This window comes from Rattus norvegicus, chromosome 1, assembly GCF_036323735.1.
Source record: "Rattus norvegicus strain BN/NHsdMcwi chromosome 1, GRCr8, whole genome shotgun sequence".
NCBI lineage: Eukaryota > Metazoa > Chordata > Mammalia > Rodentia > Muridae > Rattus > Rattus norvegicus.
In genome coordinates, this window is record NC_086019.1 from 30248389 (window position 1) to 30392567 (window position 144179).

The 144179-nt window shown below is 39.4% G+C and overlaps 2 protein-coding genes across 7 annotated transcripts; one reads left to right on the forward strand and one right to left on the reverse strand.

The window, feature by feature from the left end:
• Positions 1 to 38291: 38291 nt before the first annotated feature.
• Rnf146 (ring finger protein 146) lies at positions 38292 to 55979 on the forward strand. 3 transcript variants are annotated; one of them, XM_006227745.5, is made up of 4 exons: positions 39109 to 39198; positions 39870 to 39927; positions 48771 to 48880; positions 54256 to 55976. In XM_006227745.5, the coding sequence occupies exons 3-4, from the start codon at positions 48873 to 48875 to the stop codon at positions 55313 to 55315; spliced, it is 1068 nt and encodes a 355-aa protein (XP_006227807.1). In that variant the 5' UTR covers positions 39109 to 39198; positions 39870 to 39927; positions 48771 to 48872; the 3' UTR covers positions 55316 to 55976. The 3 variants fall into 3 exon arrangements, with proteins under 3 accessions (XP_006227806.1, XP_006227807.1, NP_001012060.2); XM_006227744.5 differs by lacking the exon at positions 39870 to 39927 and having other exon boundaries at positions 38292 to 39198; NM_001012060.2 differs by lacking the exons at positions 39109 to 39198; positions 39870 to 39927 and adding an exon at positions 45386 to 45428 and having other exon boundaries at positions 54256 to 55979.
• A 600-nt stretch (positions 55980 to 56579) lies between these two features.
• Echdc1 (ethylmalonyl-CoA decarboxylase 1) lies at positions 56580 to 107569 on the reverse strand. Of its 4 annotated transcripts, none has more exons than XM_006227746.4 (6): positions 86902 to 107569; positions 84774 to 84989; positions 73200 to 73342; positions 70520 to 70572; positions 68102 to 68182; positions 56580 to 57814 (listed from the first exon to the last, which is right to left on the reverse strand). In XM_006227746.4, the coding sequence occupies exons 1-6, from the start codon at positions 87398 to 87400 to the stop codon at positions 57406 to 57408; spliced, it is 1401 nt and encodes a 466-aa protein (XP_006227808.3). In that variant the 5' UTR covers positions 87401 to 107569; the 3' UTR covers positions 56580 to 57405. The 4 variants fall into 4 exon arrangements, with proteins under 4 accessions (XP_006227808.3, XP_006227809.1, NP_001007735.1 ...); XM_006227747.5 differs by having other exon boundaries at positions 87237 to 87375; NM_001007734.1 differs by having other exon boundaries at positions 86802 to 86939.
• Between the last annotated feature and the right edge of the window lie 36610 nt (positions 107570 to 144179).

A 144179-nucleotide genomic window follows, 5' to 3' on the forward strand; every position in this document is an offset into this window, starting at 1 on the left:
AGCCTTAGTCTGTGGTGATCTGATAGGATGCATGGGGTTATGTTGATCTTCTTGTATCTGCTGAGGCCTGTTTTGGAGAAGATACCATGAGGTGTTGAGAAGAAGATATAAACTTTTGTTTGGGGATGAAATGTTCTATAGATAGCTGATAAATCTATTTGGTTCATAACTTCTGTAATGTTCACTGTGTCTCTGTTTAGTTTCTGTTTCCATGATCTGCCCATTTATCAGTGTGGAGTATTGAAGTCTCCCACTATTATTGTGTTAGGTACAATGTGTGCTTTGAGCTTTAGTAAAGTTTCTTTTAGGAATATGAGTACCCTTGCATTTGGAGTATAGATGTTCAGAACTGAGAGTTCATCCTGGTAGACATTTTATTTGACGTGTATGAAATGCCCTTCTTTATCTTTTTGATAACTTTTGGGTTAAAGTCTATTGAGTTGGATATTAGACAGGCTACTCCAGCTTGTTTCTTGGGACCATTTGCTTGGAAAAATTTTTTCCAGCCTTTTATCTGAGGTAGTGTCTGTCTTTTTTTACTGAGGTGTGTTTTCTCTATTCAAAAAATTCTGGGTCTTGTTTACATATCCAGTCTTTCAGTCTAAGTCTTTTTATCAGGGAGTTGAGTCCATTGATGTTAAGAGATATTAAGGACCAGTGATTGTTGTTTCCTGTTATTTTTGTTGTTAGAAGTGGAATTATGTTTGTTTGGTTATCTTCTCTTGGGTTTGTTGAAAGAAGATTACTTTCTTGCTTTTTCTTGGGTGTAGTTTCTCTCCTTTATCCTTTGTATGGCTGGATTTATAAAAAAGATATTGTGTAAACTTGGTTTTGTCATGAAATACCTTGGTTTCTCCATCTAGGGTATTTGAGAGTTTTTATTAGTAGCTTGGGCTGGCACTAGTGTTCTCTTAAGGTCTGTATGACATCTGCTCAGGATTTTTTGGCATTCATAATCTCAGGTGAGAAGTATGGTGTAATTTTGATAGGTCTGCCTTTATACATTACTTGACCTTTTGTCCTTATTGCTCTTAATATTCTTTCATTGTTTCATGTGTTTGCTGTTTTGTCTATTGTGCAACAGGAGGAATTTCTTTTCTGGTCCAATCTATTTAGAGTTCTGTAAGCTTCTTGTATGTTTATGGGCAAGTTTTCTTCCCAGTAAGCAGAGGCCAGAGGGCAACATCAGGTGCATCTTTCACTCATTCTCTACCTTAGTCTTTGAGACACAGTCTTTCACTGAACGTAGGGCTCAGCTAGGCAGGCCTGCCAGAAAGCCACAGAGATCACCTGTCCATACCTCTCCAGCACTAAGATTACTGGCATGCCACACCATGTCTGGTTGCTTTACATTGGTTTTAGGCAACAAACTCGGGCCCTCATATATGAGTACCAAGCACTTTCCAAGGGATCCATCTCCCCAGGCTCTCTGCTGAAGGCTTTAAAAACAGTAATGGCTCACAATATACTAGTCTTCTAAAATTAAAAATACTTTATTATACTTTATTCATCTAACCAAAACATACAGGTTCTACATCCATCATTTGTGAGAAGCAAACAGAGATGATCAGAAACAAAGAAGCACAGGATGTTCTCTCCCCCTACATACCCAAAGCAGTGAAGCCAAGTCACCCTGCACTGAAACTCCTGAATCTAAGAACTGAAATCAAATCCTTCTAGCATTCCCCTACTTGTCACTTTTAAGGCACTTTCAGGAATGGGCAGCTAATGCAGGAAACTGGTACCCAGAATTGAGGTTGTTGCTATGATTACACCTGAGCATGAGGTTTAGAAACCTTTGTGTGTGAGAAGAATTTGCATAATGGAAATAGGCAAGAAAAATGCTTCAAACATTGTAGATAGAGCTTAATAGTTGATGTAGGTGATTAAGCTGTGAACGCCAAAGACCAGTGTGCCAGCAGGGATATGAACAGAAAAGATTATGTTCAAAAGGTTTCAGATGGAAATAAACAGTCCATTGGGGATTAGGCAAGCCCATCTATGTTACCTGTGGCAAATAACCTGGTACCACTTTGTTGTAAACTGTAAAGTGAAGGGAACTAATTAATCTAATAGAGATTTCTGGAAAAAGATTGTCACTCATGCTCTCACACAGATATTACTGGATGGTTTTGGGTGATTTACAAGTGAATTCATAAGCAAAAAGAGTATAAAGATTTGCAGGATGTGGAGTGTCCAGAAGAAAGTAAGTGTAAAGTTGTAGTGAAGAAAGGAGAGACTCCTAGATATTCATGTCATTACAAAGAAAATCTAAGTACTTGGCAGAAGCACAGTAGAAGAGATGGCTTGTGGAAATGGTCCAACTGTACCCATTGCAGGTGCAAGGATATAAAAGTCTCTTGAAAGATATCAGGAAAGACAGTTTCTGAGTAGCCTTTTTGCATGGACTCTCCTAGAGATGCATCTGCCAGTGTGCCCAGGTATAAGGACATTCAAAGGATACCAAAACCATATTCAAAGAAGACACTGTGACTGCTTGAGTTGGTGGCAGACCTCAGCCTTATCCACAGGATGCTGGTTCACAATGTTATAACGATGTAGTCAAAAAGGCTGTGTTTTGAAAGAAGGTCAATAATAAATCAACAGTAATCATCAACAGAGTTAGAATACTTAGAAGATGGCCCCAAGAGTGTAATGTATAAAAGCTATGAAAGTGATGTCCTAGCTACACTGGAGATTCTAATGTAGAATAAACACCAAAGAAAGGAATGCTGTGTGTAGTGAACACATTGAGACTAAAAAGGACACTATGTGGAGTGGAGCCAGAAAGGGCATGGTACTGCCAAGACCTCCGGAGCTCAGACACAGATATATAAGTGTGCGATGACGTCACAGGTGAGGCAGGCACTAGGTAAAATGAGGCCTGTCAAGGATGGGCAGGAGAAAAGTGTGAAGGAAGGGGAGGAGACTGCAGAGTAGCCACGGAGAGACAACATGGAAGCTGTCGTTAAGATTCCACGCTGTACCTTTACAGGTTTTTATGAATGTTCTTAAGGGATGGATGTGTACCGGGCTTTTAATTGTATCTTATCAATTGGATCAGAGGTTATTGGGTTGTGTGTTCTTTCTTGTGGAGAATTGAATTTGGGAGAGTATGTGGGACGCCGCAGAGTTGGAATGTGTGTTTCTGGCACAGAAACCTGCCTTGGGAACTGGATGGTAAAGAAAATGTTGCCAGGCTCAAAAAAAGGCCTTCAGCAGTATGATATGGGGTAGAGCAAAGTGAGTGAAAGGTTTTGCTGACTGAGATTAAGATATCCAGCAGATATCTTGGGGCACTGTGGTACCGGATCTAGTTGGGACAAAGTAAACCATTTTATTATAATTTAACAACAACATGTAAGATATAATATTTGCTCTGCTGTGTTTTGGTCTTGCTTTAGGCTCATCCTTTTTCTGTGTCCCCATGACCTCCTTTTGAAATGGCAATGCTAATTGTGCTCCTATCACACAATCCCCAATTGTAGGATTGAATCCAATTCTGTGTTTTAAAATACAGGACTAGAGCTAAGAGTTTGTCTTGAGTCTCAGAGAAATGTTAAACTTGGGCTTTGAACAGTACTAGAGTTCTTGGACTGTAGGGACCTATGCAGATAGGCTAAGTGCATTTTGAATTTTGAAATGGACATGAGCCTGTGCAGGCAAGTAGTGAAATACAGTGATTGTGCAATACCCCATGTAAAGGCTCATGTGTTGAAAGCTTAGACCATAGATGGTGGTGCTGATGGGATCTGAGTAGATTATGACTGTGATAATTTGATCAATGGACTAATCTATTGGTAAGTTCATAGTTGAACTTACCACTATGTCCCACCCATGAACACTAAAGTCAATAAATTTCTAAATATAGTACTTCATAATGATTCATATGTGTATAATTTAACACATAATCTTCTTTTGATTTTATTGAAGTGGAAGCTTCCGGTAGTATCATGTGATGCAAAGGTACTTGGTGTTTTGCTGAGGCAAGACCTGAGGGCAGGTGATGTTTGGAGAGAGTAGAAAAAAGACTCAACAGACAGTGGCATTGTGCTTGTCTAGCTAGCTTTGCAACACTTGGTTGGGCTTGCAGTTTCATTTTAGCTGATCTTTGCTTCACTGAGAGACAAACACCAGATAACTTATCCTGGGGTCCATGCTGGTGTCCAGGCTGGTCCTCCTGTTGCCTCATGCTGATTTAGCAGACACCTGGCTCTTTCTGCTGGATCATACCAGCAGGGCTGATTCATGTTTGGTATCATGACACTACTGAATTAGACTGTTGGTATCCTGACAAATGGAGATTGCACTTGCCTCAAAGAACTACTAAACATGACCACATTCCCTTGTCTTGTCTTATTTACCATATTTTCTCCATTACCTTTAACCAGTGGGCTAGACCTAGGGCAAAGCATTTGTGAACCATTATTAAAAGCACGTTTTTAAAAAATCTAGTCTCTATACTCAAATCCTGTGGGGGAGAGAGCAGGACTCTCAGAAGTGCAGGAAATCCTGAGAGTTCAGGGGAGACCACCACTTCTGCTCACATTCCTGGCCCAAGAGGAGCCTGCCTAGTGAGCTCTATGCCCTCTGGGCACAGGAACCTAAGAACAGTCAGGGACAGGACCCTTTCAGTTTCTGCCTGTGCCCAGAACTGAAAGCAAGTCACCAGGAGCACTGATATACCTGAGTGCAGATGTAAGATCAACTCATCTGCTCCAAGTGACCTTCCTAGAGGCTTCAGGACACACATACATAGGAGCAGTTTGGGACAGGATCCAGCTAAAAGAAAACACACAGGCTTACAGGAGGTACAAGCCACTGTCAGACACAGCAAGACAAGCTAACACCAGAGACGATCTGATGGCAAGAGGCAAGCGCAGGAACCTAAGCAACAGAAACCAAGACTACTTGGCATCATCAGAGCCCAGTTCTCCAACCAAAGCAAATTCTAGATATCTAAACACACCAGAAAAAGCAAGATTTGAGTTTAAAATCACACCTCATGATGATGATAGAGGACTTTAAGAAGGACATAAATAACTCCCTTAAAGAAATACAGGACAGCACAGGTAAAAAGGTAGAAGGAAAGAAAAAAATTCCTTAAAGAATTATAGAAAAACTCAACCAAAATGGGAAGAAATTGAACAAAACCATCCAGGATTTAAAAATAGAAATAGAAACAGTAAAGAAATCACAAAGGGAGACAACCATGGAGATAGAAAAAACTAGGAAATAGATCAGGAGTCATAGATGGAAACAACATTAACAGTATACAAGAGAGAGAAAAGAAAATATCAGGGACAGAAGATACCATAGAAAACGTCAACATAACCATCAAAGATATTGTAAAATGCAAAAAGCTTCTAACCCAAAACATCCAGGAAATCTAGGACACAATGAGAAGATTAAACCTAAGGATAATAGGTATAAAAGAGAGAGAAGATTCCCAAATTAAGGGGCCAGTAAATATCTTCAACAAAATTATGGAAGAAAACTTCCCCAACCTGAAGAAAGAGATGCCCATAAACCTACAAGAAGCCTACAGAACTCCAAATAGATTGGATCAAAAAAGAAATTCCGCCCATCACATAAGACAGTAGCAATGCAACTTTTTTTTTCCAGAGCTGGGGACCGAACCCAGGACCTTGCGCTTGCTAGGCAAGCGCTCTATCACTGAGCTAAATCCCCCACCCCAGCAATGCAACTTTAACCAAAATATTTTTAAAATATTTTATACTGATGTTTGGTCTTTTGTTATCTATTGTAATTCTAAGTGTGGGTCCCCAAAACCTGGTTGTCCCAGAGACAAGAAAGCCCACATGTAGTCCTTGCCCTCAAGTTATTTCAGATTGGTAAATAAAGATGCCAACAGCTAATAGCTGGATAGAAGAGACATAGGTGGGGTTTAGGTTTCCTGGGCTTGGGGTCCAAGGGGAACCACAGAGAAAAGAGAGGTGCAGGAGGAGGAAGAAGAACCTGCCTTCAGTTAGGAATCAAGAAAACATGGTCCCAAGGGCTGGCCAATTGGAGTTAAGAACAACCCACATGAAACCAAGTAAATAATAACTTGGGCTTACCTACAGGAAAGTAGATTCTACAACATAGAGGGTAGGCAGCTGCTCAGCTCTTAGGGTGTTTAAGGCTAATTATAAATATAATTTTTGTGTCTGTTTTTAATCAAGAACTAAATAATCATAGGTGGGGTAGAAACCCCAGGACAGGATTAAATAATTTCTACAGCAATTTTAGTTACATTTTAGTGTGTGTGTGTGTGTGTGTGTGTGTGTGTGTGTGTCTATGAGAGAGGGGGAGGAGGAGGGGAGGAGGGCTGAGAAAGAGAGGCAGTATTGTATGACACTTGGTAGAGGTAAGATCATAACTTGCAGTAATCCATTCTCTCCTCCTACCATGCGGGTGGAGATTCTCAATCTCGGGTCATCAGGCTTTTCAGGCAACTTCATCTGCTAAACCATTTCACAGGCTCTAATGTTGTCTTTAATACCATCTGTGTAGCCCGAGGTTTCCTTGAACTGTTGATCCTCCTTCCTCAGGCTACCAAGTGCTTGTGTTACAGGCATGTGCCAACACTGGCATGTTCTGTTATTTTTAAGCTTATACTCTACCCAAAGACTATAAAATAGTAACTCCACATTCCACTCCTTTCCTTTCTCTTATATTTAATTCTCACATTGTGTCACATATTTTAACCTACAAATGCTTTCGGACCTTTCCATTGCTTAGATTAAATCCAAGTTTCCTTCCAGTGACACTTTCCATCTGCCCAAGGGAGTGTCTTTTATAATTCTTGGTGCATATGTCTGCTAACAAGGAATTTCTTTAGCTCTTTTAGTCAGAAAGAGCTTTATTTTGCTTTGGTATTTGAAACCCAGTTTTACTGACTTACAAATTGTGGGTTGACCATATTCATTTTCTGAGCTTTGATGCTGCTGCCTCACTCCATTTTGGGTAAAGAAGAGTCTACTGTGATTCTTAACTGCTCTTTGCAGTGTTATTTCTTCTCTGATGGTTATTAGGAGTTTCTTTGGTTTTTGCTTTTACAGTTGAATTATGAGGTATTTGGACATATTTTGAATTTTATTTTTTTAATTGAGCTTCCTGACTCTTTGTATTTATAGCCTTTGTTAAATTTGGTGGGTCATGTTTGTGTTTCTAACACCCCCTCCTTCACGTCTTTCTTCTAAAATGTTAACTACTTCACTTTAAGTTACTGCATATTATACTACTATATGCTGGTGAACTTTCCAATCACTTTCTGCTTCCTCTCTGCTTTCTTGTAGATCCTTCCTCCTTATCTGTGTGTTTACCGGGTTTCCTTCCAAGGCGCCCAATGGTCTTAGTCCCATGTAGTGTATTTTTCATCTCAGCTTACATTTCACTTCTAGGAATCCCACAGGGGCTGCTTTTACATATTCTATCTTACCCGCCATTCTGTGTCCTGTTCATAGAGAGGCAGGTTGCACTTGGAAGAGTGCAGCACACATTATTACAGAGCTTACTATGGCTCTCCTTCCTGTTCATTTCTTTGTCTCTTAGTCAAGTCAGGTTTTCCTGAACTTTGTGGTGAAATTTTCATTTTTGGTCCATAATATATATTGTGGGTTATCCACAATTGACTTTTCTTGTCTTTTACATTTCTTGAAATTGTGGTACCCTTGTTCTAGAATGTAACTGGTAATACATAAGCTATAAAACAGTTCAGATTTTGCTATCAGTTGGGTATTGTATATAGTATAAAATCTTTATTTTCAAGTTCTGCCTCTGAGCCTCACTCAGTACCCCAATGACCAAGCACTTTCTTGTGTTCTCATTAGCCAAACTTAGATTAGTGGGAAAAAATGAGTTTCCCTGCCAGTACAACCAGCGGTATCCACCCTGTCTTCAACTTAATACATCTTTCCTCACTGTCAACTCACAAAATCATTCAAAAATAACCAACCACAACCTTGTTCAGGGCCCAATAGACACCCATCAGCCTTCCTGTAACAGCAAAGCTTGCATCTTCTGTGCCTTTGAGTCTCCTTATCCTCAAGACACCTTTCTGTCATCCTCCATGGATGACCAATACACCACTGCTAACACCATTTGCCTAATATCAGATGTCAGTGTCTGGGTAGAGAGAGGGAGTTCCTCTTTCATCAGTACAATAGATAGGAAGTTATAAGAATAGCAGCCTTCATTATGTCCCTATCCCCCATTTACTTGACACTCTTCTGAGAATTCTATCCCAATGCACTTTGCAGTATAGAGGTTTCATACACCTGCTTCTAGGAATAAAGACAATTTCCAGTCCTGTGAAGCCCTGGGAACTGCCTTTCTGGTTGTGAGTCACACTGGAATTCTTGGAAAATTATACTGTCACTGTGCGCATGTCACTTCTCAGCTGGAAACAATGGATTCTGAAGACTATGCAACTCGTTTGATTTGACCTATTCTCTCCTTATTAACTATCCAGAATGACTTTCCATTTCTTTTTGTTGTTTCTTCAACTTTGCAGTCACTGGACTGTTTGCATTCTACACCCACCTTTAACATGGAAAGTGCCTTTTATTTTGTTATTTGTTTTTTAAATGAATGAATGAATCAATGAATGAAAACCTAGCCACTAGGGAAAATGTTAACAACTAAACTGTCATTTATATCTTTGAAGAGAAGAAAAATCTGTTTTCTCTGATGGGGTTGAAAGACCCCCGAAGTAGGGAGACCCTCACTCAAGTCTCAGGATGATGCGACCCCCCCAGGAACTCATGAGAGACCGTCCTTGCTGTAAACACATGAGGTTTATTGACAGGAACCAGTGCACTGGGGTCGAGACTCTTATCCCGTGCAGGTGTAGAGGAGTTCGACCCCGAGTAGCCCGGAAGGAGTATTTAAAGGAAGAAACTACAACCCAAGGGGGAAAGGAAGGTGTCATTGGAAAATGTCAAGAATACCTGTGAAAAATCACAAGGGGAAACTCCCTGTTTCTCAAGATTGTTCTCAAGGTTTTAATCTTTTATGGTCAGTAAACAGAGTTGTTGAACCGGCGGGTGTAATCATCAGTTCTGTGGTCAATCAAGTTCCTGGAACAGAGTCACTGAACTGGCTAACCTACATTTTTGGCTCTACTCTGTTTGCTAGGGGTGTTCTGAATTTTTCCTGGTCTTTCAGAGTCACCTTGGGTAGATAAACCACTCCAGGGTAGGCCTCATGTTCTGGAGTAGCGAACTTCTTTCGTGTGTGTGTGTGTGTGTGTGTGTGTGTGTGTGTGTGTGTGTGTTCCTTTATTTGATTATAGTTCACTGTGATTTTTGTTTGTTTTTGTGTTTTGTTTTGTTTTTTAAGTTTGGGTGATGTTTTTTCTTGTTTTGGGGGATATTGTTTTATTGAGTTTTTATTTGTTTATTTGAGAAAGAACTGAAAGTTGGGTGGGTAGGTGACAGCACCCACGCTGGGTACCAAGATCCAGGCATAGGCCTGGGGACTTAAGAAAAGACACATACTCAGGTCATTTGTGTAACAAGAATGCCAAAGCTTTACTGAGGTCCACAGAATAGATACCCCAAGTTCACCGGGTATAAAATCCCAGGAAGCACTGTAGAAAAACAAGTCAAACAAGCCAAACAAAAAAGATCAAGATATTCTTTTGTAAAGAACAAAGGTTTTCACATGCATCAGCAAGGCTCAGCAGGGAGTAAGCACTGAGGGGGCCCAGGAGGGTCTGACAGGTAGGAAGGAGGAGAAGATCTAGAAAGACTAGGAGGAGGGGAAGAATATGTTCAAAATATATTTAAATATAATTGTTTTAGATAACAAAAACTACAATAAAAAGAAAAAAGAGCTAGAAATTCAGAATGTATCAGTATGAGTTTGTATGGAAAATTAAACTAAATGAGCAGTATTTGCTTTTTAAAAAGGCGTTCATTTTAATTTTTGCCATATTTACAAGTTAGACCATTTTTCTCACAGAAAATATCCATCTCAACAATTACACCTTTGCAAGGTGCCTGTGCATTTGTGGACATTGCCATTTAGGCTTTTGAAAGCATCCAGCTACTCTTTCTCCCTGAAAACTCTTGAAGTAATTCTAGTTATAACTTAACATCCTTGGGTTTTGTGGTTGTTGTTGTTGTTGTTGTTGTTGTTGTTGTTGTTGTTACTGCTTAATTTTTTTACACTTTTATTGGTTCTTTGTGAATTTAACATCATGCATTGGGGAATCCCACTCAGCCCCCTCATATCCACCCTTACAACCTCCTCCAAAGGGGAAAAAACTTCATTGTGGCTGTTGTGTATTACAGAGTGTCCCACAGTATTCCCCTTTGTCCACATTTCTTTACTTGCAAATGCTCATTGCAGTGACTCATTGCAAGGCCTCTGGCTTCTACTACACTATCAGTTTGGGATCTTCTCTGAGACTCTTTTCATTATCCTGTTCTTGCCCTATGTCATGAAGATCTTATACTTTTGGGTCTGCAGAACCAACACTTTCATATACTCTAGCAGTTCATTGATATGTATATGTGTGTATATCACACACACACACACACACACACACACACCATGCACACTCCTCCTACATTGCTGCACAGCAGAGAAGTTGTAGGGCCAGCTCTCCCACACTCACACTCTCAGGGATGACTTATGGTGTCCCTGCCGTCAGGGTCAGCTCTACTGTGCTGCCTAGGTGAGGTGCAGGGCCTGCTTTCCCAAGTACTGCAGCAGGTGAGGGGAAGGGTCAGCTCTCATGCTGTCATGACCCAATTGGCCAACTCTCTGCCTGCTATCAGAGGTGGAGGCAAAAGGCAGGGGACAGGATCACTCCCTTGCTGATGCTACTGCACAGCAGATGGGAGGCAGTGAAAAGCACAATGCAGGCTATCCCACACTTATGTCCTCAGGGCCAGGTCTCCTGACTGCCCCAGGTGTTGAGGGGTAAGCAGAGAAAGTGGTGGCAGTCATGGCTGGGAGCACAGAGAGGCCTTCTATATTCTACCAGAGACTAGACTGTGGACTTAGGCTCTCCACAGCATATCCCAATGAAATGAGGCAGTCCATGGTTTTAAGCCATTTATTGTCATGGTGGAAATTAGATGTGTAAAATTAGGGTGGACCTGAGATTAAATACCTTTTGCAGGGAGAAGTATCTAGGGAAAAAAGCTTATTGGCTAGACCCTCCAGGCCTTTAGGTACCTCATAAAAATGGAGATCTGTCTTGAGCCTAAGTGACCACAGGTCCCATCCTCTATATGTGGAGGAAATTGGAGTGTTGCCCTTACATGACTGGTGGTCACAAATCTATGGGGGCAGGGGCTGCAGCTAGTGACAGGAGGCTGGTTCCCAAGGGCAGGCAAAGCCTCTACCATCCCTTCAGGGTCTCCAGGCTTTTAGCCTTAGCTCAACCAGGGACCACAAAGGAAAAACTATAAGCTGATATTACATGGGATATAAACTTTCTAAATCAAATGTTCACAAATTTAGCCTCTCATGATTGATGTGTGTTTATGTGTCTGCTTGCCTATCTGTCAGAGTGTAGCATGACTACTATCCCATATGCAGTTTATTCATTATCAAATTGGAACTATCTATATGAAAAGGTATTGCTATATCAGAAGATACACTACTGCAACAATGAAAAATAAGAAGTGAAAAATCACATTATAATCTCAATAAGTACAAAAAGCACTTTCATACTGCAATATCCATTTGGTGATAGTAATTTTCAACTTACTGTAAATAAGAAATAAAAGGTGTTAACCCCATTAAAGATACCTATATATTGTGAAGTATAAAGCTTCTCACATAAGCTTGAATGAAATCATGGGTGTGCTCCTTTCAGCTTATGGATGAGACAAGGTATCTCCATTCATCCCTGTACTGGAAGCCCTACTTTGTGTATCAAAATATTAAAATATAATATAGTAAGTGTAGCAAACAATAGATTATGCATAAATAAGTAAATGCAACAAGGTCACTTGTGATAAGATCACCATATAAATATCAATAGAGAAAGAAAAAACATGAAAACAGCATGGCAGGCATGGTATCCTAGCATCTTCAGAGAAATTAACTGAGGAAAGCCCTCAGAAGTGGGGAATAGCTAAAAATATCTGTTTTAATATGAAGCTTTGCAAAAAAAAAAATGGGAACTATATGCTCAGTCCATCCTGGAAGGAAAAGTGGGTCTAAGTACTGCTTACATCCAATGATAGAGACTGCTAGAGATTTGACTGGGACAAAGAACATCAGAAAATCAACATGGTACCCAAGACACAGAAATTTAAGAGAAAAGACAAAATGAAATAAAGTAGATGAACGTGTCTTATGGCAAAGGCAGGGAGGGGATGTGCCAGGAAACACTGATTCTCTCGTGGTGCTGTGCTTGAGCAAAGAGCAAGACAAAAAGCGAATTAAAAAGATATCTGCGGAGTATGCCACTCAGCCAACACTGTCCCTCTGTGAACCACATTGTGGGATCCTGGAGCAAGCATAAGCCTGGGAAAGTCATGAATGAATGAAGACTGCTCAGTGAAGAAATGAACAGGTGACTAGTTTGGTCAGATAAATAGTAAGACATTTAGCTTATTTTGTTAAGAATTTATGTAAGTTTTCCAAGGCTATAATCTGAAAAGGGAATACATGGAGAAAAATGCATAGTGCCAAATTTGCTGTAAGAACAAAACACTTGAACTGAAGAAATGCCTGTTTTCTCAACAATTTTCAAATGCTTCGGCTCAGATTTTGCTGTAAAAGCTAGCTGTGTGGCAGCATATCTACTATGAAGACTATTGCAAGTACTTACTGATGAGGAGTTTGTGAAACATGCCAAGTGTGTTATACTCTGCAAAAAGGGAGATTGTGTTCTTGGTTTTGTTTTGTTTTTGGTTGATTGGGTTTTTTATGATCAAATTTTTCTGAGGAAAAGACATACAATGAATCATAACGCAGGAAGTTCCCAAGAATGCAACAAGCAGAGACCAAAACCTAAAAGTGAGAGGCAGAATGACAGTGATCACAGCATTCAGCTCTGCTTTGCTGAAACAGTGTCAAAAATATGTGCTGGCTTCATAACTTTTGTTTCCAGTGGATATGGCTGTGCCACCTACCATCCAACATCCTCTTCTAGATTCCATGGCACTGCATGCACATGGTGCACAGGCAAAGTATCCATAACATAAAAGAAAAATAAGAATAAATCCTTGAATAAGCTAAGCATGAGTCTTTAATGTGAAAACCACTATCTATGCAATGTTTAAAGCCTTAGCAGCATTACAAATAAAACTGTCATTATGTCAAGCCAAAATCAAGATGAACAATCTTGTATATCCCTAAGGCAAAACAAACATGTAGCATTGCTTTTCTACTTGATGCAAGAAGTTTTCAGATTTCTGGGGAAAATAATCAATAATTTGGTATGCTCATGACTCTGTATGCAATTAAAATAAAAACATGTTAACTGGAAACTTTTGAATGAGACAGAAATGATATGGAATGCATAGAGCTACATTCTTACATCATCATCATCAACAACAACAACAACAACAACAAAAGTACTGTCTCTACTTGACTTTTATAGGTCCTATATTCCCAGAGACAAATATTCCTTATATATTATGTCATTGTTCTTTGGCATCAAGTCTACAAGTGAACATCCATTTTCAAGAATTAATCACACTAAGTAAGTTAGAGTCAAAATAAAAGATATGCATCCTAAGAACTGCTACTGCTACAGCCAAATTGCATACTGATATATTATTTTCTGAAATGTAAGGTCCAAAATCTAACTGATTTTATGTTTCTATCTTTCCTTTTATTTTTATAATAAAAAATTTGCAAGCCAGAAAAGAATATAAGATACATGGCATCATAGATCAAGTGTTATATTTTGAAGTACATGGTAAAGACACAAAAGGCAGGAAAGAGGCCAAAGTCTGATGTCAACAGATGTCAGTACAGACTACTACACTCAACAAAACTTTCCATCACTATAGATGGAGAAAGTAGAAGATTCTACAATGAATCAACTCAAGTCCAACTCTACAGAAGGCACTAGAAAGAAAAGTTAAACTAGCAGTACTTACCATACCTAGAAAACACAAGGAATAAATAATCCCATACCAGCAAATCAAACAAGAAGGAAACAGTCCACAAAATAACAGGAATCAACAAATATTAATAGCTCTCAACATCTATGTCACAATATCCTCCCCTCCCCCCAAAAAAAGACCCAAACACTTGAGCAGATTGGATTTAGAAATAGAATCCATCCCTCTGTTACATCCACAAAAACACATCTTCATATGAAGAATAGACATCATCTCATGATAAAATGATGGAAAAGGATATTCCAGGTAAATGGACCCTAGAAGCAGCTGTAACTATGAACAGCACACGGATAGCACAGTTATTAAGACTGTCAATTAATTGTTGATTTATTATCATGAAATAAATGTCATGAGATTAAAAAGGACACCATCATTCAGAGAAGGCAGAAGGCTACAGAAGGGTTTTACCAAATACTCATCCAATAAGGAGTTAAATGCTGAAATAGACAAATAATAAAGTGAACATCAAGAATGAAAACTTGGGCACAGATCAAAATAGTTCTCAAAAGTTGAGGCACAAATGGGTGTAAAATACTAAGAGAGTGGGAAAGAGACCTCACCGCCTGGTCAGGTGGGCACTCCTGAGGCTGCAGAGCGGAAGAGACCACCAACACTGCCCACCCCTGCCCACATCCCTGGCCCAGAGGAAACTGTATAAGGCCTCTGGGCTCCCGTGGGGGAGGGCCCAGGAGCGGCAGGACCCCTGCCTGAGACACCGCCGGAACCTGAAGGAAACAGACCGGATAAACAGTTCTCTGCACCCAAATCCCGTAGGAGGGAGAGCTAAACCTTCAGAGAGGCAGACAAGCCTGGGAAACCAGAAGAGACTGCTCTCTGCACATACATCTCGGACGCCAGAGGAAAACACCAAAGGCCATCTGGAACCCTGATGCACTGAGGCTCCCGGAGGAGGCGGCGCAGATCTTCCTGGTTGCTGCCACCGCAGAGAGCCCGTGGGCAGCACCCCGCGAGCGAACTTGAGCCTCGGGACCACTGGTAAGACCAACTTTTCTGCTGCAAGAAAGCTGCCTGGTGAACTCGGGACACACGGAGGCAGAATTCCTCTAGGACCGGGCACGTCCTGTGTTTACCAGAAGTCCCACACCCGCGGATCACGGCCTGCAGCAGCTCTCTGCTCCCAGACCCCGTGAGAGAGAGAGACCTCACCGCCTGGTCAGGTGGGCACTCCTGAGGCTGCAGAGCGGAAGAGACCACCAACACTGCCCACCCCTGCCCACATCCCTGGCCCAAGAGGAAACTGTATAAGGCCTCTGGGCTCCCGTGGGGGAGGGCCCAGGAGCGGCAGGACCCCTGCCTGAGACACCACCGGAATCTGAAGGAAACAGACCGGATAAACAGTTCTCTGCACCCAAATCCCGTAGGAGGGAGAGCTAAACCTTCAGAGAGGCAGACAAGCCTGGGAAACCAGAAGAGACTGCTCTCTGCACATACATCTCAGACGCCAGAGGAAAACACCAAAGGCCATCTGGAACCCTGATGCACTGAGGCTCCCGGAGGGGGCAGCGCAGATCTTCCTGGTTGCTGCCGCCACAGGGAGCCTGAGGGCAGCACCCCGCGAGCGAACTTGAGCCTCAGGACCACAGGTAAGACCAACTGTTCTGCTGCAAGTGACCTGCCTGGTGAACTCAAGACACAGGCCCACAGGAACAGCTGAAGACCTGTAGAGAGGAAAAACTACACGCCCGAAAGCAGAACACTCTGTCCCCATAACTGACTGAAAGAGAGAAAAACAGGTCTACAGCACTCCTGACACACAGGCTTATAGGACAGTCTAGCCACTGTCAGAAATAGCAGAACAAAGTAACACTAGAGATAATCTGATAGCGAGAGGCAAGCGCAGGAACCCAAGCAACAGAAACCAAGACTACATGGAATCATCGGAGCCCAATTCTCCCACCAAAACAAACATGGAATATCCAAACACACCAGAAAAGCAAGATCTAATTTCAAAATCATATTTGATCATGATGCTGGAGGACTTCAAGAAAGACGTGAAGAACTCCCTTAGAGAAACACAGGAAAACATTAATAAACAAGTAGAAGCCTACGGAAAGGAATCGCAAAAATCCCGGAAAGAATTCCAGGAAAACATAAATAAACAAGTAGAAGCCCGTAGAGAGGAGTCACAAAAATCCCTGAAAGAATTCCAGGAAAACACAATCAAACAGTTGAAGGAATTAAAAATGGAAATAGAAGCAATCAAGAAAGAACACATGGAAACAACCCTGGATATAGAAAACCAAAAGAAGAGACAAGGAGTTGTAGATACAAGCTTCACCAACAGAATACAAGAGATGGAAGAGAGAATCTCAGGAGCAGAAGATTCCATAGAAATCGTTGACTCAACTGTCAAAGATAGTGTAAAGCGGAAAAGGCTACTGGTCCAAAACATACAGGAAATCCAGGACTCAATGAGAAGATCAAACCTAAGGATAATAGGTATAGAAGAGAGTTAAGACTCCCAGCTCAAAGGACCAGTAAATATCTTCAACAAAATCATAGAAGAAAACTTCCCTAACCTAAAAAAAGAGATACCCATAGGAATACAAGAAGCTACAGAACTCCAAATAGATTGGACCAGAAAAGAAACACCTCCCGTCACATAATTGTCAAAACACCAAACGCACAAAATAAAGAAAGAATATTAAAAGCAGTAAGGGAAAAAGGTCAAGTAACATATAAAGGCAGACCTATCAGAATCACACCAGACTTCTCGCCAGAAACTATGAAGGCCAGAAGATCCTGGACTGATGTCATACAGACCCTAAGAGAACACAAATGCAAGCCCAGGTTACTGTATCCTGCAAAACTCTCAATTAACATAGATGGAGAAACCAAGATATTCCATGACAAAACCAAATTTACACAATATCTTTCTACAAATCCAGCACTACAAAGGATAATAAAGGGTAAAGCCCAACATAAGGAGGCAAGCTATACCCTAGAAGAAGCAAGAAACTAATCGTCTTGGCAACAAAACAAAGAGAATGAAAGCACACAAACATAACCTCACATCCAAATATGAATATAACAGGAAGCAATAATCACTATTCCTTAATATCTCTCAACATCAATGGCCTCAATACCCAATAAAAAGAAATAGATTAGCAAACTGGATACGCAACGAGGACCCTGCATTCTGCTGCCTACAGGAAACACACCTCAGAGACAAAGACAGAAACTACCTCAGAGTGAAAGGCTGGAAAACAACTTTCCAAGCAAATGGTCAGAAGAAGCAAGCTGGAGTAGCCATTCTAATATCAAATAAAATCAATTTTCAACTAAAAGTCATCAAAAAAGATAAGGAAGGACACTTCATATTCATCAAAGGAAAAATCCACCAAGATGAACTCTCAATCCTAAATATCTATGCCCCAAATACAAGGGCACCTACATACGTCAAAGAAACCTTACTGAAGCTCAAAACACACATTGCACCTCACACAATAATAGTGGGAGATTTCAACACCCCACTCTCATCAACGGACAGATCATGGAAACAAAAATTAAACAGAGATGTAGACAGACTAAGAGAAGTCATGAGCCAAATGGACTTAACGGATATTTATAGAACATTCTATCCTAAAACAAAAGGATATACCTTCTTCTCAGCTCCTCATGGTACTTTCTCCAAAATTGACCATATAATTGGTCAAAAAACGGGCCTCAACAGGTACAGAAAGATAGAAATAATCCCATGCATGCTATCGGACCACCACGGCCTAAAACTGGTCTTCAATAACAATAAGGGAAGAATGCCCACATATACGTGGAAATTGAACAATGCTCTACTCAATGATAACCTGGTCAAGGAAGAAATAAAGAAAGAAATTAAAACTTTTTAGAATTTAATGAAAATGAAGGTACAACATACCCAAACTTATGGGACACAATGAAAGCTGTGCTAAGAGGAAAACTCATAGCGCTGAGTGCCTGCAGAAAGAAACAGGAAAGAGCATATGTCAGCAGCTTGACAGCACACCTAAAAGCTCTAGAACAAAAAGAAGCAAATACACCCAGGAGGAGTAGAAGGCAGGAAATAATCAAACTCAGAGCTGAAATCAACCAAGTAGAAACAAAAAGGACCATAGAAAGAATCAACAAAACCAAAAGTTGGTTCTTTGAGAAAATCAACAAGATAGATAAACCCTTAGCCAGACTAACGAGAGGACACAGAGAGTGCATCCAAATTAACAAAATCAGAAATGAAAAGGGAGACATAACTACAGATTCGGAGGAAATTCAAAAAATCATCAGATCTTACTATAAAAACCTATATTCAACAAAACTTGAAAATCTTCAGGAAATGGACAATTTCCTAGACAGATACCAGGTACCGAAGTTAAATCAGGAACAGATAAACCAGTTAAACAACCCCATAACTCCTAAGGAAATAGAAGCAGTCATTAAAGGTCTCCCAACCAAAAAGAGCCCAGGTCCAGATGGGTTTAGTGCAGAATTCTATCAAACCTTCATAGAAGATCTCATACCAATATTATCCAAACTATTCCACAAAATTGAAACAGATGGATCACTACCGAATACCTCCTACGAAGCCACAATTACTCTTATACCTAAACCACACAAAGACACAACAAAGAAAGAGAACTTCAGACCAATTTCCCTTATGAATATCGACGCAAAAATACTCAATAAAATTCTGGCAAACCGAATTCAAGAGCACATCAAAACAATCATCCACCATGATCAAGTAGGCTTCATCCCAGGCATGCAGGGATGGTTTAATATACAGAAAACCATCAACGTGATCCATTATATAAACAAACTGAAAGAACAAAACCACATGATCATTTCATTAGATGCTGAGAAAGCATTTGACAAAATTCAACACCCCTTCATGATAAAAGTCCTGGAAAGAATAGGAATTCAAGGCCCATACCTAAACATAGTAAAAGCCATATACAGCAAACCAGTTGCTAACATGAAACTAAATGGAGAGAAACTTGAAGCAATCCCACTAAAATCAGGGACTAGATAAGGCTGCCCACTCTCTCCCTACTTATTCAATATAGTTCTTGAAGTTCTAGCCAGAGCAATCAGAGAACAAAAGGAGATCAAGGGGATACAGATCGGAAAAGAAGAGGTCAAAATATCACTATTTGCAGATGATATGATAGTATATTTAAGTGATCCCAAAAGTTCCACCAGAGAACTACTAAAGCTGATAAACAACTTCAGCAAAGTGGCTGGGTATAAAATTAACTCAAATAAATCAGTTGCCTTCCTCTATACAAAAGAGAAACAATCCGAGAAAGAAATTAGGGAAACGACACCCTTCATAATAGACCCAAATAATATAAAGTACCTCGGAGTGACCTAACCAAGCAAGTAAAAGATCTGTACAATAAGAACTTCAAGACACTGAGGAAAGAAATTGAAGAAGACCTCAGAAGATGGAAAGATCTCCCATGCTCATGGATTGGCAGGATTAATATAGTAAAAATGGCCATTTTACCAAAAGCAATCTACAGATTCAATGCAATCCCCATCAAAATACCAATCCAATTCTTCAAAGAGTTAGACAGAACAATTTGCAAATTCATCTGGAATAACAAAAAACCCAGGATAGCTAAAGCTATCCTCAACAATAAAAGGACTTCAGGGGGAATCACTATCCCTGAACTCAAGCAGTATTACAGAGCAATAGTGATAAAAACTGCATGGTATTGGTACAGAGACAGACAGATAGACCAATGGAATAGAATTGAAGACCCAGAAATGAACCCACACACCTATGGGCACTTGATTTTTGACAAAGGAGCCAAAACCATCCAATGGAAAAAAGATAGCATTTTCAGCAAATGGTGCTGGTTCAACTGGAGGGCAACATGTAGAAGAATGCAGATCGATCCATGCTTATCACCCTGTACAAAGCTTAAGTCCAAGTGGATCAAGGACCTCCACATCAAACCAGACACACTCAAACTAATAGAAGAAAAACTAGGGAATCATCTGGAACACATGGGCACTGGAAAAAAATTCCTGAACAAAACACCAATGGCTTATGCTCTAAGATCAAGAATCGACAAATGGGATCTCATAAAACTACAAAGCTTCTGTAAGGCAAAGGACACTGTGGTTAGGACAAAACGGCAACCAACAGATTGGGAAAAGATCTTTACCAATCCTACAACAGATAGAGGCCTTATATCCAAAATATACAAAGAACTCAAGAAGTTAGACCGCAGGGAAACAAATAACCCTATTAAAAAATGGGGTTCAGAACTAAACAAAGAATTCACAGCTGAGGAATGCCGAATGGCTGAGAAACACCTAAAGAAATGTTCAACATCTTTAGTCATAAGGGAAATGCAAATCAAAACAACCCTGAGAGTTCACCTCACACCAGTGAGAATGGCTAAGATCAAAAACTCAGGTGACAGCAGATGCTGGCGAGGATGTGGAGAAAGAGGAACACTCCTCCATTGTTGGTGGGATTGCAGACTGGTACAACCATTCTGGAAATCAGTCTGGAGGTTCCTCAGAAAATTGGACATTGAACTGCCTGAGGATCCAGCTATACCTCTCTTGGGCATATACCCAAAAGATGCCTCAACATATAAAAGAGACACGTGCTCCACTATGTTCATCGCAGCCTTATTTATAATAGCCAGAAACTGGAAAGAACCCAGATGCCCTTCAACAGAGGAATGGATACAGAAAATGTGGTACATCTACACAATGGAATATTACTCAGCTATCAAAAACAACGAGTTTATGAAATTCGTAGGCAAATGGTTGGAACTGGAAAATATCATCCTGAGTGAGCTAACCCAATCACAGAAAGACATACATGGTATGCACTCATTGATAAGTGGCTATTAGCCCAAATGCTTGAATTAACCTAGATCCCTAGAACAAACGAAACTCAAGACGGATGATCAAAATGTGAATGCTTCACTCCTTCTTTAAATGAGGAAAAAAAATACCCTTGGCAGGGAAGGGAGAGGCAAAGATTAAAACAGAGACTGAAGGAACACCCATTCAGAGCCTGCCCCACATGTGGCCCATACATATACAGCCACCCAATTAGACAAGATGGATGAAGCAAAGAAGTGCAGACTGACAGGAGCCGGATGTAGATCGCTCCTGAGAGACACAGCCAGAATACAGCAAATACAGAGGCGAATGCCAGCAGCAAACCACTGAACTGAGAATAGGACCCCCGTTGAAGGAATCAGAGAAAGAACTGGAAGAGCTTGAAGGGGCTCGAGACCCCAAAAGTACAACAATGCCAAGCAACCAGAGCTTCCAGGGACTAAGCCACTACCTAAAGACTATACATGGACTGACCCTGGACTCTGACCCCATAGGTAGCAATGAATATCCTAGTAAGAGCACCAGTGGAAGGGGAAGCCCTGGATCCTGCTAAGACTGAACCCCCAGTGAACTAGACTGTGGGGGGGAGGGCGGCAATGGCGGGAGGGTTGGGAGGGGAACACCCATAAGGAAGGGAGGCGGGAGGGGGATGTTTTCCCGGAAACCGGGAAAGGGAATAACACTCGAAATGTATATAAGAAATACTCAAGTTAATAAAAAAAAAAAAACTAAAAAAAAAAATACTAAGAGAAATGATCAACATCTTCAGTCATCAAGGAAATGCAAATCAAAACTACTTTGAGATTTAATCTTACATCAGTGAGAATGGACAATATCAATAAAACAAATGAAATCTCATGTTGGCAAGGATGTGGGATGAGGGAAATACTCATTCATTGCTCATAGGGTTGCAGTCTTGCTCAGCCACTATGTGAAGCAGTGTGATATCTCCTCAGGAAGCTAGCAATAGATCTCCCTCAAGATCTAGCTATACAGCTACTACAGAGACAGTTACTCAACCATATTTATTGCCATTGTTGGCATTAGAAGCAAGTCTCCAAATCCACTGATGGCGTCACCCATAGGAGACAGGAAGCAGTGCATCTGTTGCCATGGCAAAGGCCGACTGGTCACTTGCCTGCCCTCACCTGCATGGTGCAACTTCACGGCCCATATAAAAGGCAGAGCCCCCTTGACCATATCTCTCTTTTTCCTCCTCCTCCTCCTCTTCCTCCTCCTCCTCCTCCTCCTCTTCTTCCTCCTCCTCCTTTTCTTCCTCCTCCTCCTCTTCTTCCTCCTCCTTTTCTTTTTCTTCATTGCTCCTTTGGTCTTTTTCCTCCAATAAACCTCTCCCATGGAACTGTGCTGGCCTGGTGTGATCTGTCCAGACAAGCCACCATTCTAACACAACAACCATTCTATTCATAATATCCAGAAATTAAAAATAGTATAGCTATCTGTCAATAGATGACTGGATTTAGAAAATGTGCTACATTTACACAATGCACTATTACTTACCTTTACAAATAATCGTGAAATTCACAGGTAAATCGATAGAGCTAGAAAAAAATCATCCCAACTGGCATAACCCAGATCCAAAGATATAAATGTGCTATGTATTTGGTTATATGTGTATGTTAGTCTTTAATAATCAGGCTACAATCTATATAACCAGAGAAGTTAGGTGTAAAATAAGAGACTAGAAAAAAGGGAAGGGTCTTCCTAGGAAGGGAAAACAAGATAGTTATGGGTAGGCCATGGGTGTGGGAACTAGAATGGGAGAATGAAATGGAGGGGAGAAGAGAAGAAGGAGGGAAGGGTAGGAAAACAGGGAGGGACAGTTAGGTGTCATTTCAGGGAGTCATATGGAAATCTAACACAGATGAAGTTTCTTAAAATAAATACATATGTGAAAGAAACCTCAGTGTAATAATCAAATAACAGGGGAGACAACGCCCCAACTAGACAGCTCATCACCGAATGAAACTTCTAGTTCTGGAAACGGGTTATATCTAATTGACAAAGGGCTCTTAACATCCCCTCCCAACCAAGGCTGTTGCCCAGCCCATTGGCTGTTCTTCACAAACTGCTGGTAAGGCACTATTGCTGAAAAACCACATCAACATAACTCACAGCATGGAGAAATTGAGCTGGTGCCTACATAGAGGCTTCACCCCTGCTGACTACTGTTCATGGTACTGAAAGGGACTGTGCACATTATCAGTTACCAACACAATGATTTACCATGGTGACTTGCCAGGAAGATATTCTGGAGCATTCGTGGCACAAAGGTTGTAGTGGTAACCAAGCACTATATGATTGGTATTGACTCACTCTATCCAATGGAACTTATGCCTGACCATGCCTAGGTGTCCAAGAACCTGAGACGAGATAGGCCAGAGCCCTTCAGGGACACCAAATACTGTTGTTCTGCTAAAGAAGCACAGTAGTAAAACAACACTCCACTATATTTGCAGTTCAGTGTCTCACTCAGCCACTATCAGACAAGCATCCTCCTGTAGGAGTTTGAAAAGAATACAGTGACCACAGCTGGAAAATGTGTAAAAAAGTGAGGAAACTTGGACCATTCAGTCCTAAGCAGGATGTCCCCACCTTGCCATCAGGGCTCAGGAGACTCTGCAGAAAAATGAGGCAGGAAGATTGTAAGAGCCAGAGAGGATTAAAGACACCAAGGAAACAAGGCCTTCCAAACACAACAGAACTGACACACAGGTGAACTCACGCTGTGGCAGCACACGCAAAGCCTTTACAAGTCTAAGCCAGTAGACACAAGACCCTATTCCGAACCCCAGAAGTTATGTCCAATGGAAAATAGCATGCAAGGGAAAAATTAGTTTTCTTCAGTGCAGTCTCACCGGGTGTATAAACCACACTCAAGGCCAGACCTCCGGCCCAACACAAAATGAACTCAATTGTATTTTTGAAGGTTTTTGGCTCACAATGCTTTTCTGAGATTTCTTTCTTTTTTTTTTCCTTTCTTTCTTCCTTCCTTTCTTTCTTTCTTTCTTTCTCTCCTTTCTTATTACCTTCTTTAGTATTTAATTTAATCTATCTTTTAAACTTATGGATGTTTTGCCTACATCTGGTTTCTGATCCTGTGTTTATGTTGCTTCGCTGAGTGTATCTGTGCACCTCAGCATGTGTATGATTTTTGTCCTTTTTCTTCAGCTCATTTTTTTCTCTCCGGTTTTATTTTGTCTTACTCTTATGGCTATTATTATTTCCAGATGCCTCTTTATATTCCAATGTGGGAGGGGGATTTGGGTGGGTGGACAAGTGGAGAGAATCAGGAGGATTTAGAGCAGGGGAAACTATAATCAGAACATAGTTTATGAATAAAATCTACAATCAACTAAATGAGTCAATAAAAGCAAAAAAATTAAGCTTGTCAGCCAGGAGAAATAAAGCAAAAACAAAGCAGAATAAATTTGATCAATAGGTCAATCAAATAGACATCTCTCAAAAGAGAAAACACAAATGACCAATCACCTTATGAAATAATGTTATCTTCATTAGCTATATGAGAAATGCGAGTTAAACAACACTGAGATTCCAATCTTACCCTAGTCAGAAAGGCAGTCATGAAAAAAACGATGAACCAGAAATGTTGACACTCACCCTGAACCCAAGCAATCTAGAGGCAGAAAAGCTAGTAGATCTCTGTGAGTTCGAAGCCAGCCTGCTCTACATGGTGAGTTCTAAGTCAGTCACACAGGACTGCATAGTTAGATTATGTCTCAAAACAAACCAGCTCAATAACTAATTAGAACTTCTTAGTGAAAACAAATGACATTGGTTGGAGAGGTAGCTTAATATGCTGCTCTTACAGAGGACTTAAGTAGGTTTCCTAGCAATCAGTGGGAAGGTCACAACTTCTGGTAAGCCCAGATCCAGGGAATCTATAAACACTACACTCAACCAAAACCACACACATGCACATAATTAAAATAAAAATAAACCTGTCACAGTGTCACACAAGTTTAATCCCTTCACTTTGGAGGCAGAAACAGGTATATCTCCATGAGGTCCAGGCCAACCATAGATACATAGTGAAACCCTGTCTAAAGAAATAAAAATAAAATAGTAAAAATAAAAACAAAAATCTTAAAACAAATAACATCAACTGCCATTGAAGATATAGACAAAAGAATACATTTATATACTACTGGTGGGGATGTAAATTAGTCCAGAAATTATGGAAGTCACTGTGGAGGTTTCTTATAAAACCGGCAATGGATCCTCCATGTTCCCAGGCTATAATATTCTTGGTTATTTATCGAAAGGATCTGAAGTTAACATGTCACAGACACTTGTACATCAGTGTTGATTCCAGCACTATGCATTAGTTATGGACCCGACCTAAGTTGACAAATGTGACATACAAACAAATGTGTGAAGCTTTCCAAGCATAAAGAATTATCTTGGGTCATTTTTAGGAAATGCATATAACTAGCAGGTTAAGCCAGGTTCAGAAAAACAAACGTATGGGTTCTCTTATCTGTGTCTCCTAGTTGAATATAGATACAGAAAATCATGCATGCACATGATGTTGAGGCAAAAGCAAAGCTGGGAAGGACAAACAGGGGATTGATGACCTACGGGAGCAGCAGAGGAGGGGGCATGGATGAATATTATGCTCAACGCGCCAGGTTCCAGTGTGAGACATAGTACCGTGCACATTGAAAGTAAATAACGAAAACAGTAAAGCTATAAGTTACAATCACTTTCAAAGAAGAGGCCATGAACTCAGGAAAGGAGGGGAGACAGAAAAAGTTGTAGTGGGAAGAGAGAGGGGGTGGAAATGATGCAAATACAGTTCTTCTGTATGAAATTCTCAAAAGCAGATTTATGAAATCAGTCGGGGACAGCATGATGGCTCATGAGTAATTGGACCTATCATAAATCCTGATGATACAATGCTGATCCCTAGGGACCATATGGTGAAAGGAGAAAAATGACTCCCACAAGTTGTCCTCTAACTGCCACACATATGCTATGCCTAGTGCATTCTTGTGCACACACACACACACACACACACACACACACACACTAAATGTAATAACCATTTTAATTGAGTTTTATGAGAATAAAGAATAAATTTCCAGTATTTCTACCCCATCCAAATCAAAATAGTTCCTTCTGGAAGGAGGAAGGAAGCTCATGTGAACCCGGAAGTAAGGTCACCAAGAGGCTCAGGAAACTCACCAAACTTACAAGGCTCATGAAACTCAGAAAGGTGCGTGACTCCCAAAACCTTTTCCTAAGGCTACACTGACATTAAAGGGTTGACGGGGCAGGTGGGATTCCATTCATTTAGATCTGCCTGCAAGTTAGAGAGGGAACCCAAGAGGCAGACTCTGTCAGCCATCACCTGTGTTAAGCTGGGTCTTTCAGTGAGTAATCCCTCAACCACGCCCCTATTAATAACCACAGTGAACACCCTCATTCACCAAGGCAGACTTGGGTGGGATCATTTCTTAAGTTTGTTTTTGTTGTGCTACCTGGGGTGAACAGCTAGTCCCCCATATTGTCCCAGGAAGAGTCACATGACAATAATGTATGATTCTATCTTGGAACAGAAATGAAACTCAGTAACAGAAAATTTGGGGCAAGAATATATCTCTATTAAAATCCATCACGGGGATAACTCAGATCAGTTTGGATTACTGGGGTGCACATCACAGAATCTAACCTCGACCGTGAAGCGCAAGAGATAGGTAGGACAGAAGAATTCCGGTCCCTGTATATGATTAGACAGTCATTCTTGAAGTCAGAAACAGATATGTTTAGAGGACAAAGCAAGGAACAATTATGACAGGCTGTGATAATTAATGCCAACTGCTTTTTATGCCATTCTCCGCATTCCTCGTGAGCTCCAGATTTCAGGGAAAAGAAAGCACGGGATTTATATAGTTTAAGCCTATATGTTCATCCCCCAACTGGAGAAAATGAAAACATCCTGTTGAGCAATCCTATGCCTGCATACCCTAGGGAAGGGGCAGCCTTCCCGATGTGAGTTTGGGGCACCATTTCAAAGGAAGGGGAAGTGGATTTTTGGCAAACATAACCAACAGATGTCCACTACGTGACTAGAGAACAGATTATACGAAACGTGCCAATGTAGCCACAGCGCTGAGATTGCATGCTTGGTGAAAGATTTTTTTTTTTAAGTAAAAAATTCTGTCAAGATGAGCCATTCTGGGAAATCATTAAAGGTGGGACACAAGATGAAGCCACCCTACGTCTTTATGAGGATGTGGTTGGAGTCATTCTGATGTCATTTTAAAGCTGGCCCTGTTTGTGGTGGCTGTTGAGACCTCTGCATTGCGCCAGCAGTAACAGTGAGTCCCTTTAAAGTTTCCAGTGTTACCAACTGACTGTTCAGTCTTCTCATGTCAAAGAAGGTACCTTTGAGGGAGTAGTCGGTGTTTGGTTTACAGCTAGACAACTTCCATCCTTCTGAAACAAGATACAAGGAAACATCCCCCCGCCCCATGTCAAATACATACGTTACAACAATTAAAGAAAAAGTGGTGATGATGAAAAAAACTCATCATCAAATTCATGGCGAATTTGAAAGAGAGCAAGAAGTGGGAGGTTTGCAAGGAGGAAAGAGAAGGATGGGGGAATTATATATTTATAATCTCAAAAACTAAAACCTACTTTAAAAATGAAAGTAAAAAATGTAAAAAACAAACAAAACCAAAAACCAAAAATAACAACAACAACACCAACAACAACAAAAAGCCGCAAAGCAATAAAATGTCATTTGGCCTGCAGATGAAAGAACTCTTTTGCGGTTTCTCTAGGGGTGACCACAGGAAGGTCTGTGCCCAGCGAAAGAGCTGTCACGACAATCAACAGCAAGGACAGCACAGCACAGGAGCTGCATGACAAAGCTAGAGCAAGAGTCCACGCTCAGGCCTGTGCTCCATGTGGCTCCCAGGCAGGAGTGACAATGACCGAGGCTTTCCTCTTTGCTTTCTTTGTAGTAATGGGGGCTGGACCCGGGGCTCATGCATTTTAGACAAGCACTCTGCTACTGAGCTCTATTCTCGATGCCCTTTAGCTACTTGGAGACAAGGCTTTATCACTAAATTGGCCAAGCTGGCCTTGAACTAATTCACTGTGTGTTTCAGGCAAGCCTCAAACCTGTGCTTCTTCAGCCTCAGCATACAAAGTTGCTCCCAGGCCTGACTCAATTTCGACAATAAATGTGTAAATAATCAGCACTAAAATACCGAGAGAAGAGCAGAAGCTGAGTGTGGGAGTCGATATAAAGTTTCCGGCATTCTGGAGCCTGGGGCGAAAGGATCATCTAGGGCTCATAGCCTGAGACTCTATGGCAAAGAAGAAAAACAGAGGAAAGCAGAAAATAAATGTAGTAGTTGCATTGTTTTATTGTATATGATAAAGCATGGTATAGATTTCACTTGGGAAATACTTGCTACTAGTATTTCCAGTAGTCTTTAACTAGCCTATCAGGTGCAAAATCTCACCTCTTTTACTGTGTCGAACATATTATCTTATTGCTCTGTAACTGGCTTCAATTGTTTCCTATTTGGAAAGTATTTCCCTGCAGAAGAGCCTACCATTCACTTTCATCTTACGATTTGTTAATTTTCTACAGTGCTGAACATCAAAACCAGGATCTTGGGCCTGCTAACCAAATGTTGTACTACTAAGCAACGTGCCCTGCTCTATAATTCACTTTTCCAAATCCTCATATGGAGAATGTATAAGTTTGTACGAGTATTTGGCTTCAGGTTTATATGAGATCTTCAGTCATCATCAGGACTATGCATGCAAAGACCAATCAGTTAGTATTTTAGTTACAAAGGGTTTGTTATAAAGACTGCAATATTGCAGCTAATTAATCTCTGCTCACTATCAGATACTTTGGAAATTAGGACATGTATGATGTAAATGGGTTTTCTTGGGTGAAACAGACTTTTACTAGTGAAATTAATAGTACTTGATATATATGTATATATGTATATGTAAAAGTACATTATATATGTGTGAGTGTATATACAAGTATATATTTATATATAATATGCACATATATACATATATTTAAAACCTTCAGAGCTATGAGATACTTCCGGTCTTTGTAGAGCAGTATTCAAGAATCCAGTAAGTCCTATATCCAATTTACCTTCTAGTAAGATTGTCCTGCCTGTTTTCAGGTGGTTCTCATATAGCCGACGTTGTCCAAGAATTGTTCTCTGTATAGCATAGTAAAAAAGCATATATGGTGAGGCTTTCCTCCAGTTCATAAATCTCCAAGGTAAACATTGTTACCAGCTTTACTGGAAAAGGGATAGAAAGCAAGAAAACTGTCCTTGCAATGCAAGTTCAAAACAGTGAAGTTTATATTTAAGTGTTATCCAACCTTTGAGCTGGGCGATGATTAATTCCAGCACATGGAAGGCAGAGACATGTGGGTCTCTATGAGTTTGAGACCAGCCTGGTCTACAGAGATAATTCTAGAATAGCCAGGTTATACAGAAAAACCCCTGTCTCCAAATACACAAATAAAACTTTAAAACAAATAAAAATGAAATCATTGTCACTAATATTCCTCTTCTTCAAAATTAACCAGCAAGTAAATTCCAGAACCGTAGCAGCTCACATAATCTCCACCTGTCGTGTCTTTTAATTTGTTTCATGGTTTATCGTCTTGGTTTTTAAAACTTTGACTTCCCTGGGGCTTTCTGTCTCAGAACTCTATTGGAGGAGAGCTGTTTCCGTGAAGTCATGAGGCAAACTGAGACCAAACAGACGGTTGGAAAGACTGTGCCAAGTTACAGATCCCCAGGGGAGCCGCCGCTCCTGGGTTTGGCCCAGATGCTCCCCTCTGGGTATGTGAGTCTAGGGTCACTACTTGAACTGCTTTACCGTTTCTTCTAAGAATTCGTGGAGCATTTATATTTTGATGTACATACTTTTGACTTTTAAAACGCTAGGGAGAAAACTGCATTGAAGTTCAATAACGCTGCCAGGGTTGTCAGCTTATCTTTGCTTTATAACGTAAGGCTACGTGCAATATGAGTTTTTCTATGTATTTATGATTTTTCTCCAAAACTTACTGTTGAAAACCTGTAGCCATTCAATAAACAGCCTGAATGTATGTGCTAGGAGCTATACCCATGATAAGCATATCCTTCTATTTCTTTCATGACAATCTTATCATATTGAATGCTACATATTATTTAATAATAATTTTTACTATGACTAATTTTTAAGTTTAATATCTGAGTCAAAATATACCCATTTGACTCAAACCAGCATCTCTCCATGGATTCTGTTTTCCAGCGTTGTCATGACTGTTACCAGCTAACAGATTAAAGTAATTTTGTTAATCTCCAACAATCACCTTTGATACTTTGATGTGAAATTTTATTTTCTATGCAGTCATTACTAACATGCAAATGTGCTATTATATATTTGTTGTTGATCTGAATACTTTATCTAAGTCGCTTCTGATTATAAGAAATTTTAAATTTATTCTTTTAGATTCTGTAATTATAAAGCTTAGTATCTAATCAGTATTTATGAGCTATAGAGCGTTTTACTTAACATGAAGAATTTTCCTTCATTGGCAACTTGAATGTGCATAAGAGTAAACAGTTGTGTCATAGAACTATTTGGAAGTAATTCTATGATGTTTCTATGTGTTTTTCAATTCAAGTAAATTTTGTGTTCTTAAAAATTAATAAACCCAAAATATTTATCGATACCAAGGGCGGGTGTCTGCTTTGTTCACAGTGAAAAGCAGACACATAAAGCCCCATTCTCAAGAAACCTGTTGTTTTGGAAGGGAAGACAGAAAATAAACTGAAATTAGTAAAGTGCTATTTAACCCATCAGCTTCTCCACAGCAATTCTTGTGGCTCATGAATTCGTTGCTGTCCTAATGAAATTTACCCAAGATATCCTGTTAAATTGTACATTTATTTATTTTTACATATATTTTTATTGTGACATATATGTGCACTTATGCCATAGTGCCACTGTGGTGTGGAGGTCAGAGAAAAACTTTTGGGAAGCATTTCTTTCCCTCCATTGTATATTTGGGGAATTGAACCCAGGGTGTCAGACTTGTACAGCCAGCTCTTTTAAGGCAGATGACAACACAGGAGAGAGTTCAGCCTGAGACCCTGTTTGTGACTATGCATAGCCTCATCCTCTCCTTTTTGTTTGTGTGTGGTTTGTGTGTGTGTGTGTGTGCGTGTGTGCGTGAGTCTGTGTTGTATGTGAGTCTGATCTGTAGTCACATGTGTGAGTTCATACACACATAGGTACTTATAGCTGTGGAGGTCTGAGGCTAATGTGATGAATTGTCTCTGCTTTCTCTTGTACATCAATCACTGAGTCATGTGTCGATTGAAGCCAACTCTGTGAGCACGCTAGTTTCTGCAACCGACTTGCTTCGGCGTAACTCCATCTCTTTCTTCTGAGGCTAGAATCATAAGCAGGTAATCTCCCACCTAGTATTTTAATGGGCTGGGTCCTCATTCTTGTACATCAAGTGTTTAGCCAATTATCCATCTTTGAGTCTAGTTCCCCTCCTATAATGGCAGTTCCTTCACCTGCACATACTTCGCACATAAACCTCCCCCAAACGATTCCCCTAGCAACGCTGGACCCACCTTTGTGTCCTCACAGATTTCCCTGCCCAATCACATTAGACACTCTCTAGTCATGTATACTCTCTACATATCTTGTAGGAAGAATGGAATTGCGCATCTGGCTCGCATTAGCTTTTTGTTGTTCTTTTGCAGCAAGGCAAAACTATGTCCTCAAAGGAACTTCTCAGGAGAATGCTCTGTTTACCATCTTACGTCCTTGCAAGTGAACATGCATACGATTAAAGTGAGGGATGAGACATCGGAAGCAAATAAAAAAGTATATGGTATCAGTCTATAAATCGATATACGGAACTACCAAAGTATGCCCCAAACAATGCAACCAAACTCTTCCTCCTGACCGCAATACAATGAACCCTAAACAATACCCGGGGGTCTTGTATACCTCCACTCACGTATCCTGCTGTCAGTCTTGATGGCATATTCCTCGCAAGTCAGAATTATAGCACAGTTCCGAATAAAGTTATCATGATGCATTTGCAAATCTGTGCCATCCCTTATTTCTAACTCTGCGGATAAGACGTGAAGGCCTTGCACACACACACCCTAATCACACGTAGGCTGCTGAGCAGTCTCACCAGCCTGGAACTTTGTCTTAAAGTCTAGGTGACAGTATCTGGGTTATCAATTCCACTCTGATTTCCATATTTCGTAGGGCTTTGTTCCTCTATTCTTTTTCCCCTTGCTTTTTTTTTTCACATTCCTTATTTTTAGTAATAAATCACAACACTGTAACATCTTATTTGAGGTTAATTTTGCCCGTACTTGAAAACTGCCGATGTCTTTGGTTGTTATTCTCGTTTCACTGTCATCCAAAATCAGGATCTTGATTTGACTGTTGGCTCAGAGTTTTACTTTAAACTTTGACATAATAAATCTTTTTCTAATTCAATTACTTTGTGATTACTAACTAGTTAAAATGCATTGTAGTCAAAATGTATGACCAGACAAGCTTGATATGAAAAGTATCTTTGTACATAAATTCCTTCCCTCCCCATTTCTCTTCTTCCCGCTGCCCCTCCTCCCTGGATCACATCTATTTCTGTCTGTTTGGGGTGACTATTTCATGAACAGCTAAATATAGATTGTTCTATTGTGAACAGAAATTGAGTCACAAGCCTGCAGATTTAATCCTAACTCGGGCAGTTTCTTCTTAATCTCTTTCTTTCCTATTTTATCAAAGACAAAGAGGTGTCTCAATTTCTTAAGCAGGTCCCTCCCTCCTTTAATTCACATTTCTAACATTTTAGTGGAACTGAGGACATAGGAGAGCCAGCAATGTGCTAGCTTGGAATAAGGGTTTGGGCATGTTTGCAGCTGCGTACAGGAATTTTACAACATGCACCAGAATGTTCCTTGCAGCAAATTCTGAATAAGTGAGCCCAAAGTCATGTAAACAATGCCCTGGGCTGGATTAGCTTGTTTTCCACTAATTTAACAAACTCCTTACAAAGAAAAGTATATTTTGGTTCACGGCTTTGAAGGTTTCGGTCCATGACTCGTTTCATTCCTTGCCTTTGGGCCTGCAGCAACACTTTGTTCTAGAAGAGGATGAAAGGGAGAGAGCAGTGTCACTGTTCTTTGCAAAGAGGCCTCCAATGACCTAAATCCTGTCAGTAGCTCTTCTTAAAGATTTCTATAGCCTTCCGACCATACCAACCTAAGGCCTCAGCTTAAGCACATGCTATTTTCAGGAACATTCCAGATAGTTCCAGTGAACTATAGCAAAGATGGCATGGCCTCATGTAACGGAGATGCAGAAAACAAACAGACCTTAGGCCACGTTCATGAGGCTGTCTTTTGCCAGTATGAGTTTCACCTTTCCTCAGGATAGAAATATGAATGAGTCAGCTGCAGGTAGGACACTGATACCAACAGAGAATGTGTGTCCTCCATTCTCAGTAAAGGTTTAACACTTTCAATGGCAGCCTTTCCTTTTTTCAAACGCCCATGTCTTTTCAGACATTAGCACACTTGTGTACAGTCACTGGCTTAATCCATTTTATATGCGCCACTTACAAAAACAGTGTTTCCTAGAATTTCAAAGATCATAACAGAAATAAGGGAACATGGAGGTGACAGGGTCCTCTGGAGAAAAGAACCAGAGGGATATCTATAGCTGCATAGAAAGAGATAGATTACTAAGCAATGGTTCATGTGTGTACGGAGGCTCTAGCATTCAACAATCTGCCATCTGCTAGCCATAAGCCCAGGAAGTTGACATGGTCTCAACCCAAGTGTCTGAGAACCAGAGTCCATTGGCAGTAACAATGCAATAATAGCTAAGATTGTCCACCTGGATAAGTATTTTGTCAAGTTAACGAGTAGTGGTAATGCTTACCACTGGTTTATGGTTACACGCAGCAGAAGTGAAGTTTGCATATGTTAGTTAAATGAATGAACTGTTGTGTTTGTTAATGACAGTCTGGTCCCAAGACTCTCCATGTTCTTACTGCCTTTTAGTTGACTCATTCCTCGCAGCCAGGCTCCCTGAGATGCCCTGGATTCTTCACAAGCTCACGTTCAAGCACTGGTTCCCATGCCAAATTTCAAATATACTTCACTGAAATTATTATCATAATAATTTCTGTGACTGATAAGGAAGAAAAAGCAGAAGACAACATTCATTATGTTAGGTAAAAGGAAAAGAAAAAATATCCCGGCTAAATATTACTGACGACGTACTTCTACTTAAAGAAGCAAGCGCCATTTCATGACAAGAGGGATCAAGCCATAGTGTGGGGACCATGCTATGCTTCAGTCTGAGAGTAATTCTTCAATTAAAATAGAAGAGTTGGCTTTCCAAACTTCCCCTTTGCTTTATCCCTTTTCATCTGCTAGCTTTAATGACTGATGCATTCCTGAGTCTGTTTTGTTCTCCTTCCAGACAAATGAGAAAGCCGTGTCCACAGCTATCAGAGGATTACTTTCATGTGGAAAGAAATCTAGCTCACAATTACCTCCAGATTAGCACTCTCTTAAATACTTAAAAATTGCACAAGACCCCAAAGAACTTTCATTTGTATATCATTATTTACCAAATTAAAAAATGGAAACAAAAGATGGTTTAAAACTTACTAATTCACTCATAATCACATTGTTGCCATAAGTATATAAATATCATGTTGCGAAGTTTATTTCCAAAATAATGATAATTGAATGAGAAGAATGGCACTATTCTACATTTTCCAAATGTCTTTCATGCCTCACTTAATAGAAACAGTCAATTTCTCACATCTGCATCTATATTTACTATTTAGCTCCACCCTATATTTTGTAGATTCTGGGAAAAACTGGCTGTTTGACTGAACTAAACAAGGCTACTACAATCTCTGTATTATTAAGAAAAAAAGCATTTCTTTGTAGAGCCTCTGCAAGTATCAGAAAAGGCCCCAGGGTTCACTAAAGCTTCTAAAACCATTGCTTTCCACTGCAACGCACATGATTTTTATCTTGCTCATTTTATATATCTTTCAGAAAATAAAATATATTTTATTTTTCAGTTGAACAAGCAATGTAAGAAAATCTGACCCTTGGAGAGTTAGAGGGGATGGTGTCTGCAAGAATTACAACCTGAGGTTGGGGATTTAGCTCAGTGGTAGAGCGCTCGCCTAGCAAGCGCAAGGCCCTGAGTTCGGTCCCCAGCTCCAAAAAAAAAAAAAAAAAAAAAAAAGAATTACAACCTGAAGATGTTGGTATCCATCAAAGTCTTCTATAAACTGCTATGAAGAAGTAAATTCCCAATACAGGGACTTCTGAGAAGCTGGCTGCAACCCCTTTTAATTCAGTGACACAAAACAGAATGCCAATACAGGAACATTGTCATGAAAATATCTTCCATCTGTTAGGGTTTAATTTTATTCTTCAAGTAACTACTTTGAATGTTTCAGTCTTCAATCATGACTGGGAGGTAAGTACTTTAAAAACACTCCTGATAATGTTGGAAAAAATGTCATCTTGTATTATGCAAAGACAGGTATTCATCTGAATGCCTGAAGTATCTTTCAGAAAGTGAGGGCTGGTGGTGGTAAATAGTATTTTATAAACCCAGTGATTGTCTGCAGCTACGATTACTGATAAAGAATAAGTTCACCTTTTCCTTATATGTATTATTCAGCATGTCAAGGAGGGTATGCATACTTACATACATTTTCTCATGGTCGTACTTGGTCATCCACTTGAAGCTTTTGTGGGGAACTCGTCTAAATGACAGCAGGCACTATTCCTGCAATTGGTATATACATTTGCTACTTCTCCTGTTGTTGTGATAAAATAACTGAATAAAAAGGACTTAATAAAAAGTTGGTTTGGGCTCACAGTTCTAGGGTATAGTCCAGCAAGCCGGGAAGTAACAGCAGGTGACATTGTATCCTCAAGCAAGAAGCAGATACTGTGACTGCTGCTTGGATCTCTTTCTTTGACCAAGAGGACCCTTGCTCATGAAATGGTACCACCTACCTTTAGGACAGATCTTCCTACTTTAATTAACCTAATTATATAATCCAAATAGGTATGCCCAGAGATTTGTTTCCATGGTGATTCAAAAATCCCAGGAAGTTGAAAAGATTAACCAACATTTCATACAAATTAGATCACAAAGTCTTGCCGTTTTGAGTTCTATGCTTTGGCCCAGAGAAGAATGCAATGAATTTGGGTGAGTTAAACATAATGTTCATTACACTGGATGTATGCATACTGCTGTACAGATGAGAAAAATATGGGAAGAAGAACAAGAAATCACAGTGATGTGGCAGTTTGTATAGGGTGTTGTGGGAGCAGGAAGTGGACTGAGAGGTCTAGGAGGTCACAAAGGAGGGTGGGCACACAAAAGGAGGACCTTTGATTTGTCTTTGTGTTGGGAAGACAAAGGGGGTTGTGCATGTGTATTCAGAAGTATGGTGTGACCTCACTTAGTTTTAATGGTATGTGTATTTGTAATGGTATGTATATGCAATGTATATGTATATGTATGGGTCTGGTTTAGAGATACTGTGATTAAAGTCAGTATAAAAGTAGTAAAATCCTGAGTGTATTTTGAAGATGGAAAGAGTCAAGAAATTATTTGCAAAACATATATATATGAAAAAAAGGGAAAGAAACTAAAAATGGGTTGGGACACAGATACACAGAGGCATGTATTGACATGACAAAGGTTGTGGGAAAGGGCTGAATCTGAGAGAGTATTTTGTTAGGTTTCTGATACTTTATTTCTGTCTCACGTTTTTCAGTAAACAGACAAAATAAGACCACGACCACTTATACAGTCCATGAGTCTTATCACCCAGGGAGACTGAAAGGACTGCATAAAAAAAAAAAAAAAAAAAGCTTTTTCCTAATAGAGGTAGGGACCAGGCAACATATTTATGATCTGTCTGAGTTTTGCTTTCTCAAACAGGACTTCCTATGGAAGCCCCTTCCTAATCCAGAAATAAATTTGAGCATAAATCTTCATGGAGTCTCTACCTGAATTCAAACCCCAGTTGTGTGCCAAGCCTGTAAATGGAAATAGCAAAAGATCACACCAGACTATTGTAGGGAGTAGAAGAACACCCCCCAGAATAAGGCCTGTATAAGAACCTCTATTGTTTCTTCAAGCTTGGATCTTGAAGAAAATGTCAAATTTTTGCTATTATTTTGCTACTATAATATACACATATTGTATACCACTGGAATTAATCATAGGAAGATATGACAGGGAACTAAACTTAAAGTTAGATGGCATGTGTCCCAATATCTGTATATTAATAATGTTATAAAAATAGTATTATGGGGGCTGGATAAATGGCTTAGCGGTTAAGAGTCCTGTCTACTCTTTGAAAGGTCCTGAGTTCAATTCCCAGCAACCACAACCATCTATCCTACGCCCGCTTCTGGTGTGTCTGAAGATGCCTGCAGCATACTCACACATAAAATAATTCAAAGAAAGAAAAAAACACAAAAAATTAAAATAAAAATGATCGTACTTAAAAACACACAAAAATAGTATTACTTAGAAAAAATTGGTTGAAATAGCTGACACTAAGAGACTTTTACACACTTTGTGTGTGTGTTGTATGTATGTATGTATGTATGTATGTATGTATGTATGTATTGTGTGCGTGTTTCCCTAAAAAAGCCACCCTTGTGTGGAAGATCCTGTGAACTGAGTGGCTGACTAAACTTCCTAACAGTGTTTCAGGAGAATGCTGAAAACAAGAACAAATATTTGTGTTCCTCCTCTCCCAAGTCTCCATAGTAACCATTTGATACTAATTCCTGTATCTTATGACCTAATATCTTTGTGACTGGTATGAATTGTTGAAACTTAGCTAGCCAGTGGCTTCCAACAACATTTTGAATCCCTCCCCACAACCCCTTCCTTAGAATGTTACTAGGGATTGAACCCAGATCCTCATGCATGATAAATCAACCCCCTACCACTGGATCCCTTTGAAACTAAGAATATTCTAACATCTGAAGCCTATGAAATAGACCTACATGCTTGCTCACACCCACCCACCTAGTCAATGTTCTATTCCTATCAATGTACATTGATATATAACCTTTTCTTTTGTGTCTATAAAAGTTGATATGATATTCCCTATAACAACTGGTTGAGTAACCCAAATCCATGCTCTGGATTTACAGCTTCTAATGTTGTTAACCAGATGAGCTCTTCCTTTGGATCAGAGGCTGTACTTTGTAGAGATCCTATAAATAATTACCCGGAACAGTTTTCAGTGTTTAATTGAAACAGTTAATGAAACCTCAAAATGCAACATTGTTGCAAGCACAATGCAACGGTTACAGAATGCGGAAATACTTTCAAAGGTGAAAAGGTCCCTCTGGTGCACTTTGTCCAACTTCAAGTAGAGAAAACTCGGTTCTGAAACAGACCATGTGCTTGTTAAAATGAACAAAGACTAGATTTTGATGTTTAACACCATATGCTTGCCATAAAGCTAACCCATGAAATTTATTCTAGATTCGTAGGACGATTCATTTCTTCTTTTAGCTTCCTATGATGTTAGGGTTCAAAAGACTTGTTGAGACCCCAGCACGCCCCCAGCCCCCCATTACATATCTAGCCATGTGTGAGATGAATAGATTGGAGCATCCCGGAGACCATTCAGTCCACGCAGTGCCTTTTCGGGTGCCTTGTTTATGAGGAACAGGCGGTAGTCTCTCGCTAGGGGCCAAAGGAAACTCAGGACTTGGTCCAAGGCTGGGTTTTGGGATGGCTCTTCTTCCTGGTCTTGAAGGTCTAGCTTCCTCGCGCAAGTCCCCGACATGTACCTCCGCCGGTTCGTAACCAGAAGGCCACAAGGTACGCCACGCAGAGAGTGAGCGAGAACCGGAACAGGGGTAGGGAACAGCCCGGTGCTAGCTAGTGGTAGAGAAGCTCAGCGTGCGGACTGCCGGCCCGGGACGCCGCTCACGGCAGGGGCGTGGCTTCCGTCGGCGCGGCCCCGCCCCTCGAGCGCCGGGCGGTCACGTGACGGCCGCGCGCGTTCCCGTCCGCTGCGGGCTCCGAAGCGGAGGAGAAAAGACTGCGAGGAGGCTGCGGCTGTGACCGAGAGGTGGGCGCCGGGCAGGACCTGTGAGGGTCGCGGGGGTTTATGGGCTGCGGGCCTCGGCGGGGGCGCTGCGGCTTCGTTGGCTGCGGGGCGGCGCTCGGAGTCCGCGGTGGGCGGCGGCGGGTCGGGGGCGGGTAGGACAGGGACGCCCTTGGCCAGCGCGGCCCGGACGGGCGCGCGGAGGGAGGCCGAGCTGGCGCAACCCGGACCGTGACGGGCGCGGCCCCGGCCATTACTGCGCAGGCAGGCCGGGCTGCGGGCAGCGTAAGCGGGCTCGACTGGGCCTCAGTCGGTCACCGGCTGCATGCTGTCTTCCGCCTGGCCTGCTGCTGCCGCCGCTGCTGCTGCCGCCGCCGCCGCTGCTGCTGCGCCTCTGGGTTTTGCCCAGCGCCTGGAGTCGTCCCCTCCTCCTTGCGCTGGCGGAAGCCGCAGAGCGTTCTTGTTTTGATGGCTCCCCAAACCCGAAACCACCCTGAGGTGTCGGAATACGAGTTGGGCCTCCCAAGCCGGGTGCATCTTGAGAGCCCCGGCTGTCGCTTTGTTCTGGTTGCTGGATGTGGACTTCTCTCCCTTACTCTCTACCCCATCTGAGAGTGCACGGGATCCCCATTGTTGTCGCTGTCTTATTTTCCTGGACTTTTCTTTTTTTATTTCTGTTTTTTTTTTTCTTTAAGAGAAAGGGCTGTGTGACATGTTTTTGAGGATATGGAAATGGAACCGTCCTCTAATTAGGTAAGATGTTCCCCAGTGTAAGTTAGCACACGCAATCTGACAACTACATTTTGTCTTTTCTCTGATTGCTCTTTAAGCTCTTCACAAGTTTTCAACATTTTGTTTTCTTTTTACAACATCGAAATACTAGAAAACTTAGGGAAGAAGAAAACAAAAAGGAACTAGAAAAGGCTTCGTCCTTTGATTGACATTTCAGGTGCCAGGGTGTATTCCTCGCCTCCCTCTCCTCTGTGTGTGTTTTGTGTGTGTGTGTGTGTGTGTGTGTGTGTGTGTGTGTGTGTGTGTATGTGTGTGTGTTGTTTTGCAAACTGGATGTGCACTCGGAGCTTGGGCATTGAAAGGCATTTATTGTCGAATGCGTAGAACACAACAATAAATGATCTGTATTAGACTTATTAGACTTTTAAAGGGCGTGACTTATTAAAAAACAAATGAAGAAAACGACCCACACAGACTAGTAGTTATAGCGTGTAAAGCGTCCGGGAGCTATGAAAATAGGTCAAACAAATCTCATTTTAGAGAAAACTCAAGAGTAACTGCTACACTAAAGATGGAGTTGTGGATGTGTTTGCTTGGATCTTGGATATCATAGAGTTAAACACTCCGGTTTATTTAAATGGGCCTGTGTAATGTGGGCAAAATGAAAACCTTAAAAACTTAAACATTTTATGCTGTTTAAGAACTGAGTAGAGTTGTAGACATGGGGAAATGACCCAAATAACTGGTCATTAGATAAGAGGAATGAGAAAATAAATATTTTTTTGTAGGAGACATGTCAGGTGGTAAAGTGCCACTTTTGAACTACTGTTGTGGGGGGTTGTTTTTTTGGATCCAAGGTCATTCCTTGACTTGGAAGAAGGTAATAATGGATGGACAGAACCTTTTCATATCCATCTGTTGAAAACATATTTTCTGTTAACCATATATGAATTTGAAGGATTTATCCCATTTTCCTGTCAGTATTAGAGATGGAAGATACCTAGTCTTTTCTACCCACCCCCCACCCTCTTGCTTGGTTGCCTTCTCCATCACAGAGTGAATCTGGGTAACTGCTGGGTGGATTAGAAACAGTCTTTTTGAGCATAGACACTATGTTTACATTAGGCTATGGCTTCCTCAGCTTTTTTATACACTCTCATTTACCTTTCTAGTTACTTAATACAAAGCCTATTGTTGAAAGCCTGTTAATTAAAACGTTTAGAGTTGTTGATTAAAGAGAGGAGAGCGAAGTAATAAAAGCATTGGGATGAGTTGATGAAGGTCACACATCTAGTTAATAAGAGGACTTTCTGATTTACAAAATGTTTGCCGGCCCGAAACATCTGTTAGATGAGATTACATGTATTAAATGTAAACATAAGTTGACATTTCTATCTCATGAGTTAATGAAATAAAGACAAAGCCCACTCTAGGAATTTAAAGAAGGAATTTAAAGGCTTACACTTAAATATGAGGCCTGAGACAGAAGTAAATCGAGTCATAGGATGATGCTTGTTAAGGGCAGTCATACATGAGACAAAAAGATCCCTCAAAAGTGTCGAACCTCATTTAACTCAAGTGAGTTTTGACAGAACACTTGTTTCCCAGCTTTTAGACTTTTAAAGAAAGCTGATTTGATGATGAAGTACAAGAATTGATACATTGTAACAGTACATGCTTAAAATTTGAGAATCTTAAATTTTAAGATGTGTTTGTCTAATCCCACCTATACACACACACACACACACACACACACACTCTCACACAGATATAATGAGGTTTGAAGTAGTTCCCCTATCATTGATCATTGATATGTTTTCTATACAATATATTCTGTTTTAAGTAACTCTTACTTCATTACCCCTTAACTTTAAATAGGAAAAGCAGAAAATAGTCAAGTGTATGTAATTTGACATTTATATTTTTATTTATATTGTGATATGTTCATCTTTTTCTTTGATTCATTTTTTTAAGAGCCAATATTTTATTCAAGTTTATTATCTAGGGACAATGGAATTTTAAAAAGTTTGGCTATCTTAAAATTAATCCTAATTATTTACATTATTAATCCTAATATTAATCCTAAGTATTTACACTAGGTATTAAAGTGTAGTCAGATAATTATGACTTGAACTTCTTTAGTGGTTACAATTTTAAAGAAATAAAATATGACTATTTTTCAGTTTTTTAATTTAGCTGGATTAATGGATAAAGACATAAATTAACTACTAATCTATAAACATTTATTATAAAATCAGTCTCACTTTTTCTTCCACAGTTGCTAAAGAACTTTGTTTCTTTTCTGTTTTCATATTACTTTATTCATTTGTATTGAAGTTGCTATAATTTAAAAATCATCGTGGGAGGAATTATGTATATTTCAATTGTATATGTTTGCTAGATTATTTTTAGCCCTTAGTTTAATGCCCTCCCCTCCCCCGGCTTTAAAAATCCTCTTTTGAGTAAAATAAAAATACCTTTTTTGATTGGAAATACATCTTGTTTGAAATAATGTGAAAATTATTCGCGGGCATCTTCATCTGACCCTGAGTGTAACATGACCTGTTTACCCTGGTTTTGCCTTTTGATATTATAGTCTGCAAGATTGTAGTTAATGCATCAGTTTGGCACCTAAACCTATCACAACACAATGTATATAGGGGTTTTTTGTTTGTTTTGTTTCTCTGATTGTTTGATCTGTATTTAGCATGTTGTTCAGTTTTTCTGTTCAGCAAATAACAGTTTGTCAGCTTCATGTTCTAAGGGAGGTGTTAATACACAAGACATTGTAGATCCACTCTGGTGGGCATGGTAGACTCCTGGAGCACTTAGTACTCATCAGGTGTGAGTTGTGCAGAATATAAAGTATACATGAATTTCAGAGTATACACACACACACAAATGTATTCTATTAATGATTTTATATTGGATACATATTGAGGTGATAATACTGAAGATACATTGAATTTTATAAAATACACCTTAAAATTAATATAACCTGTTTCTTTTTATTACCTTAATATAACTAGTAAAAAATTTGAAATTAGATACTGGCTTATAAGATAATGTTAGTTTTTCCTAAGAAAAATGTTGTTTCTTTGTGGTGCTTTCTTTTTCTTTTTCTTTTTTTCTTCTTTTTCTTCTTATGAGTGTGTGTGTTTTGAGATAAAGCCTTACAGTTTTGTTTTTCTTTTTGTTTGTTCATTTATTTATTTCTTCTTAAAGATGTACACTTGAATTTGAATCCCATCTTAAAGTATCATTTGTTTCTAGACTTTCAGTTAGCCAGATACCTTCTGAGCTTGGTGTGCCTTCTTTGTAAATTGTATAGTCCCAATCTTAAGGCTGTTTTGAGGATGCAATGGCCAAACTGATTACTGGTGTTTCCCCGACTTTAGTGGAGATTACACTCTAGTCTGGGTTTCAGATTGTCATTTCCAAGGAATGCCCTGGTGGTGCTGATGCTGGTCCTTGAGACCTAGATTTTTGTAAGCATTTTAGTTCATTTTCCTTCCCCCAAATTTTATAATCCATTTTGTCTCAATTTTGAAAATTCTATGAGATACACAAATTATAAAAGTTACGGTAGCCTGAAAGGTTTTAGAAAATATACGCTCTGTGCCCTGCAGAGGTCCTGTTTACATTTGTAAAGTTATCTTCATTTAGCTGGAGTCAGGTTTGTTGATGGAATACTTGACAGAGTTTGTCTATGAGAGCCAGAGACTTTGAAACAGTTGTAAGGATGCATTGAATAAATAGTGGTAGTATTTGAGTTTACCATATTGTTAATGATCTTTGGAGGAAGTAATAAAATCAATAGCTTAAAAATTTGTGAAAAGAATTTTTAAAAGTTCTATCTTTTATATTTTAGGACAGAATATAGAGTATAAAAGATGTATCAGGCAAAGTAAATGTATTTTGACCATATTTTGAAAATATATCATTGTATAACTATATATTAACTGATATAAAAATGAGAAATCATGCGGGGATGTTCCTTGTCGTCCTTTAGGAATGCTTTTTTAAATTGCTAACCCTAAATACAGTAGATAGGTATGGTAAGGTAAGTGTTCTTTTAAGGACAGGATAAAGTTGGGGTGAGAAAATGGCCTTGTTCTAGTAGATTCTCACTGGTGGCTAGGCTAGTTCTGTAAAAGACTACAACCTACTTAGGTGTCCAAATGCAGGCAGTCTTAAAGATTTATATGGGTTTTTCCGAAACCTCTTTGCTTCTGTTTACTTTGTTTGTTTGTTTGTTTGTTTGTTAAGTAAAATCAGTTGTAGAGAGAAAATTTTTATGGACAAGATGGTTAAGTGGATAGGCGGGAACAGTTGGTATTTGTTTTTCTCTGTATTTCAATGGGAGGAAAAGGGCACCTTTCCTACTTCTAAGCAATGATTTGCTAAAGTTTTTTATAAGAAATACGTGACCAAATTTTACAGGCAAGAATCTTACCATCTAGTTATCTATTCTTGGAATTGTATCTGCATTCTGGACACTCCTTAAGTAGTCATTAGCCAGGTGAATTTTGTGCTTGCTAAAAGATAGATGACAGATTCTATAACTGAGGCTGGAATGCTTAGTTATATCATAGGTTCTTTAAAGAATTCTCTAACTTTATGTATTTGGCAATTTCCAGAAAAGTACCTTCTTCTTGAGGAAACTCAGGTATTTTATGTGACTTAAGTATTGTAATATTTAAACAAATCAGTTGAAATCAACACAAATTAATTGGCAGTTTACTAACCATTTGAAGATATAACATCTGTCGTGTTCTCATGGTTCTGTGAAAAAAGTCAGGGCATAAATTAATGCCAATATTCATGTTAAGTTCTATAATAGAAAAATACATAAAATACAAGAGAAGTAGTTTGGGTGACTATTTCTGTGTAGTGCAGTAAACATCATCGGGCATTTTATAAGCTGTGAAAGAGGAAGACTTTTAAAGGTAGGAGGATACACAGACTTATCAGGAGCTCTTTGGAGCATTGAGTACTTTGGTGTAACTTTGGTATTAATGTGGAAGGCTGGTTGCCAAGGATAAATAAGAGGGACTTCTTTATTTAGAGTTCAGAGACCTAAAGCCTTTGTTTTCCTAAGGAGTTTGCCTTTATTGAATAGACTGGAAAACTAAAATTTGGCTTCGAGTTTAGGAGGACCATGATCCATTTCTTTCAGTGTATTTAAGGCTGGTTACATAATAGTACATAGGAAATTCCCAGACTGTTCAGTATACAAAATGACAGGATTTAGTGTGACAATATGGAGGGCTAGAGAAGGTAGTAATAGTATCTCTATGTCTCTGACCAGTAAGTGGCTAAGGCATGGAAACTGAAGTGGCACATTGCAAAATTCAGCAGAGGTAGGGGTTCATATAACCACACAGAGATGAAAACAGGGGTTTTGTTAGGGAAGAACTTTCAGATGATTCTAGATTGGTCAGGAAAGGAAATGACATCAGGAACTGTATAAAGGAAAGAAGATGAGGAAGTGGCCAGAGGTCTCCATAACTAAAGAACAGGTGTGGGAATGCGAACTGATGAGAAGGGCCAGCGCTTGTGGTCTGAGAATGCGATTGTGACTTGTTTTAGATGACAGTGCCAAGTGGCACTTTATTGCTGAGAGGAAGTAAAGTGATTTGAATTTGGGAGTTCAGAAGTTGAAAATAAAGGGCAGTTTTATGTTTTTTAGACTCATTTCAGCCTAGAATCTGCAGTGGGAGGGCCCCAAAATGCATACTTTTAAGAAGCTATGTACTTGTTTCTAATAAATGGATATTGGAGCATGATTTAAGGACATCTGAGAAGCTGGGCTGTTCGTTCTCAAGGACAGTTAAGTTGGTTTGTGGGGCTGTCAGCAGATAGCATGAAGAGGATGATATGTAGTGAAATGGTGAAGTTAAGCACAGCCAGTGGTAGAGTCTCAAAGAAAGCCAAATTGGTACGATAGAATGGCTCTCTCTGATCTGCAGATGGCATTGTGAGAAAATGAGCAGTGTCTGTTTTGAGTAGGCTGTGGGAGGGATATGCATTGATATTCCTGTGTGGTATCACTAAACTTTTACACACCACAAAGGCAGAGTATAAAAGCTGGTAGGAAGAATAGAATAGTGGCAGCCATGTTATCTAAAGCCAGAATAAACTGAAACACATTTAGTAGAAATGCTGTTTAGCCAGTTACATAGAAAATTCTTTGGCCTTGAAACAGATTCATTGTTCTCTTACACATTGGTGGGGAAAGCAGGCTTCTATTCAGAGGTCATAAGTGCTACATTTACTTTTAACTATCAGAATCTTAGGTTAAAAAGATAATTGCCAGCCCTGAGAGACTTAAGGAACTGAATGAAACAGGATCCATGTCTCTCCTCTCTTAGATTTACTTACTATGTGGTTGGCCAATTCTTTAGTGATCATGTGCAGGATGTTACGCAGGTTCTACGTGGAATGATGTGCCTCTTGAAGTAGGCAACCCACAGGAAGGAATACTATATGACAACAGCTAAAGGGCGGGTGGTGTTTTTGATTTTCTGGACAGGAGGTAGCTTGAGTAAAAGTTGCCATAAAGGTAGTAAAATAAATAACAGCACCCATGAGTTAATGTGCTAATGGCACCTGTGTAGGAAGGCAGTGATGCTGACTCAGTATTAAGAATGGGCTACTGACATTTTGTTGCTGCTTTGACTGGGTTCATACAGAACTTGATTATTTTACTCAAAACATGTTTTGTAGTAAAATTGTAAGAAACAAGAGATACTCTTTAATTATTTTTAAGTGTACACTCAGTAGAGCTAATTTTATTGACAGTGTTGGAAGCCATCCTTACTATGTATTTCTGGAAATATTTCATATTCCGGACAGAAACTATGTACTTTTGAGGCAGGAGCTCCCTGTTCGCTCTTCATTTTGGTCTCTGATGACCCTTAAGTTGATCTCTGAAGTTCTCCATTCATTCAGGACTAAATACAGTATTTTTCCCTTTATGTCTGGTTCATTTGACTTTAGCAACATGTTTCCGTGTTACATTTATAGTGGACAAACTTCATTCTTTTGTTCTGAATACTGCAATACTGTGTTTTCTCTATCCATTCATCTGCAAAGAGACATGCGTGTTCATCTTTTGACTGTAATTCTGTTATTGACTTTGGCGTATGAAAGTCTGAGTCCTAGTATTCTTTTGTTTTATATAGATCTAGCAGTAGAATTGCTGGGGTGTATAGTAATTATAGATCCACATGAGTGACATCATATTACACTTATACTAGCACTCACTAAAGGTCTAACTTTACTGCATCCTTAGCCACATGTATTTTTACTTTGCTGTAGGTCTGAGTTACATTTTCCTAATGACTAAGACTGAATACCTTTTCATGTGTTCATTGATCATTTTCTTATAAAGAATGAGTTATCAAGCCTGTTTCTTATTTATTTTTGTTTTTTCCATTGAGGTGTAGGAATTAAGTAGTCTGAAAATTAAGTCTTTATTTTCAAAAATCTCCATTTCTATAAGTTGTCAATTTTTTCTTTACATTTTGATAAGGTCAAATTTATATATTCCTTTGTTCTCTATACTATTGGTGTTATGTGTCCCAATGGTGTTACGTGTTCCAATGCTTAAAGAATTTGCGTTCTATTGGCTTCTAACATTTTAAGGATTGGATTATGATAATTAGGTCATTGATCTGCTTTGATTAATTTTTATATATTGTGTGAAGTGTGGCTTGACTTGGTTGCATGTCTAAATCGGGTTGTCTCAGTGTTGAGACATACTCTTTTTCTATTGAATGGGCTTGATACACTTTCCCAAAGATCATTTGGCTATGTAATATGTTTATGCATTTGTTGAAAAGATTTATTTACGTATTTTATGTGAATGTGCTTATATAAGTTTATGTATATCACATACATATAACAGCCTATGGAGGCCAAAAGAGGGCATTAGATTTCATATAACTGACAGTATAGGTTGATGTGAGCTGTTGTGTGGGTGCTGAGACTGCTCCCCGCCCCCAAACCAGGGACCGCTGCAAGAAACAGTAAGTGCTCTTAACTGCTGAGCCATCTGTTTTCGTGATTCATAATTGTATTTTATTGATGTATTTATCTTATAATTCCATACCACAGTATCTTAGTATTGTTCTGTAGTGTTGGGATGTGGCAACGTTGAACTTTGCTCTTATTTTTAAAGATTCTTTGAGCTAATTTGATGTGAATTTAAGGACTAGCTTTTCTTTTTATGCAAAAAGACTGGTAAGATTTTAGTAGGAATTTATTCAGTCTGTAGACCACTCTGAGGCATATTTGTCTTCTCATGGTCTGCAGGTTATGATCAATCACTGGCTGCCTCTTTTTTTTTTACACTTACTAGTCCTATTTTATTTGTGCCATTTTTTTTTCATTTTTCAGACAAGCTTTGGTTAAGTCAGTCCAAAGCTAAATTATTACTTTCAATGTTTTTTTCTGTAATTTCCATTTTGTTGACTGCTATTACATAGAAACACACTACTGTGTTCTGTTGTTGGTTGGTTGATTGAGGTGCATGGTGTGTGTGTGTGTGTGTGTGTGTGTGACTTACAATCTACAATTTTGCTGGACTTGGTTATTTAACTTCTCCTTATAGAGAAAATGAGTTTTTTTTCTATCAGCAAAAGTGAACAATGTATTTTAAGACCTTATTCTTTTACTTTTTCTGCTAGATCTTCCATTGTGTTGACAGCAGTGGTAAAAGGGAGCACCCTTGTTCCTTGTCTTCAATTTTATTTTAACTTTAAAAATTGTCAGTATATTTAGTTAAAGGATCATAACTAACTAATTCTATTGATCTTAGTTTGTAGAGGGATTGATATTGATACTGTTTCTCTTTGCAGCACAGAGAATGAACCAGCCTTGCAGGAGAAAACACTACAAATTAGCTGACAGCTGGTAGAGAAGATGCTCTATTTCTGTGCTCAGTGCCTGTGGGATCTGTGATGGAAATGTGAGTATAGCCTCTAGAGCATCACAGCTTTGCCGAAGCTCCAATGGAGCAAGATGAATGCAGAAAAAAATGCTTGTGTTTAGTGTTAATTGTTCAAAATGAAATTTTATTGACTTACTAGTGCTTTTATAGAGAAAGCAGGCCCATGCATACTAAATGAGTACAATCAAGACTTCTAAGTTCCCACATAGGGATACTATGGCAAGTTAAGTCTAAAAAGCTGGAGGCCTAGGTTTTCCACCTTTGGTTTACATAGTAATTTACTTAAATAACCAAGGTAAGAAATTTCAGTTTTTATTAAGATGAGAAAGATTTCTGGAGTTTGGAACTAATTACTAAAAGTTTGATTCATGAATTTAAAGACTTTTCATATGTATTATACTTGTGTTTAGATTTAGAAATTAGTATATCATTTTTGTTCATATTAATTGGTCTAATTTGTATTTTATTAGTTGTATTTTCCTGTCATTTAGGCTTGTGTAATATGCCTTCAGGGGTTTGACAACCTTGACCCTGATCATACTAAAGTTCATTATATTTTGATGAAATACTTCCTATAATCAACACTATAGTTCTAGATCATGGGAAAGGAAAGTATGTTGACTTTCAATTTGATTCCTGGACCCAAGGAACTTTTGCAGATACTATTTCACAGTCTCCAAGTTGGACACAGAAACTAGTTTGTTACCCCCTTTTTCAATATAATAACGCTGCAATTAACAGTATGACAGTATCATTCTTTGTCAGTGTAGAGAATTTGTTAAGAGAGAAATGGTACCATGTGATTTTCTTTTAAATTAGAACCAGTGAGTCTTGTTTAGTGTGTACTCCTACTCCATAGCCAACACACAGACATAACTGGAGATCAAATTCAGGACCTTGGCCTTGTGCTTGCTAGGCAAACTCCCTATACCTGAGGCAGACACCTCCTTCCCAACCATTTGTGTGTATGGGTGGGATTAATCTTGTATGTCTGTAGATGTTGGTCACCAGAGAACTGACTGTAGCCTAGTAAATGAGACAAATATGTTACCAATTAAATGGTAGTGCAGGTACCAATTTGAGATAAAAATAAGATGCTTTTGGAGCTGGGAAGAAGAAATTAGTATCATGTAAAGAACTGAGAGGCAGAGTACAAGAAAGGGGTACAGATGCCTGACATTTAGGTGCTGTAGACGAGCAAGAACTGATAATATATATAAGAAAAAGTAGAAGAAAGAACATCAGAGTTAAAGGAGTGAACATTTACTTAATCCTTTGTATATTACCAGGAGTCCAGTGTCTACTTTCCTTGGATTGCTAAATTTAATCACTAAATGTAAGAGTAGCCTTATGTATGTTGAAGAAGCAGAATTAGAGAAAGTAAGTCATTTCCCTATGACAGTGTTTACCAAATTTCTCTTAAGTATAATCCCTTGGGACATGTGTAGTTATATGTATAGTAAGGTCTTTATGTCTGGTTTTGAGTGAAATGTTTCAGCAAAGCCTTTGCTATGTTTGTGCTAATCGGTAGAGGCTGAGAAATTGTTTGAGACTGTTTGAACCTTGAAGAAATGTTGCCTCCCTGGAAAATCTGCAGTTGGTGTATGTGAGAGTTTACAGCGGCACAGATCTTGGTCTGAAGACTCCTGCAAACCTGGGGTTCTTACTTGTGACTATGGCTGGCCATGGTCAGAGTCTGCGATTTGTGTGGGTTGTCTGCTGTCGTGAGGGGCAAGGGCAAGATAGCATTGGTAGTTGGAACTTTTCCCCACACTGATAAACCTTGTATGGGGCTTGAATAAAATGACTGGTGTGTGCTAGCTGGGGTCAGTCTTTTCTAAGAAGGATGATCCCCTCTCCTACTTTGGGAAATGAATTCTTAGCACCTCGGTGAGCTTCTCTTTCTACTGTAGCACCTATACCAACATCATTCAGTAGACACTTACTAAAAACGACAGACTATTGAACCCAAATCCAGACCCCGAGGTTCAGAAAGAGCACACTAGTTAATTCCTTTTGTTAGGCAAATTTAGTAAGTGTTAACATAAAGAAAAATGGTATAGCTATGATTTTAACTGTTTCAATGTAGTTTTATGCTTGGGAACTTCCATTGCATTATGTATACAGAAGGACATTCTTAAAGGCTGAGAGATGTCTAATGAGCATGGCTGAGCAGAGATGAAGCCAGAAAGAGAGAAGACTGCAGTCTATTGGAAGGTTTGTGTTTTGTGCAAGGGGTAGTTAAGGGTCCGGAATTAGGTTCACAGGTTTTGGGATGAAGAGGCACTCTTAAGTGAATTGCAGCTGGAGATTAGGTGAGCACTAAAAATGTTGATTTATCCAAAGTGGAGGAAAAAAAAAAAAAAAAAGAAACAATATACAGGATTTGGGGATCAGATAAGTTTGTTTTTTAGTCACATTAAATTTCAAGTGCCTAGAGAGTTTTGAGGTGCAATTTTAGAATACCGAATAAGAAATACAGGTCTGAGGTGGACCATTTCCAGATGTGAGGTGTGAGAAATCACATAGTCCCCATACCCATGAGATACTCAGAATACTGACCAAGCATGTGATGTATACAACAGAGACTACTTGTAGAGTCTTGAAGGAGTACTGATATTGAAGGGGTACTAGAGAAAAGGGGGAAAGAAACTTAGATGAATTGAAAATGTGCTAAAATCCAAATGAAAAACATAAGGTTTTAGAAAAAGAATGGGTTCAAGTTATTAAGGTATAGGTCATTAATTTTGAGTTGCTAGTCAGAGTTCTAAAGGAGTTAGAGCGTGGTGCTGATTACAAAAGCTAAGGGGTTAGTTTTGCAAATGGCTGGCAGAACCCCAGCCTGAACCAGGAGTAAATGACAGTAAGGCAGACTGCAAGCACAGTGTGTTTTGCCAGTGATTCTTTGGCTGTGTAACTGACAGGAGTCAGTGTCTCATAACTAAGAGGGGTGAGGAAATCTCGTTGCCTCTTTGGGGCAACAGTTAATAAAGATGTCTTGACTAAGTTACTGGGAACAAATTCTCTGACTGCTAAAGCAGAATCAGTGAGTGGAGCTACACAGCGTAACTTAGGGGTTTTCTACTTTAACTTACGTTGGCTGACATCCCTCTTGCCTTTGGGGGTGGGGGGATAGCTATTTCGTGTCTTCCTCTGGGCATTTTTGAATCTCTTACAAGCTGTTATGATTTGAAGTGTTGAATAACACAAGGTTTTTGTACCTGTTTTTCCTGCTCAAACCTTGTTTTTAAGAACCATGTATGTGTTGCTGACTCATAACTGGATGGTTATATATGTGGACCAATTTTAACTTTTTAAATAAGATTCCATCACATTCTTTATAAGATTGTGACCTAAAACCTGTTTAAGACCTATTAGCAGTGAGAAAAAGTGTCTTAGCTGATTAAGGGCAGACAAGTTTTTGCACACTTCCTACAAAATACATGTTATACATTGAATGTGTCTCCTCCCTACAGGTAACCATTTCCTTCTTTGTACTCCCCGGTGTTCTTGTGCTCAGCTCATAAAGAGTTTGCTGTACAAATGTAAGGATCATAGCTCGGATCCTTGGCACCCACAAAAATGCAGGGTGGGTAAGGTAGCTTGTAATTTCAGCACTTGGAATGAAGGTAGAGACAACATCCCGAGAGCACGCTGGCCAGCCAGACTGCCGTATGCTGAGCTGTAGTTTTGTTCATCCCGAGAGCACGCTGGCCAGCCAGACTGCCGTATGCTGAGCTGTAGTTTTGTTCAGAGACACTGCCTCATGAAAAGGTGGAGAGCAATTGAGAAAGACTTCTGAAGTCAACCTTGGGTCTCTATGTGCACAGACCACATACATGGGTTCACATGTGCACATGCACACACATAGGAAAAAAAGGAATTTCATTAGAATTAATTTGTCTGATTTAAATATCAAGGAGTGACGTTCTCTGAAACCCTAACAAAAAGTATACATAGTTCATTTGAGTTAGCAAGGAGAGATATAGATGGTGTTGATCACTGAGGAGTTAACAAGCATTTGCTTATACTTATAAATTCTTTTGTTTCAAATTAGATCTTTGAAAGCATGACAAAATAATTTGAAGCACCTAGAGTGAGAAATACATTAAGTTCTATTTGCTTAATTAATTTTGAACAAGTTAGAAGTTACTTTCCTGATTTCTATAACCTAAAATTTCTGGAAAGGGGGTTTGATAATGTCTAAGTGTTGAAAAATAATATATACATTAAGCATTTTCATCATTACTTTCTGTAAGTACTGTGTATGTGCTTTCCTTTTGAGTTCAGTCTAATTTACAAGTTTGTATAATTTTGAACATGTATCTTGCAAAAACCAGTGTTATAGGAAAGGATTTAAGGGAAGGATAAAAGGAAAAAGGATGTGAGTGAAAGGCAAAGGGTATCCTTCCTCAGTTTTGAAAGTGTCAGAATTTATTGGCTATCCCTTTTATAGGCCCCTGGACCTAGCTTGCAGTGATCTAGGACTAAAGCAGAAGTCCTTACAATGGTGTAATTGGAATGGTTTGTGTGTAACGTGACAGAATGAAATGGTAAAGGTGTCACTCATTTAAACAGCAATTTATTTCCTGATTTCTAATCTCTGGGATTGTCATCTCCATTCTTCAGTCTTTTTTTCCCATCTCATATATTTTCTTCTTACCTGCGGTTTTCTATCTATGGAATAACAATCAAGTCATGTTTCTTTAGCCTAGTAAAATAAGGCTTTTATGATTTGTTTCCAGGCTGACTTCAGTCTCCTTGATGGTCTACTTGACTCAGGACTTTGTTCAGCTGAGATCTCCACCATCCAGCCCCCCAACCTGCCCATCTCAAACTTCCTAACTTACGTCCATTCATCTCTGCTCACTGCTGTTACTGTCTTAACATTCTTTTCTTTTTCAGGAAAGTTCAGCTTTAATTAATTTCTTCTGCAAATTGCTGTTGTCTGGAGTTATAATTTGAAGAACCTCACTGTTTTTCTACTCTTCATACAGATTCTGAAGCCAACTTGGAGTAGATTTCATGTTTTTAAATGTTTGCTTTTAATTCTGTTTTAGTATTTAAGATATGCTGTGTATGCTTTGGTTTATTTTTGCAGTTTTCCCTAATAACTATACTTTTCATTGGTTCCTGTATCAGCATACATCTATAAATGAAAAAGATTTTTTATATATATTGAGTTTTTCCTATTTTCTTTCACTTTCCTACCCATGTTTATGCAGTAAGCGCACTATATAGCCCAGCCTGACTTTAAATTTCCTGGTCTATTCATTTTTTTTTATGTCTTGCATAGCATGTGGTTTACATGGAATGGGTTTACTGGGTATTTTCTGAACTAGTATAAGAAAAGTTTAAATCTGATTTCAACTTTTTTCTTCTCATTTCCATAGGATGGCCGGCTGTGGTGAAATTGATCACTCACTAAATATGCTTCCTACCAATAAGAAGGCGAGTGAGACCTGTTCTAACACTGCACCTTCTCTAACAGTTCCCGAGTGTGCCATTTGTCTACAAACATGTGTTCATCCAGTCAGTCTGCCCTGTAAGCATGTTTTCTGTTATCTGTGTGTAAAGGGCGCTTCATGGCTCGGGAAGCGATGTGCTCTTTGTCGGCAAGAGATTCCTGAGGATTTTCTTGACAAGCCAACCTTGTTGTCACCAGAAGAACTTAAGGCTGCAAGCAGAGGAAATGGTGAATATGTGTGGTATTATGAAGGAAGAAATGGATGGTGGCAGTATGATGAGCGCACCAGTCGGGAGCTAGAAGATGCTTTTTCCAAAGGTAAAAAGAACACGGAAATGTTAATTGCTGGATTTCTGTACGTTGCTGATCTTGAAAACATGGTTCAATATAGGAGAAATGAACATGGACGTCGCAGAAAGATTAAAAGAGATATAATAGATATACCAAAGAAGGGAGTGGCTGGACTTCGGCTGGACTGTGACAGCAACACTGTAAATCTAGCCAGAGAGAGTTCTGCCGATGGTGCGGACAGTGGGTCAGCACACACTGGAGCTTCTGTGCAGCTTCCAGTGCCATCTTCTACAAGGCCTCTAACATCAGTCGATGGTCAGTTAACCAGCCCTGTAACACCGTCCCCTGATGCAGGCGCTTCTTTGGAAGACTCTTTTGCTCATTTACAACTCAGTGGAGACAGCATAGCTGAAAGGAGTCATAGAGGTGAAGGAGAAGAAGATCACGAATCACCATCTTCTGGTAGAGTACCAGATACGTCCACTGAAGAAACAGAGTCGGATGCCAGTAGTGATATTGAGGATGCCCCTGTGGTGGTTGCACAGCACTCCTTGACCCAACAGAGACTTTTGGTTTCAAGTGCAAATCAGACAGTAGCTGAACGGTCTGACCGACCAGTTGCAGGGGGTGGGACCATGAGTGTCAATGTCAGATCCAGAAGGCCTGACGGACAGTGCACAGTGACAGAGGTTTAAACAGATGTCTTCAGCACCACACTCAAGGGTCAAATGAATACCTGTAAATTTCTGCCCACATAACATTATACTCATCCTTAGTAGTACATTGTGGGAGTTGGGGTGGGAAGGGATATGGGAAGGACAGACCTGAAATTAAAATGTCTAACATGTCTCTGCTGAAATTTATTTAATGTGAGGAATTGGGGTGTTGATAGTTGAGAGCTGTTCAGTATAACACAGTTTTCTTGGCATCTGTTTACATTAGAGTGTTTGTTTTTTAAAGTCTTTAGTTCTTTTGGCTAGTGTGTCCCCGTGCATTAATGGCTCTCATCTGACTCTTGCACTACCTTATTTTTCTGCATGGATTGGTATAAAATCTTCACTAAAATTTGGCATCTGTGAGATACTTGGTATCATGAGCAGGAAGCTTAATGTGGAAAAGAGATGTGAATTTGGGAGTTAAAAATAGATGACTAACAACTACTTTACAGTTGGTCTCACTAAGATAGAAATGTCAAGCTGTAGCTATTAAGTTTCAGACTCTATAACATACTTCATGGTGTTCCTTTCCATAAGGTTTGCTGTCTTGTCCTTGTACTTGGAGGTTTCTCTTAGTCTGCATTTTTCTTTTTGATTAAAAACACTTTATAATTTAATAAATACTAGAATTTATCAGAAATAATTTGTTTCTTGTTTGAGTCTGGAAAAGGGATGGGGGCACTGATATTTGTGACTAAAGAGCTTTTGAAAAGGTGAGGTTTGAATTGATTGTATTCTATTCAAACTTTCCCTTACTCAGAAGTCTGATTCCATCAGAAAAGAATATGGAAAGAGAAGCTATCAACGGGCACTGCGTTTGGAATAAACAGATGTGGAAAAAGATCCAAAGGCCATGAGATTTAAATTTCTCAAGCAGCTAATACAATTAATTTACATTTGTCGTTACCAGTCTCTGTCAGTGGTATTACTGTGTGGGCTACACAGAAACCTTACAAGCATAGTGGTATAGATCCAATAAGCCCGCTTTATGTGGCTTGGCAAGGTAGGAAATACTGGCAAACACGGCTGAGAGTTTGTCTTGGAGTAAACCCGTCTGGTGTGTTTCCTTTAAAAAGTGGGATCCTTTATTTACATACTTCTAAATTTCTTTTATTAGTATTATCAAATTAACGAAGTGTTAAACAAAACAACAAAGTCATGACTTTTACCTCTTGTTGAAACTGGCTAGGAGAAGTTAATTCTTACACAGTTTTAATAAGTGAATTCTGAAATGGACATAAAGTTTGGGTTATGTGTTTTTATTGAATTTAGTTATTAAAACATAGTCACACAAAAAGTTAGACATTCCTCAAAACTAAATATGGTAACAATGAAAAGGATACTTCATGAATCTTTAATAGTTTAGATTTAAAAACCCTATCAACACTACTACTGTTTTACTGTTACCTTGAAAATTCCAACGCAATGCTACTTTGTATAGCCAGTTGGTGCTCAGTAGAACGGCTTTCACTCTTTAGGTCTTTTAAATTAGAAGTCAGATGGTTGAAAAGACCAAAAAAAGCTCCAAAAACAGAGGCAAAGATGCACCTTATTTTTCTTTAAATGAAGAACCATTTCCCCTCAATATCTAGAGCAGACAAAAAACCCTAATATTTCTTATATGCCTCTCTAATCTCCCTCCTTTTAACTTCATATGAAAGATTTGCTAAGGTCTTTTAAATTTGTTCTTGACTTTGCTTTTGTAAATTACTTCAACTTAAGAAAGAACAAAAGAGCCACAAACAGCAGTATTAATGAGCGTTTGGGAGGTGGTGGCAGGAGAGTCATGACTACCCTTGGCACAACAGCAAGTTTAAGTTTAATAAGTATGTTATAAAACATAAGCTCAGGATAAGAATTACTACAGGAATGTAGAAGTTGGCAGAAGTGTTAAATGTTAAACAAGACAGAAAAGAGCACTGAATTGAAATACAGAGAATGCCACCCAAACCAAGTAAGCAGATTAGCAGTCCCCTTCGAATGACTTCCGCTGCTCCTTTCTAATACCATCTCACCTCCACGCACGCTCTCCCTGCAGCTTCACTTGGAGTACACTCACATTTTAAACACTATTTAGTGTGTTTTCCTTTCTTAGCAATAGCCTCTAAATTTGCAGGTCCACCCCACAGTGTTTCTAAAACATCTCTTTCGTTCTGTAACGCCTCCTCTAGATACAGTTCCCGGCCAGAGCAGACAGATTTTTTCAAACCCCTTATGACTTGTGCAGGTCCACTGACAAACTGCTCCAGCCACTCTTGTGCCTGTTCCAGAGCCGTAGCTTCGTCTGAGGGCTGCAAGACCTCATCAGCCAAACCTATTCTTAAAGCTTCCTTGGAATCCAGTTTGAATGTCCCACTTAACACTTTGAGAGCTTGTCTGCTGCCAATGATTTCAACCAGCCGGCTGGCACCACCCCAGCTTGGAACTATACCCATCTCCTTGTGGACAAATCTGATCACACTTTCCTCAGTCATCAACCTGTAAAGACAAAAAGGGAAAACTGTAACTACACATACATAAGAAAACTAGAAGGTAGTCAGCACTCCCGGTCTGACAAGAAATCACTGATCTTTTTAGGCAGACATAAAAATGTTGAAAAATGTTCCCAGTTAGAATTTAGCTTACCCTGTACTATTCAACAAACTCGTGATTTAAAAGGTAACATTTTTATATCAGCTTTTCCAATCTTTGATAAGAATTCAGCCTCACATTTAAGGAACTTTATGTTAACAGATTCTCAAAGTTACTGTGACAGTCTCATTTTTATGGTTGAAAAAATATGCAATGGAAGCCGAATCGGTCATCTGAAGTCATGCCTTAGTAACACCAGGACTTGACCAGTGTCTGGATGCTTATTGCATGGCACAGATCAAAGAGAGACCAAAGCAGAAGCAGGGATAGCAGCAAGAAAGACGGTAGTAGCTTGGGCTGGACTGACGGCACTAAGTTCCTGTTGGAGCTATACCCAACTAGTGTTTTTACGGATAAGAGAGTAATTAGTAGATGTAGAAAAAGCTTCACATCCAGTTACTTGTGCCATCGGGGTCCTGTAAAGTTCTAGCGTGGACAGTGTCTCGAGGAAGGGTTACCTGTGCAATGTTTTTGTATGCAACAATGGAAGGCTTTTTAAAATGTGAAAACCTAATTTGAACTAAATGTCAAACTGAAATTTTAATACTTTCCTAAGAATAGTCATTTTAAAAACTACTCAGTAAAAAAGAAGAGCTGAAGTGATTTGCCTTTCTAACACATTGTACATTCAACTGTGGATGTCTTAGTCCTCATAGTACCAAGTGTCTTCTACCGCAGCCTAACCTTGAATTGTGAAACACTACCATGGAGAATTCCTGCCAAAGGCTACTAACACACTGGGAACTTCTGTCCTCAGAAGATGGATGTCCACCCAGAATGTGTCAATGATGAGCAATTGCTTCTACAGTTATAGAAATGACTTCAATAAATAGCCTTTAGATGTGTATCAAGCAGAGCAAGCTTTACCAAAAGGACCTGACTCTAGAATCTGCCAAAAATTTGGAAAGGAATTAAATTTGCAAAATACAGTATCTAATAGTTATGGAAATAAAAATATTTGTTACTCTTAAGTAGCACAATTACTTAAGTATGCCAGTTTTTAAACCAAATTTTGGAATTGACTTGTGTTGGCTTAGCTATGACAGCTGAGAAAATGATGATATAAGGAACCAACTTATTTATTACTGAACATAAAAATTAGTTAAGACATTGAATGTTGATGCAGTATAGACAACACTGCATGAGATCCATTGCTTCTAAGAAACCTAGGCAATCATTTTATATATGTTTTGTTTTGTCTCTTCATTTTACAAGGTCACTTTTGTCAGTGTTTAAAGTTTTACCAAATAATTTTTCATACATGTGTGGGAACACATGCCATGGTATATGTATGGAGGTCAGTTACTTCCCTTTTTCACCATGTGAGTCTTGTGGATGGGACTTGATTGGGTTGTCAGGCTTGGTGGGAAGTGTCTTCAATCACCAAGCCAAACTCACTGCCCCAAGTTTGCCTTTTTTGAATCCTATTTTGCAACTAACAAAACCTCAAGAAATTCTTATAAAAGCATGCACAATAACCTGACATATGGTCTTTATAAATTCCATAGCTAGTATGCTTGTGTTGATGTACCTTTTAGTATGTATTAAACATAATTTTGAAAATCCACTGTCAGTAACAAAAGTTGTCTCAACAGTGACAGCTACATAGCACACAGCAGAAAACCTTTTACAAAATTCTTTATTAGCCTCACAAAGTTAAACTTTAAAATTTCAAATCTTGGAAAATATAATTCAAGAGGAAATCATTGAATCAAGATATATCTAAAAATAGAAACTGCTTCATCATCTCCCAGGATTATGCAATAATTCAAGAGTTCACATGTAGCTACCTCGTATTAACTGAAATGCTTATTTCTAGGGAGAGTCTATGTGCCCATAAAGAATTAGCCCTCATAATTATAAAGACATAATATTCCATTTGCAAAACCATTCAACTCCCTTAGACATAAAGGTTCTATGTGCCACTGACTAGCAAGGAAGAGATGAAACTCATCAGATGTTTCTTACGGCTATTTGGATGGAACAATTACAGGAAACAGTGCCCACAGAGGGTGGACTCTTATTTTGTGTGTGTATAGGCGCACACACAGCACATCATGTAGGTCTTAAGACAACATGAGGGAACTGGGTTTCCTCTTCTGCCATGTGGGACCCAGAGATTGAACCCAGGTACCTGCTGAGTCATCTCTGTAGCCTAGCTGGTACCTTGGACAGGGATGCAGATCACATGCTGACCTCAGGAAAGGCTGCTCTGTGTGATGCTACTACTTTTTATGAGTTAACCCTAAGCTTCAGGGTCAGTAAACATATCTTAGAACATTTTAGAACTACTCAACAGGACATGTTTTATAAAATGTATACAAGAAAACCAGTATTTAAAGTGTTCACTGATGAAGAGAGGTATTGTGACCTGTGATGAAAGGTGGGATATATACTGAACAAGTAGACTGCAGAGTTTTCCTGTGCAGTGCACGGAGCCACAGGCAGACTCTGAAGCTGGACCTCCTAGTACAGACTCTGGCTGCACACTGCACCCCGTAGAGTGCAGCCAGGGAACAGGACACATACACAGTGGAAGAGGAGTATCCTTCTTTAGACCCTAAGAAGTTACTTCCCTTTCTTGGCCTGAGTTTGCTTGTCTCTAAAGCATTACTCATGCCACGGGTCCATTAGTTATCAAATATGTTCATATATAACAAATTCCTTTATAAATAATATCAGAAGAACTGTATGTTTTATTTTAAAAGTCTGTGATACTGTTATAATGTTCTTTTGCTTAGAAATATTAAAGTTGTATGTTTTGTAGCCTCATACATAATAAGCTTTGTGTGTTAGCTTTTGTTATAATTTGGTAGAACTGTTAAACAGATTAACACAAAACACTGTGTCTGTGGCAATTCTAAATTGTTTCCTTGTCTAGTCTTATATAATCTTTAAGTCATTGAAAATTAGAACAACTATCTGTACACCGTGAATCCCAGTATGGTAGTGAGCAATCTTTCATTGATGATTACATGACTGGAGACCATAAGACAGACATATGCTTTTGCCTTCCCAAATAATGAAAAATAATGTTTTGTTTATCTAGACATGGGGCTGAAGTAGAAGATTGAAACTGATTATGAAAGAAATAAAAAAAAAAAAACAGACATCTATGCCTTTCAGGTTTCTTAAGGGAAACTAGGAAATATAGGTAACAACATAAATATTAAAAAAATATTACCATGTCGTTATTATGAAGGTTAAGTGAAACAGGGCAGACAACACACAACTAGTATACTTCCTTGAAGTAAGATTTGTTAAGAACTAGTATGACTTGCTAGTATTCATTTGTCTGGGTTATTTCCCTAGCCCTCACTTAGCCTTTTTGTTTTTTAAAAGGCCATAATCTTTTGTTTGATTCAGCAGACTGTTTCTGACAATTGCGTACATTAAATCTATTAGCAGCTGGTGACTGAGGGGTTGGGAAAGGGCTAAGTTATTTCCATCTACCAAAGTAGTTGGAAAGAGAAGAGCTCTGGGATGAAAACGTCAGCTACATGGATTCCAAACAATTATCAAGGCTGAGAAAGCTAAGTACATTAAAAGAGGCAAAATACATACTTTAAGTGGGAACTTGCCTTTGCAGTACAATGCTATGAAAGCTTTTGATGTTTGCAGATATTCATATAAATCGCTATCACAGAGATTAACTGGAAGGCGCTGGGAAAAACATCAACTACAAGGACATGTAGTTTGGTAGCACTTCCTTGTGACTGGAGCTAGTAATAAAGCAGGCAGCCCTTTCTAGGACCTCTCACTTTTTTTTTTCTTTTCTTTTTTTCAGAGCTGGGGACCGAACCCAGGGCCTTGCGATTGCTAGGCAAGCGCTCTACCACTGAGCTAATTCCCCAACCCCGGACCTCTCACTTTTAATACTACAGCTGCTCTTGAGATGTAGATTTAAAAGGGTTCAGAAGTCCAGGATGGTGGTTTTCACACTTCTAGGGGAAGAATCATTTTTTTCTTCATTTAAACAAAAATTGTTTCTATTATCTCCCTTTTCTCTACAGAAGGTAAATCCTATATATAATTTCCCTAAACATACATACCAACAAGAAAGTTGATCTAACAAAATATCAATTTTAACTGTATACTGAAATAAGATTCCCAGTATCAGTATCTATAGCAATTATTAAGCAAAATAAAAATTGCATTGAGTATAAGCCCATTTGATAACTATGACAGGGGCTTTGATAACCTAGATAGCTACTAATGACAGGTGTCAGCATTGCACAGTTCAAAGAATAGTTCACCTCTAAACAGACAAAGTAGAATGGCATGAGATTTCACCAGGCCACTCAGAATAGCATGCAGTTTGAAACTGAGGAAGTACTGTCGTGCCTTTATATTTAATATTTTTAGATTGTAGTTTGACTACAGGTAATTTGTAACAAAAATGCAAAATCGTGATACGAGAGGAGGGATACTGTAATTAGCTGTGGGTAAATTCTTTAGCAAATAACAAATACATAATACTAGAAAAAATTTTTAGAAACCAAAAGGTATGTAGGTTTTGTAGATGGCTATACCGGGCTTATAGAGGTGCTGAAAAGATGTTGAACTAACTACTGCATCATTTTCATAAAAGCAACCATGCTTTCACTGGAAAGCTGTTTTAAAGCACATCGGGTATGTTACTGAATAGATGACAGTAGAGACATAATCATGTGTATCATGGCAAATATTCAGTAAGATATAATATGCATAAAACTCTAGAATGACACAGTGTATCAATGATTAAGTAGTCTCTTTTTTCTTTCATCCTAAATCCTAAGTATTCCAAATTATGGAGAGGAAAATTAATATGAAAAATGATTCAAAGATCTAGTAAACACTTGAAGAAGAACACCAGATATAAAATCAAAGGATTTTTATGTTTATTAATGAGCATCTAAAAATTCTTAACGTGTGGTCCTGTGGAAGAACATTAGGTATATTAGTGCCTGTTTGCATATAGCTTAGAACTCTTTAAAGATGTTTTATGTTTATATAATTACATATTTGAATTATATATACTCTTGATGTACTTTTCTCTCTGGGTAAAATAAGGGAGGCATTTAATCAATTTATACATAAAGCATTTCCTATTTAGTCTCACATCACCCATAAAGCCATGTGACTGCTTCCTCAAAGAACAAATCAAGAGGTCCCTGATGCAGTCTGAAGTCAGGACAGCAGAGGGTGCTATAACATGAAATGACCTTTTCTCTTTTCCACTGCATCTAGGACTCCATTCCCTTATACTGGTATTCAAAGAGGTTGAAATCTTGATAAACTGTCTCCTACATCAAAACAATTTTAAAGTTTCTGAGTTAAAAATAACTGTTAACTGAAGCAAGTCCTTAATTATCAAAGGAAAAACAAACGTTTTCTTACTCATGAGTTTGCTTATGTCTGTTATCCTATGTGTTAAGAAGTTGAAATGGAAAGCACATGCTAACGCTGTGTGGAAGTGACCAGGACGCTTAAGTGGGGGCTCCAGTGATGTTGCCAGGAGGCTACTGTTGACCGAGTCATGGGTTCCTAGGTTCTGATGTTTTAACAACTGAACTAAAACATTTGTGTTTGACATGCATGGATATACATACCAAGACGTTAGACTGCCATATCACAACTCAGCTTCTAAACCAGTGAACAACATTCAACGAAATAAATAAATCTAATGCCAAAAGAACCCCTTGTTAGGGAAACTTTCATCTTCATTTATGACTTTAAAAAAATATGTGACAAAAATCTATAGAGTGACGATGTGGAGCCTGTGATAGTTATTCTTCTCATTGAGATGTCAAAATGTCTAACAAGGGAGGAGGGAGGGAGGAGGGAGGAGGGAGTAGGGAGGGAAGGGAGGGAGAAGGGAGGGAGGGAGTAGGGAGGGAAGGGAGGGAGAAGGGAGGGAGGGAGTAGGGAGGGAAGGGAGGGAGAGAGGAGGGAGGGAGTAGGGAGGGAAGGGAGGGAGGGAAGAGGGAGGAGGGAGGGAGAGAGGAGGGAGGGAGTAGGGAGGGAAGGGAGGGAGAGAGGAGGGAGGGAGGAGGGAGGGAAGGGAGGGAGGGCTTATTTCGGCTGTTTTGAGGGTGCACAAGGAAGGTCTACCATCAGGAATGGGAGGGCTGCTCTGCATACTGCAGAGACACTCAGGCAACAGAAAGCTCTAAGTCCTGGTGCTCTGCATGCATTCCCTTTGTTACACTGTCCAGGACCCCAGGCCATGAAACGGTACCATGAAAAGGTAAGGAAAAATCCTCCCATCACTGAACCCAACTTAGGTACTCCTCATGGATATGCGCAATGGTTTATCTCTGAAATACTCTAGATCCTGTCAGGTAGGCAATCAGTGTAAACCAACATGCTGAACCCAAATATTCATCTGATGGCAATATAAACAATCTGGCTTGCTAATTTACTTTTACTACGTATATTTATTTAAATGATGATTGACTAAAGCAAAAATATAGCAATTGTAGCATTACCATGCATAGAAGCAAAATAAAGTTAATACCCAAAGGGAAGGACACAAGAAACAAACATATGGTGTGATAGCCCAATATCTTACTTCAATTCGTTTAGGATTTTGTGGAGGTCTGTGGCCACTTTAAGATACATACTGTTAATTCAAACTAGAAGAGATCTCTCTCCCTCCTCCATCGCCCCCGTGTGTGTGAGCGTGCGTGTCTGCGTGTGTGTGTGTGTGTGTGTGTGTGTGTGTGTGTGTGTGTGTGTGTGTGTGTGTAGTCAACAGAAGTAAATGGAACTATACAATCTATGAGGCAAGAAGAGAGTAAAAAGGAACAGACAGAATCCAGTCATTAGAAAAACAATACTAAGATTGTAGATGGGCGGGGCTTAGTGATTAAGAGCAGTTTCTGCTTTTAGAGAAAACCCAGACCCAGAAAACCCAGGCTCAGACCCCAGCATTGACTCACGGCGGCTCACAGTCCAGTAACTCCAGTGTCAGGGGATCTAACACCTTATTCTGCCCTCTTGAGAGCACTATGTGGTACACATATATACATATAGCCAAAACACTCACGTATATCTTTAAGATGGTAGATTACGATAAAATCATATCAACAGCAACAGTGAGTATAAAACAGTACATATCCACCAATCAAAGGTCAGAGGTTGCGATACTGAATAAAAAGATTACACCCTAGCCCGGCCTGGTATGCAGATCATTAATCCTACTTTCCTGAAACCTGGGGTAGAAGTAGGATCAACAACTTCTACAGTGACTTGGTGAGAACCTCTCAAAATTAAAGTAACAAAATGTCAGGGGATTTAGCTTAATGGTAGGTGGACTGCCAACATATCCATGAATTCAGTACCCACCCAAAAAGGGAAAAACCGTGATCCTAATTCATGTGATCTACTAGAATCTATGCTCAAGTTATATAGCACATATATATATATATATATATGGACAGAAGGGTCAACTACAAAAGTTTGAGGGATGGCTATATCTATATCAAGCAAAACAGATTCTTGATCAAAACCCATACCAGAGGAAAAAGATTAAAATGTTAAGAGAAAAAAAACCAATGATATCTACAGATTAGTTACAAGTATTACTTCTCTTTGACTTTCGTGATTTGTAATTGTACCCTGGCTGCTACCTAGCATTTGAGTACTCAGTCTTGAGTAAAGTTTTCAGACAATTGTAAATATTTTAAAATGAGAACCAAAACATACATTAAAAACTAAAAATTTCTGTTCTTTGACAAAGCAAGTATAGAAAAGTTGAAGCCTATAATCGAGTCATTTAGGAGGATGAGGTGGAAGGAATTCCAGATCAGATGTACTTGCCTGCACAGAAAGATCTACCATTCCATCCAGCTCGAAGTCCAGTGGATAGACCTTTTGAAATCAACATACAGTAGAGATACCTGCATACCATGTTTATTGTAGCATTACTGACAAGCACATAAGGGAAATAAAAATGTTCTATATCTTAACTGCAGTAGTTACATGGGTATATGCAGTCATCAAAATTCCTTTATATTGCACAAATAAAATTTAGACCTCAATGTAAGATTATTTAAAACAATAAAAACCTTTGTAACTCTAATCAACGTAACCTACTGAAACATCCAGAATACCATTCACCAGAGCAGAATTGTCATGTCCTTAGCTTTAGAAACTGGGTCGAAAATTGACTGAAATCTCTCTTAGTGTATAGGCCAACATTTTAAAACATACAGTCTACACAATGTGTGGACAAGGAATTAAACGCATTTAGACAAAGTGGTTTTAGGAGCTGGAGAGATGACTCAGCAGTTAAGAGCAATCATTCTTCTTGTCAGGAACCAGAGTTTGATTCCCAGCACCCACATCCCAGTTCAAAACCCTCTCAACTCCAGTTCCAGGGGATCTGATGCCTTCTTCTGGTTTCTGTGAGTACACATACAAACAAGAAAAATATTTTTATAAAAGAGATAAAATAAATAAATCCTTTTAAAAGGTGATTTTTAAAAATGTATATTCTGTGGGGAGGATTTTAGAATCTGAAAATGTATTCTGTTTAAAGTTATATCAAATCATTATATAAGAAATATGTAAGCATATTGCTATAAAGTACTTCTGAAAACATAAAATGAAGCCAGGATTGTGGGTGAAAGTAAGTCAAGCGAAGAAAGGAGCCTCAAGCATGACTGATAATTATGTACTGACTTCTTTACTAAAAACTACAGTGGCAAACTTTAAGACCACTTCCATATTTTGTGCACATTAAGGGTAAGCATTATGTTGAAGAGATATTTTGTACACTGTGTGAAGATGTGTCTGTTTCCTTACCTGCCTGGCTAAGGAATCTTCTGATTTGTCAAGATAAAAAGCCTAAGACTTATAGCAAAAGGCAGGATAGGAAGGTGGGACCTGCAGTAGAGAGGAACTCTGAGAAAGAGAAGAGCATGCGTGATCCCTGCCTAGATCAGAGAAAGTTGCAGAATAAACCTGAGCCAAGGTACCTAGCCATGCGGCAGACATAGAATAATGTAACTGAGTAAATGTAATATAAGCTTCTGAGAACAGGCATAGCTATGTCTTAGGCATGGAATTAATAAATAATAAGTCTCTGAGTTGTTATTCAGGAACTGGGGCACGGATGGAAAAGCCACTGATATAGCATTATGCTAAATACACATAAGTATATACATATATGCATACATATATTCATGATCTCATTAAATATATTTAAAGGAAACACAAGGAGTTAAAACAGTTGCTGCCTCCATCAGACAGGTAGAAGCAGCAGACAGAAAGACGGACAGTCTATCTGGTGCCAGGCTCAGGTTCCTTGCTGTCCTCCCATCTTTGCTCCTTATAATACACAAGTCATTTTTGAACAGGAAAAGTATCAAATGCATCTTTAAAAATAAAGCATCTAACTTTCTTACAGACACAACTCTTTGCTATGACTTCAAGCTCTGGGGACTTCACAAAGCTGTCAATGTGGAACAGATAGTTCAATGTGATACTACTGTCTCCCTCCATTTCTACGGATCCCAGGGCAAGCACATAAAAGAATACAGAGGCTTCCTCAGAGTTGTTCCCACAGTCTTTGGGACAGCACTAAAAAGTCTGTGCAAGCCATCAGCTTTTATGGCCTCAATGCCACATCGCTACTGAAAGCTGAGAATCATCTAAGGAAGAGTTACCAGCTCCCAGAGTCCCCTGCAACTCTGTCCTCCATCTGTAAAATGGCTGTGAATCACAGAGACTGAAATCATGGACCTCAGAAACCTCTTGATGAGAACTGTGGCACTGTGTGCTGTCGCGTGTCTTTTCCTCTTGTGTCCTTCAGTTACCAACTTCTTCTGAGTAATTCTCTTAGGTTTACAGTTTCATGTATTCCCTTCTTATGACTTCCATGACTTTCCTTCTGAGAATCTTTGCTAATATAGATTTAATTTATTAATAGTCACTCTGTTTTGTTGTTCTTTTTAAAAAAATTCATTGTAATTGAGTATTAGCAGCTGTACTAACCTAAAACTGATCTACTTTAATGACTGGTACAAAGAAAACATTCATTAATTAATTCACTTGTTTAAGAATATGTAAAAACTAAAATATGGTAAAACTAAATCCAAGCAGGTGCTAATTATACTTATGCCTACAGCAATGTAACTTTTATCTTACCTGAAATCACATGCTGTAGTAAGTTCTGCTCCTCCACCCATTGCCCAGCCTTGAACCAGAGCAACGCTTATTAATGGTAGTCTGTATAGTGAAGGAAAAAAGAGATGTGAAGAATTCTAACATCAGTATACATTTACATACATCATCTTACAATCTTCAACATTCTGCAACGTTAACAACAGGAACCATCAGGGCAGAAGAACAGTGGTATGATGACAAAAGCTAGCTCATGCTAGGGCTACAGCAGGTCAGCAAAGTGCCTGCCAGGACCACTGCCTGGGTACAGCAAAGCAACTGGAACTGTCTTCGAAATAAGGAGCCTAGGAGACAGCCTTTACCTCAGCAGCTATCGGGCACAGTCACTGAGAAACTGTTTGCTCCATTTTATGGCTCTACAGTAGGGTGATGTTATTGTGGTCATATCTGATGGGATAAGCTGCTCTAAGACAGAGCTACAAAAACCAAGAATTTAAGATTTCCATCAAAAGACTCAACGGCCATAGGCTGCTCCTATAATATTAGCATTACTTATTGTGTAAAATAAATGTTACTTTTTCTTTTCATAAAGAACCATATAGAGAGATATATAGATAAATAAATATCTTGCCTTAATTCCAGTTTGCTTCCACCACACTGGAATTTATGTTGTTTTTCCCCGCTAGGTTAAATTCCTTTTTAAAGATTATTTTATATGTATGAGTGTCTGGCCTGGGTGTCTCTATTATGTACTTATGTATTTATATGTCTAGAGCCTTCAGAGACCAGAGGAAGATGTCAAAAGTGAGGTGGGGACCACATTGGTAAACGCTTTCAACCCCAGTACTTGAGGGGCAGAGACAAATGGATTTCTAAGGGCACAGGATCAGCCTGGTCTAGTGAGTTTCTGCACAATCAGGGCTATAGAGTTGACACCTTGTCTTAAAAAATAATAATGAAAAAAATTTAAAAATAATAATAATGAAATAAAAATAAATCATGTCACAACAGTATGAGAATACTGTTGGGTAGATGGAAAGTGTTATCAAAGTATGCACTTTTTATAGATTCTAACCAAAATGGAAAGCTATTGGTCTAACCTGACTAAACATTTTCTTAATATGCCCTGCTCCCACATGGAAAAGATTCCTTAAGTAAGAATAACTTTTAGCTAGATGTGGTGTTACCTGTAATCCAGGCACTTACAGATAAGAGCAAGGGAATCAGAAGTTTGAGGCCAGCCTCAACTTATAATAAATTTGTGATCAAACTGGGCTAAATAATACTCTGCTGATAGACAGACAGACAGACAGACAGACAGATAATTAAAGGAATGAAAATAAGCCTATCTTGAAGAGAGGGTTGATGACTTTAAGCTTGTTTTCCTGCAGAGGACCCAGGTTCAACTCCAGCACCCAACATGGCTGCCAATACTTATTCCTAACCCCAGGTCCAGTGGACCTGATGCCTTCCTCTGGTCTCTGAGGGCTCTAGACACCCAGGCAAAACACTATACATATAAAATAAGCTTTTAAAGAGAGTTTTAAACTAGAAAAAAGAGTAAATTCCAGTGTGGTGGGAGTAAATAGGAGTTGAGGCAATGATATTTAAAACAGTAATGTTATTATTCTATTTTTTTCTAGACTCTCAAGTGAGTACTAAGAATATAGAAATGTTGAATTCTCAAGTATGAATTTTCTTATTTTCATAATCTACTGCTTATATTAAGAATAAAAATATCAGAACGAGTGCTGGAGATACGCAGCAGTTAAGACACTAGATGGCTGCTCTTCCAGAGGTCCTGAGTTCAATTCCCAGCAACCACACAGTGGTTCACAACCATCTGTCACGGTATCTGATGCCCTCTTGTGGTGTCTGAAGACAGCGACAATGGACTTACATCCATAAAATAAATCTTAAATGCGAATCAGAAAGAGATTCAGAGCATACTGCATTTGTAACCTCAAATGCACAGATTTTTTTCTCCCTTGCCTTTATCTAGATGCAAAATAAACTCATTTTTAGAAAGCTTTCAAAGTGTTTGCCTAGTCAGTGCTTCTGTCTGTGGATGCAGTCTGCTCCTCTCCACTTCTCTCCATGCTTGGGGAGTCTGCACGGCACCTCCTGATCCACACTCGGTCTCTCCCCTGCCATCAGGGCCTTTCCCCAAAGCTGTTCCTGCTGGTAGTCGGAACTGTTTGATACTCATACATATGGGCACTGTTTCTCAGACTGTTTTCACCTTCGCCTTGTTATTTACAAAACCATTCCCACTTACTACCATTTCACTCTACTGACTGTTCTCTATGGCATAGCAATAGTCCATCATCACCACAGCCACAATATGAAGCTCAGCTAACTTTTTAAATGTGCAAAAATGCAATAATGAATTACAAATCCCAGCCTGTTAAAAATCCTATTTTTAAAAGAAAGACACATTACCTCATAAATCTTGTTAAGGTGTTTTGCATGAACATAGACAGGGCCACTCCATTCTTAAAATAAAAATAAACAAGAAATAAGATTACATTACGTAAACGGTACTTTTAAAATTCAGATTTTTTTAAAAAAGGAACGTGGCCAAACTTTTTGAAAATCAAAGTTTTCATTTCCAATCTCTGAGGCTGAAGTATTAATGGTGCTGTGAGTTTTCCCAGATTTTGAGAGAAGGATGGTGAATCAGACTGCAACCCGAATTATTCTTCTCGTTGATGGCAAGAGTTCTAAAGACAGAAGTTTGAGGAAGGGGATTTGGTGTAATAGTGTGAGGCAAACAGAAATAGCGGCAAGGAAGGTACGGCAGCAGGGAATAATGAGTCAGGAGGCAGAGGTGAGCGGACAGTCTCAGCTTGCTCTTCACTCAGACCAGGACCCCAGCCTGTGCAAAGTGTCACCCACACTTATGGTGCTCTTCCTGTCTCAACTCATCTGACATAAATCCTCACAAGAATGTCCAAAGCTTTATTTTCAACATGACTCTAAACCCCATCAAGTTGACAACCAAGCATGACAATTACAGATCTCTAAAGAGATATCTCACAGTCTCTAGAGCATCTACAGCATAAAACCGATCTTACAAATGAATAATATGTACATCTTTTCCCCAAGGTTTGCCCTACTCCTTTCCAGAACTCTTCAAGGCTAACCCTCGTGTTGCCAGAGTCCATATCCTGGCTTCCATTGCTTCGAATAAGAAACAACTGTGTAATAGGGGCAACTGCAGCTCTTTTCCTCATCATTACACAGAAGAGTCCAAATGAAACCAGATTAGGTGATCTGTGACAATACAAGGCAAGAGCCAAGGAAAGAGCATAGGGACAAAACATTACCAGTGATGGCAATCATGGGTATAGGAAGGGTTCACTGGATTTTCTGTTTCTGTGGGCATCTGGAAATTTTCTTCAAAAAATTTAGTTGAAAAATTGCAGTGGCAAAATATCAACATAAAGATCTTTAAAAGGCAAGTAATTCATTTAATAATTTTTTAAAGCATTTTATTTAGAGGACAATGGTAATCCACTTACTAAATCATCATATATTTCAGCATTCCCAGAAATCATAGTCACCAAACATACAGACACCACGGATACATCTGTAACACACGGTGTCAGTATGCAGGATATGGAAGAACATCACTGAGAGAAACCAATTACATTGTGAGATCACAGTAAGAGTCTCATGGGTCTCAGCTGCAAGTGTTAGATGATTTTGCTAACTGTGTGAGCTCCTCAACTCGAAGACTTTAAGCTTCATATTTACAAAAACTTATCATTACTTCTTGAGTGCAAAAGAATACAGTCAATCTGAAAAAAAGTTTCAGGAATTTGATATACACCATTTCTACTTGATAATTTTAAAATTATGTGACAAAAATATTCTATACTCTACAACTATTATTTTAACTCTGAATATTACCTAAAAAAGAGTTGGATGTAGTGGCTCATGTCTATAATCCCAGCTCCCAGAAGACTGAGACAGGAGGATTTCAGAGACTTTGAATCCAGTCAAAGATACATAAGCTACATCAAGACTTCCAGGATAGTCTGAGCTACAGAATAAGATTGTACACATATGCATGCTCGTGCACAGATGCATACACAGAACTTTCACAGATGAGAGACCTAAGGAATCACGATGACCTGAATCAGATTCCAAAGGAGAGATGAACACAACAGAATGAGCCATACCAATAATTTACAGAATTTCTTTTCTCTCTTCTCTTTTATACCACTTGGACATGTAAATAAAAAAATAGATATCTGATGTGCACCACTTAGTTAGTAGATATCACCAATTCAACTTTCAACACTCATTCGGGCTGTAGGTATACACCCACCAATTCAAGTATTTTCTCCCCTTCGTTTTATTATCAGTGTAGGGTGTGTTTGTAAGAACATCGATGGATGTACTCGTTATAGACACTATGCTATAGCACTAATTTGCCATATGCAATGGAAACTAAGTATCTCATATCTACCCTTAGTACCTGGCGACACCACCATTCTACTCTGTGCTTCAATGAGGCTCACTATTTCAGCGTCTACAGACTGGATCAGAGAGCTGATTTTCATTAACAGTAAAATACCAATGTTGGTACATAAATTGTTGACGATTCTTTACACTGAAGTAATGCGCTAAAACTAATGGCGGAGGGTACAGTATTGGAGACTCAGTACTATTCTTGCACCTTTTTCACAATCCCAAAATTTCTAAAATCTAAATTTTTCTTTAAAAATATTCAATCAAATTACAAAAGAAGAGCAGGAGGCACTGCTGGAGAGAAAGAGCAATACTGAAAGCAAGAGACACTCATTCTCCAAACAAAACACAGGCACATCCAACAGTACTCCACTTGGACCACAAAGATGAGTCATCTCAGCGTGCCAACCTAAATGTCTTTCATAGATACCCAGTAGGGAAGACCTTATCATTTCCTAGTTTTCTTTACAAATTTCCCTTATTATTCCCCTTATAAATCTTTATACTTTCTCAGAAGACAAAATAAACCAAATCAAACGAATCTATTGTTTGAAGCGTTATAACAATAACCACACAGGTAAACCACGAAGTTCTCAATTATGTGTGATGAGAGCAGCCTTGAGAACACAGCTTACACTCTTACCTCTGGAGTGGAGAGTGCCTTCACAGCATTCAGATCAGATCCTGAGCAAAAAGTATTTTTCGCTCCATGAACAATGAGGCCTTTCCCTTCTGTCCAATTTTCTAATTCAATTACCCTTTCCAAAAGTTGTAGCATCATGGCACCTATCAGATAAGAGAGGGAAAACACAAGCCCGTCTGAGAGATGATAAAACAGATGCAGTGAAGTGCTAAGCAGGACTGCTAGAACAAACACTTTATAAATATTTACTGAACATTCACCAAATGCTTACTGTTTTCATACAGTGGAATTTACAAACTAGGTACATAAAAAGCCCCCGCCTTAACATTTTAAATTCATTACTCCATGTATCTTAAACAATCAGACAAATGTATTAGATAGAAATGTAATTAGATAGAATGTGTCAGACATGTCCTAGAGGTAGACAAATTGGAATATATTGTATTAGATACAGTGATAAGGCAACACTTGTGGTCCCCAGTGAAGAAGCTCAATGAGCTTCATGAGCACACCACGACTGTGAGCTTTTATGGTACACGATACAAAAAGTCTACAACAAAACTCTGCGTGTTCCCTTGGATCTGGAAACAGCTATTAATCACATAATAAATTAAGGCCAGGACTGAAAAACTGACATACCTGAGGCACAGTATATAATTTCTTTACAAGTCTGCCTGCCAGCAGAGAAGTCAATGGATTAAACATTAGATCATTTCACATGGAAACAGCAGAAAGTGTCATTTTAAGTTCTAATAAATTACCTGCACCTATGTACATCTTGGGTAATAATGTCTGCAACATGATCAATGGGATTTTAAAATATTTTTCATGGGCTTTGTTTTTGGAAAAAATATCACACAAGGTCAATAATCACTATTCTGCCATGACCAGTAGTGACAGGGGCTATAGTAAATGTTAGATCAATGTTATGAATTCATAAATAGCTAACAAAATCATCATTTCTAAGTACTACCTACTTAAAATGGAAACTGGTCAAGAATGACTTTTGTGCTTGAAAAATATTCTTGCATGCAAATTATTTACAGTTTGGGAGTCAACAACAATACATACATTTACAGTAAGAATAAATCTATCTAGACAAATCTGTATCTTTGATCACAAATGATATTTAAGTGCCTAAATAATATCGGTGGCCCTGGATATAAAAACTACATCACTAGTTCATTTTAAACTCACTCTTTTGACTTTGTAGAGCAAATAGTAAGAGTTGGAGGAGATCTTATATACTCAGGGCCTTAGAGTATCTGCTTTGATGATATCTAAGCGAGGCACTGGGTGTTCATCTCCCCACACATGTTAACAACAAAACATCACTACTTAAAAGCATCCATTATGCATCAAATTAATATTCCCCATACATTACTGAATATGTGGACTGACTACAATTAATTACATGCAAATTTTGAAGATTTGAAATGTATGTGGTCACCAGATATATGTTCTAAATGTAATAGCAGAGTTCAAAGACATACTATGAAAAGAGAAAGGAAAGTATCTCACATGAAATTTCTTATTTCATTACTTCAGTGAAAATACTTTAAATAAAAAAGTTAAATGGATTATATTATTAATTTTACCTATTTGGTTCTGCTATCTAAATGATAGCTTTTTTTTTCTGTATTCACTTCTCTGTTGAAGGGCATCTGGGTTTTTTCCAGCTTCTGGCTATTATTTATAAGTAAGGCTGCTATGAACATAGTGGAACAAGTGTCTCTGTTGTATGTTGGAGATCTTTTGGGTATATGCCCAAGAGAGGTATAGCTAGGTCCACAGGTAGTGCAAATGGTAGTGCAATTTCCAATTTTTCGATGAACCTCAAAATTGATTTACAGAGTGGTTGTAACGGTTTGCAATCCCACCAACAATGGAAGAATATTCCTCTTTCTCCACATCCTTGCCAGCATCTGTTGTCACCTGAAATTTTGATCTTAGCCCTTCTGACTGGTATGAGGTGAAATTTCAGGGTTGTTTTGATTTGCATTTCCCTCAAGACTAAGGATGTTAAACATTTCTTTAGGTACTTCTCAGTATGATTCTGTCGCAGACCACCCAGGGGAGTGTGTCAGCAGAGGGACCAAGGCTTGGATTTCAGGTAGAGAACAGATTCGGCACAACAGACAGACACAAACTCGAGGTGTGTGCTGTTGGAAAAACTTTACTTTTTGGCACATATTTAAGCAGTTAAAACAGGTACATCATAATTGGCAGTCAGCCAGCTCTTATTCATTACCCCACCAATGTCCCTAGCAAAGAGGAAAGCTAAACATACAGTCTAGGAAACAGTTCTCAACTGCAAACAATAGTTTAAAAAACTGCAGTTATACTGCCAGATTTGTGGGCACCAGGCATGTATTCATCATTTATCTTTGTCAAAATAAAGTTTAAACTCTATATTTATGGCCCCTCAGAATAGTAAGGAAACTTTTGTAACCATAGTTAACTCTTGATAAGTTTGTTCAACTTGTTGGAACTTGTCTATGATCTTTCTAAAAGAATCATTACTGTTTTGAATCATGCTAAACAAAAGTTTTTCAAAAGGGGGAAAAGACTTTTCTGGAACAGTCATATTCTTAATAGCTGCAATTAATTTCTCTCCTATTTGCTGGGAACTAATGGGTACAGCAGTTGAATTCATCACAGCCGTTGAGTTTATCAGGATCATGGTGATGTGAGACGTTTCCGTCTCTTAATTTTCAATTTCTGATACATCTAAAGGTACATGACCATCTTCCCACACTGCTTTATTTTTAAAATCAGATATTGTTGACAGGCTTAAAATTGCTAAGATCACCAAGGCTAAAACACAGAAGGTACCTCCACCGCAAGCATAGACCCTAGTCATCATCTATTTGTAGGGTGACTGCCAGGACCTCCAGGAGGCCAAGCCATTCTAGGCACATGCCTCTGTTCTGGATAGAAACGAAGCACAAGAACTTTATGTCACACAGACTCTACTGGAGTGGGTGTGCCATGATTCGACTTTCCTCAGCTGAGAATTCTTTGTTTAGCTCTGTACCCCATTTTTAATAAGGTTAGTTGGCTCTCTGCAGTCTAACTTCTTGAGTTCTTTGGATAGTTTGGATGTTAGCCCTCTATCAGATGTAGGATTGGTAAAGATCTTTTCCCAATCTGTTGGTTGCTGTTTTGTCCTAACAACAGTGTCCTTTGCCTTATAGAAGCTTTGCAGTTTTATGAGGTCCCATTTGTCAATTCTTGATCTTAGAGCATAAACCATTGGCGTTTTGTTCAGGAAATTTTCTCCAGTGCCCATGTGTTTGAGACTCTTCCCCACTTTTTCTTCTATTAGTTTGAGTTTATCAGGTTTGATGTGGAGGCCTTTGATCCACTTGGACTTAAGCTTTGTATAGGGAGATAAGAATGTGTCCATTTGCATTCTTCTACATGCTGACCTCCAGTTGAACCAGCACCATTTATTGAAAATGCTATCTTCTTTTCCATTGGATGGTTTTAGCTCCTTTATCAAAGATCAAGTGACCATAGGTATGTGGGTTCATTTCTGGGTCTTCAATTCTATTCCACTGATATATCTGCCTGTCTCTGTACCAATACCATACAGTTTTGATCACTTTTGCTCTGTAATACTGCTTGAGGTCAGGGATGGTGATGCCCCCAGAAGTTCTTTTATTGTTGAGGATAGTTTTCACTATCCTGGGTTTTTTTGTTATTCCAAGTGACTTTGCAAATTACTCTATGAAGAACTGAGCTAGGATTTTGATGTGGATTGCATTAATCTGTAGATTGCTTTTGGCGAAATGGGCATTTTTACCATATTAATCCTGCCAATCCATGAGCATGGGAGGTCTTTCCATCTTCTGAGATCTTCTTTAATTTCTTTCTTCAGAGACTTGAAGTTCTTGTCATATAGATCTTTCACTTGCTTGGTTAAAGTCATATCAAGATATTTTATATTATTTGGAACTATTGTGAAGGGTGTCGTTTCCCTAATTTCTTTCTCAGCCTGTTTATCCTTTGAGTAGAGGAAAGCTACTGATTTGTTTGAGTTAATTTTATACCCAACCACTTTGCTGAAGTTGTTTATCAGGTTTAGTACTTCTCTGGTAGAACTTTTGGGGTAAAAGAACTATACTATCATATCATCTGCAAATAGTGATATTTTGACTTCTTCCCTTCCCATTTGTATCTCTTGGACCTCCTTTCATCTGACTGCTCTGACTAGGACTTCAACTAGGCCCACTATATTGTGTAAGTAGGGAGAGAGTGGGCAGCCTTGCCTAGTCACTGATTTTAGTGGGACTGCTTTAAGTTTCTCTCCATTTAATTTGATGTTAGCTACTGATTTGCTGTATATTGCTTTTACTATGTTTAGGTATGGGCCTTGAATTCCTGATCTTTTCAGGACTTTTATCATGAAGGGGTGTTGAATTTTGTCAAATGCTTTCTCAGCATCTAATGAAATGATTATGTGGTTTTTATCTTTGAGTTTGTTCATATAGTGGATTATGTTGATGGATTTCCATATATTGAACCATCCCTGCATCCCTGGGATGAAGCCTACTTGATCATGATGGATGATCGTTTTTGATGTGTTCTTAGATTTGGTGTGCAAGAATTTTATTGAGTATTTTGGTGTCAATAGTCATAAGGGAAATTGGTCTGAAGTTCTTTTTCTTTGTTGTATCTTTGTGTGGTTCAGATATAAGCATAATTGTGGATTCATAGAAGAAATTGGGTAGTGCTCCACCTGTTTCTATTTTGTGGAATGGTATGGACAATATTGGTATGAGGGCTTCTATGAAGTTCTGATAGAATTCTGCACTAAACCCATCTGGTCCTGGGCTCTTTTTGGTTGGGACGCTTTTAATAACTACTTCTATTTCTTTAGGAGTTTTGGGATTGTTTAGATGGTTCAACTGATCCTGATTTAACTTTGGTGCCTGGTATTTGTCTAGAAGACTGTCCATTTCCTACAGATTTTTCCATTTTTGTTAAGTATAGGTTTTGTAGTAGGATCTGATGATTTTTTTTAATTTCTTCAGATTCTGTTGTTATGTCTCCCTTTTTTATTTCTGATTTTGTTAATTTGTATACACTCTCTGTGCCCTTTGGTAGCATGGCTAAGGGTTTATCTATCTTGTTGATTTTCTCAAAAACCAGCTCCTGGTTTTGTTGATTCTTTGTAAAGTCCTTTTTGTTTCTACTTGGTTGATTTCAGGCCAGAGTTTGAATATTTCCTGCCTTCTACTCCTCCTGGGTATCTTTGTGTCTTTTTGTCCTAGAGCTTTTAGGTGTGCTGTTAATGTATGATCTCTCTAGTTTCTTCTTGGAGGCACTCAGAGCTATGAGCTTTCCTCTTAGCGGTGCTTTCACTGTATCCCATAAGTTTGGGTATGTTGTGCTTTCTTTTTCATTAAATTCTAAAAAGCCTTCAATTTCTTTATTTCTTCCTTCACCAAGTTATCATTGAGTAGAGTGCTGTTCAGCTTCCATTTGTATGTGGGCTTTCTGTGGTTTTTTTGTGTTATTGAAGACCATCCTTACTCTGTGGTGATCTGATAGGACACATGGGATTATTTCAATCATCTTGTATCTGTTGAGGCCTGTTTTGTGACCGATTATATGGTCAATATTGAAGAAGGTACCATGAGGTGTTGAGAAGAAAGTATATTCTTTTGTTTTAGGATGAAATGTTCTATAAATATCTGTTAAATCCATTTCTTTCATAACTTGTTAATTTCTCTGTCTCTGTTTAATTTCTGTTTCTATGATCTGTCCATTGATGAGAATGGGGTGTTGAAATCTCCTACTATTATTGTGTGAAGTGCAATGTGTGATTTGAGCTTTAGTAAGGTTTCTTTTATGAATGTAGGTGCCCTTGCATTTGGAGTTTAGATATTCAGGTTTGAGAGTTCATCTCGGTGGAATTTTCCTTTGATGAATATGAAGTGTCCTTCCTTAACTTTTTTGATAACTTGCTTGAAAGTAGATTTTATTCGATATTAGAATGGCTACTCCAGCTGTTTTCTTCGAACCATTTGCTTGCAATGTTATTTTCCAGCCTTTTACTCTAAGGTAGTGTCTGTCTTTGTCTCTGAGGGGTGTTTCCTGTATGCAGCAAAATGCTGGGTCCTCTCTACATATCCAGTCTGTTGGTCTATGTCATTTTCTTGGGGAATTGAGTCCATTGGTGTTGAGAGATATTAAGAAACAGTGATTGTTGCTTCCTATTATTTTCATATTTAGATGTGGAATTATGTTTGTTTCTCTCTTCTATTGGTTTCGTTGCAAGATTACTTTCTTGCTTTTTCTAGGGTGTAATTTCCCTCTAGGGTGTTAGAGTTTTCCATTTATCATTCTTTGTAGGGCTGGATTTGTAGAAAGATCTTGTGTAATTTTGGTTTTATCAAGGAATATTTTGGTTTCTCCATCTATGGTTTTGCTGGATATAGTAGCTTGGGCTGGCATTTGTGTTCTCTTAGGGTCTGTATGACATCTGCCCAGGATCTTCTGCCTGTCAGTCTCTAGTGAGAAATCTGGTGTAATTTTGATAGGTCTGCCTTATATGTTACTTAACCTTTTTCCCTTACTGCATTTAAAATTCTCTCTCTCTCTCTCTCTCTCTCTCTCTCTCTCTCTCTCTCTCTCTCTCTCTCTGTGTGTGTGTGTGTGTGTGTGTGTGTGTGTGTGTGTGTGTGTGTGTGCATTTGGTGTTTTGACTATTATGTGACAGGAACAATTTCTTTTCTGGTTCAATCTATTTGGAGATCTGTAGGCTTCTTGTATGTTTATGGGCATCTCTTTCTTTAGGTTAGGGAAGTTTTCTTCTAAAATTTTGTTAAAGATATTTATTGGCCCTTTAAGTTGGGAGTCCTCACTCTCTTCTATACCAATTATTCTTAGGTTTGATCCTCTCATTGTGTCCTAGATTTCCTGGATGTTTTGGGCTAGGAGGTTTTTGCATTTTACATTATCTTTGACTGTTGACTCAATGTTTTTTTATGGTATCTTCTGCCCCTGAGATTCTCTCTCCTATCTCTTATATTCTGTTGGTGATGCTTACATCTACAACTCCTGACCTCTTCCCTAGGTTTTCTATTTCCAGAGTTGTCTCCCTTTGTGCTTTCTTTATTGTTTCTATTTCCATTTTTAAATCCTGGATGGTTTTATTCAATTCTTTCACCTGTTTGGTTGTGTTTTTCTGAAATTCTTTAAGGGATTTTTATGTTTCCTCCTTAAGGACTTCTACTTGTTTACTTGTGTTTTCCTGTATTTCTCTAATAGAGTATGTATGTCCTTCTTAAAGTCCTCTATCATCATCATAAGATGTGATTTTTAAAAACAAATCTTGCTTTTCCAGTGTGTTTGGATACCCATTATTTGCTTTGGTGGGAGAACTGGGCTCTGATGATGCCAAGTAGTCTTGGTTTCTGTTGCTTAGGTTCCTGTGCTTGCTTCTGGCCATCAGGTTGTCTCTAGTGTTAGCTTGTCTGCTGTCTCTGACAGTAGCTTTAGCATCCTGTAAGCTTGAATGTCAGCACTCCTGTAGACCTGTTTTCTGTCAGCTGGATCTGGGAACAGAGAGCTGCTCCTCAGTTTGTGTGTCCTGCAGACTGCAGGTGGGTTGCTTAGCGCAGAAGAGTTGGTCTTACCTCTGCTCTCAGGTGTGTGGGCAGAAACCCGAAGGGTCCTGCCCAAGTGTTCCTAGGTCCCTATTCCCAGTGGGCACAGATGAAAGTAGGCAGTTTCCTCTTGGGTCAGGAATGTGGGCAGAAAGTAGTTGTCTCCTCTGAGTTCTCGGGATTGTCTGCACTTCTGAGGGTCCAGCTTTTTCCCCTATAGGATTTGGGTGCAGGGAGCTCCATACATGTATCTCATTGTGTCTGGCTTTCTATTTGTGCTGGCCAGCATTGCCATAAACAAAGAAGTCTGAATTCCCTAAACAGAATGAAAGTGGCCTTTCCATAAAGGCCCAGGGCTAGAAACTCATAGTCTATAATTGATTGAATTATGTATAAATCCATAAAATGTCTTAAAATACTCCCGAGCCTAACAATTCAAAGGCTAAAAGTAAAAAGACAAACTGGCACAACCCCTCAGGAAATCAGTATGGACAATACTCAAAAACTAAATGAATCTACTGTGACTCAGCTATAGCACTTCTCGATATATGCCCAAAGAACTCTACATTCTAATCCAGATATGTGCTCAGCCATGTACACTGCTATTGCGTGTAAAATTAAAAAAACAACCGATGCTTGCCATGCTATCACTGGCTAGGCAACAGCTAGTGGTCGCCCTGCCCCCACGGCCCCCATTCAGTGTCCGCTCAAACATGATTCGCTTGTCAAAATCTGCTCATATTCCTAGTTATCTGCCCCCTGTGGCTAGCTGTCACACATCCCGTAATCCAGTACATCAAAACTCTAGAGGCTTATAATGTATCAGTCAGATTTATATCAGTAAATTCTCAACCCACAAAATGCCCACACAAGGAACTCAGAGCCAACTGATACTGATATAACTGCCCAGCTAGCTTGAACAAACTGTCCTGTATTATCCATCCCTTCTATAATATTCACAGCTACCTGTGGCTATTAAAAGCCATATGGATTGGGTTCATCCTTTCTTCCTCCATCTTCTCTCTTTCTGTTCTGTCTGTCCCATCTCTAAAACTCCCAACCTCCTTCCTTTATTCACTGCCCAATCACAGACTCCAGTCTTATATTACACCTGCCCTCACCTGAATATTGACAGCAATCTACACACTGCCACCCAGCTCACAATGGATAGGAAATAAGAAAAGCAAAACAAAAACAAACAAGCAAGCTAAATGTCCTTCAACAGATGAATGAAAATGTGATATGTATGCATAATACCATACTATTCAGTTATAAATATAAATAAAATCATGAAACATGCAAGTAACTGGGTAGACTTAGAAATGATTATATTAAGTCTTCCCAGACTGAGAAAGACAAATGTCACATGTCATTTCTCATTTGCAGTTTCTAGATCTAAATCTTCAAATGAGAGTATACAACATGAAGAAACCACAGAAATCAGAAAGTATAAAAGGATGGGGAGGCGTGGAGGCCTTGAGTGGAGAATAATAAGATATAGATGATTCAGGGTTGGGGATTTAGCTCAGTGGTAGAGCGCTTGCCTAGGAAGGGCAAGGCCCTGAGTTCGGTCCCCAGCTCCGAAAAAAAAAAAAAAAGAAAGAAAAAAGAACCAAAAAGAAAAAAAATATATAGATGATACAGGGTGGAAAACAGAAGACGGAACTAGGGAGGGTGGAGGGAGGTCACTACCAAAGGAAGGAAGGACGAGGGACAAACAATACCAAGTTTTGAGAAAACCTCAAGGTTCTTATTTTTTTACTTACCTGAAAAATATACATAATACATATAAGTGTATACACACATATTCACACACACACACACACACAGAGAGAGAGAGATATGTACAAACACACACACACAAAAAGTAAACAATGCCTCTTGGGCTGATAATGCTTCCCATAAGAATCAGAGACTAACAAAATGCCCACCACCAGTCTTGAGAAATCTTTAAATGGTGAGGCAATGTCATCCAAGTGATTCCCCAAACAACACAGACTATATTTGTGCTGCCCTTGCTTGTCTTTCAAAGGTTGAATGTAAATCCCTAATGCTGAAAACACTGGACACAGGACTTGGGAGTATTTGAGCTGGGTCTAATATGAAAGCTTCCTACCTGTGGCCTACCATCCATGATGCCAGAAAACACTATGAAAGCTGCTAAGGGAAGAAAGCAGTCAATAGTTCTACTCAAAGGTGACATCTGTGAACCAAATGACAGACATGGCAAGGAAATCTTAAGAGTACAGTAGTACTCACATACTGGCATTTGTCAGAAACTACCTACTTGAACTGAAGGTCCACTCAACACAGGAAACCATGCCTAGTACTAGACACTTAGCCATCTTCCTGGTGGTAGTGAACTAAGTCCTGCACCCTAGAAGAAAAATCTACTATCACTACTTTGCTAGAGCAGAATAACTCCTCACTACATTCTAAAGCTTATCCTTATTCCTACAGACAAATGTAGCTACTATCTCTCATAAAACAAAACAAAACCAAAGAAAAGTCTCTTTGCAGCCAATGGAGGCCACTACAGAAAACCACAAGTGAACAAATTCAGTGCAGAGATCAATGGATTGTAGTGAGCTTAGTTACAGTGGATACATCTACAACAGAGCTCCTGAACATCCTGAACGGACACAAAGTAAGGGGGTGGAAAGCATACCAGGATGGCTGCTGTGATATACTATTTCCTAGAAATGGTTGTATAAAAAAGACCTGAAAAATGTCAGTATCAATAGACATGTAAACTCCTACATATAGTCAACTAATCACTGCTGAGAAGGAATTAGCTTCTGGGGTGAGCCCAATATAAGGTGTTTAGTGCTGAAACCATATAAATGCAAACAACCAAAACACACTCAGCAATTTGTACCTCTCTCTCTCTCTCTCTCTCTCTCTCTCTCTCTCTCTCTCTGTGTGTGTGTGTGTGTGTGTGTATGTGTGTGTGTGTATGTGTGTGTGTGTGTGTGTGTGTGTGTAAAACAATAATAATCAAAGAAAATAATTCTATCAATTTGAGAGAGAGGGGTTGCTGAAAACTACAACCAATCAAAATGCAGAGTTGTATAGCCCACTTCCAACTGAAATACCTACAACACCAACTCCTGCACCTAAAGTTTAGGGAACACTGTAGAAGAGGGGAGGGGGAGAATCTAAAAGCCAGAGGAAGGGGAAGTTTGCTTTATGGTTATGTCTTCTAAAAATATCAGAAGCTACTTCTCACCAACATGGCTGCATAAATTTGTTTTGAAGAAGGATGACATCAACAGACATGACCATGTGGACTCAACCCTATACAAAGAGCTACAGGTAATTAAGAAGTGTTGGAAATGGGAGAAAAATCTTCCTCAGGGGAGAAAGAGTGCTCAGTTATCCAAACCCAAGTGGTCAGTTCTGAAAACATATACAGACAAATAACATTATACAGGCTGAGCAGAGAAAGGGAGGTGGGGGGAGACAGAGGCAGAGAGACAAACAATGAAAAAGAGATCATGAACTTGAAAGAGAACAAGGCAGGCTATATAGGGGGGGAACAAGTAAAAAACTTAGAAATTAAAAACTATTAGTAGACAAGGGTAAAAACTAACAATGCTTTATAACAGCATACAGAATATCTTTGAAACGTCTTCCTCCTTGCTTCTTAGTAGTATTAGTTAACAATAAACATATCAAAGTTTAATATAGTTAACACAATCCAATGGAAAAACACATTGAGTTAACAGTGTCCATTTTTATCAGGATTTGTACTCATGACTTAAATAAATTAACATATGCATAATTACGAAAATATTTCTGGTTCATATTATAGAAAATGATATCTGTGTGCATATATTCTACAAAGAATGCCAAGACTTTCATTTTTTTTCTACCAGGGCAAAATCAGAAAAACCATGATAGCAGGCTATGAGTTACTATCATTCTCTGTCTGGAGAAGGCAGAACTCTCATACCTGAGAAAGCATTCATTTTATTTGAGTTGTTAAGCGTCAGAATGCCAATACCATTCTGCTTCTTCTGTAGGTCAATGGATCCACCAGGAAACTGCTCCAGTATCTTCTTCACTTCTTCCTCATGGAAGCCATGAGTCGTATTATAAAGTGACACTCCTGTTTGTAAGATTTTTGTTCTTACAGACAGAGATGAAGCCAAGAGACTTTTTGCCATTTCTAGAAAACAAAAAAAGTATACAGTTGTCCCAATAAAAAGAGGCCCATTCTTATTTTTATACTGTTGTATTGGATATAATAGTAAGCCTTTTAATTAACTGTGAAAACCTTGTCAATGAAGGTAAGCTCCAGTTAAAAAAAAACAAACAAAAATATCAAAAACAAAACAAAGCTTGTTGTGCATACTTTCATCCAAATTCTAAGTGCACAAAGTAAAATACACAATGGTCCAGGCTAGAGAGCTGGCTCAATGTTAAAATGTATCACTGAGTTTGGTTTCCAGCTGAGAACTCTAGCTCCAGGAGACCCAGGCCTCTTCTGACCTCCCATTCTTGTGCATATAACCTGCCCACCACACCCCCATATACATAGTTAAAATAACCTTTTTTAAAGATACATGATGGCTAAGGTGCTAAGATAATAAGATGTTACACATTGGTGAATTCATGTATTTGAAAATATAAGTATAGTTTAAGATTATGGTGCTATCTTAGAGTAGACACACATAAACAGCTTATATTTGCTTTATTCCTGGGAACACAAGGCAACAAAATTGTCTGACTTACAATGTTATAAAACTTTCTTGGTTTGGGAGGCAGTAGGGGAAACACTAAATTGTGTCATGTGGTAGGAAATAGATCGTTCCAAGTGAACATGCTCACTGCCAGGCCACTGAAAAGCACCTCTGGCCATATGGGACCAAAGGTTTCCCTCTCCAATTCTTACATGCTAGTTCTTTCACTAAAACTCCTTACTTAAATTGTATTAGAAAACTAACGTAATTCCATATGTAAAGCAATTAGTATAAGGAAATAAACAAAGAAAAATCAGAAGGTACTTTAGAATGAAATATATAACCTGTTTCTCAAGTTTTCAATTTTATACCCCTTAACTTTACCTTTTCCAGTTCCACCACCCACACCTCTCCCCACATACACCTAAGAAAACAACTTTCATTTCCTCAAATCTTGATTTTTGTCATCCCAAATTTCAGCACATATGTTGTTACAGGTTTTCCTTTTTCAGACAGTAATTTCAAGTCATCTTCTCGAAGTCCCTAGACTACATAAAATCCACATTCACAACCAATAGCTGTGGTCATATCAAACACTACCGTAACTTCCCCTTTTGACGAGTCGTCCTTGCGTGGAAGGCATCCGAAGTGCTGAGAATAGCGCCTGACAAATAGGAATTTCCAAAAATTTTCTTACAACAATTTGGTAGGATTAAGGCCCTGACTTACCACAAGGTCAACTCACCATCTATCGGGTTCATTTTTCTAATTCACCTTGTTGCAAAACAGTTGACTGATAATCATCCTCTGTGCACCTCGGCTAGCTGTTAACTAATTGGTTTTCAAGTCCAATAAGGTGTCCAAAAAAACAAAAGCAACCTGTTTTGCTGCCATGCTCTGGCTTCCCTTCGCTAAGATTTCACAATTCTACCTGTCAGGCCTCTGGGAGGGTGCTATTCCTTCAAACTAAGTCTTTGATCGGTTTTGATCAAATCTCTAAACGTGTAGCACAGAGAACAAAAAACAATAACACGTTAGACCATGTGCAAGCTAGGAAATTAAAGTGTGCTAAACTCTGATGTTTTTAGTTAAAGAAGCCTTTCCAGTTCGTAACTCCTTGGGATTTGATAAAAATGGGGACAGGGTAGGATACCTTTAGAAAATCCCATCAGAGTTAGGTTGCTCCTCTTTTGTTGTTGAAAAGTTGGCTTCACGAAACAAAGATGTAGGAAATGGTTGAAATAAGCAAGATCATTTCGCTCACAAGTAGATATTCTAGAGATCCCAAGGAACATTACCTCAATTCTCACAACAGACTCCAAAGTATTTAGAAATCAGCTTAGAGTTGACCCCAAACCTCCTCATCCTTTGAAATCGCCAACGCAGCTATTTTCCCACCTTCTCTGTAACGCCTCAGAGCTCCTCCAGAGACCTCCAGAATCTCACGAGCCCACCTGCTCCGCGGCGCCTGCACTGCGGTCCACAGCCGGCAGAGGGCAGTGCGCCCGAGCGGTGAACCGCTGCGCAGCCGCGCGCCCCCTCTGCTCGGGATTCGCCCGGAAAGGCGCTCCTCCCCAATCACGCCACATGGCTGGGGTGCGGGGGCGGGGGGGCATCTCTGCGGCCTTCCACTCGGGCGAAGCCTTACCGCCGCCCTATATGCACACACCGGCCTGCAGCCCCTGCCTCTGATGTCTTTTTCCGTGTTCTGAGCCCTTCTTTCCGCACCCCACCTTCCGCTGCGCGCGACCCTCTTCCGGCTTCCACTCGGCTCCCCGGCCTGTTTCCCCTGCTGCGGGCCTGTTTCCGCTCCTGGTATGCTCCCGGTCTTCAGCCAACCCCCCTGAGTTATCCGAAGGAGCTCCCGCGGTCCGGAAGTCCCGCCCCTTCCCTTCATTTCTGGAACTTTCTCCCCAAATGTTGCAAGTTAGAGGAGTTCAGGTTTCAGACAAGGAAAGGAGGTCTCTCAGATCATTCCTACCCCGTTGGCTGCAAACAAAAGAAGGGAAAAATAAGAGAAGGGGAGAGAAAGGTAAAGAACGACAAGTCTTCTTAGGTTTAAGTGTTGCTGTGGGCAATATCAACATCGTCTATCAAAAACTATTAAGATGTTCGTGACATAATAGAGATATGAAACTAAAATATAATCCTCCATTGGAATCATTTTATCACAGAGAAAAGCCTCAGATTAAGTCTTAGGTAGCAGATAACAAAGATAATGCGGTTGAAACATTTTAATCAGTAACTTCAAACAATAGCAAGTGGGAGGTGTCTGTCCCTAGTTGGGCAGACATAATTTGAGTGTTTTAAAAGGGACTTCAGAGTTCAATAAGCAGAGAGCTGTAAAATACAGCCTGTTCATCAGTGGAGAGGCAGCTAGCCCAGTCAAATTTGTCAGTTTGTTTACCACCGAAATCTATCCTACAGGAACTGGAGGGTAAAAGGCTTTGCCTTTCTTGGGTGCTTCTTTTGTCCTTGGGAATGTCCAGAAATCTGTGTGAGAGAGAGATGTATACTCGAAAAGTTTGTTTTCTGGTAACTCTTAAGAAAGGGAACTCTATGCTTGATGATGTACACTTGTTACACCAGCACTTTCAAGGATACCTTCAGCTCTGTAGAGTTGAGGGCCAGCCTGGGCTATTTGAAATTACGTTTTTGTTTTTGTTTTTAAAAAAGAAAGAAAAGGGGAGAAAAGAAAGATGGGTGTCCAGAGATCATCTCTTGAATGTCAGTTTTGTTAGCTCTGTGCTTTGATTTGGGTGGCACTCTGGTGTTCGTAGATTTCTGTAGTTATCATAGGTAATAATCAAAGAAATAACATATTTCTGGTAGGATGAATATAATGTGGAAAAGCAGTGGAGCAGAAATGATGACCAGTTTAAATACAAAGATGTGTGTTATAAGGAAGAATCAGAAATCTAGGTTAGCAGAGCTGGTAGGAAAAAGCCATTACTAGACGTGTTTAATTCCAGTACTTTTTCAAAAGGCAGAGAGTTTATTCTAAAGGGAGGTTTATGTTACCTCCAGTTCTGTTCCAATATGGTAGCAGTTTTATGAAGGTGTTATAGTAACAGACCAAAGTTATTTTCCAAATACTTTGATGGGAATGTGAGATCATCCGGGTGAAAGGAGCAGGGAAGTCTCAGATCTTAGGTCTCAGAATTTGTAGGTCTCAAATGATAGCTGACAACATTCTTAACAGTTCTACAGGTGGAAGCGATAAATTTGTCTATTCCGAAAGATTACCCAATGACCGTTGAATTGTTAGGTCACATAGAGAGGCGATTGCTAATGATTATTACGCTAATGATAGCCCAAAATAAATTGTCATTTGACCCTGAACCTGTAACATTCCAGCCTATCGACAAACATTGAAGGCTTTAATCAGGTGCAGAAGAGTCAGCGTTCCCTGTTCTTTCTAGATACTTTTGTCATAGTTCCCTACAGTTGCTAGGAAGGCTCATTTCTAGAATCCGATGTAAATGGATTGAGTAGTAACCAGGAAATCAGTCTTTTGGAGAAAGGGGTATCTAGTAAAGCCCTAAGGCAAAACTCCAGAATCATATTGTCAAAATTTACTGGACATTATGATTTAAATCTGCCTTATCCTTTTCTCTATATTTGTATAACGTGACATAATAAGAGTATCACCTAAAATTAATCAAAATTCTAGCCTAGCAAGGTGACGACAGTAGCAGAGGGGAACAGAAAATGTAACCTATCAAAATTGTTTTTTTAAAACTAGATTGTTTTTCCAGACTGGATGGCTATTTATATTTAGAGTATTTAAAATAACTTACTGTCTTTTAGTTTCAGTTTTTCTTTTGCCTGATATTATTTCTTACATTGTAAGCAGTATATACTGTTGAACAGAAAAACCTCTTGACAATAGTAACTTGACAGAACTCACTTGTCACTTTTTCCCTGTGACTGGATGTGTATATTGTGTTGCAGGCAGCTGTTCAAGATTGAAAGCCCTTGTTCCTCTTGTGTAACTCTCCGATACTATCTTTACTGAGTAGACTCCTATTAGATAGTATACTACCCCGTCCTTTGTCAGTTTTCCAAGTAGTTCATGAGTTGTCAGTTCTCAAAAAGTTTACCAGCATGTTGAAATGGAATGGGTAAAAGGGAGGAAAAAAAAGTTAAAAAGAATTTAAAAGCATCTTAGGAGTTTGGGGTAAAGAAAAAACTGAACACTTGGTGAACTGAAGTAACCAAATCATTGTTTATATTTCATATACAATCCCCTCTATATACATATGTATGATTTAATCATTATAATAATCAGGAGTCGCAGAACTTAGGGAATGTATAGACACATATATATGTATAAATATGTAACACATATATGGAACACACATATCAAACAAACATGTATATACTTGGAAAATATATATAAAGGGAATTTATTGGAATGACTTACAGGCTTCAGTCCAAGTAACCCAACAATGGCCAGGTGTGAATAGAAAGTCAAGAATACTAGTTGTGCAGTCCCACGAGGCTGTGTGTCTCAGCTGGTCTTTTGTATGTTAGAATCTCAAAGAAGAAAGCTTCAGTGCCACCGAAGAAATAGATGTGCTAGCAAGGTGAGGGCAAGCAGGCAAAGACTAAAACTTTCCTTCTTTCGTGTCCTTATATCTGCTTCCAGCAGAAGGTGTGACCCAGATTAAAGGTATGTTGTCCTGGGGCTGGGGATTTAGCTCAGTGGTAGAGCGCTTACCTAGGAAGCGCAAGGCCCTGGGTTCGGTCCCCAGCTCCGAAAAAAAGAACCAAAAAAAAAAAAAAAAAAAAAAAGATATGTTGTCCTGCCTCAAGATCTGGATCAAAATGTTGTGCTGTTCACCTCAAAGCACTGACCCATTTCAAACCCTGCAGACTATTTCTTACAGATGTGCCCTACTTTTCTAGATCAAAGTTTATTCTAGATTTAGTCAAGCTGACAACCAAGAGTAACTATCACAATCATTATCTTGAATAAATGGAAATAAACTTTTAAACTAAACTACATAAAATGAATTTTTAACTGCTTTGAGAAAACAGGAAGGTGACAGATAAGTGGATTGACTCCAGATACTTAGTTTGCACTCCCTGCAACCTTGTAGAAAGCCAGAAAGCTTGTTACTAATACTCCTAAACCACCTAGTTTTCCTTCCTTCCTTCTTTCTTCTTTCTTTTTCTTACGACCTGTTTATCTCTATGCACAGCATGTCATTGTAGGTGTCGTCTTAGGGTGAAAACAGCTTCTATTGTAGTAGCTTTTGTGCTAAATAAGCAAATACCAGGGAGGACCTGGGTAAAACTTCAGTCAGTCAAAGTGCTTACTTCACAAACATGACAACCTAAATTTGATCCCCAGAAATCACATGAAATACTGAGCATGGTGCTGGCCAGCCAGTCTATCTTAACAGGACACCTTGTTTGGGGGGGAGGGTGCAGCATTCCTGAGCATGACACTTGAGGGTTTTTTCTGGCCTCCATGTGCCTATATACCTGCACACTTGAACACGTATACACACATGCATAAAAATAACTTTCAGTGTTAATGGGCTATTTATTATCAAGTCAACAGTTGTCCACATATTAATACGACTCAATTGGCAAATAAGTTGTTTTAGTTTTCATAAACACAGACCCCATTACAACTGATGTCCTCATCTCTTGACACAGTGTTAAACTTGTTTTCTCCCTGTCTTACCATCATATATTTTTGTAGTCAGAATTTTATTTTTTTCCAGAACTGAAAGTTCATGACAAGGATTCACATATGATCAGCAAAGATTGTATCACTAAGCTACATTCCTAATCATATACGCAGAGTTTTTCAATATCTACTTTTCTTAAGAAACTGACACAAGCAGTGTTGAATTACGTGGCTCGAAATTTATTACAATGTGCTTATTTACTTCCTTGTGTTTTTCCTTAACTTATCTTCCATTTGACATCTCTTCCTTTCTGTAGTAATAAAAGGTCCTTGCGAGTTTCTTTAACTAAAAGAAGCATATGATTCTCTGCTGCTTTACTTTTTATATTTAAAATATAGTATGGTACTAGTCATAATAGGTAAAAATATAGAATTAGCCAAGATGTTTGTCAGCAGATGAATAAAACATGTAGATACACAATGAAGTCTTATTCACCTGTAATGAAGATGAAATTGTGGTATTTGAAAAAAAACTAGAGATCATACTATATAAAATAATTCACACACACACACACACACACACACACACACACCACAGAGGAATGTTTTCTTTCTTTATTCAGTAGGGGAGAGAAAGACATGAAACTGGAAGAGGAAAGTTTCGAGGTTCGAAGGAGAGTTAAGAATAAGTGATAGGCGAATGTAATGAAAGACGCTGTCTGTACATATGAGTCATCAAGAAAATCTCTTCCTGTGTATAGTTAATATATGCAAAGGAAAAGAATGTTTAAAAACAATAAAACGCATAATGCATCAGTAGCCACTGGTGCTTGTGTGTTTTAATGTAGATCAAAGTATTCTCTCCATAGCAATCTAAACACCTGTATAAAAATCGTTGTCTCTTTGCCACCTGTCTGCCATTGCATGATCAACTCTGCCTTACCATGTTCTTCTACCAAGATGTGTTGCCTCACTATAGGCCCAGAAACATGGGCCAAGCAATGTGAACTGAAACATCAGAGCTGCTATAAGAACAATCATGCCTTTGTTTACTCTGTGTCAGTTGGAAGGCTAAGAACAGAAACTGAAATTATACTCTGTTGTTGGGACAGTCACAAAGCTGGGGCCAGAGGAAGTGGGCTTTCAGGTGTTTTTTACATCATTATGTAGACTTGGGAATCCACTTTGGTACAGTGGCTCCTAGAGAAACAATTAAGACTTTATTTTAAAATGTTATGTGAAATGGCCAGGGTTAGAAGAATCCAAAAAGCTCCACTACTGTTGAGACTAAATTGGCCAGGTTGGTTGGCCCAGCCATGTGGCAAAACCAGACAAATGCTAAATTTCAATTCCCCTGTAGGGAGTTTAACCATCTTATGGAAATGGAAGTTCAGCAAAATATTGTTCATGAAAATGTTCACTAGTTGGTTAATTTTACCATCATTTGTTAGAGTTTGGGTGTTTATTTTGTTTTTGTTTTTAGTCTTCTGAAACTGTGTGTCATGTAGCACAGGCTATCAAGAATCTACTCTGAAGCTAAGGCTGGCTCTAAATTTCTGATACTACTACTACTTAACTTCTGGAATCACAGACAAACATATAGGTTTTTCAGGGTTTTTGAAAGATTTTTTTTGTTGTTTTGGGGTTTTTGTTTTTTTCTTTGTTTTTCTTCCTTTTTTTTTCCAGGCTACCTTGGAGTAATTTCAGAAGAGTTCAGCAAACCAACAGATGCATTGCAAACACTTAACCCAGCCTTTTACCTGAGAGTCTTTTCAGATGACCTAAAAATAAAGTCAGAAGACTTAGATTATTCTCATTAGGTACATTAATAATTGCCAGTAAAACATCTGACTCAAGGCTCTCAACTCTTGCACCAATTCCAGCAAAAGAATCTTGGGAAACCAGAGATAGCAGCCCTTAGAGGAGAGGAGGAGTCTGGGTATTGTTGATTGTGTAGAAAGAACAGGTGGCAAACTGAAGATAGTGCCTAGGCAGCATATTTTCCCCACCTGAAAAAGAAAAGAAATTAGAATCTTCTTACATCTGAAGTGCAAATTAACTCATATGGGTAAAAAAAAAGGGTATATAATCATAAGTATGCACACAGGTTCTTCACATTGATCTGATAATTTTAAATATGGTCCCAAAACATAGGCCACTCAAGAAGAAAAGTAAATAGGATTCCATCAAACTGAAAAATCTCTTTACCACAAGAATTAAAAGATCTGCAAATGAGAGATTTTTATGAACAATACTAAGACAATCAAGGTCCAAGTACTGCTCAGCTTAATAGAACTTCCTTACATTTTAAGATAAAGATGGATTCTATTCTTGAACACACACTTTCCAAAAGAATGTATACAATTGAGCATGGTCATGAATGCCTATAGCCCTAGTACTCAGATGTGAAGGCAGAAGGATCACGCATCAGGTTTGAGTTTGAGGCCGGTATGTACTGCATAGAGACGGCACCACCAAAGAACAGGAACAAAATAAAATCCACAAGCAAAATGAACACACAAACACACAAAACGAATCCACAAAAATATATAAAAATTGTTCAGCTCCACTAATTTCCAAAAGGCTAAATAAAACCCAACTAAGCTACCACATCATACTTCTTGGGACAGAGCAACAGGTGTTGATAGGATATGAAAGCTGAGAGAAGCCCTGAACTATGTTTGTAGAAACTGAAGTCATATGACTATTTGGAAAATAGCATAAGAAGTGCCTTACATCTTGTAAGTCTGGGTTTTTAAACAAAAATCTCTTGTAGATACAGAAGAAAATGAATCACGCTTCTATTTCATTGAGGCAGCCAAGATACAGAATTAATCTGAATGTCCAAGGCAGGACCAATACCTAAAGAAAAGTTATGAAAATTTTAATGTATGACTTTAATACTGGGACTTGTTTTGTATTCAGAGTGACATGAAATAATCCTGCCTCTGATTCTTGGTGCTTGCTTGTTTGGTTGGTCACCAAAGATTTAGTGCAGAGCTCCTGTTATTGCTCTTCAGAGTAGCTAACTTGTATCCATCAGATCTCTATATCATTCCCTAAACTCCTGGGTAAAAAGAGGAAAAGGTTTATTATTTTATCTTGTGCTGTGAGGGGTATTAGTCCATTGTCACTTGAGGTCATTTCTGATCTCGTAGTGAAGCAGAACTCCATGTAGCATTCAGAGAATATGTTGCAAGTATCTACTTTCTGCAGGACAGCAAAGGAAGAAGAGAGGAATGGTGACTGGGGGTGAGAAGGGGAAGGGAGAGGAAAAGAGAGAAACCTGTTTAATAATCTCAGTGATAGTAATATGATACTTCATAGCTTTTTATACAGCTACTGTATAAAATACTGTACAAAGTCCAGTTTTTCCAATCTCTCTGCTTTGCTTTTTACTCATGCTCCCCCTGTAAATATGACTGAAGGCAGTCAAGTGATAAAAACCAATGTCACAGCCTGTATCGTGGGATCCCTTGAAATTTTCTTTACTGGGTAGATGAGTTTAGTCCCTTTAATTTTCTCACAGTTCTTATGGCCTGAAGAAAATGCAAACAATTCTTTGCTGAAATTTATCATGTATGCATTCATCATCTAATGAAATGGCATGTGTCAGAATACCCACGATAGAATACTTAGAGAAGCATATGCTCCGGGTGTTGTTGCACACTCCCTTAATCTGGTCTACATAATGACTTCCAGGATAGCCAGGGCTATGTACAGAGATCCTGTCTCAACAAAAGAAAGAGAAGAAAGAAGGGAAGAAGGTAGAAGTAGTTGTTACTTTCAGAGGTCTCTGTTAGAATATGCGGTGCAATCCTAGACAGAGTACACCATTCACAGGTTTTGTGGGCGGCTTATTGGCAGAGGACAATAAGGGGGTATGAGAGGGAAGACGAAAGAGGAGCAGGAAGAGGACGGAGTGGGGGGTGGCTGTGGGCCAGGAAATGGGTCCTGGTCACAGAGGGGACTAGCCAGTCATTTAACCTCATGTTAGAGGCAGAAGAACAACATGCTAGTGGGAGCAAGTGACTAAGAAGAGCTGTTTATTTCATGACCAACCAGAAGCCAGGAATGTCAGCATCTGCCTCGTGTTCTCTTTTTCTATGTTGCATCTTGAGTTTCCAACCTACACTATTAATACCACCCACATCCTGTAGGAGTCTTCGCTCCTCTGTGAATCCTTTCTGAAAACATCCTCAGAGACATGAAGACATCCAGATGAAAGCCTCAGTCTCATAGGTGATTCTGCATACAGAGAAAATGACAATGAAATTTAAATGTCACGAAAAATCCATCTCAAATTTCTGGTAAATTCCAATAGTCCATTAAAATATAAATACAATCACCAGTTCAATTACTGATGAGGCAAACTGTCAAAATTTAGTCATTTACCCAAAGTGCTTCTTTTAAACACTGTTTGCTGGGAGTAAAGCTCCAACATGAGCTTTGGAAACTCATTTCGGATATAAACTAATGCTGTTGATAAAGAACTATTCACCTAGGATGAGAGAGGGCTCAGCAGGGTTCCTTTAGACACTTACTTCTCTGACCTCACCTATACTTTAACCTTTGTCACTGTATGCTGACTGCTTTGTGATTTTTACTGTCCCTGGACATGAATTGTCCTACCTTTAATGCAATTAAATTTGAACTTTGTTTTAGAAATAGTTGGAAGATTGCCCTGATCCAGAAGTACTTCTCTGATATCTATCTTGTCTTCTTTAGCCAAATTGCTATAAGCAGTAACTTGATGTCTTTCACTGCAAACACCTACATTGTTTTTAACACCAATCACGAATTAAACTCTCCCACACTCCATTTCAAATAAAGTTAATACTTTGGTAGAGAACTTCAGCCATCTCTGTTCTAAAGTTATAACTATTTCTAAGGAAAAGGAATGGGAGTTTTCCTGTGGGTTTTATATCTCTTTCCTTTACATTGAGTATTGGAAGGAGATAGTAGCCTACAGCAGTTCTGACTTGCTCTTCAGAGTGGAAATCATATCCCATGAAAATAACCTAGTCCAAGAGTAACCTAGGCATCAGTCTTAACCAGTTACATATGTCCATTATACCTCTGCACTAAGTAGATAGATGGCAGGAAGAATGAATAGGAGTAGACCTGCTAATTTGGCAGCTGGAATTTGTCCTTTATAAAAACCTAGCCAGAGTGTCTGATAGATGGCAACATCTGGCACCTTACCTGGCAACTGCAGGGAGTGGAGTGGTGACATGGGAGCTATGTACTTGGTTGTCTTTGTTTTTTTGTTTTTTTTTTGTTTTTTTTAAAGATTTATTTATTTATTATATATAAATACACTGTAGCTGTCTTCAGATACACCAGAAGAGGGTATCAGATCTCTTTACAGATGGTTGTGAGCCACCATGTGGTTGCTGGGAATTGAACTCATGACCTCTGGAAGAGCAGTCGGGTGCTCTTACCGCTGAGCCATCTCTCCAGCCCGGTTGTCTTTGTTTAGAATGAAATCACCCCTGGGCTGAGCTAGCAGAAAGCAGCTGAGGAAATTGAGATTCAAATGTCCCCTAATCCTAATTGTTCCTACTGAGTTATAGTAGATTTTTCCTCTAAGAATGTTAAAAAAAGAAGAATATTGTCTGCTCTTATGTGAATTTCCATACACACTTGTTGGTTATGTTTTTATGGATAATTTTTCCCAAGTATGCCTGTTGTTTACCAATTATGGGGTAGGCCTATTGCTTTTACTTCAGGAGCAAAGTCTTAAATATGTTACTATAGAGGATGTAGCTTCAATCAAATTGAAAAGAGTACAGATGATTAATAACTAAAAAGGGGGCTAGAAAGGTGGCTTAGTGGTTAAGAGCACTTGCTACTCTTCCAGAGGACCTGCATTCCCTTCCCAGCACGCATGCCTTTTAGCATACAATTGCCTAGAACTACAGCTCCTGGGAAGCCAGTGCCTTCTGGCCTTCCAGCGAAACTGTGCAAATACAGTGCACGTAAGTTTACCCAAGCACACACAGGTATACATAAATAAATAACAAATGCACACCTAGAAAATGAAACCAGATTCTTGTGATACACAAAATAAGCAAATTCAATACTTTAACTTAAGGATAGTAATATTTAATTATAACTCCAAAATAGCTGATATTATTGATTAAATACTTGAGAAAGTATTGAGAAACACTGAGAAAGAAGAGTAAAGTAGTATTTTTGGCTTATATTTGTTTATTGGCCTTTCATTAATCTGTGGTGAAAATATATTAATGAGGTTAGAGTAATACTATAAATTATTTTAGATGTTATTATACATACTAAAAGAAAAGAAAAAACCTTTTAAGGAGAAAACATGCCCCTTGAAGTTTGGAAGAGCGAGAAAGTTAAAAGAATTCACCGTGAATTATGTTTTTGAGACAGTTCCTCAATCTGGTCTTGAACTTGGTTGTTGCAGAGACTAAGAATAGTGTCAAGGGTAGTTGTGTCCCACAAGATTGGCCAAAGTACAGTTTCTGGTTATGAAAAAGTTAGGACAATATTTACTGGCAGAGGAGCAATAGAAGGTAAGGGTCAATTTAAGCTGGATTTGCTGTCTTGCTGAACTATTGATCCCCAGCAGTATGTCTGAGGAAATTATATATTCGAATGCTCTGGTTTGTCTTCTCCCTAGCTCCAGTGACTGACCCAGTATCACTAGATACATAATGTTGCTGGAATTTCCAACCCCAATAATCCCATATTAAAAAAAAAAACCAAATTCAGTAAACCCTAGCTATATGCCTAGATTGGGCAGACACTACACTAACATTCCCCAGCTCTGAGACCCATGCACTTTCTCCTGGCCATGTGACTCACATCCATCCCTGCTTCCTCTTCCTCTTCCATCCTCTCTCCTTCTCTCTCATCCCCTTCTTCCGTCCACCTCACCCCACTCTCAGCCCTCCAGTCCCACCTTTCCCCTCCACTCCCCAATCACAGGCTCTAGCCTTTATTGACCAGTTAAATAGAAGGGTCACATGAGATCACCTGAGTGTATGATGGACTGCTCGTCAGGGGCAACCTCTCCTGACGAAGCAGAAGTGACATCAGAATACAAACATCATCAGGACAGCCCACAACAACATGATATAGGCAAACGGAGTCTGGCACCACTAGCCAGTCTAGGAAGTCATGTATAACGTGCAAGGCATCGTATCAAGGCAGTAATTAGAGTCATTTACACTTGTCTCCACAGCAAGGCATTATGTAAGGTGTTGTGAGTAGGGGCTGTCAACATGCAGGCACATCTGGCCTGTTGTGCCCAGAGATAAATCCCAAGAGTGTCAGTGACAAAGATGTAGTGACTAGCGATCGGAAATCATGCTGCCATGTGCAGACATTATGGCTCTGAGGAGTACATTGCCAGTGCCTGCTTCCTGACAGAGGTGTATCAACAAAGAAACCAGCTTGAATCCTGCTCTCCTCCCCAACATCTTAAGCTACGGTTATCTTTGCTTATTGGACTATAAAAGAAGGGACTGATCCACAAGCTTCAGGAAGTGTTTTGATGGTAAACAATTATTTTTGGTTAGAGACTGTGGAAGTTAGACGAAGAACCTAAAACAGGTTACCATGGAACTAGGAGTCAGAAGAGGAGGAAAAGGTAAACTTCAAGGTATCTTTGGGACAAAAAACCAAAATGTTGAACTAAAACTTTACAAGAGCCTTACAAGTTCCAGTCAGGACCATCGTGGTCCATACAGTAAATACTGGGCATTCTGAGGAAAAGCAAAGACTGACCTGGCACTTACTAGTCTTCATGGGGTGATTTTGGCAGTGTTGGAAATAAAGAATAATATTCCAAAGGCTGTAGAAAGGAAAAGCACGGGAATAGGCGCAATGAGGGGTTTTCTGAATATATAAACTGAAGAGCTAATGTGCTACAGGGATACATGCAGATTAAAGAAGCCTGAAGGACTGGGGCTGGGGATTTAGCTCAGTGGTAGAGCGCTTGCCTAGCAAGCGCAAGGCCCTGGGTTCGGTCCCCAGCTCCGGGAGAAAAAAATAAATAAATAAAGAAGAAGCCCGAAGGACGAGGCCAGTGAACTATAACGGGAAAAAATGAGCAGGAAAGAAGGTTAGGTGGGGAAGGAAGGGAACTTGGAAGTCATTCTTGAAGCTGAATGGTACAGGGCTGTCAGACTGAGATGAAATGGAAACCAGAGGTCTTAAAGATAATTGAGCTTACATAATGCTGATAAGACTCATGACAGCTATTAACAAGATGGAAAGAAATGTCTGGCGTTAACAAGGAAGACAGAAATGGCATGTTGGTCTGTATACAATGATATGTCTCTTTGTGATCCTGGCATGTAGAAAACCTCTGAGTCTGCCTACACTTACAACTTCCAGCTTGTTTATGACTTTCAGACTGTTATGGCTCTGAAGTCGTTCAGAGATTTACCAGTCTGACTATGAAGAAAGTTTAATAACAGGCTTATTAAAACTGGCCAGAACAATGGATACTGGTTAGCTCTATAGCTGACACACACAGCTCACACAGAGTATGACCTGGAATTACATTAATGAGGGACTTATCCAGTCAAAACTCAAGGTTATCGCCTTTCTGCCTTTCTGTAATCTGTTCAATTTCAACATTTTCATTTGTTTCTTGTTTCTTCCAAAGAGACCTTATAGTTCAATTTTCCCTCATCTTTTGTTTCTCAGTTCCACAGAGAGGTAAAACTCACAAGGATATGGACTTCCTGCCTGCTTGTAATCACACACATATTCTGTGTACTCAGGGCAAGCAAGCTTATTTACAGAAGCAAAATCAGGCATCTTTGTTGTCTTAAATGACCAAAGCCCCAAGCACTCCAGGAAGTTATCTGTGGTTGGACAAATGGGGTTTACAGATTAGAGGCTTTTTTAAAATATAGATTTTATAAGCACAGTAATTTAAACTGAAATCATGTTAACCATCACATAGACAAGGAACTAAATGACAAAAAAACAAAACAAAACAAAACAAAACAAAACAAAAAACTGGTTAGGCACCAACTTACAACAAAATAACATATTTACACACCGAAAACTTTACACGTGAGCTGTGATTTCTTTATAAAGAAAAAAGACTTAAGTCCTAAGACTTAAATATAGTGCATTTATTCCATGGTGGTGGTGGTAGTGATGGTGTGTGTGTGCACACGTGTGCATGCATGTGCGTGTGTGGGTGTGAGTGCATGTGCGTGTATGTGATATCCAATGGAGCTCTTTTTACCTTTACATTTGCAGAGACCCCTATATGAAGATCCAAAGTATAAAGAAGAAAAAGGAAGGGCAATACTGTTCTTCCCTCAGCAGCGATGATCTTTTCTTCTTTTAAGGATGCTCTCCCTCTGCTTTTCCATATTTAGTAACACCAAGGAATCATAGTGAGATGCATTAATAACAATGGCAGGTTTATATAGTCATCTCTGAAGGCAAAAAGTAAAAGAGATATAGCAAACATTTTAAGTGAGGCCAGAGGAACCTTTTCAAAGTTATCTGAAATATTTAGACAGTGCTTTCTAATATACTCCTGACTATAGCGAATGCTATTTTCCACTTTATGAAACCCATGACATATGTCTCTGGGGAGGTGGCAGGCTCTGCTCGGGTTTACTTTGGCACCTTGCCTTACCAGCAAATTGGGAGGCAAGGAGCTGGGTCTCGTTTTAATGCTGTGCAAGCCTTTCATATACTTTTGACTGTGTAGCAAGTCTTGTAGCTGCTCTACAAACAGTATGTGTGTGGAGTCCAAGGGAATTGAGAGGAGCTGGGTAAGTCATAAACCTGGAGACAGAGCAGTTGGGCCCAGCATTTGATTATTTGGAGTCCAGAGAAAAAGGCTCTGATCTTCAGACCTCCATCATACATTGTGTATTTTAAACACACAGCCCACAACTTGTGTTTTTCATAAGTGCAAATAGATATTAATTATGTGGGGACTCATGCAGCCATGAATACCCTGAAATCTCTTAGCATGAGAAAAATATTCTATACTAATATCAATATTTGAAATTCAATCTGCTTGGCCCCCAAAGCTGAACTCTTCATACAACTACAAATATCTTCTCCCGCTTAAACAGGTTAAAACATTTTGCATGAGTATTTTGCCTTATGTAGCTAAATATGCACATCATGAACATTCAGAGTATCTGCAGAGGTCAGGAGAGGGTGTCAAATTCCTGGAACAGGAATAACAGGAAGTGGTGAGCTGCAATGCAAATACTAGGAACCGAAGCTGGTCCTTAATAAGAATAGAAGTGTTCTTCACACAGCCTCATCTTTGACCCCTTCAACAGATTAAAAACTTATGCTTTCTTGATCAGCTCATGTTTAGACAGCCATGTTGGCAAGACTTTATGGGTGTAGCTTCTGCCATTGCTAGGAGATATAATATCACAGCAAACTCACAGATCCTCTGACTCTTACAGTGCTTCTGCTCCCTCTCCTGCAGTGTACCCTGTGCCTTAGGTACAAGAATTGTATAGAACATGTACCCATTGATTGAGCTCCACAAGTCTGCATGGTGATTGGTTGTAGTTTACGGAAATGGTCCCTATCTCCTTGATGAAGGGTAAGAATTACATTTATTTGGACAAATAAGGACTAATATTTAGAATATAGTTGGGAATTAAGCTGGTTTAGTAAAGTGGTGATTGTAGATTCTCCTCCAAGATCCATGAGACTTCTAGCACTAACCATGTACTAGGTTTCCAGTATCAGGTTTGAAAACAGCACCCCCCCTCCGCCCTGGTTATACACAGGTCTTAAATCTAATTAGAGAGCCACTGAGGTTTGCATGCTCCATGCTGGCCATTGTCGTAGTTTGCAGGAGAATAGCTGGGTAGGACTATTGATTACTTTGAAACCTTTGGAAGATAGCACTATGCTTTTCGGCATCATCGAAGCTAGTCCTCAGGGAGAAGACTTTTGGTCTGTTCAAGCTCAAGGGCCTCTGGCTCTGTGTCTGAACTGCATAACGTTTTCAACAATAGACATGCCTAAGTGGAGCGGGGAAGGGGTAGCCACAAGGCCTCAAGCCTATGTAAAGACTAGAGGCAACTACTAAATACTGGCAGTGGAAGAGAACAGTCTCACCCAGGGAAAAGCACACCAGTTGATTTATAATACAAAATGGTGGACCCTCAAAATATACACACAAGTACCATTATACAGAAGGAGCAAGCTATATATGTATATACATGCATGCATTTAACACCAAATTTTAAAAAAAGAAGCCATAAATTTGAAAGAGTGCAAGAAGTAATTTATGGGAGGCTTTGGTGAAAGAAATGGGAAGGGGAAAAAGGATGTAATTATGTTACTGACAAAAGTAGAAAAAAAACAAAAAGAAAATGCATTTTTTTTTCATCTGAGGGACTCATATTTTGAACATTAAATTCTCACTATATTGAAAATGTGACTTTTTTATTGGATATTTCCTTATTTACATTTCAAATGTTATTCCCTTTCCCGGTTTCCTATCCATAAGCTCCCTATCCCCTCCTCATTCCCTTCTTCTATTTTTCCAGTTCCCATGAGTTTGAGACTCTTCCCCACATTTTCTTCTCTTAGTTTGAGTGTATCTGACTGTTGTGGAGGTCCTTGATCCACTTGGACTTAAGCTTTGTACAGGGTGATAAGCATGGATCGATCTGCATTCTTCTACATGTTGCCCTCCACTTGAACCAGCACCATTTGCTGAAAATGCTATCTTTTTTCCATTGGATGGTTTTAGCTCCTTTGTCAAAGATCAAGTGGGTATAGGTGTGTGGGTTCATTTCTGGGTCTTCAGTTCTATTCCATTGGTCTATCTGCCTGTCTCTGTACCAATACCATACAGTTTTTATCACTATTGCTCTGTAATACAGCTTGAGTTCAGGGATAGTGATTCCCCCAGAAGTTCTTTTATTGTTGAGGACAGTTTTCACCATCCTGGGTTTTTGTTATTCCAAAAGAATTTGCAAATTGCTCTTTCTATCTCTATGAAGAATTGAGTTGGGATTTTGATGGGGATCGCATTGAATCTGTAGATTGCTTTTGACAAAATGGCCATTTTTACTATATCAATCCTGCCAATTCATGAGCATGGGAGATCTTTCCATCTTCTGAGATCTTCTTCAACTTCTTTCTTCAGAGACTTGAAGTTCATGTCATACAGATCTTTCACTTGCTTGGTTAAAGTCATACCAAGGTATTTTATATTTTTGGGACTATTGTGAGGGTGTCACTTCCCTAATTTCTTTCTCAGCCTGTTTATCCTTTGAGCAGAGGAAGGCTACTGATTTGTTTGAGTCAATTTTATACCCAGCCACTTTGCTGAAGGTGTTTATCAGCTTTAGTAGTTCTGTGGTGGAACTTTTGGGGTCACTTAAGTATACTATCATATCATTTGCAAATAGTGATATTTTGACTCCTTTCTGGTGTAATTCTGATAGGTCTGCCTTTATATGTTACTTGATATTTTCCCCTTACTGCTTTTAATATCCTTTCTTTGTTTTGTTCATTTGGTGTTTTGACTATTAAGTGGCAGGAGGAATTTCTCTTCTGGTCCAATCTATTTGGAGTTCTGTAGGCTTCTTGTATGTTTATGGGCATCTCTTTCTTTAGGTTAGGAAAGTTTTCTTCTATGATTTTGTTGAAGATATTTACTGGCCCTTTAAGTTGGGAATCTTCACTCTCTTCTCTACCTATTATCCTTAAATTTGATCTTCTCATTGTGTCCTGGATTTCCTGTATGTTTTGGGCTAGGAGCTTTTTGTATTGTACATTATCTTTGACAGCTGTGTCGATGTTTTCTGTGGTATCTTCTGCCCCTGAGATTCTCTCTTCTATCTCTCCTATTCTGTTGGTGATGCTTGCAACATCTATGACTCCTGATCTCCTCCCTAGGTTTCTATCTCCAGGGTTGTCTCCCTTTGTGCTTTATTTATTGTTTCTATTTCCATTTTTAAATTCTGGATGGTTTTGTTCAAGTCCTTCACCTTTTGGTTGTGTTTTCCTGTAATCCTTTAAGGAATTTTTGTGTTTCCTCTTTAAGGGCTTCTACTTGTTACTCGTGTTGTACAAGGGAGTTGTTTATGTCCTTCTTAAAGTCCTCTATCATCATTATAAGATGTGATTTTAAATCTAAACCTTGCTTTTCCAGTGTGTTTGGATATCAAGCATTTGCTTTTGTGGGAGAACTGGGCTCTGATGATGTCAAGTAGTCTTGGTTTCTGTTGCTTAGGTTCCTATGCTTGCCTCTTGCCATCAGGTTGTCTCTGGTGTTAGCTTGTCTTGCTGTCTCTGACAGTGGCTTGACCATTCTGTAGGCCTGTGTGTCAGCACTCCTGTAGACCTGTTTTCTTGTTTTCTTTCCGGCAGTTCTGGGAACAGGTGCTCTGCTCTCAGGTGCGTAGGCACTCCTGGCAATTGACTTTCAGCTCTCATTGCAGGCAGGAACTAGAAGGGTCCTGCCCCTGACAGCTCCTATGTCCCTGTGCCCAGAGGGCCCAGATGGTAGTAGGGAATTTCCCTCTTGGTTCAGGAATGTGAGCAGAGGGTCTCCTCTGATTTCTCAGGAGTGTCTGTACTTCTGAGGGTCCAGTTCTCTCCCCGATAGGATTTGAGTTCAGGGAGCTGTTTGACCAGTTCAGTTCAGTTCTGGGTGCAAACCAGAACCGCAGGTACCTGCCGCTGACTGCTCCTATATTCCTGTGTCCAGAGGCACTATTCATTTTCCTCTTGGGCCAGGGATTTGGGCAAAGGTGGGCAAAAGTGGCAGTCTGTCCTGCAATCTCAGTATGGTCTGCATTTCTGAATGTTCAACTCTTTCCACCACAGGATTTGGGAGCAGGAAGCTGTGGGATGGGATCAGTTCAGTTCTAGGCACAGCCAGAAACCAAAGACAATACATTTTATTGCGTAAAGTAATAAAGCATTATCTTATCTACATCTGAGTTTTACACATTATTGTATTTATTACTCTAAATGATGAGTTTCAAGTATGCTATGACATATGGGTACTTTTTATTATATGTATAAATTATCAACACTTTTTATTATTGAACTTTTATTTTAAAAGTATATTATTAAACTTTTGACACTGTTTACCCAAACCAATCATTATATATGAAGTTGAATTTATGCAATCATTTCTAGGCTTGCTATTTGTTTGCTGTCTGTTTTGTTTGCTCTGACATACAGTATTTCAGGTATGACTTATTTGTATGAAGCATTGCTAGGTAATTGGGCAATCTCATCTGTCTTGTTATTTTTCAAAATCTTAACTTTTCTTGGCTGCCTAACCATTTTTAAGACAATTTTCTAAGTTCATAATGGACTAAACTAGGATTTTGAAAATTTCAAATTGTATATACCTGTAATGTGAGGAGATATCACATTATTAGTTATATATAAAACTATTTTTCATATATTTGAAAATATGTGAAATATATGAAAATATTGTATTTTCACAGTGTTTTTATTTTATGAACTAGGGTCATCTATTCATTTTATTGGGCTTAATTCTTGATATCCTGTAATTTTTTATGTTCTTATGGGTGGCATTTGTAAGACCACAGATTTTGATTTTGTTTTCTTGACAAAGGTCTCATGTAGCCTGGGCTGGCCTCAAACTCACTAGAGAGCCAGTGTGGCTTTGAACTCGTAATTCTCTTGCCTCCACCTTCCAAGTTCTGAGATTTTAGTCATATGCCACCATGCTCAGATAAAACTTTTGTGATTTGAGTATGAGTTGCCCCCCAAAGATTGCTATTAGAAGCTCGCTTTTCATCTGGTGGCACTATTTGAGGGGGTTTTCGGAACTTATAGTAATGGGACATAGCTGGAGAAAGGAAGTCATAGGTCTTTGAGAATATCTTCCCCTAGTTTGTTCTTCCTCCTCTTCCCATCCTTTTCTTCTTCCCTTCTCTCCCATCTCCTTCCTATTCTTCATAAACTGAAGACCCTCTTCTACTATAGGCCCCTTCAACCAAAAACACATGCACACACATGCATACTCACACATATACACATACCACACATACACAAGCACCCATGTATATCACATACAACACACAAATATATACACATACATACCACATACACATAGCACACACACACATGCACACAGACACACACATACCATACATACATGCACATATACAAACAAACATACACACCACACACATATATACACATATGACACATACATGCACATGGACACACACACATACACAACTATACACATGCATCTACACACACAGCCCTACACACATTCACACCTATACACACACACTCCTCTATCTGTACACTCATGCATTTTTTTCATCTTTGCCTTTCATATTTCTTTATGTTTTCCTCATATTTGCTTCCAGAATTGAGCATTTTTTTATAATTTTTGAAAGGATATTTTTCCTTTGTAGATTTTGCCTTGTTACATGGTTTTTAGGTTATATGGTTCATTTTAGAAATATTTGATATCTTTTCTAGCTCAATTATTTTTCTTATGATCTGTATATTACATGTTGCTAAAACCATATCCATAATATAAATTCAATGACTATCTTTCTTTCTGCTATTCATATTGTTTAATTTTCATATCTATGTATATTTGAACAAAAAATTATTCAGTTATTTTATTTTCCTCTTCTGCTTCAAACATTTAAAATAATTAACAATCTATAGGCAGCTGAGTAAATCTGGGAGTGAAAGGGGTGTCCTTCCTCAGGGAAGAGCATACTGATTGAATGTCTAGTGCCAAATGCTCAGCCCTGAAAACATAAATCCAGGTGACATAATTGACTCAACAGATTATACTTGAGAATATATACAAATACATATATGCATGCAAAAGCAATTGATGAAAAAGAGGCCATGAATTTGAGGGAGAGTGGGAAGAGGTTTAGGGGAAGATTTGGAGGGAGAAAGGGAAGGGAGAAATGTTATAATTAAAATACAATCTTAAAATAATAAAATGAAATAAATATGCTTTTGTAATTCCAAGCAATGAAAAGGTTTTGGACTTATCTTCTTAATCATTGAAGATAGAACTTATTAGAAGTATATCCTTTAGGAGGATTATTCTGCCAGATACCCAGTGTTCTGCCACGGAAGAGATCTTATAAAGTCCTCTGTTTGGCTTTCCTGGGGAACCTATATTTAAATAGAATTCCTAAACATCTTGCATTGTGTCTCTGTTTACAAAATCTCAGGGTATCATCCCTCATTGCAAACTTCCTGGTGAATGACTTCACCTCATTTACTATTTTATTCAGGTTACAGCTCTTCAAGGAGCACAAGGTTGTTCAGTGTGGGTAACATGTACTGTTATCTCTTTGGAATGATCACACCCTCCTAGTCTACTACCATTGTAAATGACCTGCTTCTGATTGCCAAAGGCCTTTTGCCCAATGTTCGATCGATTCCCTGCCCAGTCAACAATTCACATATTATTGGAAACATTAAATCACATTGGGGGTTTATTATAACATTCTTTTCATCTAATAACTTTTTAAATGTCAGTTCCACATTCTCTGTGGGTTCAGATCCACAAGGAATATCTCATGAGGATCAGGGGCAAACCCCTTATAATGCTTAGGTGTGCTTATCTCTATGCTTTGAGTTATGGTTTGTGAAACTTTTTTTTCCAAATCTGAGGAAACACTGAAATACATCCATTATGTGTACTATTATTCACAAAACAAACAGGAATTCATCCCCAAAGTCCATTGAAAGCCATGGTCTTATTATAAGTTGACTCCTCTGTCCAGGGAGATCCATGAAGTTGAATATTATTACCGGTCACAAGAATCTCTAGTCTGAACCACACTGCTGAAGGTATCAGTGGTGGGTCAGGAACATAGACCTGGTAGACTTCACAGTGTGCAGGAACCGTCATCATCGTCAGTAAGGGAATCAGCAGGAGGGTGGGATTGTTCAGTTTGTTGCACCAGTCTTTCTAGCAGCCAATGTGCCCCATTTTCTTCCTTTGAAAAAATACAAATGTAACGTCGTCTCCATCTGAGTACAGTGTCAGGCCCATGCCATTTCCTGTCACAGTACCCTCCCATTGCACTGAAGCATATGTAGTGGAAGTATGAGGACGCCAAACATTCTGGACATTCCACATAAGTCTACAATGTGACATGCACATTATTTAGAAATACTACATTGTTGTCTCAAGTTATTACTATTTTTATGATGTAAAGAATGAGATTGTTTGGCCAATGGTTCCTGTGTGAGACCTGTAATCTGCCTGGTATACAAGTCTGCTGTGGCATTGCCCTCACTAAGGGGTCCGGGCAGTCCAGTATGAGCTCTTAAATGTCCTGTAAAGTAAGGAACAGTACATTCTCTTAAATTAAGTTGTGCTTGCATAAATAATTGCAAGATTTGAGAAGTAGCTGTATCTAAAAAGGCAAAGTTTCAAGCAATTGTAAACCAAGAGCTGTATATTGGCTATCAGTGTATAAATTAAAAGCTTGAATTTTCAACATTTCAAAAACAGTGGCTACAGCAGATGAATCAATTATTTGTGCTGAAGTTTAAGGAAACTCAAGAGAATAAACATGGGATCCAATTATATATGCTGCCTTCCCATTAAATAAGCTATCTGTAAATACAGTAAACACATTCTCTATTGGCTATATACATACATTTACAGGACATACAAAAGCATGCATAGAGACAAATTATAACAACTTGTCTTTTGGATAATGATTATCAGTTTTGCCTGAAAAGTTTGCACATGCAATAGGCCAAATATCAGTATTCTTCAATAACCAATTTCTTTGTTGTTTGGAATAAAAAATAAAGAATCAGGTTCTTTCCCAAATACTTTGGTGATTCTATCTTACAATTCTCGATTAACACAGCAACAGCTTCATAATAGGGTGTTAAACCTTGGAGATGAAGAAAGATGAATACACATTGATGGTCCTTTTTGCCATAGGACTGCTATGGGCACATGAGAGGTAGCAAGAATGCAAACAGCTAACAATTGATCATAGTTTATATAATATATCTGTTGTTGGCTAATAGTTTCTTATACTTTCTACAAAGCTATTTGTCCCTCATCAGTTAATTGTCAAGGGGGATTAGGGTTTGACCCCCTTGAGAATAACAAACAGGTTTAAGTTCTCCTTTGATAAGCTTAAGGTGAGATCTTAGCCAATTAACATCTAACAACTTTTGAAAATCATTTAAAGTAAATAAATGAATTTATTTATTTGAATGTTCTGTTCCACAGTCTGTTTAGGATATAGCTGATGTCCCAAATATTGAAAAGGGTATTGACTTTGAATATTTTCTGGAGTAACAACAAATGCCCAAGATTTTAAAGCTTGTTGCATAAGAGCAAAGGCTTGTAGTAAAACTCCTTCAGAGGGACCAGCTAATAAGATATCACCCATATAATGACTAATATACACAGGATACAAAGTCCTAATTTCTTGTATTGAAGGAGTGACACATTTTTGACATATAGCTAATGGCTATTAGCTATTCTTTGAGTCTAAACTGTCCAATGATATCAATTCTAGGGTTCTTTAAAATTCCAAGCATACACACTAAATGTAAACCTTTTACAATCATCAGGATGCAAAGGAATAATATAAAAAGTCTTTTAAATCTATGATAATTTTATATGTAATTTTTGGAATGGCAGTTAGAGTAGGTAAGCCAGGCTGCAATATTCCATAGTTTCATTAACCTTTTGTAAATTCTGTAATCATCTCCACTTGCCTGATCTTTTTCTTAGTTACACATGTGGGTGAGTTCCAGGAGGAATTAGAAGGTTCAATGTGGCCTGCAGTTGCTCTTGCACTAGCTGTTGAGCAGCCAGAATGTTTCTGAAGTAAGAGACCACTGATCCACCCATACAGGAACATCACTTTTCCAAGTCATTTTATCCACATAGAGTGCTGGTTTATCAATGATGTTCATTAAAAATACCCTACACCTCTTTTTCCTTTTCTAGGGTTAACTATCATGGGCTCCGATTCTCCCTGATTTTGCTTTCCTAATCCTTGGTCAGGGAAATAACCACAATCAAACATTTGTTGGGTAACTTTGTTGTTTGGACTGTATAAAAAGACTCCCATGTCCTTCATTATATCCTGCCCCCATAAATTAACCAGCAAATTAGAAACAATGTGAGGTTGAAAATAGCCTTGATGACCTTTCTTATCTTCCCAATATAAGAGATCACTGCTTTTATCAGGACTCTGACTTTGCCCAATCCCTCGTAATTGAGTAATAGTGGTTGTTTTAGGCCAAAATCCAGGCCAGTGAACAGAAGTTATTACAGATCCATCTGCTTCTGTATCCAGCAGCCCTGGAAATCTTTTTCCATTTATTCTTTTTTTTTTTTTTTTTTTTTGGTTCTTTTTTTTGGAGCTGGGGACCGAACCCAGGGCCTTGCGCTTCCTAGGCAAGCGCTCTACCACTGAGCTAAATCCCCAACCCCTATTCTTAAAACTAGTTCAGGCCCTTCAGCTTTTATCACTTGGACCCAATAAGCATCTGAAGAACCAAATCCTATTTTTCCTCGAACATTAGCTTTAACCTTATTTTTTGTCATAACCAATGGTATAAGGAGTAATTGAGCAATTCTCTCTCTAGTCATTCTAATTCTGAATGACAGAAATATATGTAGGTACAGAAGTCATAATTTTAATTTCCTGGTATAATCTGCATCTATAACTCCTGGGGCAATCATCAGTCCCACCATAACTGCTTCTTCCCAGTAACAGTCCTACAGTTCCTTACAGTAATGGCCCATACATTCCAGTAGGAAGAGCCTGCATCCCCATTTCAGGAGTTAATTCAGTGGAGGCAGAGGGGCTAAGGTCCAGTCCTGCACTGCCTAGGATGGCTCAGAAGAGATCCTAAAAGGAGAGTTTGCTGAGAAAATGAACTTCATTACCCCATACCATTGTTTCAGGGTCTGGGGCTGGCCCCCTCTCCCTGAGGGAGAGGATTTCCTAAGTTACCTCTCTTAGACCTAGCCCAATGTGTCCCTCTCTTGCTTCTAGGACAGAGTCCTGTCTTTTTGTCACTCTTTTCCTTAGTTTTATTTGGGCAGTTCCTCACCAGATGCCCTGTCTGTCCAACTCAGAACAACTTCCAGGAAGCCTGTCGACCCTCTTCTTTCCTTTTCCAGTCTGTTGAAACAAAACTTGTTGTCTAGTTTTTCCCTGTAGTGTGGCTGCCATGGCCACACCCTGCACATAGAGGGACCGATATTGGAACATAATCTAATATAGTCTGTAATAGTTCCAGTCTTTCCATAAGGTCTTATGGCAGCCTGACAGGCTGTGTTTGCTTTCTCATAAGCCAATTGTCTTACTAAAAGCATTACAGCATTAGCATCTTCAAACACTCTCCCTGATGCTTTAATCATCCTATCAACAAACTCCTGAAAAGGCTTGCCTTATATTTTAAATGTCTTGAGACAAATCCCCTTTATTAGGCAAGGTATTTCAGCCCCCACAAGCAGCAACACCTATTTGAGCATAAGTACCAGGATTAAAATGTAACTGATTCTGTATATCCCGATATCAACCTGTTGCAGTAAATAATAAAAATAGTAAAAAGAGAGCAAGTACCATGCAGCACGCCATGCTCCTCCTATTAAACTCTGTCCCCATGATCTCTCCATGGCTAGCCCCACATTGGCACAGGCTACTCTCTGGTCCCAGCAGCGGCAACCCCTTGGGACTCTCTGCTGTGAACTCTGCTCAAGTTCCCAGCATCTGCCCCTGTGGTTATAGTCATAATTCCCAGTAAACTAGTAAAATCAAATCTCTTGATGCTTGTAATTTATCAATTAGATTTATGTCAGTAAATTCTCACTCCATAATACATCCACACAATAAACTCAGAGCCAATTTATATTGATACAAATGCCCACTTATATAAGACAAATTGTCCTATAATTATCCATCCCTTATAAGATTTTCCTAGCTACCTGTGACTATTTAAATCCACACGAGGTGGGTCAACTTTCTCCTCTTCATCTTTGCTTCTCCTCCTCCTCTCTCCCCTCTCTAAAAGTGCGTGCACCTTACTTTTTCACTGCCCAATCATAGGACTTATCTTATCTTGTGCCTGTCCTCACCTACATCAAACCACATCAATCCACACCAACCTTTTCCTGTTACCATCTCATAAGTACCCAGATTGTCAGCTCTAGCATTTAACTCAGCTGTCAGCTGACATCTTTCAAAAAATTCTGTTTTCAGTAACAGATAATCTCCCCTCCCAAACATGCGTGAACTAACTGTTTCCAACTGGCAGGTGGAAGAGCCTTGGTAGATAGTCCATCTAACATAGCCTTGGTAGACAGTCCATCTAACATAGCCTTGGTAGACAGTCCATCTAATGTAGCCTTGGTAGACAGTCCATCTAACATAACCATGGTAGACAGTCCATCTAACATAGCCTTGGTAGACAGTCCATCTAACATAGCCTTGGTAGACAGTCCATCTAACATAGCCTTGGTAGACAGTCCATCTAACATAGCCTTGGTAGACAGTCCATCTAACATAGCCTTGGTAGACAGTCCATCTAACTTAGCCTTGGTAGACAGTCCATCTAACTTAGCCTTGGTAGACAGTCCATCTAACATAGCCTTGGTAGACAGTCCATCTAACATAACCATGGTAGACAGTCCATCTAACATAGCCATGGTAGACAGTCCATCTAACATAACCATGGTAGACAGTCCATCTAACATAACCATGGTAGACAGTCCATCTAACATAGCCTTGGTAGACAGTCCATCTAACATAGCCTTGGTAGACAGTCCATCTAACATAACCATGGTAGACAGTCCATCTAACATAGCCTTGGTAGACAGTCCATCTAACATAACCATGGTAGACAGTCCATCTAATGTAGCCTTGGTAGACAGTCCATCTAACATAACCATGGTAGACAGTCCATCTAACATAGCCTTGGTAGACAGTCCATCTAACATAGCCTTGGTAGACAGTCCATCTAACATAGCCTTGGTAGACAGTCCATCTAACATAGCCTTGGTAGACAGTCCATCTAACATAGCCTTGGTAGACAGTCCATCTAACTTAGCCTTGGTAGACAGTCCATCTAACATAGCCTTGGTAGACAGTCCATCTAACATAACCATGGTAGACAGTCCATCTAACATAGCCTTGGTAGACAGTCCATCTAACATAGCCTTGGTAGACAGTCCATCTAACATAACCATGGTAGACAGTCCATCTAACATAGCCTTGGTAGACAGTCCATCTAACATAACCATGGTAGACAGTCCATGTAATGTAGCCTTGGTAGACAGTCCATCTAACATAACCATGGTAGACAGTCCATCTAACATAGCCTTGGTAGACAGTCCATCTAACATAGCCTTGGTAGACAGTCCATCTAACATAGCCTTGGTAGACAGTCCATCTAACATAGCCTTGGTAGACAGTCCATCTAACATAGCCTTGGTAGACAGTCCATTTAATGTAGCCTTGGTAGACAGTCCATCTAATGTAGCCTTGGTAGACAGTCCATCTAACATAACCATGGTAGACAGTCCATCTAACATAGCCTTGGTAGACAGTCCATCTAACATAACCATGGTAGACAGTCCATCTAACATAGCCTTGGTAGACAGTCCATCTAACATAGCCTTGGTAGACAGTCCATCTAACTTAGCCTTGGTAGACAGTCCATCTAACATAGCTTTGGTAGACAGTCCATCTAACTTAGCCTTGGTAGACAGTCCATCTAACATAGCCTTGGTAGACAGTCCATCTAATGTAGCCTTGGTAGACAGTCCATCTAACGTAGCCTTGGTAGACAGTCCATCTAACGTAGCCTTGGTAGACAGTCCATCTAACATAGCCTTGGTAGACAGTCCATCTAACGTAGCCTTGGTAGACAGTCCATCTAACATAGCCTTGGTAGACAGTCCATCTAATGTAGCCTTGGTAGACAGTCCATCTAACATAGCCTTGGTAGACAGTCCATCTAACGTAGCCTTGGTAGACAGTCCATCTAACATAGCCTTGGTAGACAGTCCATCTAACGTAGCCTTGGTAGACAGTCCATCTAACATAGCCTTGGTAGACAGTCCATCTAATGTAGCCTTGGTAGACAGTCCATCTAACATAGCCTTGGTAGACAGTCCATCTAATGTAGCCTTGGTAGACAGTCCATCTAACATAACCATGGTAGACAGTCCATCTAATGTAGCCTTGGTAGACAGTCCATCTAACATAGCCTTGGTAGACAGTCCATCTAACATAGCCTTGGTAGACAGTCCATCTAATGTAGCCTTGGTAGACAGTCCATCTAACATAGCCTTGGTAGACAGTCCATCTAACATAGCCTTGGTAGACAGTCCATCTAACATAGCCATGGTAGACAGTCCATCTAACATAGCCTTGGTAGACAGTCCATTTAATGTAGCCTTGGTAGACAGTCCATCTAACATAGCCTTGGTAGACAGTCCATCTAACATAGCCTTGGTAGACAGTCCATCTAACATAGCCTTGGTAGACAGTCCATCTAACATAGCCTTGGTAGACAGTCCATCTAACATAGCCTTGGTTGTTGGGGCAGTAGGTTCATACTGAGCACAGGCAGTTTTTAATTCCTTTAGCTAATTAAAAGGAATGGGAATATGGTATCTAACAGGGTTCCCTAGGTGATCCTGCGCTTCAAACACAGGGTACTGTTGTAAGACCCCGACCCTCCTCGGTCAGTGGTACTTACTTCCAAGTGAGACACTGAGACACAGATCAAGGAAAAAGCAAGAGGTTTATTTTCCAGTGAGTTGGGGGCGATCCTCAATCAGTCCCTAGAGATGAGTGACTAGAAGTCGACACCGAATGGCTATTACAAGCAGTTTTTATACTTTTTTGTAGCACAGGTTACTTCAGCATGGTTACAGTTCAAACTTATTGGCTAAGCATATTGACCTTTAAATCTATTGGCTAGCAAGTATCAGTCAGTACATTCTGAGAATTTTCTACAGGACAGTTCCTATGGGTGAAGAATTCAACTTGGCCTAGCCTTGACCTGAGGCAAGTTGGTGTAAGGCTGGCAAAAGCCCCTAGAGTCCTTCATTTGCAGTACTTAATATTGAAACACATGTGTTTTCCATAAAATATACAATAGCTTTATCTCACAATTAAGAAATTCCAGGTTTCTGGACACCCGTTTGTTCCCTGTACTCACTTGTCCTGCTAAGGGTTCTTAGAATGGAGTTTGGTTGTTTTCCACGGGATTCTCTATTCAAGGAATTTAAATTCTAGGTAAATCTTAAATGACCACCACAATAATACAAGATGGAAGAAACTTTGCCTCATCTTACTCTGTCACAGTATGAAGCTCTCAATAAAAGAATCTAATTTGCTTTTGTATTTTCACATATTTAGCATTTGTTACATAATAGTATAAAAGTATTCAGATTAAATAACCAAAGAGTTATTGTTGTGTTTCTTGAACTTCTTAAATAGTTATTGTTGTGTCTTGAACTTCTTAGATAGTTATTGTTGTGTTTCTTGACCCTCTTAGATAGGTTGACAAAGTTTGTTTTCATGTTTCCAGGACAACCTGAATATAAAAATTGCTATATTATACTTAACAAAGTTTTGTTGTTTTGAGATGTTTAAGTGATGGTAAAGACTTTCTTCCACTCCTTTCACAAGACACTTAATAAATATTAAATAAAGTGTAATAAGTAAATATAAGTATACGTGGCATTAATAATTGAAGCCAAATTTTAAATGGACTATGGTATAATCACTTGATTCGAAGAACTGGTGCTGTTCTGGAGATTGTTCCTGCCATTTAATTAGGATAAACTGAAAAATGTTCAGGAATTTTGTGCAAGCTTATCAATGGTGGCTGGAAAGTGGCTATGACAGAAACAATGTAGACCATGGAAACTGTCCAATACCACCACTAGATTTTTGTTTATTGTCTAGTTTTGTCTTCCTTTCCCAGAAAGCCAGTTGTGAAACACTTCAAAAGTACCCCATCGTCGGAGAGACCTGCCATTAGGTCAGATGTTTAGATATGTTACATCATTAAGAACAGCAAGACACTCAAGGCAGGCTCCAGCTGTTGTACAGTTGTCTCGGTACAGACCCAGACCATCCACCACACCGGCTCACTCCCTTTGCCAAGTTCAGAATGTGAGATTTCAGATTACAGTGCTTTGCAGACTACATTAGCTACACTAAGTGTCTTCCAGGAGAAGGCTGCTTTTCCACTGACTCAGGGGTTTACAGGGTATACATGCTTCTTCCGCATGCTGAGTTAGAGGACAAGACCAGAAAGAGGAATGTGGGGGCTCAGTAGTTTGTTTCCTTCCAAGCTACTTCATTTGTTGTTTTTGTTTTCATCAGTCTGCCTTTCATCTTTAGTTTTTATCTGCAACTCTCAGTTGCTGAATGAGAAGCTCTGGTCTTATGTCTGCATCACAAATACTGAATAAACTTATTCTTGAAAGCAAATGACCTCAGACCCAAGATTTGGTATAAGAAGAAAACTTGTAAGGAAATATAAATGAAAATTCCCAATTAAAAAGAAAATACTATTTTGTTGTAGAAAAATAATGTATTCTATTTTTCAAAAGTATGTCTATGTTGTTAATTTTTTTATCCAATAATGCAATACTGCTGTTAGTTCCCTAGTGGGGTTGAGGGGGAAGACAGAATCATGGACACTGTCTAAGATCACAGTCTGGCCTCAACTCAGACTGGACTGTAGAAGGATCCCTAGCAGATAGATGAACTAGCAGAAACCTGTGAAACAGGTTAGCCTGCTAAGAACTCATTTCCCTAATCTCTTTTCATTGCCTGCAAATTGGGGCACCTGGTTAAAAATCAGAGTCCTATAGAAACTTCCCAGCTCCTGGTTTCCTGATCTCAGAGCCCCTGTGCACTTCTGCCTTGCTACCTGGCCTGTTCCCCCACCCCCCACCATATTCCCACCCCCATCCCATCTGTTTCCTCTTCCTGCAGCTACCCAGTTTTCTTTCAAAACAAAACAAAACAAAGAACCAGCAAGACTTTTCTCCCCTGCTCTGGTCTGTTCAGCCCCGAGAGCCATGTCAGCTTTGGACTACCCCTGATACCTCTAGTATTCTCTCTCCACAAAGCACTTTCATATTTATAGTCGGCCTTTCTCCTTCACACCCGTGGAGCAGTCTATGATTCACTTCGTCCTCCCTTTCCTGTATCTTCGTTACTTTTCCTGTGTCTGTAATAACATACCTGGACGAAGTAGTTTAAAGATCAAATGGGTTTATGTGGGGTCAAGTTCATTAGTCTCATAAGGAAGTCCTGATCTCATGAGTTTAGGAAGCAGAGAACAATAAATGCTTGTGCTCCACTCTGTCCTCTTTGTATCCAATAGGATTCCAACCCACTGAATGTTGCAACCCAAAGTATGTGGGCCATCCATTTTGATTAACTTAATGACTGTAAGCCCACAGAGATGCCTGAGGTGCCTCCCACAGGTGATTCTACATCACATCCATTTCACAACCGAGAGTAACCATTACAACTGATAAGCTTGCTAAATGCCAGGCTTTCTGCTCAGTAAGCAAAGTTTGGAAATATTTCTGTTTTTTATGAAGCTTATAATGTAGTGAGAGAGCCAAGAGTGAGACAAAGCCTCTGATTGAGCAGTATGTAACTAGTACTTCTGCTATCCACTCAAACCAGAGTGATAGCCTGTAACCACCTCGAAAGGTGATCTTAACTTCAGATAATCTCAGTTTTAGGAACCTGCATTTTTAAAACAGTTCTGTGAGAATGACTTTAGATTATATATAACATAAAACCAGGGAATTTGTTGAAAAAACTATAGACATATTGGAGAAGTAACACATACACTCAGACACATACTCATTTATATAATCATATATACACTCATTCATAAACTTGGTCACAAACACACATACACACACAAGCACATTCACTCACACGTACACACATACACTCATACATATACACATACACGCACACACAGTCGAGTGCATGCACACACACACACACACACTCAAAAGCACATACTCACACAGTCACACCCATGTACACATTCACTCAGTCATATGCAGTCTCATACACATATATACATTCACTCATACAAGAACAGACACATGCATGCACACACGCATACCAACCTGAATATGAGGAAGAGAATAGCTCTGGGAGCAGTATACTGTCATCACATTTGTCAAAGTCTCCCAGTCACTCATCTCATATAATTCTCATGGGGCTTTTGCCCTCTTCTGATCAACTAGGTAACTATTAGTAGGAGCACAAATAACTTTATACAATTATATTATTTTATTCATTGAGAGTTTTTAATTTCCTACATGTTTTGTTCATATTCACCGTGCTTACCCAATATTTCTAGATCTAAACCCCCCTTCTCTGTCCACTCAACATTGTATCTTAAAGAGATCGGGCATGGGGTGGGGTGCTTCAAGAACAATTTGTTCAGTCTTAAAGCATGGTCAACTTATCAGAGAACAGACACACTCTTAGAGAAAACTGTATCTTCAATTCTCAGCAGCTAACAGTTGTGTTTTGCTTCTCCTCTAGGAATAGGACTTTGCAGGTAGCTCCTCTCTTCATGCTGGGATTTGGTGCACACTGAGTGTTTGCATGTCTGTGCCTGTTGTCACAATCACTATGTGTCCACATGTGCAGCTGCTCTGCTCTGCCCAGATGATGTTTCCTAGTAGTCCTTCCCCACATCCCTCTTCTGCAATGACCCCTGAACCTTATGGGAGTGTGGGTGATATCTGTGTTCTTCTTGGCAATGAATGAGCATTCTGCTTCTTCTCTTCATGTCAGCTAGTTGTGGATCTTGAACTACTCGCTGTCTTCTACAAATCGAAGCTTCTCAGATGGGAGCCAAGAGGTGCATGTATCTGCTGGTGGATCATAGGTCATTCAAAGTCAGCTTACTATTAGCTACTCATTATTAGCTCATAACAACTGTAAGCTCTTCCCTAGGCCTTACTGATTACCACAGGTAGGTAATTGAAGAGTGTTGCGCAAAGGAACATTACAAAATGAGCACACAGCATGGTTGGGGACTGATAGCCACAGCTCCTTAGAGTAGAGAGAGTTGGGTTCTCAGAATCTGAAGCCACACTCCCCCAAGGTCATGGCCCCAGATCATTACTAAGCTCTGCCAAACATGTATCTAGTTTTAGATAATGAATTACATTCTTCCCCATACATGAGGGCTTCAGAAGAAGCCTGTGATCAGTCTGCCCCTCAACAGATTCTTTTAAATGAATGTCAGTCATCTCCTTTTTTAGTTTCATTGAAATAAAAAATGTTTTATATTTATAAAGATTGTGCAAGTATAGTGTGATGTATGTGTTTTGAAATGTCTGTCTTTTGTAAGATGAATTCAATGAACCAATCAACCCATCGTGATATTACTCAAGTATGGCAATTTTATGATGAGGACACTTAAAATCCATTCTCTCTGTGATTTGCAAGAACACACTGAATAATGACTGCAGGAGACCATCTTCCAGGCAGAGAAGTTGAGGATGGAGCTCTTGGACTGAGCACTGTCCTGGTGTGTAGTTCTACCTCAGGGATATTACTACTGACTCAAAAGCGTGTGGCAGGTGATCTGCAGAAGGGGCAGAAACATTACACTTCTGGGCTTGCAGTAGTATCCCCCTGTCCCCTTGGCTCAGTCACCAGTCAGATGGCAGCCCAGATACATAGATCTCTCATAGAGGAGCAGTTTTTCCTTTTAAGATCTTATGTGCTGGAAGAGACAGGAGATCAGTTTTGAGTGCTCCTTTAAGGGCCAATAGAGAGAGCTGTTGGGAAATCACACTAAGCTGTTTTGTGTAGCTGCCAGAAAGCTTGAGGATCAGGGGCCCAGACTGGAAGAGAACAATTAAAAAACACTTTGATTCATACAAACAGGATACAAAGTAATAACTAGCACTCCTAACTGTACCTCAATACCTGCTTTTCTCAGGAAACATACTTCCTGGAGGCGTTCTAAGTAAGGTTTCCTCCTGATCTGCAGCGTCATTCTTACAGTACAGCAAAAAAGGAAATGTACAGAATCCTTAGAAGGCTGGATATTTTGTAGGAAAGCTAAATGCTGTTGGAGTGGGCTCTCTTAAGACTTCCTTTTAAAAATATAATGAATGAAATCAGATGGGTTTCAAAAGATAGAGAAATTGTGTATTAGCCATTTATTCTTTTAATATTGGTAAGTAGTAGCAGGCAGTGTCACTACTGGGTTTCAACTACTGTGACAAAAAGCAGGTTGGAGAGGAAAGAGTTTATTCCGCTTACAATTCCACATTGCTGCTGTTCATCACTGAATGAAGTCAGGACAGGAAATGGATCCTAGAAGCAGAGGCCAAGGAAGGCTGTGTTTACTGGTTTGCTCAACCTGCTTTCTTCTAGAACCCAGCTGACACACAAAACCACCAGTACAGGCAGTGTCCTCTCTATTTCTATTTTCCTTATGATAACAATTTATGACTCAATAAGATGACATGTCCCTAGATATAGTTAATGGTCTTGAGATGTTAAGATCTTGTCAAGGTTCTATTAATACTTCTCCTATTAACTGTTGGAAAGACTAGTTAAGCCTTCTGGTTCAAATACCTTTCAGGAATAAGTACAATTTGAACACATGGGTGCCCTATCTGTAACCTTCCTTTACATTATTGTTTTTATAAAGAATTTAGCTTTTATGAAACTTCTAGACCTTTGGGGAAATGGTAAATCTGTGGGACAGGTGAGAGTCTACAGAAATAGTAGCAAAGACTTACCACTTGGTACAGAATACCTGGAATTAAAATTACAAAGGTATCCAAACGAAGTGTGAGTCATCCAGATGGCACACATGGAAGGCTAACACTTCTCAGGGCAAAGTTCTGAGAAGGTTACCAGTGAGATCAGTAGTTAGCACTGTGTAACATTGCTGCAATCTTTGTTAAAATTGGTACACTATGCTCTCCACCCTAGATTATCTCAGCAGAACTCTGTGAAAGTCTTAGCAATGAGGCATGCATAGCTTGCACTTACTAGGTTTTTAATCACTCTAAGGTAAAGCTGACTAGAAGAGCTGCGTGTTAATAATTCACATCTGACCTGTCCAGTGAATCCAGGTATTCAGGGTCCCAAAGAGGCGTTGTACCTGTAGGTCAAGGGGGTGGAGAGAAGAAGGAGACCAAGCAAAGTTCTGTTGTCAAGGTCTCATTTATTGAGAGGAATGTACAGCATTTAAAACTCTGAGGCAGGAATTGAAGCTTAGGGTGGGGGAGTATTGGGAAGTGCCCAAGGATATACGGTGAATCACTAAACTGCAAGATATCCTGGTTAAACAAAGAGGCAACAGTCTTCGCAGACATGTTCTTTGAAAAGGTCGAACCCTTCTCAGGAATCTGCTCAGGGACATCCTGTGTTTACTCAGGCTGAAACATTCTGTGATTGCTCCCGGAATCTTCCTGGAAGAGGCTTTTGTCCAACAATCTCATAATCTTACAGCAGCCACCTTAGGAGTGAGCTTCTGTGGCCATACAGCCCAGAGTCACGTAGCCACCTTGAGCTACGTAGTTACAAAGAGGCCAGGCCCAAATCCAATAGGCTCCCTACACAATAAAAGCAATCACTTTATTACTCTTCTCTTGGTTGTGCTTTCTGAAGATCAAAGGACACTGAATGTGAGCTCTTTAATTCGTCATTAAAAATATTTCACTCCAGGCTGGATAGATGACTTGGCCATCCAAAGTACACACTGCTCTTGTAGAAGACACAAGATTGAGTCCCTGCACCCATATCTCCAGCTCAGGGGATCTAATACCTCTGGGCTTCACATGCATCTGCACTCAAATGCACATGCATGGACATATGCACATTCTTTTAAGAACTTTTCATTTCAGCTCAAACCATTGTACTTCAAATGCCTCTTCTAAAAGTTGAGGGAAGGGAGATAGCATCAGTTCTTATTTTCATAATGGGAATATAATACCTGCTTGGTATAGTAATGTGATCTAAGGCTTTTTTTTTCAAAAATTTAAAAATTAAGTTGTATCACTCTATGCAGTAAATCACTTTGAGTGGATACCCTATAGTTAGTGTATGCATTATATTTCAGATTTCTTCCTTTCAGGGAAAGCACTATTGCTACAAGCTTCTATATACAGATGATACACAGTGAGTTAGGTCAATACATCATGGCCTTCAATGCATATTACAAGAATCCAACCAAAATCTTCCTCCTAAGTTACTTTAAAATGCTTTGTAATGTGTGTGACAGTGCAAGATAGTACAGGAGTTATTCTATCTTTTGTTTATACTGAGGCCAAAGTAGACTAGAATTTGCTGACTAGAATTTGTTCTCTTTCATGAGAAGCACCAATGAAAATTATACAATTCTACTCTAGGAACTCAAGGTCGAGATGCCCAGCTAGTTCATCTTAGCTTCTATTATACCACCTGCTTATGCAGGATCCCCTCCAGCTAACTACTTATCTTAGCTTCTGTAAAACTGCAGCTACTGGGGCTGGAGAGATGGCTCAGTGGGTAAGAGCACTGACTGCTCTTCCAAAGGTCCCAAGTTCAAATTCTAGCAACCACACCATGGCTCACAACCATCTATGAGATCTGGTGCCCTCTTGTGGTGTGTCTGAAGAAACCTATGGGGAGAGAGAGAGAGAGAGAGAGAGAGAGAGAGAGAGAGAGAGAGAGAGAGAATCATTAATAAATAAATCTTTTTAAAAAAAGAAGAAAACTGTAGCTGCTGGAGATGCCAGGATGATTTTTTTGCCTTTAAAACCCCATGCTCTGGATGCTCAGTGCTACACATGGGTCCCTGAAAAAGTAGGGATTGACTTTAACATACAGACATAGGTAATGCTTTTCTGAAAGGACACATTAGCAGCAGTGGTGCTTGATGGCAGATGACTGCCATCTTGGCTAAAGCTAAAGCACAGCACGATACCACATGCATTACAGGAGGGAAAACACTTCATGTGCACACTGTGGTATGCACAGGTTGACATCAAGAACAGCAGGCTGTGTCACTGTAGTGAGACACTATCTCAAGATAAAATACTTTTAAAAAGGCATGGAATGGAGTTACAGCTCCAAGGTAGGGCTTGCCAGGGATGCATGTGGTCCTGAGTAGCTTCAATGGCAAGCATCATAAAACAGCAACAACCGTAACAAAGAACTCTGGATTTTTAAGGAAGGAGGAGAAGAAAGATGGAGGGAAAGGGAAAGGACAGAAAGCAGTGTGTGCACAAGTAGTGAGCAGCAGTGTTGATGGGGTAGGGTTGTGAAGACAGGCCCTGACCCGCACTGTATTGGTGTAAGTTACTGCACTTTACATGAGACAGGAGCCTGTCAGGCTCTGCCTTGCTTCAGGCGATTTCATCTTCCAAAGCAGCAGTACATTTCATTTTGATACAAAATGATGCAGAATGATCCTGTCTTTGAAGCCAGCAGTCACCTCCAACCAGCACTAATCATGAGACTCAGATTGACAGTATCTGCAGTACATAAAGCATCTCTGCTTACAGATTTACAACTTAGGTCAAGAATACATGGACACATGGGTATCTCAAAGCCATGTCAGAAACACTGGGCATATAAAATTATTGAACACATCAAACCACCAAATGATAAAAAACAAAACTTCATGTCACATCAGGAACATAGATAAAGAAGGAAAACTCATGATAAGGTATGGTGAGACCACTGATACCACATGCATTATGAGATTTACACGCAGGCTCTAAACTCTTATAAATTTGTTGTTATTCAATACATTCTGATGTTGTGCAAAAATACAAATATATTTGTTTACATTTCTGACATAGCATTTTCAAAATAGTTTGAATAGAGATTAGTTTGCTTCATTTTTTAAAATTATTTCTTCTATTTTCTGAAGATGAGTTATAATTACATTCTTTCTACTCCCTCCTTTTTTCCCTCCATGCGTTCCTATAACCCACCCCCCCAATCCATCTCTCTTCCAAATTCATGGCTTTTTTTTTTTTTTTGCTGAGAGAGAGAGAATGCGTGTGTGTGTGTGTGTGTGTGTGTGTGTGTGTGTGTGTGTGTGTGTGTGTTTGTGTGTTTGTGTGTGTGTGTGTACTGGAGGGGCCAGAGGCCTTGCTTGGATTCAGCCCTCCTTTACTATAGGTGAGTGAAAATAGACATGCAATAGAGCTTTTGCTCGGTTTACTGGCTGTAGCTATGGTTTACATCTCCTGAAGGTAGTGTCCTCATTAAAGAAAGTGAACCCACAGTTTATATTATGCTTACTTTATTTACACTTATCAATATACTGTAGCAGTTCAAGCATATTTACAGGTTCAATATGACTTTTACAAATATGTGAAAACTCTGAGTAGAATTGATCTTTTAAATCTAGCTTGAAAGCCCCATGAACTAGAGGCAGGAGAGCCTGCATGGAAAAGGATGATCTGGATTCACAAGGAATTTGAACGTTAGACTTTCTATCCACTAGTTATACTGTATTAAGGGCCAAACTGAAAAGATAAGACCCAGACTTTATACCAATAAAGTAGAATAAAGTTGATATTATGATATATTGATAAAGGTAATGATTTCTTTTACAAGTCTTAATAGTAAAGTGTACACTTTAATGTTTGATATTTTAATAATTGTCTTTGAAGACACTATAGGAAAGGCCAAGGAGGAAAGCCTGAAGTTCAAGGATGAACAACCAAAATATCATTTTGCTATAGTTAGTGAAGATATGACCCTGCTATTTACATCATTTAATAACTAAAAATGTCATGATGTTCCATTCCAGAGCAACTTTTAAACAAATTTGGCGTGTTCTAAATGCAAAGAATTCGGACATATAAAACCATAAGAGAAAGGAAATAAGCTAGGAAGGAAAACCTCTATAATCACTATAAATTATAAATGTTTTAAATACTCAATGATTGTTGTGCTATGAGTTGTATTGTTCTGGGGCCCAGAGAGATGGCTCAGTGATTAAGAGCATAACTGCTCTGTCAGGGAACCCAGGTTTGATTGCCAGAGGACCTGGATTTGATTTCCAGAATTGACTTGTTATAACAAATACTGTAGACCCGCGGATCCCGGCCCGCAGCAGCTCTCTGCTCCCAAACCCCGTGGGAGAGAGACCTCACCGCCTGGTCAGGTGGGCACTCCCAAGGCTGCAGAGCGGAGGAGACCACCAACACTGCCCACCCCTGCCCACATCCCTGGCACAAGAGGAAAATGTATAAGGCCACTGGGTTCCCGTAGGGGAGGGCCCAGGAGCGGCAGGACCCCTGCGCCTGAGACACCGCCGGAACCTGAAGGAACAGACCGGATAAACAGTTCTCTGCACCCAAATCCCGTGGGAGGGAGAGCTAAACCTACAGAGAGGCAGACACGCCTGGGAAACCAGAAGAGACTGCACTCTGCACACACATCTCGGACGCCAGAGGAAAACACCAAATGCCATCTGGAACCCTAGTGCATGGAAGCTCCCGGAAAGGGCGGCACATATCTTCCTGGTTTCTGCCGCAGCAGAGAGCTCGTGGGCAGCACCCCGCGAGCAAACTTGAGCCTCGGGACCACAGGTAAGACCAACTTTTCTGCTGCAAGTGACCTGCCTGGTGAACTCAAGACACAGGCCCACAGGAACAGCTGAAGACCTGTAGAGAGGAAAAACTACACGCCCGAAAGCAGAACACTCTGTCCCCATAACTGGCTGAAAGAAAACAGGAAAACAGGTCTACAGCACTCCTGACACACAGGCTTATAGGACAGTCTAGCCACGGTCAGAAATAGCAGAACAAAGTAACACTAGAGATAATCTGATGGCGAGAGGCAAGCGCAGGAACCCAAGCAACAGAAACCAAGACTACATGGCATCATCGGAGCCCAATTCTCCCACCAAAATAAACATGGAATATCCAAACACACCAGAAAAGCAAGATCTAGTTTCAAAATCATATTTGATCAAAATGCTGGAGGACTTCAAGAAAGACGTGAAGAACTCCCTTAGAGAACAAGTAGAAGCCTACAGAGAGGAATCGCAAAAATGCCTGAAAGAATTCCAGGAAAACATAAACAAACAAGTAGAAACCCATAGAGAGGAGACACAAAAATCCCTAGAAAAATTCCAGGAAAACACAATCAAACAGTTGAAGGAATTAAAAATGGAAATAGAAGCAATCAAGAAAGAACACATGGAAACAACCCTGGATATAGAAAATCAAAAGAAGAGACAAGGAGCTGTAGATACAAGCTTCACCAACAGAATACAAGAGATAGAAGAGAGAATCTCAGGAGGAGAAGATTCCATAGAAATCATTGACTCAACTGTCAAAGATAATGTAAAGCAGAAAAAGCTACTGCTCCAAAACATACAGGAAATCCAGGACTCAATGAGATCAAACCTAAGGATAATAGGAATAGAAGAGAGTGAAGACTCCCAGCTCAAAGGACCAGTAAATATCTTCAACAAAATCATAGAAGAAAACTTCCCTAACCTAAAAAAAGAGATACCCATAAGCATACAAGAAGCCTACAGAACTCCAAATAGATTGGACCAGAAAAGAAACACCTCCCGACACATAATAGTCAAAACACCAAACTCACAAAATAAAGAAAGAATATTAAAAGCAGTAAGGGAAAAAGGTCAAGTAACATATAAAGGCAGACCTATCAGAATCACACCAGACTTTTCACCAGAAACTATGAAGGCCAGAAGATCCTGGACAGATGTCATACAGACCCTAAGAGAACACAAATGCCAGCCCAGGTTACTGTATCCTGCAAAACTCTCAATTAACATAGATGGAGAAACCAAGATATTCCATGACAAAACCAAATTTACACAATATCTTTCTACAAATCCAGCACTACAAAGGATAATAAAGGGTAAAGCCCAACATAAGGAGGCAAGCTATACCCTAGAAGAAGCAAGAAACTAATCGTCTTGGCAACAAAACAAAGAGAAGAAAAGCATACAAACATAACCTCACATCCAAATATGAATATAACAGGAAGCAATAATCACTATTCCTTAATATCTCTCAACATCAATGGCCTCAACTCCCCAATAAAAAGACATAGATTAACAAACTGGATACGCAACAAGGACCCTGCATTCTGCAGCCTACAGGAAACACACCTCAGAGACAAAGACAGACACTACCTCAGAGTGAAAGGCTGGAAAACAACTTTCCAAGCAAATGGTCAGAAGAAGCAAGCTGGAGTAGCCATTCTAATATCAAATAAAATCAATTTTCAACTAAAAGTCATCAAAAAAGATAAGGAAGGACACTTCATATTCATCAAAGGAAAAATCCACCAAGATGAACTCTCAATCCTAAATATCTATGCCCCAAATACAAGGGCACCTACATACGTCAAAGAAACCTTACTAAAGCTCAAAACACACATTGCACCTCACACAATAATAGTGGGAGATTTCAACACCCCACTCTCATCAATGGACAGATCATGGAAACAGAAATTAAACAGAGACGTAGACAGACTAAGAGAAGTCATGAGCCAAATGGACTTAACGGATATTTATAGAACACTCTATCCTAAAGCAAAAGGATATATCTTCTTCTCAGCTCCTCATGGTATTTTCTCCAAAATTGACCATATAGTTGGTCAAAAAACGGGCCTCAACAGGTACAGAAAGATAGAAATAATCCCATGCGTGCTATCAGACCACCACGGCCTAAAACTGGTCTTCAATAACAATAAGGGTAGAATGCCCACATATACGTGGAAATTGAGCAATGCTCTACTCAATGATAACCTAGTCAAGGAAGAAATAAAGAAAGAAATTAAAAACTTTTTAGAATTTAATGAAAATGAAGGTACAACATACCCAAACTTATGGGACACAATGTAAGCTGTGCTAAGAGGAAAACTCAGCGCTGCGTGCCTGCAGGAAGAAACAGGAAAGAGCATATGTCAGCAGCTTGACAGCACACCTAAAAGCTCTAGAGCAAAAAAAAGCAAATACACCCAGGAGGAGTAGAAGGCAGGAAATAATCAAACTCAGAGCTGAAATCAACCAAGTAGAAACAAAAAGGACCATAGAAAGAATCAACAGAACCAAAAGTTGGTTCTTTGAGAAAATCAACAAGATAGATAAACCCTTAGACAGACTAACAAGAGGACCCAGAGAGTGTGTCCAAATTAACAAAATCAGAAATGAAAAGGGAGACATAACTACAGATTCAGAGGAAATTCAAAAAATCATCAGATCTTACTATAAAAGCCTATATTCAACAAAACTTGAAAATCTACAGGAAATGGACAATTTCCTAGACAAATACCAGGTACCGAAATTAAATCAGGAACAGATAAACCAGTTAAACAACCCCAAAACTCCTAAGGAAATAGAAGCAGTCATTAAAGGTCTCCCAACCAAAAAGAGCCGAGGTCCAGACGGGTTTAGTGCAGAATTCTATCAAACCTTCATAGAAGACCTTATACCAATATTATCCAAACTATTCCACAAAATTGAAACAGATGGATCACTACCGAACTCCTTCTATGAAGCCACAATTACTCTTATACCTAAACCACACAAAGACCCAACAAAGAAAGAGAACTTCAGACCAATTTCCCTTATGAATATCGACGCAAAAATACTCAATAAAATTCTGGCAAACCGAATCCAAGAGCACATCAAAACAATCATCCACCATGATCAAGTAGGCTTCATCCCAGGCATGCAGGGATGGTTTAATATATGGAAAACCATCAACGTGATCCATTATATAAACAAACTGAAAGAACAAAACCACATGATCATTTCATTAGATGCTGAGAAAGCATTTGACAAAATTCAACACCCCTTCATGATAAAAGTCCTGGAAAGAATAGGAATTCAAGGCCCATACCTAAACATAGTAAAAGCCATATACAGCAAACCAGTTGCTAACATGAAACTAAATGGAGAGAAACTTGAAGCAATCCCACTAAAATCAGGGACTAGACAAGGCTGCCCACTCTCTCCCTACTTATTCAATATAGTTCTTGAAGTTCTAGCCAGAGCAATCAGACAACAAAAGGAGATCAAGGGGATACAGATTGGTAAAGAAGAAGTCAAAATATCACTATTTGCAGATGATATGATAGTATATGTAAGTGATCCCAAAAGTTCCACCAGAGAACTACTAAAGCTGATAAACAACTTCAGCAAAGTGGCTGGGTATAAAATTAACTCAAATAAATCAGTAGCCTTCCTCTACACAAAAGAGAAACAAGCCGAGAAAGAAATTAGGGAAACGACACCCTTCATAATAGACCCAAATAATATAAAGTACCTCGGTGTGACTTTAACCAAGCAAGTAAAAGATCTGTACAATAAGAACTTCAAGACACTGAAGAAAGAAATTGAAGAAGACCTCAGAAGATGGAAAGATCTCCCATGCTCATGGATTGGCAGGATTGATATAGTAAAAATGGCCATTTTACCAAAAGCAATCTACAGATTCAATGCAATCCCCATCAAAATACCAATCCAATTCTTCAAAGAGTTAGACAGAACAATTTGCAAATTCATCTGGAATAACAAAAAACCCAGGATAGCTAAAACTATCCTCAACAATAAAAGGACTTCAGGGGGAATCACTATCCCTGAACTCAAGCAGTATTACAGAGTAATAGTGAGAAAAACTGCATGGTATTGGTACAGAGACAGACAGATAGACCAATGGAATAGAATTGAAGACCCAGAAATTAACCCACACACCTATGGTCACTTGATTTTTGACAAAGGAGCCAAAACCATTCAATGGAAAAAAGATAGCATTTTCAGCAAATGGTGCTGGTTCAACTGGAGGTCAACATGTAGAAGAATGCAGATTGATCCATGCTTATCACCCTGTACAAAGCTTAAGTCCAAGTGGATCAAGGACCTCCACATCAAACCTGATACACTCAAACTAATAGAAGAAAAACTAGGGAAGCATCTGGAACACATGGGCACTGGAAAAAATTTCCTGAACAAAACACCAATGGCTTATGCTCTAAGATCAAGAATCGACAAATGGGATCTCATAAAACTGCAAAGCTTCTGTAAGACAAAGGACACTGTGGTTAGGACAAATCGGCAACCAACAGATTGGGAAAAGATCTTTACCAATCCTACAACAGATAGAGGCCTTATATCCAAAATATACAAAGAACTCAAGAAGTTAGACCGCAGGGAGACAAATAACCCTATTAAAAAATGGGGTTCAGAGCTAAACAAAGAATTCACAGCTGAGGAATGCCGAATGGCCGAGAAACACCTAAAGAAATGTTCAACATCTTTAGTCATAAGGGAAATGCAAATCAAAACAACCCTGAGATTTCACCTCACACCAGTGAGAATGGCTAAGATCAAAAACTCAGGTGACAGCAGATGCTGGCGAGGATGCGGAGAAAGAGGAACACTCCTCCATTGTTGGTGGGATTGCATACTGGTACAACCATTCTGGAAATCAGTCTGGAGGTTCCTCAGAAAATTGGACATTGAACTGCCTGAGGATCCAGCTATACCTCTCTTGGGCATATACCCAAAAGATGCCCCAACATATAAAAAAGACACGTGCTCCACTATGTTCATCGCAGCCTTATTTATAATAGCCAGAAGCTGGAAAAAACCCAGATGCCCTTCAACAGAGGAATGGATACAGAAAATGTGGTACATCTACACAATGGAATATTACTCAGCTATCAAAAACAACGGCTTTATGAAATTCGTAGGCAAATGGTCGGAACTGGAAAATATCATCCTGAGTGAGCTAACCCAATCACAGAAAGACATACATGGTATGCACTCACTGATAAGTGGCTATTAGCCCAAATGCTTGAATTACCCTACATGCCTAGAACAAATGAAACTCAAGACGGATGATCAAAATGTGAATGCTTCACTCCTTCTCTAAAAGGGGAACAAGAATACCCTTGGCAGGGAATAGAGAGGCAAAGATTAAAACAGAGACTGAAGGAACACCCATTCAGAGCCTGCCCCACATGTGGCCCATACATATACAGCCACCCAATTAGACAAGATGAATGAAGCAAAGAAGTGCAGACTGACAGGAGCCGGATGTAGATCGCTCCTGAGAGACACAGCCAGAATACAGCAAATACAGAGCCGAATGCCAGCAGCAAACCACTGAACTGAGAATAGGACCCCCGTTGAAGGAATCAGAGAAAGAACTGGAAGAGCTTGAAGGGGCTCGAGACCCCATATGTACAACAATGCCAAGCAACCAGAGCTTCCAGGGACTAAGCCACTACCTGAAGACTATACATGGACTGACCCTGGACTCTGACCTCATAGGTAGCAATGAATATCCTAGTAAGAGCACCAGTGGAAGGGGAAGCCCTGGATCCTGCTAAGACTGAACCCCCAGTGAACTAGACTGTTAGGGGGAGGGCGGCAATGGGGGGAGGGTTGGGAGCGGAACACCCATAAGGAAGGGGAGGGGGGAGGGGGATGTTTGCCCGGAACCAAAGAATTATTATTAAGTATTAAATAAATTTTAAAAAAATGTTTTTGTGGGGGGTTGGGGATTTAGCTCAGTGGTAGAGCGCTTGCCTAGGAAGCGCAAGGCCCTGGGTTTGGTCCCCAGCTCCGGAAAAAAAAAGAAAAAGAAAAAAAAATACTGTAAATTGACCACCTCTCTTCACAAGGTAATTTAAATTACTTTTTTCAGACTTTATGTGTATTCATGCCTATGTGTGTGTGTGTGTGTGTGTGTGTGTGTGTGTGTGTGTGTGTGTGTGTGTGTGTAGAGGAGTGTGAATGCATGTGGAGGCAAGAGTACAACCTCAGGTGTAGTCCACCTGTGTTTTTCCTTTGAACGGGGTCTCCCAGTGAGTGCACATACCATAAGGCTAGGCTGGCCTTATGCAGGGTTGCAGGGATCCACTAGTCCTTACCTCCCCAGCACAGCGTACGATAAATACATACCAAGATGCTGGCCTCTCACATGAGTTCTAGAAATCAAACCAGGTCTCCATGCTACAACCTCAGGTGTAGTCCACCTGTGTTTTTCCTTTGGACGGGGTCTCCCAGTGAGTGCACATACCATAAGGCTATGCTGGCCTTATGCAGAGTTGCAGGGATCCACTAATCCTTACCTCCCCAGCACAGCGTACGATAAATACATACCATGATGCTGGCCTCTCACATGAGTTCTAGAAACCAAACCAGGTCTCCATGCTTGCATAGAAGGAAAGCCAGGGCAGGGGCTCAAGCAGTTGAGTCAACTGAGCTATGTCCCCAGTTGTTTCTCAGATATTGTTTTTCCTCTTCCACTCAAAATATATTCTCAGTTTGTCCTTCACTGTCATAATCAACAGAAATTACATTTGCCTTTTATTATTAAGATTAAAAACCATGATTATTCTAAAAGAAAATGAATAAGGCTATGCTGGCTAGTTTAGTCAACTTCCCAACAAGTCTAGATGTGTGTGCTAAGAAGAATTTTAATTAAGGAATTGTGTCCATGAGATTGGCCTGTGAAAAATTTTATGATTGCCACTTTATGTGTGGACACAACCCACTATAGATAGTACCATCCCTAAGCAAGTAGCCTTGTGCTGTACAAGAAAGTTAGGCTAACCAAAGGAAGAACGCCAGTTAAACAGTATTCCTCCCTGTCTCTGCTCTGGTTCCTGCCCCCAGGTTCTTGCTTGAGCTCCTGCCTGCCTTTCCTTGATAATGGACTTGAAACAAATGCTTTCTTTCCCAAGTTGCTTTTGGACATGATTTTTCTTAAATCAATGAAAAACTCAAGCTAAATAGAGACAAAAAATATTTCTTACCTGTTTACAAAGACACTTGTGGGATAGTCCAGAGATGGAGTATGGGCAGCCCGTAACAGGTGAATGCTTCTGACTGAAGCTTCCAGCACTTTCTCTGGCAGACTCCAACACACTTACCATCTGCTGTTCCCACTTCTGAGCTCTCCACCCCCATGAACCACTACAAAACCTAACCCCTTTCTGCAGCTCTTGCACTCTCTGAAGCAGCCAGATGGGGTTTGCTGTTGTTTTGAAGCTGTTCATGTAATGGAGCACTTCTGGGAGTCAGTGTCATGCTTTCAGAGGTGTGACTGTGTCCTCCAGGCAACTTGTCCCCAGCCTCTCTCTGTTCTTGTCTTTGTATTCTTTTCGCTATCAATTGAGTAGCTTCCTACTCCACGTACTCCCACTGCCACAATAGTCTAATTATTGATCCAGAATCAGTGAGTCTAAGCACCACGGACTGCTATCTCAGAACAAGTTACTAAAAATTAAGTTTTCTTCCCCTAAGGTGTTCATGGTTACAGTGACCCAGAGGTGACTTCACCAACTAACAAAATCTAGTAAAGCAAATGTTATCCCATAAATTGCTTCGGAAGGAAGGATAGTTATGTAGAAATGCGAGTGGAACTAAAGACCTGTGGCATAATAAAGTTGATGAGTAGTGGAGGAATTCACAGGGTCTCTCTACACGTTTTTGTTGTGTTCACTGTGCGGCTTTCCTTTCTTCCATGTACAGTGCATAGCTCCCCCTGAATTATGGGGGACCTTCTGACTTCCTTTCAGGTGAGGTACGTCAGATGATCCTTTCTTGGCCAGCTCTCACAGAGAATCTCTGGACGTGATTGACCTTTCTATGTGCAGCTTGTACTGTTGTCAATGTGCTACATTTGAAGCATCATGTTGTAGCCCCAGATAGTACTATCTATCTGCAACAGTAGCCCATTGTATTTTGCCTTGGCTTATAGTTGTATCTCAGGAAATTCCTGTATGCCCAGGGGTTGTGTTCAGATACTCATATCCTGCTGTGTCTGAAGTAGCATATTTCATATAACACATTATAGAAAGTACTCTGACAAAAAAAAAAGAAAACAAGAAAGTACCCTGTCATGCCTACCAGTGCATACACAATGATGTGCTGAGACAGGCCTGGTTTAAAGGTCATGATAAAATAAAGCTCACTGACCACAACTGTGTTGCAGTCTTACCTTAAATGTCTCTAATCCCAGGATCATCAGCAATTCTTATCACCTACACTGCTTCTGTTTTTCCTAGTATTTGGGGCAAACTCTCTAATGAAGGTCTACATGTGAAATTCTTTTTGAAATGGGCTTTTTAAAAATATACTGTTGTGTATACATACACACACATGCACAGTGTGTGTGCAGTTTGTGTGTGTGTGTGTGTTTTGCTCACTAGTCACACTTTCTGATTCTCCACCAGCTGCCACTTCTTTCTCTTCCCATTAAGTCCCCATCCCACATTTTGTCATTTTGTGTGTGTGTGTGTGTGTGTGTGTGTGTGTGTGTGTGTGTGTGTGTGTGTTACCAGGCCATTTGTATGGACATGGGTGTGAGGCTATCCACTGGAGGATGGGGAACTCACCAGTGGATAGATCTCTGAAAACAATTACTTCCTCACCCTTAACAGCCCTATCAAATCTAACTCCTCTCCTGGGTTGAGAGGAGCCCCATAATCCCCTTCACATGTGTGACAATATTTATGTCTTTCTTGTGCAGACCCTTTATAGATAACTACAACTGTGAGTTTGTGAGCACCATAGTCACAATACTGACCATAAGGCAGCATTTCATAGCCCTTCCTTGGCAGAGGTGACATAGTTTTCCTGTTTAAAGTTCAGCATTTGGTTACTATTTGTTCTCAAATTTTTGATCAACCATGAGTGTCTGCATTTACTCATGGCAAAAGAAGCAAGCTACTTTTATCAAGGTTGAAGGCAGCTAGTCTTGAGCATGGGCATATCTAACTATGAAGAAGTTTGACAGCAGGCCCACTTGGTATCTCTAGACCTTTGGCCTGATCCACAGTGTTCTACATGAATTCTATCCTACTAAGGGAGTCTCATATCTAATTAGAAATTAATTGGTTACCCCATTACAATCATTGCCAAGTGCCTCTTGTCCAACAAGTGTGTGATTTAGCATGTAAAGTCTAAAGCTGGAACCAATCATCACTGAATTTTCTCAGTCAGTTAGTTGCCTACACAGTACACTGAGGGATAAGGAGAATGGAGAAAGCTTCCAGCTCTGCTCCAGCATGGATTCTCTGTGATTTGCAGCCCAAGTGTGTGTTTCCTTCAGTAGTGGGGTCCTATCATCCAGTACTAGTGCACAATCAAAGACAAGGTTTCATATCTACAAGAAAGATGTCTCTCTCTAGTCCTGTGACATCTCAACAAGGAGATGTAAATATTTAGCATTAATTTTTCAACTGTCATTACTACTCAAAATGAGATGACTATCACAGATTGTCGATTAGATTAAGAGTGGAATGTGGGCAGTGAAAAGCAGCCAGACCTCAGAGGAAGGTGGACACTTTCTTTCCTGAAGCAGTTCTGAGTGGATGCGTGATCCTAGCTATTGAGACCATGCAGAATGAAGGAAGAGCTGAGGAGAGGCACTTGCTCATCAGTGCGTCCCAGGACCAAGAGCATGAAGTTCTGTGTATCCTGAGGAATGAGTAAGATCCTGAGTGTGGTTCCCTGCACCCGAAAAGTGGCTCACAACTTCGTGTAACTCTAGTCCCAGGGGATCCGAGATCCTCTTCTGGCCTCCTTGGGCACTGTGGTACCAGTTGAGCCAGAGGACATTCATTGTTCACTTAGTGGGAGACTGCACCTCCGAGCCATGGATAATAGACAATGACTTTGGATATTTGATCATGTACCCAGACATGCTGATCTCTGACCCAAGCATCACTAGCAGTTTTCGGATCAGTGTCCTGGGAAGATCTGTCCTGAGACCTTCAGGGTCTCTGATCCAGCCACTCACCAAATGCTGATTGGTACAGTTCTTCACAGAGTCTTTCAAAAAGCAGTAAGTGAGAGCTTTGCTCCAGAAAAGCTACAAGGGCTTGCTCTTTAAACTCTACAAGAAGTAAGGCATTTGAAGGAAATGTATCGCTTAAATCTAAGTCAAGATGAAGCTGAGGAATATCTCCTCTCTTTCTCTAAGTGGATGGAGGACTTCATGCATAAGGGCCCTTCTGTTGAATTCCTTCAAATGCAGTTCTCACTGCATTTGATGGCAGTAACAGACGTCCACCTTGTAACATTGAAGTAGTCAAGTCACTGGATATTGAAGAAAGCATCTGGTCCCCTACGTTTGGACTGAAGACCAAAATAGACATCACAGTTAGTGTCAAAATACATGGAGATTGTAAAACAAAATATAAGATAATCCCACTGGAGCTCAAAACTGGTAAAGAATCAAATTCTGTTGAACACCGAAGTATATGCTTTCTTCAATATCTAGTCAGGTGACTTTAGGCTCTGTCAAGTTGACAGCTCAAGCTAACTAGGATAGGTAGCAAGTCACAATTAGCTAATAACAAAAGAGCTTTTGCCATTGTTTAACATTACAGACTGGTCTACTGAAAATGTCAGTCAGTAAATGAGCAGGACTCCACCGTTTACATTGGCTCATTTCATTATTTCATTGATTCTCTTCCTCTTCATACATCTCGAGTGCTGGGAACCACAACCAGGCTTCAAGCACACTAGTGAGTGGGTGTAGCACCAGACAGCTGTGTAGCAGCATCAGTGGTATCCTTACGTTTTAAAATATTAATTTTACATGTATTCCTGATCTAGAAATTCAGAGGTTACTCATGGTTCTAGAGTGTTATGCCCTCAGGTATACTCATCTTTGCATTTTTTAATCTTTGAAACTAGTGCTGTGGGTTTAAAGGCGAATAATGAATTTTGGCCATTGTGTGTATAACAAAAGTTGCAATGTGGAGGAAAGTAAAAAGACTTACACACTTTAAGGACATTTCCCAGCAGTTCTAGATGTCATTTCTTTTTAAGTTCTAAGTGTTGGACTGAAGGGCAAAATAGTTGAATCTTATTTACATATTATTATTATTTTATATTTATTATTATTACTACTATAAAAATTATTTTGGCAATGGAATTATAAATCCAGCAACTTAGGTTATTAGATAACATTCTGAAAAATATGAATAAATGTTGAAAATTAATTAGCTGCCCTTATTTTTTAACAATGTGGCTTTTAAAAATTGGGATAATTTGATATACTTTAAGTATTTTACTTGAAACAGAGAGGTGTATCATAACTATATCACATGTACTTTTTAGTATATCTCTAGACATTATTATAAATATCAGTATTTCCATAGTCAATATTTTCCATGAATGATGGAAACACATTTTTATGAGGGGGAAGCATGCCATTGATAATGTAATTGTAATTACAATGTACACTGTAAAAGTTCTAAAAGAGTTTCATCATTAACAAATGGCATTTATCCAATATCTGACAAGCTTTGCTTTGTGTTCAGGTTCTGATACAATTTACTGTTGTATCTTTATTGTAATCACCAAGATACACATTTCTTCTCTATGGGCATTCTGCCTAGAAAATACTGCAAATTGCCTATAAATCATGAGATAAGAAGGTATCCTGGCTTCCTCCCTCCCTCTCCAATAAAAGCCTGGTCACACCCTTGGTTCCCAGTTTGGCACCATGGCTGTCCTGACTTCCTGGGTCTGGGTACTGGCTGGCTGCTTCTCTGCAGCTGTAGCAGAGATTTCTAATGTCATATCGCTGTATCCTCCTTTATGGGAAGACAGCCCTGAGCAGATAAGTGACTACAGGATGGAGGATTGGAAGTACGTAATTAACCCTTGGGTACTCACTGACAGGATGGGGATGTACAGAATCCTACTGAATGAGACAGCCACGAATTCTGAAAGATATGGTCCGGAAAATGAACAAAGTTTCCTGTGGGGATTGCCTACGATGCTTGACTGGCAGTATCAAGCAGATAAGAAAGACACTTATTCTCTTATAAACCAATATAATCCTGAAATAATTGGAAAAACAGGATTCTCCCTATCTTATACTACTGTCTAGTTTTATGTTCACTTGACATAGGCTGAAGTCATCTGAGAGGAGGAAACTTCAGTTGAGAAAATGCCTTTATAGATCAAGTATTATGCATGTCTATAGGTCTCTACTTAATCAGTGATTGATCTGAAAAGGCCCAGCTCACTGTGGATGTGCCATGGTGGTCCTGATTCATATAAGAAATCAGGCTGAACAATCAATGAGGAACAAGCCTGCACTCTTCTAAGATCTCTTTGTCAACTCCTGCTTCCAGGTTCTAATCTGATTTGGACTCCTGTCTTGGTGTTTCCCCATCGTAACTGTAACTAAGACGCCCACGCAGGTCTCTTTGAAAACTGATGCTTTTGTTTACTTTTTAATTCCCTATTCCTTCTTCTGTTTGTATTTGTCCCGAAACAAATTCTTCCCCTGAGGCTGACTGGCTTCTCTACCTCAAGACCAGGAAGACGTACTCTGTGCTGCCAACCATCTGGAAGAAAGAGTTCTGCCTAAGCTTGGCAACCAGCTGGCCTTCTCTCTGCTGCAGCAAGTGAGCAGAGCAGCTGCGGGGAGGCGACACAACTTTCTGCCTTGCCACAAATAAACTTGTAAATATTGTTCACAACTGGGCAACTATGCTCTTTAGAGCAGAGCAGTTGAAGAACAGGTAAATGATGCTTCCATCCCAGAAGGCATGCAAATAACGCTTACAATACCAATAATACTTGTGTAAGCAATCAATTCTACAACTTGAGATTCCTTACTTGAAATTGAACCAGCAGAGAAGTTTAAGGCGTGAAACTTTTATGGATGAGCCAATGTTAGGGCAGCTGTTAGTTGATTCAAATCTAGGAGGTAACCTTTCAAAATTAATGAAGTTAGCTATACTCTATCTCAGACACATATGCTGAGTTTTGGGGAACAAATCAGAGCCACAAACTGACCGTAAGATTCTCGAACCCTGTTGGAGCACCAGTTCTCCCTGGAAAGGCAGCAGATGTGGGGAAGCAGTGGGGATCAGAGTCATGCTGGTAGCAGACAGGGCCTACTGACATGAGGGGCAGTTTATGGGTTCAATACTATTGATGGAACAAAACTTAGTTTTCTAGGGGTGGCAAGAATGCCCAGTGAGAAACTACGAGCTCTTATAACTCTTAGTGTACATATGTATATCAGACAGATACACGTTTGGCAGTTTTTGGCAGAGGCAGGGAATTAGATAAAGATTAATTGTTAAGAGTTCCTTTCTCTATTACCTGGGAATCTTACCTCTCACTGGCCAGGGGTGAGGGAGACTTGGAGCAATTAGCTGTTTGTGCACCAGGAAAAGAAAGTCAGGCTTATAAAAAGAAAAATATTTGTACAAGCAAATATGCATTGACATATATGCATTCATATGAATATTCATACACATATTCTCATTTTTGTCGGGCTCAATCACTTGTCTCATCCACTCCACAAGTATTCATGCATCATACATACATACACACACACATATATATGTATATTATATTTGGTGGATGGGGCAAAAGCCCCCAAAACAAGTTCTATTACGCAAGCACCAGTGCAGAAAAAGCTCATTCATTTTGGAGGAAAAATAAGCTCCAAACTCTATTGCTCAGACAAAGAAAAACTTCTACATTTTTATTGCTGAATGAAGGAAACCCCAGTCTGTAAGAAGGCCCTGTCCTTTTAGTAAGAAGAAGCCTGCTGTTAAGAAAAAATCTGTCTCATGGTAAGAAGTCTACCTGTTCTCTCTGCTCTGCTCTCTAATTATACACTTTCCTAGTTCTTGTTTTTTCGGGATACATGATCACATCTAAGTATCTTTTTTTTCAAAAGTTCACAAAATTAAAACAAATTCAAATCATAAATTATATAAAAATTCACAACAAAATGTTTACATGTATTTTAATTAAGACTAGTTATCAAACATTCATTATCTGCCACTAGCTTCACAAGTTCATTAATAATTTAAAACAATAATTCTTATGTCATAAATTAGCATGGCTTTGTCAAGAAGCAAATCATCTGCCTAGTGTCTCATTAGTTTTGAAGTTTTGTGGAGATAAATCCACTCAATATTTTCTCTTCTGTCCTTGTGCCTATGATAAACTGTCCATTCCTAGTTTACAAACCTATTTATCACATAATGGTTTCACAGCCAGCCCAGACGGAATATTTTCCGTTTTTCAATCTGTTTCAAACTTGCTTTCTATGCAATGAGTCCATGATACATGAAGGCTTTCAGAGCCCTAATTGCAGCTTTCTTACTACAGAAGACTCAAAATTACCTGTATAAATTTAGGAATTCTATAGAATCATTATGAGGAATTAGGAAATCATCAATTTGGCTACATAGCATTGCTACCAGAGAGTACATTGATCTTCGGAAAATCTGCCCACTACTAATGGGTGGACTAATGCCCATGGATTATTATATTGATTTAGTAGTGACAGGAAAGGTCTATCAGCTGTAAGAAGCAGCCCTGAGATGAAGTCTTCTTGGGCTTTTCCTCTTAGAGCTCACCCATCGCAGACCATGCAATACAATGGGCTCTCCAGAAGTCATCTGCTAGCCTAACCTTTCCTAACGAGATTAAAAGCAACAGCATTAACATGTACTTCATTATTTCTTCCCTGGTTACCTTCAAGTACAAAGACTGGGTTTTGAGGATAAGGATATGCCTTTATGCCAAGAAACCCATGTCAAATCAATAAAAATTTGATTGATATCCTTGCAACCACGAGGCTGTTATGGAGGAAAAGAAGTAACAAAACTTTTGTCTTGTTTACTTGGAGATTTCTCACAAGCTTTCAGAATTCCCCTTACACAGCTTCATTCATGGACCATGTTCTGACATTGCTAATCTTCATCATATATACATCATTGTATGCAAATATGTCTCATTTACCTATGAACAACATGCTGAATAACAAATATGTCCTCATAAAACAATCCACTTTTCATTGCTTAATATACATGCAAGTCTTATACATATATACATATACATATACATATACATATACATATACATATACATATACATATACATATACATATATACATATTTCAACTGAAGAAAAGCACTCTGACCTGCAAAGGGAATTGGAAACTGATTTTTGCTGAAAATCATTGTCTCACCACTTGGTGCCACAAGGTAATTACATATAAACAAAACAAACAAACAAAACAGGAGTTCTACCTTTATTTTGTACAGATTATTTATACTTGGCACCAAACACAACTGAAAATTTTAATAGTTTTTTAACTAAATGGAGTAACCCTAGTTTTGCCCTAAGGAAATTTCAGTTGTTAGGAGATCAAGCAAATTACTTTTTGTGTGGGTGTGCCTTTTTTTATTAGATATTTTTTATTTATATTCCAAATCTTATCCCTTTTTCGGGTTTCCCATCCATAAGCCCCCTATCCCATCCCCCTTCCCTTTCTATAAGGGTGTTCCCCCACCTATCCTCCCCACCCTGACATTCTCCTACACTGCAGCGGGGTGGTGAGTTGAACCTTGGCAAGACCAAGGGCTTCTCCTCCCACTGGTGACCGACAAGGTCATCCTCTACTACATATGCAGCTGGAGCTATGAAACTATCCATGTGTACCTTTGGATGTTGGTTTAGTCCCTGGGAGCTCTGGTTGATTGGCATTATTTTTCTTATGGGTTTGCAATCCCCTTCAGCTCCTTTGATCGTTTCTGTAACTCCTCCAATGCAGACCCCATTCTCAGTTCAGTGGTTGGCTGCTAGCATTTGCCTCTATTTCTCATGCTCTGGCAGACCCTCTCAGGAGACAGCTATATCAGGTTCCTGTCAGCATGCGGCATTAGGAATATTGTCTTGGTTTGGTGGCTGTATGTATATGGGTTGAATCCCCAGGTGGGGCAGTCTCTGGATGGCCTTTCCTTCAGTCTCTGCTCCAAACTTTCTCTCTATATTTCCTCCTATGAATACTTTTGATCCCCCTTCTGAGTAGGACTGAAGCATTCGCATTTTGGTTGTCCTTCTTGAGCTTCATGTGGTCTGTGGATTGTATCTAGGATAAGCCGAGATCTTGGGCTAATATCCACTTATCAGTGAGTGCATACCATGTGTGTTTTCTTGTGTTTGGGTTACCACACTCAGGATGATATTTTCTAGTTCCTATGAAGTTCATGAAGTTATTATTTTTAATAGCTGTGTAATACTCCATTGTTTAAATGTACCACATTTTCTGTACCCACTCCACTGTTGAGGGGCATCTGGGTTCTTTCCAGTTTCTGGCTATTATAAATAAGGCTGCTATGAACATAGTGGAGCATTTGTCTTTGGTAGATGTTGGAGCATCTTTTGGGTATATGCCCAGGAGTGATATAGCTGGGTCCTCAGGTAGTACTATGCCTAATTCTTTGAGGAACCTCCAGACTAATTTCCAGGGTGGTTGTACCAGCTTGCAATCCCATCAACAAAGGAGGAGTGTTCCTTTTTTTCCACATACTCACCAACATCTGTTGTCACCTGAGTTTTTTATCTTAGCCATTCTCATTGGTGTGAAGTGGAAACTCAGGGTTGTTTTGATTTGCATTTTCCTGGTGACTAAGGATGTTGAACATTTCTTTAGGTGCTTATCAGTCATTAGGTATTCCTCATTTGAGAATTATTTGATTAGGTCTGTACCCCATTTTTAATAGGCTTATTTGATTCTATAGAGTCTAACTTCTTGAGTTCTTTGTATATATTGAATATTAGCCCTCCATCAGATGTAGGATTGGTAAAGATCTTTTCCCACTCTGTTGGTTGTCTTTTTGTCCTGTTGACAGTGTCTTTACCTTACAGAAGCTTTGAAATTTTATGAGGTCCCATTTGTTGATTTTTGATCTTTGGTCATTGCTGTTCTGTTCAGGAAATTATCCCCAGTGGCCATGTGTTCAAGACTCTTCCCCACTTTTTCTTCTATTTGAGTATATCTAGTTTTATGTGGAGTTCTTTAATCCACTTGGACTTGAGCTTTGTATTAGGAGATAAGAATGTGTCAGCTTGCATTCTTCTACATGCTGACCTCCAGTTGAACCAGCACCATTTGTTGAAAATGCTCTTTTTTTCCATTGAATGTTTTTAGCTCCTTTGTCAAAGATCAAATGACCATAGGTGTGTGGGTTCATTTCTGGGTCTTCAATTCTATTCCATTGATCTTCCTGTACCAATACCATGCAGTTTTTTAATCATGATTTCTCTGTAATACAACTTGAAGTCAGGGATGGTTATTCCCTCAGAAGTTCTTTTATTGTTGAGAATAGTTTTCGCTATCCAGGATTTTTTGCTATTCCAAAGGGATTTGAAAATTGCTCTAACTCTATGTAGAATTAAGTTAGAAGTGTGATGAGAATTGCATTGTCTCTTTGTTAAGGTATTGAAGGCCGCACCATTGTGAATTCATATACAGGAATTGGCAGTCAAACTTATAGCGTGAGGGATAGACTCAGCATTTTGGAGAGACTGGATTTTTGGAGACTAAGATTGTTTGTTAGAGGTTGAGTTTTGCTTTCCAAAGTTGTGGTTGTGGTCTGGTGTTACAAGGAAAACTTAAAGATTGTGGTTAAGGATTGCCAGTGTTACATTGGCTAACTCACGCTTATTTGTAATTAAGAAAAAAATCAACAGATAGAGATTGTTATGGAACTTGTGAGAGCATTACAGCCTGTTTGCTTACTCCAACTGCCATTTCAAGATGGATTTAGAGGATTGTTTTTATGTCATTTCTTTATGTCCTGGTGATTGTGAAATGTTTTCATTTTGTGAACTTGCTTAAAATTTTAGAGAAGCCATGAGGTGTTATCATTAGAAAGTTTTACAAAAGAATGACTAATAGCCCTATATGATGTAATTTTGTCACTGCTTCAATGTAAGAAGTTAGGACTTTGAATCTTTCAATGTATATGGAAATTTTTAGTACAAACCTTTACTCTCACGATGAGCTTTAAATTTTGGGGAGTAGCTGTTGCTCAAGAAAAGAGTAAATATTCCTTTTTTTTCCTAGTTTTACATTTTTTATTAACTTGATTATTTCTTATTTACATTTCGAATGTTATTCCCTTTCCCGATTTCTGGGCCAACATCCCCCTAACCCCTCCCCATCCC

What these genes read in the sequence shown, in the direction of transcription:
- Echdc1 (XM_006227746.4), bottom strand. Translation starts at nt 87,400, where the DNA reads ATGAAGGGAAGGGGCGGGACTTCCGGACCGCGGGAGCTCCTTCGGATA. An exon ending in TAAAATGAATGCTTTCTCAG is followed by an intron (nt 73,343 to 84,773) that starts GTATGAGAGTTC and finishes CTTATCTGATAG; the next exon opens with GTGCCATGATGCTACAACTT. An exon ending in ACCTTAACAAGATTTATGAG is followed by an intron (nt 68,183 to 70,519) that starts GTAATGTGTCTT and finishes TTCACTATACAG; the next exon opens with ACTACCATTAATAAGCGTTG.